Source organism: Suricata suricatta, chromosome 10 (genome assembly GCF_006229205.1).
Source record: "Suricata suricatta isolate VVHF042 chromosome 10, meerkat_22Aug2017_6uvM2_HiC, whole genome shotgun sequence".
Lineage (NCBI taxonomy): Eukaryota > Metazoa > Chordata > Mammalia > Carnivora > Herpestidae > Suricata > Suricata suricatta.
In genome coordinates, this window is record NC_043709.1 from 19094007 (window position 1) to 19216359 (window position 122353).

Consider the following 122353-nt stretch of genomic DNA (forward strand, 5'->3'; position numbering starts at 1 on the left):
GAGGGAGCGCGGCCGGTGCCCGGCGCCAGGGCGGGAAGAGGTGGAGGGAGGGGCTCACGGACCCGGGCCTGCGCCGACCGGGTGGGACTCTCCGGCCGGGCCCGCTCGACTGAGGTCGAGGTCAGGCCGGGCCGCCCCAGGTCCAGGGCCCCCGCCCCCAGAGCGGCCCCGGCCGCTAGTGCGACCGCGGGGGTGGAGTGAGGGCGGGGCCTCCGGGAGGGGAGCTGGGGGAGGGGTTGGGGAGAGTCCGGCGAGGTGTCAGGGAGGGTTGGATCGGCCCTCGCTGGCCGCCAGGTCACCACTAGGGTCCCGCCGACAGTAACTTTCTGGTTGGTGTGCAAGGGCGCTGACTTCCCCAAGGGGCTGATGCACCTGCCTCTAAGGTTCCATTCTTCTCCAGGGATATCTGGTAAGGCTCCGGTGAGGAAAGGCTCACCGCTGGCTGGGCAGTTCAGAAGCTGGTTCCTGTAACGTGTGGTCTTGTGCACAACTCTTTTCTCCTGGCGTGGGTGTGCCCTGGCCTTTGGCTAACCACTGACGCTGCGTGTGGAGTCTGGCGGGAGAGGGAGGCGGTTGGTTGTGTGAGAACATGATTTTGCACGTCTTGGGTCACCGGCCTGATGGCCCCATCTGTCTGTCCAAAAAGAAGTCCTTTTTGATAAACGCACTACAGAAACAGTTTTTCCAATTTTTCCTCTCTGTTCCGGAGGACAGGGGCCGTCCCATTAATTAGCTTTAGAGAACTCTCTCTGAGGGTTCAAAGTTCAGGGTTCAAAGACCAAGATGTTGAAACGAAATATCAGGACTTGAAAAGGCTTGCTAACAAGGGGACTGAATGGTTAAAACCCAAATACCCTTTATTCAGAGCATCCAGTACCAGTAATTGGATGTTTTTACACACAGTCTTCTCTGGGGATGGAGGACAGAGATCTAGGCAGTGTCCTCCTCCTATACAGTGGACTGAGCACACTTGCCACACCATGGTAGTTCACCAGCCCCTTAGCTCACAATGCACCTCTTTAGGCAGGGGACATCCTGTCATAAACATTGCACCATCTGAGATAAGCCTGCTACTTGCCTTTTTTTCATTTCCTGGTTCTGATCTTTATGCAATTTTCTAAGGCCTGGAATAAGCTAAGAAACTGCTTTCAAGATCGTGTGTTAAGCAACATGTATCAGCAGATGCAGTCTGTCCCACAGGATTCACATTACACCTTGGAGAGGAGTCAGCAAACTAACAACCCACCACCTGTTTTAGCCCACAAGCTAAGTATGGTATTTATATTTTTAAATGGCTGAAAAAAATCAAAACAATTTTTTGATGTGAAATTATATGAAATTCAAACTTAAGTGTCACGAATAAGGCCATGTTTATGCCTCACATATTGTTTACACTACTTTCTCACTCAAAAGCAGAGTTCCGTGGTTGTGACAGACACCACACGGGCCTACAAGCCCTGGAATATTTACCATCTGGCCCTTAGGTGTCTACAGACCAAACCATTCATTGACTATACACCTCCTAATCTTTCATGAAAATGAAAGATTTTTTTCATGAAAAAAAAAGTGCTGAAAAATGCAGGAAAGGAATCAGAATGACAGAGATCCATTTTTAACTATGCTAGTTTATGTACAGTTAACTTGGAGACATCTGTTTTTTTAATTTATCAATGCCATGAAAAATCCAGGGAGAAATCCTTTTCCACATTAATAAATTTAACTCTATTGCAGATAATTTCTAGTTCACATCAAAACATCAAAGGAGAATGAAAAGACACAAGTCACAAACCAGGAAAAGGTATTTTTCTCAAATAAAATCCACATTGACTACTACCCAGATTATATAAAGAATTCCTAAAATCAATAAGAAGCAGAAAAATAATCAACTGGGCTTATATTCAGATACCTGTAACAAAAATCCCCCAAATCTGGTGATGCAAACAAAAAAGAGTTTATTTCTTTCTCACCTAAAAGTCTACAATTATGGTGGCTTCAATGAGCATCAGGAACTCAAGCTCTTCTGTTTCTGCTCTAACATCTTCTCTCTGACTTGTACCTTAAGGTCATCACTTGGTTCTGAATGGTCCCTGGAGCTCCAGCCATCCTATCTGCATTTCAAGTAGCAGGAAAGAGAAAGGGAGTAGGAAAAAACCAGTACATTGGATACCACTCAGGTGAGCCACCAAAATAAGGTGCTTTTCTAGAATTCTGAAACAACACTTCTACATACATCCCACTGGCCAGAATTTAATCACATGGCCTGAGTGCAGGTGTTGTTAGCAAGGAGGAGCAGGTGGGGACAACCATTTTGAAAAAGAATCTGGTGTTATCTGGCAAAGTTGAGTATGCACACGCTCTAACACACTTCTGATCCAGGAGTGTATCCTAGAGAAATTCTTCCACACGTGTCTTAAGAGACAGGTATAAGAATATTCATCTTTGTACAATAATCAACAACTGTAAATACCCTAAATGTCCACCAACACTGAATGGATAAACTGAAGTATTTTCACGTAATTTAATATTATACAGCAAGTTTAATATAGCAGTAGAAAATTAATAAACCATAGCTACACTTATTAACATGGATGAATGCACAACTATAATGCTGAGAAAGGAAAAAAATGGTTACAGAAAAAATGCACATAGTCTGACTTATTTCATTCACACAAAGTTCAAAAACATACATGACTTTCCCATTTAGGAATATGTGCATATGTGACAAAGCTATGAAGAAAAGAAAAAAAATTACATATAGAATTCCAAAAATGGGATTGTAGAGGGGCACACAGATGGATTCCAAAGTATTGGCAATTATATTAATTAGGATACAAAACCCCTTGGTCTAAGTATTTTTCTCTCACCTAATGTCAGGCAATTCTGGGCTGGTATGGCAACTCCAAAATGTCAGAGACACAGATTTCTTCCATTTTGTTAGTCTACCACCCTGAGGATGTTGCTTGTCCTTGTAGTCAAAAATGGCTAACTACAAGTTCTAACCAATTCAAATAGGAATAAAGAAAAGGGGAGGCTGTGCTCTTTCCCTTTCTAGGGCGTGGCCTAAAATTGTACATGTCACTTCTGCTCTCTTCCTACTTACTGGCCAGAACCTGGTCACGTGGCTATGTGTAGCTCAAGAAAGGCTGGAAATGTAGTTTTTAGCTGGCTAACCATCTGCCCAGCTAAAAAATTTCTGTTATTACTGAAAGGTTGGAAAATGGATATTTAAAGGCCCTTTTGCTTCAGCTACAATTTTTAAATTAGGTAGTAGGAACATGGTATTCATTTTATTTATGTTATATATGTATAACCATTTTCTTTTGCAAATATGGAATATTATATCATTACAAAGTAGTAAAAGTAATAAAAAATTAAACTGATAAGAACAGATACTACACTTGATCTTAGCCAAAAGGCCGAGAAGCGATAAAAGTAATAAAAAATTAAAAGCACATATTCTCTAACACTGATTCTCTTGAACTTGCCCTTGTTTTTTGGGCAACTCTTTGGAAATTTCAAATGAATTCAAGACCTGTTGGGGCACCTGAGTGGCTCATTTGGTTGAGCATCCGACTTTGGCTCAGGTCATGATTTCACGGTTTATGGGTTCAAGCCCTGCGTCAGGCTCTGTGCTGAATGCTTGCTCAGAGCCTGGAGCCTGTTTCGGATTCTGTGACTCCTCTCTCTACACCTCCCCAACTCACACTCCGTCTCACTCTGTCTCTCAAAAATAAATAAATGTAAAAAAAAAAAAAATTTAAGACCTATTAAGGCCTACCTGTCTAATGCCAAAGAAAAGTAGATTAGAGATTTCTTATTTTATTTCTTGCATCATAGCTTCCTTTGATTATCATGATTTATCACATAGTGATTGATGTTCACAAATTTTCCTTTACTTGAACTAACATGGTAACTTACATTTATGAGCTCCAGTGAGGCAATGTTTTAAGCATCAGGAGTTATTTCATGTAATATTTAAAAAATCCTATGAGGTGGGTATAATTCTTGTCCCCATTTTGCAGACTTTTTCACTGGATCCCACAGAGGTTCAATAACTTGCTATGACGTCACAACTAGAAAAATGGTAAAGCCAAGATTCAAGACCACATAGTTTAATTCCAGAGCCTATACTGGTAAATGCCACCTAGTAAATGATATATATAAATATTGGACTTCGATGGATATTTTTGTCAATATTCAACCATCCAGTTTCTATATATCATGTAGATTTTATGCCATTCTAGGTATTATGCAAAAAATGGTTTTATTTAAATACTGAAACTGATGATGAATTCCCATGCTCAGATGCCTTTGGTAAAGTCCAGCCTCCCTAGCTTGGCATATGAAGGCTGAATCTACTTTTCCAGTCTTACCTCCTAAATATCTTCTCTTCCCTTATCCCCTTTCTACATCTCATGTTCCAATTTCCATTAGCTGTTCCCAAAACACACCCAGCATTTTCTCATGTCCTGATTTTCTCCCTGGCCTTGGGGAGTATTTTCCATCCCTCATTACCCCTAAAACATTGCCCATCAGTCAAGGCTCAGCTTAAATTCCATCTTCTATGACATGATCTCGCACATTCTTCCAGTTTGACATCTCCTGTTTCCACACAACCAGAGCTTTTGTGCTTATATTCCACTCTGTCTTTGGTCACTTACTTTTATGTACCAATCTACTTCTCACCAGCTTATAGAGTACTAGGATCACATTCCTGCGCTGAGTGTGTTCCTTAATGCCTGGCACTCAGTAGACATCCATATTTTAAAAAAAAACTTTTCATTTTGAAATAATTATAGACTCAGAAAGTTGCAAAAATAATACAGAGAGGTCTCTTGTACTCGTCACTTAGCCTCCCCGAGTGGTAACATCTTAACATATTCACAGTACAATAGGCCCACAAATTTTTAGATTGTTTAGCTAAACTGAAATTCTTTCCCAAAAGAGAAAGGCTATCTTGATTTTACTGTTGGTTCTCTTTTTGTATGTAACTTTCACTTACATTTCAAAACGCCTTCCTCAGCATCCTTAGCATCTCAGCCAACTTCCTACAAAATGTAACTAACATAGTCTCATATAGCCAGATCAGGTGCATCTGTTGTGATATAATGACTTCAAAAAGCCACTGACTTTCATTGGTTTGGAAAAGGTATGGGTTGGGATCAAGAAACCACTGGCTAGGGGAGCCTGGGTGGCTCAGTCCATTAAGCCTTGGACACTTGATTTCGGCTCAGGTGATCATCTTACCATTAGTGGGTTCACACCTCTCAGCAGGGAGCCTGCTTGGGATTCTCTCTCCCTCTTTCCCTGCCTTTCCCTGTCTCTCAAAAATAAATAAACTTTTAAAAAAAGAAATCACTGGCTAGATTTTTGGTGTAGCAGAATGTTATCATTTAGGGAGTCAAGCTGTGTGTATGTAGGTTTAGACTCATAGGATGGAATATTTGTAAAGATTAGTATGGTTCTGCAGTGTGAATACTCATCTTTTTCAATTTACTGGCTTTGATCTAATTTATGTTTTTATAGTCTTGTACTTTGAGACTTTAAAGTCCATATGTTATAGAACTATGATACCTTACAAAATCCACGAGCAGACATCCAGTGTTTAATAATAGATTGCCAAAACCCTTTGCTCTCTTCTTTTACAAATGCTTGATTTCCTGAACGAATTCAGAAAACAGTATTTCACAATATAGCCCCTGAGATGTTGTAAGTGTGCTTTTTATCTGAAATTGCGAAAGCAGTTTAAGATTAAGGAAACTAATTTCCCTCGGAGACAGTTCTTAGCATACTTTTTTTTATATCCTTTAACCTTAACTTATTATCCTTTTCTGAGTTTACACCCTACTGCTTTAAGATTTTTTTCCACAATATGATTTGAGGAGTGCTGTTGGGACCATTTTTCCTCAAAAATTCCTTCTTCGGCAGTGTAGGGTGCCTGAAATCCCAAGAGTTATGCCTGTCTTTGGGTTAGGGCTTTTAGGAATGGCAGGCTAGGCCATATGTCAGTGTTAGGTTAGGTTGTTATCAAGAATACCTTAGGAGGGATACTTTGATCACACTGACATTCCTTTGGGCAGATGAGAAGAATGGCCCCAAGTAAATATCCATCTAAGGAGCTAGAGAGACAAAGGGGGCTGGAGCCACACCTCTCCTGAAGGAAAAGGTATAGGACTCAGAAAGTTTTCTTTCCTCATAAGCTCCCCGGTGATGCCCATGCTGCTGGTCACAAGACCACATTTCAAGTGCAACATCCACTTTTAGAAGGTTTGGGTGGAGGCATTGCTCTGAAGAAGCCCTTTAAACCCCAGGCGGAAGGGGGCTAAGGCACAACAAAGAGAGAAAGCACTCAGGGCAGTTAAGGGACAAGACCAGTTTGACTCCCTTAATTTTGTTTAAAGCTGTTCTTTTCAGGACAAAGAAGAGTTAGATAGATGATCAATAGATAGATATTTAAGATTTCGTATTTTATTTTGTATATATTATATATATACATATATGTTTATTTAAAACTCATTACATAATATTATCACCATTGGAATGGAGATCCAATTGTTGGGCCCTGGTGAAGGTTTTGGTTTCTGTTTGTTGATGGGGCTTTTCTAAGATAATGTCATGCTTCCCAGACTGGGACACCTTTAGCTTCCTGACCATGTGCCTGGAACAGCACCGATTGGCACATCTGGGGATAAAAAATTGTTTTTTATTAAAATAAACTCCTGTGTCATGGAGGAGAATATAACATGTGCATAAACTTCAATGGGTAAGCATAGGAGGGGTTGTGGTGGTAGCCTCAGGCTATGCTCTCAGGTTCTGCCCAAGGTTTTCTTTTCTTCTGCAAAAAGGAATAGGGAGGGCAGTGGTGGACAGGGTTAAGAAACCATCACTGATGGGGCGCCTGGGTGGCTCAGTCGGTTGAGCAGCCAGCTTCGGCTCCTGTCATGATCTCACGGTTCGTGAGTTTGAGCCCTGAGTCGGGCTCTGTGCTGACAGCTAGCTCAGAGCCTGAAGTCTGTCTACAGATTCTGTGTCTCCCTCTCTCTCTGACCCTTCCCTGCTCATTCTCTCTCTCTCCCTCTCAAAAATAAATAAAACATTGAAAAGAAACCACCACTGAGATGATGCCTGTAAAGCACAGGGGTGGGTGCTCTTTTTTTTTTTTTTATTGTTGATTTTCTCTCTGCCATTTCCTCTTTCTTTAGTTCCTTGCCTTGTGAGGTTATTTCTGGCTTCATTTTTATCTCACTGCTGTTGACTTTCCTTCCCTTGGTACAAATCATAATGTGTTAGTCCGTTCTCCTTCCTCCCCCTACCTCCTGGTTTGATGTTAATTCTTGGTCTTGGCTTCCACCAAGCCCCCTCTTGCCATCTCCTGCTGATCTGTCCATCAGTCTTGCTTAACTTCGTCCAGGAGTGGAATTATTAATGGCACACTTCGGTTGAGAGTCCATGCTTGCTATTGTGAGGGCTCAACAATCATGGAGAAACTTATCTCACCAAGGAAGTCCTACTACTGCTAGCTAATGTTTATTGAGCCCAAACTAAGACCTATCAACAAGTTCTTAAAAGTAACCCTATGCAGAGATGCTCTACCTCTTCTTGGCAACCTCCACTACCACCCATCCTGACTCCAGCTCAGCAGTACCCATGCAGTGCAGGAATAAAAACTGAATGGACAATGACCCTCAGTGGACCCTCAGGAGTGTGGCTGGGATGACCAGTCCAGTGACACTTCAGGGTATACATTACTTGGCTCTCTAGTGTCTGGAATTTTCCAAATGACCACATGACTCCAAATCAGTTTTGGTTTATTTTGCAACATGGCTCCTTTCCAATTACCCCTTGTCCTAATCATCCAAGAGGGATGCCTTACAAAGTCCAAATAATGGTTCCTTTCCTTGCCACAGTGTTTCTGGTAACCCTAGTTCTTTTTTATTTCTTTTTTCACTAACCAAAAAGAACAAAAATTTAGCCAATATACATACCAATAAAATTGGTATATAATATCTTTAAAGTGTTTTCTTGGGCTCTGAGACTAGGATGAAGGTGAGAGTTCAGTAATAAAGGAGGGAGCCTCTTGCTGTGGATAGCTGCTTACATGCTTATCTACAAAGAGCAGAAAGATGTTTTCTAAAGCTATTGCTTGGGGGTGAAAGAACTTATGGTGGTTATGCGCTTGAGTGTGACCTGTTTTCCTTTCATGACTGGAATCTGCCAGTACCCCAAGCCACCCTGAGTGGCTTCTCTGGGAGTGTTTAACTGTATTGCTACCTCTCTGGTATTTTGTTCCTAGTAATCTACTCCAGATAGAAGAAAACTATTCAGCTAGGCCATAGATTGCTCAGACCAGTGCATTTGGGGACAGAGCGAGATCAAGTGACATTAAGAGGGTGATGACAGACCTTAGAATCAGGAGAACTGGTTGTTCATCAGGTTGTTTGTTTCTCTAGTCCATTCTATGTTATCAAAGTTTAATTACAAATGATTTTATAAATATAGACATGTAGCAAGCACCTGAATTTTTGGTACAAAGATGGTAATTAGTGGCTCAGATAAAATAAGAACTAAAACACTGGCACCTGGGGGGCTCAACTGGTTAAGCCTCTGACTCTTGATCTGGGCTCAGGCCATGATCCCAGGATCCTGAGATTGAGCCCCACATCGAGCCCCACATCGAGGTCTGCACTGAGTGTGGAGTCTGCTTAAGGTTCTCTCTCTCTCTCCCTCTCTCTTGCTCTCTCTCTCTCTCTCTCTCTCTCTCTCTCTGCCTGGGAGGCTCACTCCGTTAAGCATCCAGCTTTGGCTCAGGTCATGATCTCATGGTTAATGAGTTTGAGTCCCACATCAGCCTCTCTGCTGACAACTCAGGGCCTGGAGCCTGCTTTGGATTCTGTCTGACTGTCGGTCTGTCTCTCTGTCTCTGCCACTTTCCCACTTGTGCTCTGTCTCTCTTGCTCTTAAACATAAAGAAACATTAAAAAAATATTTTAAAAAGATTCTCTCTCTCTCTCCCTCTACTCCCTCCCCAACTTGTGCATGCTCTCTGTCTCTAAAATAAAAAAATAAAAGAAATAATACAATTGTGGAGTTCAGCCGAGAATTCACTTAATATCATAGGAGAGTTGATACTGGTATTATTATTTCTGATTCTATTCCTACTCCCAGGAAAAAAAGGCCAAACTTGTATTTCTAGAATTCTCTTCTAGAAACTTACGTGAGGAAAGAGATGGAGGGTCAGACCTGGAGTTTGGTGAGTAGGGAAGGCCTGGAGTGGGAGAGATGTTGGATAGAGATACAGGGAAGGAAACAGAGGTGGTTCAGGCCTGGATACTCCTTTTATTTTTTCAATTAGTTTACTTTTTTAAATTTACATCTAAGTTACTTAACATTTAGTGCAATAATGATTTCAGGAGTAGAATCCAGTGATTCATTATCTACATATATATAATACCCAGTGCTCAACCCACCAAGTGTCCTCCTTAATACCCCTTGCCTAATTAGGCCATCCCCCCACTAAAAACCCCTCGAGCAACTCTTAGTTTGTTTTCTGTATTTAAGAGTCTCTTATGGATTCTCTCCTTCCCCATTATTATTTTTGCTTCCCTTCCTTTAGGTTCATCTGTTTGTATCTTAAATTTCACATATGAGTGAAGTCATATAATATTTGTCTTTCTCTAATTTCACTTAGCATAATACCCTCTAGTTCTAGCCATGTTGTTGCAAATGGAAGATTTCGTTCCTTTTGGTCACCAAATAATATTCCATTGTGTGTGTGTGTGTGTGTGTGTGTGTGTGTGTGTGTATACACCACATCTTCTTTATCCATTCATCAGTCAATGGACATTTGGGTTCTTTTCATACTTTACTATTTTTGATAGCACTACTATAAACATTGGGGTACATGTGCCCCTTCAAAACAGCACTCCTGTATATTTTGGATAAATACCTAGTAGTGCAATTGCTGGATCATAGGGTACTTCTATTTTTAATATTTTTGAGGAACTTCCACACTTTTTTCCAGAGTGGCTGCTCCAGTTTGCGTTCCCACCAAAAGTGCAAGAGGGTTCCTCTTTCTCTGCATCCTTGCCAACATCTGTTGTTGCCTGGGTTGTTAATTTTAGCCACTCTGACAGGAGTGAGGTGGTATCTCATTGTGGTTTTGATTTGCATTTCCCTGATGATGAGTGATGTTGAACACTTATTCATGTGTCAGTTGGCCATCTGGATGTCTTCTTTGGAAAAATGTCCATTCATGTCTTTTGGCCATTTCTTCACTGGATTATTTGTTTTTGGGTGTTGAGTTTGAGAAGTTCTTTATAGATTTGGGATAATAACCCTTTATCCAATATGTCATTTACAAATATCTTCTCCCATTCCTTCAGTTGCCTTTTAGTTTTGCTGATTGTTTCCTTCACCCTGAAGAAGCTTTTCATCTTGATGAAGTCCCAATAGTTCATTTTTGCTTTTATTTCCCTTGCCTTGGGAGACATGTCAGGTAAATTGCTTGGCTGAGGTCAAGAAGTTCTTTGCCTGCTTTTTCCTTTAGGATTTTGATGGCTTCCTCTCTTACATTTAGATATTTCATCCATTTTGAGTTTGTGTATGGTGTAAGAAAATGGTCCAGGTTCATTCTTCTGCATGTTGCTGTCCAGTTTTCCCAACACCATTTGCTGAAGAGGCTGTCTTTTTTCCATCGAATATTCTTTTCTGCTTTGTCAAAGATTAGTTGGCCATACATTTGTGGGTCCATTTCTGGATTCTCTATTCTGTTCCATTGATCTAGGTGTCTGTTTTTGTGCCAATATCATACTGTCTTGATGATGACAGCTATGTAATACAGCTTTAAGTCTGGAATTGTGATGCCTCCAGCTTTGGCTTTCTTTTTCAGGATTGCTTTTGGCTATTAAGGATCTTTTGGGGTTCCATGCAAACTTTAGGATTGCTTATTCTAGCTCTGTGAAGAATGCTGGTGTTATTTTGATAGGCATTGCATTGAATATGCAGATTGCTTTGGGTTGTGTCAACATTTTAACAATATTTTTTCCTCTAAAACATGAGCATGGAATTTTTTTCCCATTTTTTGGTGTGTCTCTTCAATTTTATAAGCCTTTTATAGTTTTCAGTGTATAGATTTTTAACCTCTTTAGTAGGGTTTATTCCTAGGTATTTTATAGTGTTTGGTGCAATTGTAAATGGGATTGATTCTTTGGTTTATCTTTCTGCTGCTTCATTATTGGCGTATAGAAATGCAACCAATTTCTGTACACTGATGTTATCTCCTGCAACTTTGCTGAATTCATGGATTGGTTCTAGCAGTTTTTTTTGTGGAATCTTTTGGGTTTTCCACATAAAGTCTCATGTTGTCTGCTAAGAGTGAAAATTTGATTTCTTTCTTGCCAATTTTATTACTTTGTATTGTCTGCCTGCTGAGGCTAGGACTTGTTGTGTCTGTGACCTTAGGGGGAAAGCTTTCCGTTTTTCCCCATTAAGGATGGTATCAGTGATGGGTCTTTCATATATGGGTTTTATAATCTTGAGGTATGATTTTTCTATCCTTACTTTCCTGAGGGTTTTTAATCAAGAAAGGATGCTGTATTTTGTCAAATGCTTTCTCTGCATCTATTGAGAGGATCATATGGTTCTTATTCTTTCTTTTATTGTTATGTATCACATCGATTGATGCAGATATTGAACCAGCCCTGCACCTCAGGAATAAATCCCACTTGATTATGATGAACAATTTTTTGAATGTATTGTTGGATCCAGCTGGTATTTTGTTAAGAATTTTTGCATCCATGTTCATCAGGGAAATTTGTCTGTAGTTCTCCTTTTTACTGGGGTTTTTGTCTGTTTTTGGAACCAAGGTAATGCTGAAGGCTGGCTACTCCTAACTTTTATAGCTTATGTACATAAATATTTAGAAGTTATAAATGAAGCTAATGGATGGGTAATAAACTAGTTGTATTCTCCAGTCTTCATGAGCTGGATCCACAATGACATGGAAGGCCAGGTTTGAATTGTAGAATTGTCAGATTCTTCAGAGATACATGCCAGAATATGATGGCCCCCTGCCAGTCTCCAGTCTCCCTGCTCTTCATATCTTAGCTCCTTCCTGCACCACAACAGGATCATTCTTAGACACACATGAGCAGATGCCCCGGCCTTATGCACAAGCTCTAGTCACATTCCCACACCCCTACCTCCACACCCCTACAAACAGGTGTCTCCATCCCAACCCTTGGGCCTCAGTGTGCATAAACTGGCCATGTGTTTCTTTTGGGGGGGGGGTGAACTTAGGGGAAAAGGCCCTAAAAATTAGCTTGGGTACAGTCTATAAGAAGGAAGGTGTGGTAAGGGTTTTAAGTAAGCACATCCCTTTGGCTTCATGGCTCTCCTGTCCTGTGGAGGGAAATAATGGTGAAGGAAGGCCAGAATGAGGCTCCTGAAAGTGTAGAGTTCCCTCTTGCCCAGGTCCAAGGCTAGTACTAAGTGGTAGAACTGTCCAGTGTTCCCACAAAGAACATCTTTAAAAGTAGCAGGTAAATAGCCAAGCTATGGCCTTAAAGGTCTACACTTATGGTCCCTTGTCCAGGAAGTTCGGAGTTTCTGAGTGGACCATAGTGGATTGGACACAGACATTCCACCAATGTGGAATGAAATGGACAGACTTTCCTTCTCTCTGTTTTCTAGGCATAGGAAATATTCCAGTTGACTCAGGGCCTGAGCCAGGACCCCCAAACAGGACAGAGAAATTTCTCAATCTCATTAGCTAGTGGAGAGCTCATATTTTAATTTGATTTAGAAAAATAAAGTCAAGTGGCATATCCTATTATGATACATACTTAGATAATAACAAATACATAAGCCACATTATCCAACTTCTGAATCCTTATAGGGCTCTCTTACACCTGTTATCTTCCCTGCTTATTTTTGCTCCTTTGTTTACTAGTCTTCCATGTTACAAACTCCTTGAAGGCCTGAAGCAGATTATTCAACATTGGGTTCTCCCCGAATCCATCATGCCACCAAGTACACATGAGACATTCAACAACTCATTTGTTGAGCTGAATAGAAGGTTTCAGAATGATTAAAAATGAGTTGATAAGGATATATTACTTTGTCCCAATGTTTCTTGAAACTAGTGGGGTTTTTTCCCATTTCTATATAAATTTAGATGAAACATTCATTATGATTTCCTCTAAAGTAAGTAAATAAATGTGATCCTTTAAAGCATTTAATATATGTTTAGCTTCCAAAAAGAATTCTTGGTAAATTCCTGTGATATATAATTTTTCTTTAATAAAGTGAAATTCAAACAAAATTAGAACAAAGTTATAGGAAAGGTAATGGCAATGACAGCTTCTGACATATTTTGTTCTTTGTCATCTCAAAATAGACTTTTTCTTCCTTTTTGGAACTTTGTGGTGCATGAGTATACCCTTAATAAGAGGTCATATGTAGAAAAATAACATTATCTAGTACAAAATATATTTGAGAGCATAAGTCATGACTGGGGAACCAATATTTTGTAAGAATACAGTCACTTTGAGTCAATGTTTATATAAAGCCTAACAAACTTGACCCTGACTTGGGTCAACGAGTGAATTAGGCAACCATCTCAGTTGCTGTCCTGAAGTTCAGACCAAGCAGCTAGACTGCAGAGGCCACACCAGTTAGTTTTTTAGTCAGTTGTTTATTGGGTTTGCACATAGGAATATGATCTTCTTGATGTTATAGAGATGCCAGACTTCTTTTACATAAAATACCTTAGTCGATAATGTGTAAATATATTTTCTGATTAAAATGGGTACTAACATAGGGGTTGCACACATTACTGCTTGACAATGATTAAGAATATGGGGTAGTAGCAATATTCTTCACAACCAATAAGGCAGAATCACCAACCCATCAGAACAGAAGAGGCAGCCATTGTAGTTTGGACAAGAGCCTAATTTTCCCTTGCTGTTCCCAAACGTACTGCAGCTACTGGATCCCCCACTCCTTCCCTTGATGAGACCCAAGTCAGGAGTGTGATTTCCCCCAAACCTCCCAGCTCTAATCTGGAAAGGAAGCCCGGCACATATTTTAAAATGTTGTCCCAGGATGCTATGCGCCCACCTACAGATCACAATGTATTTAGCTCCTAAGACAAAAGACCCAAAAGAAGAAATGGGGAGAGGCAAGGGAGTAGACGGTAATGGTGATGTGACTTACTTACCCTTCACTCCCTTAACTGAAACTTTCTCTAGAACATCAGGAAGAGTGAAAGGAAGCACTGAAAAGATGATGTGCTCCTGCAAGTGTTTCTCAGCTTCTAGATTTTGATGGTCTCCATCAGTTTGAATGGATGCCATCAGCAAAATCTAAATCTGTAACTGCTCTGTCGTGCCCAGTAGCTCTCTGTCACTAGGACTAGCTGTTTTGGCAGGAGCTCTGGTGCATTTGGCCTGGAGGCCGTGCCAGAGACAAATGAAGGTCAGGCCTGAGTTTTGTGGCACCCGGCTCCCAGCCTTTTGTCCTCAGTTCTGTCGGCGGCGCAAACAACCCCAAACACATAAATGAATACTGTGTGATCTCAGCACAAGGGCTTCAAATTTATTGCACCATTTATTGAATACAACTTCCCTTCCGTTGAGAAAACTGTGTCTGAAAGACTTTATGAAGTCTTATGAGAATTCAAATGGGAAAAAGGGTACAGATACACTGGTGTTAAGTAGGATTTTATGAAATAAACAACCCTGCTTTGCTTAGAAAAATCTATTAGGTCAAGAGAAGAGTGACTTTTCAAGAGAAATATGGGTTTTCAAGATCCGACTGTGGTATATGGTACTATGTCTTTTTATTCTGGAAAAAAAAAGAAAGCATTTACAGCCTACTATTTTAAACTGAAACAATGGCTTTTGCTAATTCTCTAGCTTGCTTTTTTTTAATAAAGTACGGTGACCAAGCACAGACAATCATGAGCAAACTGCTGACTTGAAATGAAGTTTTGTATGCCATTTTTAATTAAGCAATCCGTGCAGACATTTTTTTTTCTTCAACATCAGGAGGAAAGAAAACAACCACACTTGGGTGCTGGTGGGAAAACAGAAAATGCTTTCTCATTGCAACGAGATTTCAAAGCAGTGGCATGTAGGGAGGCAGGGCCCAGGCCCTTAGTATTCCTCTGGATTGCTTGATTGCAAGTCTCGCAAATACGAATCAATTATGTTGGGAGGTACGCCTTGCAAGAGGAGCCTGCAGAAGGAAAGGCCACCTACAGAGGATGAAAAAGGAAAAGTCCAAGTCAAAACTGTCTACACGAAACATTACTGAAATACTACTTCCTGACTAGCTGCCTAGAAATGTAATGAATTATGTTCCAGTTAGTTACAAAGATTCATTCAGTCCTACTTGGAAATCTTCTGCATTTAGTACATTTAGAATTAAAGCAGTTGGCATCTAGAAGGAAAAGCAAGTTCCCAGCAGGTCCATAGCAGTTTCTTGTTCCCTGCTATTATTTGATCTTAGTTTAAATTCCCAACTGGTTTTGGAAAGGATGTATTGCTCTTTTGGGTTTCGGGATTCTTCTATAGATGATTTAAGCCTTCTGGCTGAATGGCAGAGTAGATGCAGACCATTTTATGAATCAGTGGGAAGAACTGTTTCCTGTTCATTAATGTTCCTTTTAATTTAGCACAAAGAATTCCAACTCAAGCACATTGGAGAAGAAAAAAGGGACCACTCCTTTAACTTTAGATATTTATACACTGTCAAAAGTGCAAAAATTGGAAAGATCTTGTTAAAATAGTAAAACCCGTCCAATGCCTTCTGAAGGTGAAACACCTACTACTACTTCAAACTTACCTTCCATGTGTCTGACTTATATTTATAAAAGTACCCCTCATGAGAGAACTCATGAAACTATAAAAATTCATGGTCCTTTAAGGAGGTGCTTCACTACTTGCTAATAAACTCACGTCCAGGCAAAAACAGCATGCCATATGAACATTCTTAAAACTTCTTTAATGCAAATTTGGGAAAGTCATTCTCCTTTTTTAAAAAAAATTCAAGTCACATATTGGTAGAAATGATGCCACTTATGTACATGTCCATTCCTTGATGCAAAGCGTTCAGAATGCTTGGGTATCATTTTCATCAACATTAAATGCATTAATTCATGCTCTACTGCATTCAACAACTTGCTTCATGTCAAAAGGAGATTGTTGTGATGAATAAGTACTAGCTGTTAATTTCAAGATACTTAAATACAAATGAAAACTACAACGTTAGAGATTTTAAATACTCTATTTTCATTGGATTACAGAATGAAAATCATGCCATACTCCACAGGCTTTGTATGGCTTATGACAGTCATAAGCTTCATATGCCAAAACCATATGAAAGCTTACCTTAGATGATAATATACATTCAAAAATCCTTACTGTGCTACAACTAAGGGAAAGAGAGAGAAAGAGAGAGAGAGAGAGAGAGAGAAGTTGTAAGCATTAATAAAGTGCTAAAACCAAAGTTGAGTACTTGTTGGATGAAATTATAGTCATGATTATGATGAGGTGATTTCATTAATCCTTAGTCATGTGAAAGACGTAGGAAAATAGAAGCATATGGAGTGAAGGGCAGGGATCCAGTCACTTCAAAGGATAATTAATATGTAAAACATTTATTAATATGCACAACAGCTTTGCCTGATCAGGTGGCAAAGCCAATTTGATGGAACAGTGAATATTTATGGTAAAAGCTTCCAAACCATTAGCTTAAAAAAAAACCCTACAACATATATATATTGTGTTTTTCAACAAAAGAAAAACAGAGACAATAGACAAAGCATTAGTGTACATATATATATGTTGAAATTCTAAAAGGCAAAATTATCAAGTAGATATAAATTAGGAACTAGCATATTTTACAATATTGTATTCTGAACTGATTATATATGACTGATCTAAACAAACACAAGGCCTAAACAAACTTAGGGTAGAAAACTACTCTATGCATCTACAAAACTTTAAAGAGAGAGCCCTAATTCTGTCATCTTTTGCAAGCTGACATTATCTCTGGGAATTGTAAACTCAGGTATAGACTTATATCATTAGAGTTTACATAAGGTGGCTTACATAATAATGAACTTCTTAATTCATTATTCCAAATGGGGGTGAATTATACTTGGAGAATAGGACTCATTTCTTATTTAATACATTTAATAATGGGACCTGAAATTTTCTTCCAAGTTCATAACTATATGAAATAATTGTAGTCCCATGAAAATATCCAAAATATCCAACAGATAGATGGGTCACAGATATTCTTCTGATAAATTTTTTACTGGAAATCTTAAATATAAAAGTTTCCAAATATTGGATCCAAATATTATAATATTTTATTTGTGTCCTCTCTCCATCAAAAATGCCCAGAATATTTTTTCTACAACTTAGCAACTTAAAAATGCTCAGTCTTCTGGATTTTAACATGAATCTAAGGAAATTACAGCAGAAATTATCTTAAAGGAAGATCATATTTCTATACATTTGAAAAATGAAATATTAAAGATATGTCATTGATTCCTAAGTTTGGATAATCTGATGTCTCCAATGAAGTCATCTTCAAATGTAGCTCTCTGGCTTTATTTAGGGATGTGTGGTATGATACTTAGTTTTCTGACAAAACATAGTGCCTTCATTAATTAATATCCTTGAATAATTTGGCCTTCCTGTTCATGGCATAAACACTGTATGCCATGAGCTGCTAAGAGATACAATGAAAAGCAAATGAGAAAGTCAAGCTTTACATGCAAAGTGCGATATCATGTAAGAGGAATGGAACAGAAAGTAGAAATATCCAGTGGGATATGAACTTTTAAAACCTGTTGCTGCCCCTCCAGGAAGATTGGTTGTCCAGGGGTATTTACTCCTTGATATATCACTGTAGAATTAGAATATTTGTACCAGTATTTATTTATTCTCAGTTGACATTCTTACCTTTTCGGTTTTTTTTCACAGCTTAACTTGATTCAAATCACCTATTATCAGATAACAATCTGATGATAAACAATCTTGGCTTTACACTTAGGACTAAAAATTTCACCAATATATCACAGTTGATACCTTATTATGAACTCATGTATTAGAATACATTCTTTATATCATTAAATTTAATTACTATATAATTTACTATATAACTACTATACATGAAGTATTATCTATATGTGTAGAATTATTTATTTCTATGGAGGATCCCAAACGTTGAATCATTTATGAAATAATCATTTTACACCATTAGCAACATTCTTTTATTTTCAAAGCATGCAGAAGTAGTACTGTTTTTTTGTTTTTTGTTAGCTATTGAGACATAAGTACCAACAATACTTTTAAAAAGCGAGGAGTGGAAAAACCAGATATATTTGCAACTCTTAACTTAGCCTACATTTATAACTAATAAACAGATAAAATAATGCTTAAATTTGTAAACACTTTCTCAATAGTCACATTTGACACTTTGTAAGAATATTATTGTTTTATATTTAAAGGAAATAAATTTAAAAAATTTATACTGATTCAGTTATCAATCTACTATACTGTATTACTTGAGAATGGACAGAAATCATAGAAGGAATACTGTTTTTTTAAGTTATGAAAGAAAATTTTTTCTAGAAGTGTCTTTACTATATTTATACTAGATTTAGGACTAAAACCTCTCTTTTCTATTAATACTTTAACTATTTACTGTGGGTTTTTTTTCTAAAAGAGATATTTACAAAGTTATCTTTTTGACTTTTGGATCATAATTTCTTCATTACAGAGAGGTAGAAAAAGTAAAGATTTTGGTTATCACAGAAAAGCAACATGACATAATACAAAAAAGAGAAAAGACATGAGGATCATTTCACTCATTATCTTGTAACAGTGACTCTGACAGCTGTAGTTTTCATGATATCCCAAAGTACCATTTGGTTGTCAAGAAATAACTCCAATATAAAAATTATACTCAATTAATATAAAAATTGATTAAGATGACAGGTTATTCTGAAACTTTTTTTACCACATAAATTCTTATATGTTTTCTTGGTTTACATTAATTGCAACATTTCTAAAAACTAGTATAAATGAAATGCATACCTATAAATGGCAATTCTCTAATGAGATTTTAAAAGCAACTGATTATATGATAATATGGATATACTATATTCTCTATGTTCAATATTAAACACTAAATTAACAAATGTACCCAAATATGTATTAGAAATTTCTCAATATAGTAAGCTAATTTTAAATAGTGTAAATTCCTTAATTGCAGTTTCATTAGATGAGCTTTTGTACTAGGCTTTTTAAGTTATAACATGAAAGTCATATTCCCTTGACTTTACTCATTCTCACCATGCTGTACACATATTAGCATTCCACTGAAATTAATATTCATGTAGTTAACGAGAATTACAAGAGGTGAGAATAAGTAAGTCTATTTAAATAAATCAGAGTGAATGCAGAATGTAATAATGTCTTCTCTCCCAGAAGTCTCTCTCCCCTTCCTCCACCACCCCCGAACACTTTAGGAAACAATTTGGATTTTGCAGTAAGGACAATAATTAAATGATTTTCTTTCATTTTAGTTAATACACGAGATCTTTGATGTCATACCTTTCACCTCCAGTTTGCATTCGATCTCCACTGTCCCGAGGTCATTGACAGCTTTGCAGCAGTAAGTGCCTCCGTCATACGGACTGGGCTTGCGAATCTCCAGAGTACAGACCCCTTGGTTGCTGAACATCCTGTATCTTGGGTCATCCACAATAGCAACTTTGTTTTTCATCCAGGTTATTTTGGGCTGAAGTTAAGATTGAAGAAAATAGGTCAAAATATATCGGTATTTAGCATAATAAATAGTAGACCATTAAAGCCCGTGACCAAATTTTAAAGCATGGCTTAGAAAGAAAGTACATCTACTTGAGCACTGTTTCTCTCAAATTAAATTCTTCGTGGTGCTTGGCAAGAAAACAAATGGGCAGGTCTGAAGCAAGCCAGACTTGTTCAGAGGGCAGATCTGGGGCTCTCTTCCCAAACAGATTCAGACGCATTCCAATTTGATCTACACGTTCCTGAGGTCAACTCATCCTGGAGAGTGTATACTGCTGGGCAGTTTTTAGAGAATCCTCATAAGATGTCACAACCATCTGCTTTTCCCCACTTCCTTTTCCTGACATTCTTTTCTAATTCTGCCTATGCCTTCTCACCATTTCATCTCTTCTCAAACAGCTCTATGCATCATCCAGTGGAATGGGCCCACTTCAGATCATGCAAGATCAGTAATGACCAGTCACCCAGGAAGCTGACTCTATTCTCCTTGGCCTCTGAATTACATTTGATTACCCTTGACCCTCCCCTCCCTTTCTATATTGTCTTCTCCCTTTGGGAGATGTATACTCCCCATATTCTCTCTTCTTCATTCTCTCTTCTTCCTCTTATTTGTTTTTGCCTTGCTCAGACCCTAGAGACTTCCTTTTCTGTCTCCTTCATACCATCATCTTCCTCCTTCCCTCTTCCTCCTTTCGAATGGGAGCATTCACTGAAGCTTATGCCTTGGACTTTGGCTTTTTCTTCACTAGTCTCTTTCCTCGATGATATTCCTTTCTAGAGTTTCGGCTCCAAGAGGTGGAATATAGCACCCCCATGCCCAGGACTTCCATACCATGAGTCACAGCTCTGGGCCTTTCTCCTAAGCTCAGGTGACACTTTCTTCTCCCTCCTGGTCATTCCTGCTTGTACCAATATCACTTCCAACTAAACCTGAATTCAGGATCATTCTCTCATCCTCAGTGTACGTTCTCCCTTGACTCTTCTATTCTAGCTCATGGTATATGCAGGAAAAATACCACTTTGCAATACTTCCAAATTCTAGGACACTTTTGCCACGGTGCCACCAGGGAAAAAATATCTCTATGAGCAACATTCATTAATCCCTTGCTCTTTTCAAATGCCAACAAAAAATCTTAAAACCTTTCTAAATCTCTTCAATTGGATATGATTTCTTCCTTCCTAGGACTCTGTATCCTCAGCACAGTACATTTTGTATTCTGCCTTGCATTACAGTATCATCATTATTTGCTTTAATCTATTTTAGAAAATTTGATGAATCAATATTACTACTGCATTATTCAGGTGAAACAATATTACTTCCATCTCCTATGTCTAGCATTTTTAAAAAAAAATGGGTGTTTTGGTTTTTCCTTAATAGTCATCCTTTGAATAGTAAAGAAATATAAGCATTTTTCTACTATATTTAAATAGTGGATCTGATTATCCATTAATACCACAATGCTGCACTCTCCTTCCTATCTCAGACAAAGATACGATAGCACAGTTTATATTATTACTTGCAATTTTAATGTACCTAACATAAATAAAGGGAATTTGGGACTAATTCTTAAATTTAACCAATGTGATTTAAAAAAAATAGTACCTTAGGATTTCCTCTCACACTGCAGTTCAGGGTGGCATTGTAACCAGCCACAGCATAGGTGTTAACCAAAGGCTGAGTAAACATGGGTGCCTCTGTGAAATCGAAATCTTCATACACTGGATTTTTGTAGATTTTCCCTTAAAAACAAGCATTAGAAAAATACAAATTGGTCTGAGAATATATTATTCTTGGCATACTTTATTCATGATTAAAACTCCCCTGAGCTTAGAAAAACATGTAAAAACATGGGTGAACTCCACACAACATTCATTCTGAAAGATACAAATGGACAATCCCACCTGGGACCGAAAGCCAGCATGGTCATCTGAGACTGAAAGAAATGCTGAAAATAATTTGGTATCCGAATATTTTGATCAACAGTGTATTTTAATGTAAAAGCGATGAGCAATGAGGACATTAAGGAAAGTGGTTTATGAGGACAGGAAATCCCTAGGTCTATGACTTTAGCTATTCAGACACATAGCCCAGAAATTGGAATGAATTAAAGTTTATATTTTTACAAAACACAATATTAAAAATAAAACTAGGGGACACCTGGGTGGCTCAATCAGTTAAGCGTCTGACTCTTGATTTGGGCTCAGGTCATACTCTCAGTTTGTGAGATGTAGTCCTGCATTGGGCACTGTGCTGACAGCAGGGAGCCAGCCAAAGATGCTCTCTCTCCCTCTCTCTGCCCACACCTTCTCAAAATAAATAAGTACAGTTAAAAAATAAACAAAAACAAAAATCCTTTTGGTAAAATGAACATCTTACTCGAACATTTTTACCACAATTTAAAAATGTATGTTTAACATGAAACAATGCTCAGCATCACTCATCAGGAAAATACAAATCAAAACCACACTGAGATACCACCTCACACGGATCAGAGTGGCTAAAATTAACAAACCAGGGGACTATAGATGTTGACGAAGATGTGGAGAAATGGGCACCCTCCTACACTGTTGGTGGGAATGTAAACTGGTACAGCCACTCTGGAAAATTAACAGTAGAACTCCCCTATGACCCAGCAATAGCACTGCTAGGAATTTACCCAAGGGATACAGGAGTGCTGATGCATAGGGGCACATGTACCCCAATGTTCATAGCGGCACTTTCAACAATAGCCAAATCATGGAAAGAGCCCAAATGTCCATCAACTGAAGACTGGATCAAGAAGTTGTGGTTTATATACATAGTGGAATACTACATGGCAATGAGAAAGAATGAAATCTGGCCATTTGTAGCAACATGGATGGAACTCGAGGGTGTTATGCTAAGTGAAATATGTCAGGCAGAGAAGGACAAATACCATATGTTTTCACTGATAAGTGGAACAAGAGAAACTTAATGGAGGACCATGGGGGAGGGGAAGGGGAAAAAAACAGTAGGGGAGAGGGAGGGAGGCAAATCATGAGAGACTCTTAAATACTGAGAACAAACTAAGGGCTTATGGGGGAGGGGGAGAGGGAAATGGGGGTGATAAACATGGAGCAGGGCACTTGTGGGGGGATTAGCACTGAGTGTTATATGGAAACCAACTTGACAATAAACTATAGAAGTAAAATAAAAATAATAAAATAAAAATGTGTTTTTTATTGGTTTCAGAATTCCCTCTTACTACATCTCTATATCCAGTCTTCTTGAGAACATCTAGTCATTGAAAACCGAGGTTTCCATGTGTCCAGTTGTGATATTGTCATTTATAATAAGAATCACATTAAAACCTTGGTTTGCAAGCAAACCTTGGTTTGTTCCAGAAACATGCTTGTAATACAAAGCATTTGTATATCAAAGCAAATTTCAAGAACCATTGGCTCGGTTGCTACCATGTGACATTCGACCTTGTGTACTACTTGTATTGCAAAACATCACTCGTTTATCACGTTAAAATTTATCAGAAATGTTCGTGTCTTGCAGAATACTCTCAAACAAGTTACTTGCAATCCAAAGTTTTACTGTAAATATTTGGTCTTCTGGCTCCATTTCTGTCACAGAGCTCCTAAAACCCTTGAAATTTCCTAAGTGAGGAAAGTTATGAAGGGGTCTTTTGTTACATTAATGAGGTAACCTTTAGACCTGAGGATGGGGACTTGTTGCCAGGGAAACCAACCCTGTGATTAGTGGGTTCAAACTTTCAGTCCCATCCCCAGACCTTCAGAGAGGGGAAATCAGTTCCATCATGGTAGTGAAGCCTCTATTAAAAAAACAAAAAACAAAAAACTCGGAAACTGCTCAAACCCCAAATACTAGAATTGAGTCCAGACCCCTTTATATGAGTCCACTGCTAACTCACCATCCTTGGCAATCACAGCACTCTCCTTAGTCATTGTTGCATCCTCACTGAGGCCACACATGTTCTCAGCAAAGACCCGGAAATAATATTCATTTCCTATGACCAGTTCAGTAATGGTGGCATTGGTTCGGTGATAATGCTCAATGACTGTGAACCATTCCTAAAGGAAAAAAAGTTTTTTTGAGAAAAATCATCTAAAAATACACAACTATTCCAACTGTTGATTAGAATAAATAGTGGGGATGTCTTATTAACTACAAGAAAAATAGCACTGATTTTTATATTGAGGGTAATAATTTAATTTGTTTAACATTTTATAATAGACTTATATTTGACTATGTATAATTTAATTTTTAAAAATGTTTATTTCTTTGAGAGAGAGTGTGAGTCAGGGAGGAGCAGAGAGAGGGAGAGACAGAGAATCCCAAGCAGGTTCCACACTGTCAATGCAGAGCCTGTTGAGGGGTCTTGAACTCACGAACAATGAGATCATGATCTGAGCTGAAATCAAGAGTCAGATGTTTAACCAACTGAGCCACCTAGGCAGCCCTGTAGTTTAATCTTCATTTACACATTAGATTCATATACCCTAGATGTCAATTCCTACCTTTGTATTTTCTTCATAAGTGTACAGTGTCTGTCACCTATCTTTTGTATAACAATATCTAATTATAGAATTTTAGTGCAAACAGGAGTGCCTGGGCAGCTTAGTTAGTTAAACGTCCAACTTCAGCTCAGGTCATAATTTCACAATTTGTGAGTTGGAGCCCCAAATTCAAATCAGTGAAGAGCCCCCTTTGGATTCTCTGTCCTTCTCTCTCTCTCTGCCCCTCCCCTGCTCTTTCTCTCTCTCAAGAATAAATTAAAAAAACATTAAAACAAAGAATTTTAGTGCAAACATGTGTTCTGAGGAAGAGATGATGCTAAATCACTAGAGAAATATTAATATCACCCAATAAGTCTGCTGAATATTATTAAAGTAGGTTCTTTCAGGTCTTTGCTCATATATTATCTCCTCCCTACGTGTTCATCCTCCCACCATTCTGTATGGGTCATAGGCTATCACCTTAACCTGGCTAAGTTTTTTTTTACAGCACTTGCTACCTTAAATTACATTATATATTTACTGTTTTCCTTGTTTACTGTGTACCTCCTCCACTGAAATGGATATACCATGCTGAGAAGAAAACAGACTTTTCTTCTCACTCCTGTATCTCCAGTGCCTATTATAATACCTGGCACTTAGTAGGTACTATGCACAAAATAAATGTTTATTGACTACCTGAATGAATGAATGAATGAATGAATGGAGAGGCTAAAACAAGTAATTTTATTTTCAATTTTTCCTCACCATACCAAGAAGTATAGTGGTCTCAAAGTTTATCTTGTAACCTGTAGAGAACTACATTGTACCACATATATTTAGTACCACTAATTGAGAAAATACATCTTTTTAGATGTTTTTAAATTTTATTTTTATTTAATCTGAGAGAGAGAGTGCGAACGAGAGCGAGCATGGGAGACGGACAGAGAGAAAAGGAGAGAAAGAGAATCTCAAGCAGGCTTTGCCCTGTCAGAGCCAGACTTGGGGTTGAACCCATGAACCATGAGATCATGACTGAGCTGAAATCAAGAGTTGAACACTTAATGAGCTACCCAGGTGCCCTGAGAAAATACATTTTCTGATAAAAAGTTCATAAAGGAAAAGAATTTTTCTTAGAATTTTAAGGGGCCATCATTATCTCTGTATTTTAGATATATTTTTTTAAAGTAGGTTCCACGCCCAAAGCAGAGCCCAACACAGGGTGTCTTGAACTCACATCCTTGAGATCAAGACCTGAGCTGAGATCAAGTGTTGGACACTTAACTGACTGAGCCACCCAGGTGCCTCATATTTTGAATATTTTTAGGACACCAGACAAATATATTTATGCCCTTCTTTATTCCCAGAGCACTTTACTACAAAATTTATTCCAACATTTATTGTATTGTTTTGTCATTTGGTTTTATGATGTCTTTCTTCTTGCCTAGATTGTGGGTGCTTTTTTTTTTCTTTTTCTGATTCAGCAACGAGAACAGTGCTCAACACACAGAGAATGAAGAATAAATTAATGTGTTGGCACACATAATGAAAAAAATGTCTATGAAGTTATGGATGACAATAGGAATTTAAGAGAAGAGTCACACCTGTAGCCACAATGAGACAATGGTGTAGTGATCTGGAAATTACACTGGGCAGAGGGAGCATCTTTTGGTCTATAGGTCTGTCTCTGCTGAAATGCAAGAGAAACACAGGGGTGCAGGGGTTGGAGATCAGCATCTGTCACCAGGTAGAACTCAGTCAGCAGTGGGAAAGTCCAGTTTCACCTGGGCTTGACTGGCTATCTAAGAAGACAAATTCGGGCTATCTAAAAAGACAAGTTCTTACTGACATTTACTAGTGTAAATGCCTAAAGACTTCCTGTCAATATTAAGTAGGATATTTCACTCTTCCTATGAGAATGAAGAGTGGCTTGATGCCTTCGTGTGCCCAAATATTCATTTATTCATTCATTCACATACAGGTAGGGCAGTAGTATAGTGTAGTGGATGAATTCTGATGCGGGAGTACCTAGACTTTAACATTTAAAGTCTGGTAATCTTGAGCAAGTCATTTATCGTTCCTGGGCTTCAGTTTCCTCATCTATTAAATATAGGTAATAATAATTTGTACTCCAACTGGGTTGCCTCTTGAACAAACTAAGCTCCTTTCCTCTTCAGGACCTTTGCACATGCTGATCTCTTTAGAATCTTTTTTTCCTAACTGGTCTCTTTCTATACATGTTATCCAACTTTTATTTTACAAGGAGTAAGAGTTGCATGAAAGTAAATCTGAGTCAGAATCCAGAGTGACTAAATATTTATTGAACAAATGAATTTATTGAATTTCATCGAGCATTATGCCAGCTGCTTTACATCTTTTTAGCCTCATGATAACTTAGCAAAGTAAATATTCATGTCCTTAAGAGGACCTCATACCCTTCACCCCTTTACTTCTGATGAAATGTGATTTTGCTGCTGCTGAACCAGAGAAAGTCAGACCTTACCATGCTCTTCTTATCAGCCTTCTGGATCGTGTACCCAGTGATGGCTGCATTTCCATCATCCTTTGGTGGTGTCCATGATAGAGCAACGTTCTCTCCCCAGACATCCTCAATCTTCACCAGTTGAGGTGGACCTGGACGATCTAGAAGATGAATTCATGGCATCACTGTGAGGTCATTTTCCCTCCCAACATACGCAGTGGTCCCACCTTAATGGCGGTTTTGCTTTCTGAGGTTCCATTACCCCAGGCAGCCGAGATCCAGAAGCAGATGCTCCTCCTTCTGATACACTGTCAGAAAGTCAATGGTAACCTAACACTACGTCATAATGCCTCTATCATTCACCTCACTTCATGTCATCATGTAGGCATTTTATCATCTCACATCATCATCAGAAGAAAGGTGAGGACACTACAGTGAGATATTTAGTGAGAGAGACATTAACTTTTATTATACTACCTGGTTATTTTTGGTCTGTTTTATTGTTATTGTTGTTAATCTCTTACTGTGCCTAATTTATAAATTGAACTTTATCATAGGTATGTATGTATAGGACAAAACAGCATATATAGGGTTTGGTACTATCCACAGTTTCAGACATCTGGGAACATGTCTCCATTGATAAATAAGACTGCAGGTCATTTTAAAATGCCCTTCCTCTGCTGCATTTCTACCCACATTTCTTTCACCATTCTTAAACTTCAGGAGATGCCCTCCAACTAAGCATGTCTGGAAACTCTTGACTTCTTTCTTTGCGGGAAGACAAAGATTTTGAAAGGAAAATGTAAATGAAACTTCAAGCCTCATCAACCTTCCCTCCAAGGGTAGGCCACTGGCAATGAATCGCAAGGCTACGCTGCCTAATGGGCTCCAGATGCAAGCTGACCCTGGGTTCCAAATCTTAGAGTCCATCTGGGTGCAGCAGCTCCGGCTTTTGGTGTGAGGAATGGTGTGAGTGGGTTCCTCAGTTGTACCCAAAAGGCATAAAGAAAACTTGTTTTATCTCTCTGCCAACATTAAATTTGGAACTAATAAAATAACTACAATAATAATCATTAATATGTATTGAACACTTTGAGTGTGCAAGCAATGTCCTGGGCACTTAGAACTACCTGTTAAAGTTACTACACGGCAAAGTAGAAAAGAAAAGTCCTTCTGTGTGTTTCAGATGGCAGGTGCTTTCCCAGACCTGGGGACTCCCATTAGAATGGGAGCTTCCATGGGGGCTCCCATTAGAACAGAGCCCAGCCAGGTCCAAGGGTACAAGGTAGCCTCAACATTCCCCTCAACTTAAGAAAAATCAAGAAGGGTTAGCCAGTAGGAAGAGAGTACTTAGCTTAAAGGGCATGAACTTTCAGCTAACAGCAAGTTATTCCTTTAGTGAGAAAGCTCCTAGTTTCAGCAAATTTGCTGAAATATAATAATAAAAATGACTGGACTGGGAACAAGACTTCTCTAGCTATGCTTTTAAATGTATTTCTTTGCATTGCAAAAATTATAGAACAGTACAAGTGAGAGGGATCCATCTGTGAGAGATCGTCCCTCTATTTCCCTAACTCTGGGAACTATACTTATTTATTTATTTATTTGGACAGGAGAGTGAGTATCTAGACTTGTAGGGTCAACCAATTTAGTGTTTAACTATTTAGGTACATCTTCCTTACATTTAATAAAAACTCTTCACTCTCCATTCAAACTGTATTAGTTGAAAATTTTAGGTGTGGTGGGAAACTTGTTAAACTATGTTTAGAATCTGCTATGTTTTTTATGAGAGAATTCAAAACAGGAAATAGTTTCATCATCAAGGAGTTGAGAAGCAGAATAAGAGAGAACTGGATTATAAAGTAGTACAGATGGTTTGCACTATAAAGTACGTATATACCCTAAGTCTCCAATGATTAGGCTTTCTGGTAAGAAAAAAGGTATTTTGAAATACTCACAAATCTTACTAATGTATCTTTTATTTTTAATTCTAAGAAAAGAATTTTATGGAAATCCAGACTAACAAAAATTCTTACTCTTGCCTTAATGACAAGGGCATTTAGTACAAATATTGCTTTCATAGGACGTTCTTCCAAACCTACCAACGATCTGGATATCGATTGAAGCCGTTTCCACGAATTTTTCCACTTTGACTTGCAGATCGTATTTTCCAGAGTGGCTCCTCTCTGCTTTTCTGATAAATATGATTGTATCAGTCTCAGAGTTGCGAATGTTTATCTGATTCTTATCGATTTCTGCACCATCTTTCTTCCAAGTTAATTCTGGCCTTGGTTTTCCCTAAAAAGAAAGACAGGAAAAAGTAGAGGGGGAGGGAAGACAGATGGTCTCAAGGATTTTTGTCAGCATTATAAGAAATGACAGTCACTGACCCCATTCTAGGCAAGGCTGGAGACAGTCTGATAGTCGGCGTCTATGGCAGAGACAGTAATACTAGCATTGCCTATTGACTGCATTCTGTGTGCAAGGTACCACATTAGGTACTTGAGGTTTACTGTTTCCTTCAATCTTCACATCAAGATAATAAATGTCATTATCGTCATTTTTTGGATAAAGGAATGAAGTGACTTGCTCAAGGTCTTGCAGCGTAAGTAAGGGCTGGAACCAAGTCTTAGAGCCGGGTCTCTCTAGCTCCAAAGCCTGTGTAACACAGCACAATGATTAAGAACATGGGTTCTGGGGCCCAGGAATCTATTTGGATGCTGAATCTACCCCTTAATAGCTGTGTGACCTTGGGCAAGTTACTTAAACTCTCTTTCCCTCAATTTCCCAATCTGTAAAATGAGAACAATGACAGTACCTATCTCACATGATGGTTAGAAATTCTGAAGTTCTTTTTATTATTTTTTAAAATTTATTTTTTAATGTTTATTTATTTTTGAGAGAGAGAGAGAGAGAGAGACAGAGCATGAGCAGGGGAGGGGCAGAGAAAGGGAGAAACAGAATCTGAAGCAGCTCCAGGCTCCGAGCTGTCAGCCTAGAGCCCAAGGCGGGGCTTGAACTCATGAACTGTGAGATCATGACCTAAGCCAAAGTCGGGACACTTAACTAACTGAGCCACCCATGTGTCCCAATACTGAAGTTCTTAAAGCTTCTGCACACTACATATGTGCTTTATTATTATCTAAATGTACATAATATTATTGGACATGATATCATACCACTCATTTCAGACTTGTCTGATTCTGTCTCTGCTCTTTATGGCTGCCTAAACTATTCTTTAACAGCAGGCTTTGAGGGGTTATAATCTAATTAAAGGACACATAGTTCAGTTTATATTACAAAGGAACTTCCTAGGATTTCCAAAGACCCAGCCTCGCCCTGTAGATAGGAACTAAAGATTAATTCAGTCAGGTAAGGCATAGCCTTCCTTTTGGCACCTAACAGAGCTTGTTGATAGATTATGATAAGGAATGTGAGAGACCCACATCAAGCCCCTGCCTATAGAGCTTGAAGAATAATCGGGGTACTTAGACTTGCACATGGGAAGTAGAGAACAGTAGTGGTTTGTTTTGTTTTATTTTTTTTTAATGTTTTATTTATTTTTGAGAGAGAGAGACAGTGTGAGCAGGGGAGGGTCAAAGAGTGAAGGAAACACGGAATCATAAGACAGGCTCTAGGCTCTGAGCAGTCAGTACAGAGCCTGACCTGGGGTCTGAACCCACAAACCATGAGATCATGACCTGAGCTAAAGTCGGACACTCAACTGACTGAGCCACCCAGGCACCCTGAGAACAGTAGTGTTAAAGATGAGGGGCGCCTGGGTGGCTCAGTCGTTAAGCATCCAGATTCAGCTCAGGTCGTGATCTCATGGTTCCTGCGTTCGAGCCCCACATCGGGCTCTGTGCTGACAGCTTCAGAGCCTGAGGCCTGCTTCAGATTCTGTGTCTCCCTCTCTCTCTGACCCTCCTCTGCTCGCACTGTCTCTGTCTCTCAGAAATAAATTTTAAAAGAAAAAAAAAGATAAGGAAAAACAGTTCCAGGTCTCATTTCTGTAAATTTACAATTTGCTTTAGCTACTGGGGTGAGGGGGGAGGGGGAAACAGAGTTTTCTGATAATATATGCAGTGAAAAAAGCACTGAAGTAAGCATCCACAGACACAGACTCTGCTCTTGGTAGTGCCATTTACTTGTGTGACCTTGAGCGAGTCACTTAACTTCTCTGAACATCAGTTTCTTCTCTTGTCAAGTGGTGATAAGGAAATCTGACTTCCTGCCTCACAGGGTGTTTCTTAGGGTCAAGTGAGATGTTCATGAGAACTCTCAGCTTTCTGCAAATAGATAAACTTGACATGATGGTCTCATCGCCCCCTTCCTGGCAGCCAAGCAGCCCCTGGGATGCCACACCTGTGAGGTCCCTGTTCTCATGGTCTTTCCTCCCCCAAGACCCAGTGTCATAGGCTGGACAAACAGACACCCAAAAGGTGGGACCTGGGGTTAGCACGAGCATTGGACATGGAGCAAACACTGGAGATTTTGCACCCTAGGTTTAGCAACCCCAGTCCAGCCTGTGTGCCTGCCTAGTGCAAACTCCTGGTTTTATTTGAGGCTGTGTGGGGAGAGAAGTGGGAAGAACCTTGCCTAGCCACCTCTTTCCTCTCCTGCCCTGTTTATACTCATGTCCTCCTTGGCTTTCATGCTGATTTCACACACTATGTAGAAGGTAATCACCTCTTCAAGCTGCATGCCCAGGTACAATGAGGGCTGGAATTGGCTGTCCTCTCTAGCTTGCTTGCCATGGGAGCCTGGGTCTGAATGAGCTGTGTGTGCATGTTCAAATGTGTGCAGAGATCTAACTTCTAATTCTAAAGCCGTGCTGTCTGAGGTAGTAGCCACAAGGCTATTTAAACTAAAGCAAATTAAAATTAGGGAAAATTAAAAATTAATCTTCCCAGTTGCACTAGTTCCAAGTTTCACATTTCAAGTGTTCAATGGCCATATTTGGCTTGTGGCTACCATATTGGACACTGAACCTATAAAACACTTCCACCATCATAGAAAGTTCTATTGAATAGTGCTGTCTAGGGGCCTAACAGGAATCAGACAAGTAATAGGGTGGGAGTACTGTGTGTGTGTGTGTGTGTGTGTGTGTGTGTGTGTGTGTGTGTATGAGACCAAAACTGATTATTAGAGGTGAGGCTTGGTCAATTTGTAAACCACAGATTCTTTTGCTGGAGCCATGATTTAACAGCATTTGCATATTTCAGTTAGTGGCATCAAGATTTCAACATATTCAGTTATCCCTCTTCCTTTGGTTTGGGGTAATCATGAGAAGTAAGCACATGTTGTTTTCCTGAATATTACACCGAGAGCTTCCCTGAAAATGAAGACCAGTTTTACAGATATACAGGGCCAGAAAGAACCTTCAAGCATTTCTTGTTTTAGTATCTCCTTGGTGCTTCCTCTCTGCCCCACTGTAGTCCCTGGCTTCAGACAAGTCCAAGCTGGGTGTTATTTGTCTCATGCAGAAAGAAAATCTTATCGGTTTGTTAGATTTATTCAATAAACACGAGGTTGTTTAATCAATCCCCAGATCTCTTGCATTATTTATCTATTTTCTCTCTGAGGAAATCCTGGATCATGGTGAATTTAAATGCTAGTGTACCTGTCTCTACTTCTTAAACACTGCAGCATTGGAAGGAGAAAATAAGCATCCCTGAATTATTACCTGGAAAGGTATAACCAGATTGACGGCTTCTCCAACTCTGCGGATATAGGTTTGCTTCAGGTGCCTTGGGATGCGAATCTTTGGTGCCTCTGAGTGAGGGCAGAAAAGCATAATTTTGTGATCAGTAGAGAATACTGGAAATAGCCTTACGTAAGCATGCCGGCCTGAGAGTCACTGGGATATCCAGTGATGTACAGTGCTGACGTCTCTACAGTAAAATCTTAGATGTGCCACTAACATATTATGTACGGTAACTTTGGTTCCAAATGCATTTTTCTTTTTCTTTTTTAAAAAATTCAGTTTACAGTTATTTATTTTTGAGGGAGACAGAGAGACAGAGCACAAGTGCGGGAGGGCCAAGAGGGAAGGAGACACAGAATCAGAAGCAGACTCCAGGCTCTGAGCTGTCAGCACAGAGCCTGACGTGGGGCTCAAACTCACAAACTGTGAGATCATGACCTGAGCCAAAGTTGGATGCTTAGCTGACTGAGCCACCAGGTGCCCCCCAAATACTTTTTTCAAGCAGAGATATTTTCACAGTTTGACTCAACAAAATTTATCCTTGACCTCTTTGATTTTATGACAACTTCCTATTTTTACAGTCATTATATGTCTAAAACAACTTTGTAGAAAAACACTAACTTTTCTCTTAGGACTTTGTATATATATTTTTTCAGTTTCTATAAGTGTATTCTCCAATGAACATTCCACAAAAGATCCATAGGCACCACATTAGCTGATAGGAGTGCCCATTTTTTTCTCACAAGAAAAAAACAAAACAAAAAGGTTTTAGTACCTAGCGCTTATTATTTAGGTAGTTCTGTTGGAATTGGGTAGTAACGTTCTCCCCATGTGGCTATTAGGTACCTAATAGGTGGTCCTAGCCCACTATGTATTAATATTCATTAATTAAACACCATGAAGATACTAGAGCCAAAGGCTCGTAGGCTCACAGGGTTGAAATGGGTGTCATCACTTGAGGGCTTAGTATGTGGCAGACAGTGGACTAAATACTTTTGATGAAGGGACTAATTTAAACCTCAAGGCCACCTTGTAGGGTAGGTACTGTTTTACTTTATGATAAAGAAACAGGAGCATAGGAGGTTGAGTAATGTGCCCTTGGTGACACAGTCAGCATTAGAACCTGGAGTCAGCCTTGGGATGCCTGGGTGGCTCAGTCAGTTAAGCATCTGACTCTTGATTTCAGCTCAGGGCATGATCTCATGGTTTGAGAGTTTGAGTCCTACATCAGGTGAGCTCAAGTCCTGCTTCAGATGAACATGAACCCTGCTTTGGGTGAGCCATGCTTCTCTCTCTTTCTCTCTCTCTCTCTCTCTCTCTCTGCTCTTCCTGGGATTCTTTCTCTCTTTCTTTCTGCCTCTTGCTCACTTGTGCCTTCTCTCTCTCAGAAAGAAAGAAAGAAAGAAAGAAAGAAAGAAAGAAAGAAAGAAAGAAAGAAAGAAAGAAAGAAAGAAAAAGAAAGGAAGGAAGGAAGGGAGAGAGAGAGAGAGAGAGGGAGGGAGGGAGGGAGGGAGGGAAAGAAAGAAAGAAAGAAAGAAAGAAAGAAAGAAAGAAAGAAAGAAAGAAAGAAAGAAAGAGAAAGAAAGAAAGAAAGAAAGAAAGAAAGAAAGAAAGAAAGAAAGAAAGAAAGAAAGAAAGAAAGAAAGAAAACAAAAAACAAAACCCTGGAGTCAGTCTTGAGTGCCTACGCTCTACTTAGAAACATGGGCTTCAGAATCAGAGATCAAAGTTGGAGTCCTGGATCTGATGTACAGTAGTTCTGGTTTCGAACCCCTGTTCCACAAAATCAGAATGATGAAAGGATTAATGGTTGAGAATAGTAAGTGTTGAATAAACTTTAGGAGATGATGATGATGATGATGATGATGATGATGATGATGATTACTGATTGTTGGGATTGGAAGAGAACTTGTGAATTCCATAACTCCCTAACTTTACATATAAGGAAAAGGAAACTCAGCCAGATTCTGTAGTAAACTAAACCATCATCATAATAAAAGCTAACACATATTGAGAGCTTATTATGTGGCAAACACTGTGAAGCAGCAAAATGGATCAGTATATTTAATTCTGAAAGCCTCTTGATGTGTCAAGTAATATTATTAAAATTTTTTTTAATGTTTATTTATTTTTGAAAGAGAGAGACAGATTGTGAACAGGGGAGGGGTAGAGACAGAGGAAGACACAGAATCTGAAGCAGGCTCCAGGCTGACACAGGGCTCAAACTCACAAACTGTGACATCATGATCTGAGCCGAAGTCAGACACTTAACTGACAGAGCCTCCCAGGCACCCTTGTCAAGTACTATTATTCTCTCCATTTTGAGATGAAAAAAATTAAGGCTCAGGATGATCAAATCTCTTATCTGAGGTCACATAGCTAATAAATGATGGAAACAGGATTCAACTTAAAAAGATTGGCTTCAGAATCTATTAAGAAAATGTGCACTCTTCATGCTTTCTTGCATCCATCCATCCATCCAGGAACTTACTCCCAACTGTCTGTGGCAGACATGGTCTAGAACTTAGATATCCAAGCCCCCAGTCCAATGTTCTTTCCCCTGGAACAGCAACTCTCAAAAGTTTTGGTCTCAGTAGACTAACACACTCTTAAAAATTATCAAGGACTCTTTCCAAAAAAGCAATTTCTCAGCTTCTGCTTATGTGAGCTTATCAATATTTACCATATTAGAAATTAAAACGGAACTTTTGAAATATCTAATTAATTTAAAAATAATAACAAATTGCATTTTAATGGCATTATTTTATATTTTAGCAAATCTATTTAACATCTGACTTAACAGAGGATATCTGGAGTCTCCTATTTGTTTCTGCCTTCAGTCTGTCATGTGTTGTGATGTGTTGTACTGGCTCAAGTCATTTAAATGAAGAAAATATGGCTTCGCACAGATAGGAGAAATATTTTAATAAACTCTTCAGACAATTACGGACATTCCTTTTTGATCCTACACTAAAACATGATAAATTATAATTTCTTAAAGGTGAGCTGCAATGTGGAATCTGAAGCCCCTTCAATGAACTTTTTATACTTTACATTAAAATTCACTGCCCTTACATTTTTAATGACATTTTGCCCATGCATATTTTTAATGGAAAATATCACTTCACCAAATTATATAGATCTTCCAAATGTTGACATATTCCCTTATTCAATATTTAAAAATTACATTTATTAATATCTGCCTATTTCATGAGAAAAGTTTTTAAGTGTTGAAAGCTGCCAAGTCCATGGTAGTGGATATGTTTCCCAGAATTCCAATTTTCACTTGAAAGCTCACATTTTTTTCATTGAAAGGCTGACAACAAAAACTCTAAGTTGCTTTCTTCAAAGTGACAGGCTAATTACATTCGTTTTCTTAAAAATGCCTGCCAAGTAGTCATTTTTTCAAGTCAAGTGGAATTTTGTGAGAAAAGTCACTAGTTCAGCCTCTCGCTCAGTGGTACAAGTGCTATTTCTATAGACAATCACTGTGCTTTAGTATGCAGCGTGGGTCTTTATACATATTTTGCATTTCACTGCCACGTAGAGGTAGGAAGAATGTGTACTCAAGGACCAAGGTTTAATAAAATGAATAATTTTTATGCTTCAGTAAGAACATGCCAAGGCAAAGCCGGCCCTTTGATTTTAATAACGAATACATGGTAGTGAAGAAGATGGAAAGAACTAGTCTGGTTCAGTGGCCCTGACCTGACCTGTGCTGAGGCACCTGCAGTTTTACCTGGCATCACTTTTGCACCATCAGGACAGATGTCAAACACTGAAAAGGGCAAATAATGAATAATAATAATAATAATTATTATTATTATTAATAGTAATCTCATCATGAAGATGCTTCTAGCCTCGCAGACCCACCGGAACTATGTTTCTGCTGTTGGCACCATTGCATGCATGTTGCCTCTCTTCAGGAGAGCCAGCTCAGAGCCTGGGAAGGTTAGAGAGCTGGACCTTGAGCTGACCTCCACACTGGTGAAAAAGAGTCGTTTTGTTCATTTCTAACTCCCAGGAGGCATTAACAATACATCACAGGAGTCACAGCAAAATAGGTTTGAGAAAGAAAGGGGTTAAAAAGTGAAATCAAGTAATGTGAAAGCTTTGCCACTTACCTATGATTTCCTTCACCAGGATGGGCTGGGAGTAGTATTTGGGCTCGCTGGCGCCCGCGGCGTTCACAGCCTTGACACGGACAAAGATCTTTGCATCTGTAGGCAGACCTGTGATGGTGAACTTGGTCTTTTCGATCAGATCTGTGTTTGCAACTATCCAATCCTCAGCTAAAATCCATAAAAGAAAAGGACAAGAAGGAGAAATGGTGTTCATCCTAACTGGTACAGTCAACTCCAAATTGGTATTTTACTCATAATTAAATCAGCTGGAGGAAATATGACTTTGGTCCAGACTCATATTACATGGGTAGGCATTTTTCATATTTAACTGAAAAATGGTCTAGAGTGGCTAAAGTAAATAATGGGAAGAAGGATAATCAGATTCTGCTATTTCTGAAAAACCTCTTATTCAGGCTACTATGATACTAGAGTATACTGAATTCTTGGGGACAGTTATTATGAAACAGGATACTGAAATGATACTAGAGTATTCTGAATCACAGTAACTGTCCCCAAGAATTTTATAGCAGTTTTATTCCAATTCAGTTTCATAAGGATTGACATAATCATGACATTTAGCCATCTATATATGTTAAAATTCAGAAGAACAAGAAAATGCTATTCTTATGCAAGAGGGACACAAACTTTTATAGTCATATAATCTCTCTTTTATCTTGGCTGGTTTTTTCTTATGAGGAACTCATATGTGCATAGGGAGTCTGATCATGCTCCCATTTATGAATACAAGAAGCTAATATCCATGACAGAGAGGAAACATAGCTCTGGAGACAAGGCCTCATAAGGAATTGGAATAATTCTTTCACTTCAATAAAAAATGATGATATTTTTTAAAGGTTATCTATAAACCAAGAGAATGTAAACCCAGCATTCAGGGCTTGCAAATCTTTCAATTTCTAAAAGTTTGTATGCATTATGCCCGGAAAAGCTTGGATCCCACATTATTAGCTCACTGTTTGCCCACCCCCTTGATCTCTAAGGACTTTTTCATGTGTGGGTGATAGGTGTACTTCATGCTTGGTCATGGAACATTCCCAGAAACTGTATCATATAGTAAGAAAGTTTGAAAGCTTTCATAGAATACTTTACCTGGTAGGTCATATGCAGCCTCCCCATTTTCATCAGACTGTTTTGCTGATGTACCTTTGAGAATCCGTCATTAAAATTAATTAAAGACACCCACTTTCACACCAGAAGAATATCATATGAGTAGTCAGCATTCTCTGTTAGTAAAGTATGCAAAGTATGCAAAGATATTTGTCTTCAGAGCAGGGACAGAAGAGACCAAACACATTTGGGGGGGGGGGGAGTTCCTCAGGAGAGCCACAGCTGCTCAGTTCAGACTGTGGTTTTTGTCCTGAGGCATCTGCCACAGAGAAGAGGAGAAAGGAGGCTGGCCACCTCCAGCTGTGGGAACAAGAGGTAGAAAGGAATAAAGCAAGACGCTGAAGAGAAAGGAGGAGCGGGTCCCAGACTCCACAGGAGAGCAGCACACAGTGGAACAGTCTATCTTTTCATCTGTCCCTGCGGCCCCAGCCAAGGGTCCTTCCAGGTACCCAGGGAGCACAGTGCTCCTGCTATGGGGTTCAATCGTCCCAGTCTGGGAGTGAGGGTACTCAGGATAAAGCCAGCCCTGTCTTCCCAGCAGCTTAGGAGGCAGCCTCTGGTTGCCATGACAACAAGCTTTGCAGTCAAGAAAACAAATGGAGCCTGCCTGGGTCCCTGCATTCCACACGACTGGAAGGAATGTTGCTGGCTTATGGCGTGGTGGTGGGTATACCCCACTGGTTTGGGATGATGCCTTTCCAGTTATCAGGAGAGGAGCAGGGGGGTGGAACCCCTCGGAACCTTCTCCTCTCTCTTATCCCATCCCTTCTAGGAGTATCTGGGAGAAGGAGCAGGGAGCCAAAATATCCTGGTGGCTGCAAGGGCATGTGGATGATAAAAATTACTTAAGAACACTGAAAAAGAACACCTTTAAGCCAATGGTCAGATTGGGAGCCACTGTGTTGATATATTCATGGTGAAGAGACAGTTGATGAGAAAGCGAAAATAGGAGACAGAAAACGTGCTTGAAATAGTGAAGAACTAGTAAAGGAGAGATTTCAAGAGAAGACAGGACGAAACAAGATCAGAGGGGAACAAAAATAGCCCATTCCTTCACATCTGAACCACTTTAATTGAGGAAAACAGAGAAAGAATATGGTGTCCGGGAGATGGGGACAGAGTACGAAAGTTATTTGATACATGAGGAGAATTTTTAAGAAAGAAAAGAAAGGGCTAGAGTGAAGGAAGAAAACAAAGAAGAGTAATGTGCTGCAGGCATTAAAAAAAAACATATACAAGAGAAAGGCAGAGTCAAAACCAACACACGATCTTATAAAAGAAAGAATTCTCTTACAGAATAAAACCTGACATATCTAAAAGCGTTAAACACTACAGAAAATTAGTCTGGAGGACAACAGCCATTAAAAAGAATGAAGAATAGGGCAGCCACATAAAGAAAAGACTGCAAGAAGAAAGATATACACGTTATGAAAGAACTTCCATAGAAAGCTAATTCCAAAACGTTATGTGGCAAAATATATACATAATAATGACTGTGTACATATACATATGTATATACCTGTATACATATGTATCTACACAGATCACACACAAAATTATGTAAAATACACTTCGTTGTATTTTATCTAAGGTGGGTAACATCAAAATGACAGCCATCTATCATTTTGCTGTATCTTCTTACTTTTTAAACCTATCAGAAAGAAAAGAGTAAAGAATTTGCTCTGTTTCATACAAACATAACTCTTCGTGCTCAGCAGCCACACCACATGTAAGATGGGGAGATTTTGCTGGCAGGGTGATATAAATAATGGAGTAGAGTACTCATGAGTTTTTGAAATGGGGGGAGGAATGGAATGGGAATAAACCATATTCTGAGGCACTCAAGAATTTACCTTTTTGCATTAGTGACACTACTCCCCTCCCATGCTGGGATGCCTGGGAACTTTCTCATACTGTCCCCACTAGTTTTGGTTAGTGGCTTTCTAAGCCCTGGAGAAATGAAGCAGAGTGCTCTGTGAGCGGAGCACATGTCAATGGAACTGTTACCAGGATGCCTTGTTCCCTTTCCTCTTGTTCCCTCCCAACCAGCACCAACAGTGGCTTCCAGGAGCATCCCAATCCAGGGACCTGGGATGTCCTTTTCCGCAGTTTTCTCTTCATAGGAAGTTTCTTCTCCATAGAGGTGTTCCTCCAGGGAGGGTGCCTTCGTAGTCACATTCCTGATTTCCCAATTGTGCTCTGCGACCTCTCTTTCCTTCAGTTAAGATCCACATTAAAGGTTGGAGTCCAAAGAATTTTTTCAGAGGCTAAATCTTGGCCTATTATTATTTGTGGAGATATGTACAAGCTTTCTCGGTGGGTTGTTGACCTACCTCATCTCAAGTGGAGACTGAGTTCAATCTGGGGCTGTTTTATTTATCAATTTTCAAATCATGACAAGCAGGATACCAAAAATACAAGAGGCTTTCAGTGAATTTCACATCATTTCTGGTTTTAAGTACACTCTGGCCTATATTTTCTTGTGTCATTTTCTCTTTGTCTATTATTTCTATCAATAAGTTTTTTGCCTGTGTTTCTTCTCCTTCTAAATTTCAGTGATTAAATTCTTATATACTGAGACAAGTTCCTGTCACATGTCAAATCTATTGCTTGTACTCTCTGGGATTTAATGCTGCTTCCTTTAAACACTGAAAGTTGTCCTTAGTTCTTCTTCTTCTTTTTCTTTAGGAAGATAGGGAATGATCAGCAGCTAGCCAAACATATAGTCTCTATTACCCAGAAATAGGCAGCTTTTTTAATAGCTGACTTCTGCTCTACATAGAGTTTAGAATGTCCAGCTTGTTTCATCCTCACTAGACTTTTATTTTGCTTGGTGCAATTTAATTTCATCAATTCAAGAAGTGGAAATCCCTGAAGAACCCCTTCCTCCTATGTCTTAGACTTACCATGTTGCCTAATCTGGCAGCCTATCTAGGATATTTTTGAGATCTCCATTTGTTAGCATCAAGTATCAAAGAAGGGCTAAATTTTTATCCACCTTAGAAGGAAGACTTTTGCTTGTTGTCATTTTTGGTAGGAAGGAGAAGAGTTCCCAAGAATGATAACAAAAGAAAGGGGGGAGTATCTCACCTATTGATGATGGTATTCATTTTAACTATGAGTTGTACTTACTTCCTTCAAAGCAATACTCTAGCACATAGCCATCTAAACCTGCTGCACCGATCTGGTCTGGGGGCCGCCACTTCATTGTGACAGTGGTGTCAGTTACAGAGTCAACGGCCAGAAGAGTAGGAGGGCTGGTTACAGCTTCAAAGATAAAAGAAAGACAGAAACGAAAGAAACAGAAGAAATTATTAACTATGGCATTACAGCACAGTCTGTGATAAAATGAAGTAGGATACAAATAAAAATATACACAGAGGCCCATGTCTTAATAAAATTCAGCGAAGACTCTTTGAGCATAAGCTGTGTGGAAGGCAAAGATCTGCTAGATGTGGAAAATTTTAGAATTGCTGCCACACTTTCCCTCCAGTTTGGGAGGTTGATGTGAGAGGCTGGGAGGCCCAAGAAAGTTGAAAAAAGTCAGTATGAGATCTAATGATTGAGAATAAATTTCTCATAATCTAATTTTAAAGTGTAAACTCTTGTACTAAATCTTCTTTCTATTGAAAAAAAAAAAAAAGGTAGTACTTCACTACCATAAAAGAGTGGAGACATCTTATCTTCTGTTTCTTTGCCTTTACTGAACGGACTTTGTTGGTTCATTAGATAACATTTAAAGTGTGATTGTAAAGCAAAGAGACTAGTTTTCAAGAGTGCTTTGTAGCATTGTCTCTGTTTTAGTTATAGTGTTTACACCTAGGTCCCGGGTTATACCTTCAGAAGGACAAATGGGGAGTGGTCATGTGTCAGTGGGCTCAGGTATGTGTTTTCAGGGAGGAGCAGCAACCAGATACACCTACAGCTCTCACTGGAATTCTGGTATAAATTCCAGGTCTACACTATGAAGACATTCAATTTTATCAAAGTTGTTTTTCAATTTCTTAGACAGAAAGTTGTCCCTAACCACCTCCAACCTCCTGCTCACCCACCACTCAAAGAAGCCCCCAGGTCTGCTCCAGTTAGAGGTTAGAAGGGAGCAGTCACAAGTTAGGGCAATGATTTCCATGACAGAGATATATCTCTTCTTAACTTACCCAAAGGAACAAAAGGCTTGGAGGGCATACTGGGTTTGGAGATGCCAATCGCATTGACCGCAAAAATGCGGACCTCATAGGCCACACCTTCAATCATCTTCTTGGGCTCAAAAGTTGTTTCTTTGCAGAGATCAAAATTTAGTCTCATCCATCTGGAGCTTTGTTTCTTTTTCCTCTCAATAAAGTATCCTGTAGGGGACACAAAATGGAAACTAAGGTTTTTCCATGGCTTCCAAAATTAAACTTTGTCAGATATTAGAATTCATACAATCTCTAAGTAAAATAGTCAAGTGTGTATATATTTTTAAGCCAACTTATTCCATCAGTTGTTTGAGAGAAATTATAGGAACACAAACATTAACATCATAGGATATAGATAAAAATAATAGGAGGATTGGAAAAAATTAAAATTGTACAGGAAGAGAAGAGAGAAAAACAAATCACAGCTATGTAGACCATAGAAATACCATTGTTATAGTTGAGTAATAGATTTGGCTATGAGTCTAAACAATGTAGGTAAGAAAATGGAAAAAACATTTTTGTGAGTTTCAAATAGAAAAAATTCTTGTTCCACAGGGAAGCAAATTCTTCTAAGCATTTATCTCTAAAAATATTTCTTCATTCTATGGAATGAGATATTTACTGACTAGAACAATTTAAAGTTAGACCTATAGATGTTACAAAACTAGGTATTAAATGTAGATGTCAAACAAAAAAAAGAACCGGCAGTCAGATGATAGTCATCAAAGTTATTTAAATTATAGAGAGAATCCCAAAATATATTTCAACTTGAATGGATATTTAAAGTCATAGAACAAACTATCCTAAAATTCATATGGGACGACAAAAATCCCTGAATAGCCAAAGTAATATTGAAGAAGGAAACCAAAACAGGAGGCATCACAATCCCAGACTTTAGCCTCTACTACAAAGTTGTGATCATCAAGACAGTATGGTATTGGCACAAAAACAGACACATACACCAAAGGAATAGAATAGAATAGAGAACTCAGAACTGGACCCACAAATGTATGGCCAATTAATCTTTGAAAAAGCAGGAAAGAGTATCCAATGGAAATAATACAGCCTCTTTAGCAAGTGGTGCTGGGAGAACTGGACAGCAACATGCAGAAGAATGAAACTAGACCACTTTTTTACACCATACACAAAAATAAACTCAAAATGGCTGAAGGACCTGAATGTGAGACAGGAAACCAACAAAACCCTTGAGGAGAAAGCAGGAAACAGCTTCCTTGACCTCACTGCAGCAATTTCGTACTTGAAACATCCCCAAAGGCAAGGGAATCAAAAGCCAAAATGGACTACTGGGACGTCATCAAAATACAAAGCTTCTGCACTGCAAAGAAACAATCAAGAAAACTAACAGGCAACCAATGGAATGGGAAAAGATAGTTGCAAATGACATATCGGATAAAGGGCTAATATCCAAAATCTACACCTGAGAAACAAATAATCCAGTGAAGAAATGGGCAGAAGACATGAATAGACACTTCTCCAAAGAGGACATCCAGATGGCCAACAGACACATGAAATGATGCTCAGCATCACTCATCATCACGGAAATACAAATCAAAACTGCAGTGATACCACCTCATGCCAGTCAGAGTGGCTACAATGAACAAATCAGGAGACTATAGATGCTGGCGAGGATGTGTAGAAACAGGCACCCTCCTACACTGTTGGTGGGAATGTAAACTGGTACAGCCACTCTGGAAAACAGTGTGGAGGTTCCTCAAAAAATATCAGTAGAACTCCCCTATGATCCAGCAATAGCATCACTGAGGATTTGCCCAAGGAATACAGAAGTGCTGATGCATAGGGGCACATGTACCCCAATGTTCATAGCAGCACTGTCAACAATAGCCAAATCATAGAAAGAGCCTAAATGTCCATCACTTGATGAATGGATCAAGAAGATGTAGTATATATATACAATGGAGTATTACATGGCAATGAGAAAGAATGAAATCTGGCCATTTGTAGGAAAGTGGATGGACCTTGAGGGTGTCATGCCAAGTGAAATAAGTCAAGTAGAGTAGGACAGATACCATATGTTTTTACTCATAGATTTAACAGTAGAAACCTAACAGAGGACCATGGGATGGGGAATGGGGAGAAAAGAGTTAGGGAGAGGGAGAGAGGCAAATCATGAGAAACTTTTGAATACTGAAAACAAACTGAGGGCTGAAGGAGGAGGAGGGAAGGGGGAGGGGGTGATGGTCATGGAAGAGAGCACTTGTGGGGAAGATCACTGTGTGTTATATGGAAACCAGCTTGACAGTAAACTATAAATAAATAAATAAAGTCATAGTAGAATAGGTTTTCTTCTACATGCCATATTTTAAAATGTGCTCTGTACTAATAAGTATAAAGAGGACTCCACCTCCAATGGTGGTTCCACAGACTGACCAATATCAGTTACCTAAGATTGGAGACCCTCCATCATAGGCAGGAGGCTCCCAGTTCATGATGCACCAATCATCTCCCACATCTGTCACATTTGGTGCCACTGGAGGATCGGGGATGTCTGTAGCAAACAAAAAATGGAATAGATTAGAATATAATTGAAAAAGTAAAACAGAATAAAATAAGAGTAAGTGAGAACATAAGGAAAATGTTAATTGGAAAATCGGTTTTTGGTGATAATCATAGAAGCAGTGTTTTTTTCTGAATACTTTTTCATGTTTATTGAAATGTATGTAGTAACTAATTTGGGCAGAAAGTCATGCCCCATATAGGATAAGAGAAGGTGAGCCCAATAAAGATAAATATAATTATATATTCAAGTCCTTTAAACTAATGTCACAACATTAGAAAGCAAGCCCTATATGGAACTCAAGATACTTGTCCTTTACCTTGAAAACAGTAACCAAGAAATTATTGCATAAATATCAGATGTGATTTTGTGTTGTGTTTTGAACGACAAATGAACTTCCCGGAGAATTGAATCAAGGACTAATTGTTGTAAATCAGTTGGAAGAATCAAGATGTTAATTGGTAGAAATCCAAGTCAAAAATGGCAAGTTACCATATCTTGTTAACATAGTCCACTGTCTGATAAAGTGACCTTAGTTTCTGGTCCATTTGAAATATATTTTTTAAGGGAAAAATAAAATGAGATGAAGAGATCACGAGAACTTGGACGACCAATAATCTGCTGGACTCATTTCACTGGCTTTCAGACTTAGGAAAAATGCACTTAAGTGGTCATCTAAAGACTAATGCAAATCTGTCTCTTCTACAATGATTGTGATGTTGGAAATTGTTTAGCAATTGTTTCAGTGACTTTAGAGGGGATTGACAGAGAATATGCCTGTGGAAAGCTAATGACCAGCAACCCCAAATGGCTAGCCTTAGTTACAGATTCCTGCAATTGGACCTCTAGGCAAGAAAAAAGAAGACTAAGAGAAGGGAAGGGAAGGAAAAGGAAGGGAAGGGGAGGGGAAGAGAGGGAGGGAGAGGAAAGGGAGGGGAAGGGAAGGGAGGGGAAAAGAAGGGAGGGGAAGGGAAGGGAGGGGAAGGGAAGGGAGGGGAAAGGGAGGGAGGGGAAGGGAAGGGAAGGGAAGAGGGAAGGAGGGAGGTTTGGGTAGGGAGGGGAAGGGAAGGGGAAAGGAGGGGAGGGGAGGAAGGGAAGAGGAAAGGGGAAAGGAGGGTAGGGAGTGGAGGGGAGGGGAGAGAGGGAAGGGGAAAGGAGGGGAGAGAGGGAAGGGGAGGGGAGGACAGAAAAGAAAAGGAATGGGAAAGATAGATAATGAATGATAGTGATTTATAAAATATAGCTATATGTGTTTTATCTGTTGGCTGCCCAGAAGAGTTGAGAGAACCAAGAGCTGGCAAAGTCTACTCTGGATATGGACATGTCAACTTGATTCTAGAAGTTTGTTGACCCAGAGGACTTACCCACAACTTTAATCTTGATGCTTGCATGTGCTTCCCCAGCTTCATTTTTCAGATTTATGTGGTAAACACCAGAGTCTTCTCTTTCAGCGACATCAATGACCAGAGTGCTGCTGTCAGGGTAAGATTCTGCTCTTATCCGGCCGCTGCCCTCCATAATAGCCTAGGGAGGAGAAGAACAAAATACGGCATGACCTATATGACAAGAACTATTCCAAAGTGCCTTAGAACTTAAGGTGGATATGGTGCTAACACCTAAAATACATGTTCTTAATGTAATCCTCCACCAACCCTAAATATCAAGGTGTTAACATCCCATATTACTGGAGAAAGCTGTGGCTCAGGGCCACACGGCTAATAATGAGAAGAACTGGGATTTGCTTCCAAAGCTCACTGACCACGAACCTACCAAAGAGAAAGTTGGAGGACTAAAATTAGAAGTGCACAAGTGTTATTTTAGTAGAGGAATCTCTTTGCAAATGAAATTGGTTATTGTTCAGCTTCTTTCATTCAGCATACTTATTCATTCAAGCTGTTGCATACATCAGTAATTCATTCCTTTTTACTGCTGGTAGTATTCCCTTAATCCTTTTACATTTGTTGAGACTTACTAATAGCCTATCTTGGACATTTTCCATATGCAATTAAAAAAATTTTTTTTAATGTTTATTAGTTTGAGAGTGAGAGGGAGAGAGGGAGAGAGGGAGGGGGAGGGAGAGGGAGAGGGAGAGCATGAGAATGAGAATGAGAATGAGAATGAGAATGAATGAGCTGGGAAGGGGCAGAGTGAGAGGGAGACACAGAATTGGAAGCAGGCTCCAGACTCTGAGCTGTCAGCACAGAGACCCATGTGGGGCTCAAACTCACAGACCACAAGATCATGACCTGAGCTGCAGTGGGACGCTTAACCAACTGAACCAACCATATGCAATTTTAACATAATGCCCATTCTGCATGTATCAGTAGTATTCTGTAAATGTCAGTTAGATCGAGATGGTTACCAGTATTGTTCAAATTTTAAATATCCTTACTGATGGTCTATCCTCTTGTTTTAGCAACTACTAAGAGGAAAGTATTGAAATCTTTAATTTATCTGCTTTTCTTTGCAATTCTATTACCTTGCTATTTGTTTTCTACTTGCTCCATCTGTTCTTTGGTGCCTCTTTTTCTGCCTTCATATTTTTTTGTTATTTCATATTATATCTTTTGTTGGCTTATTAGCTATAACTTTTTATTATTAAGTGGTTCCTTTACGGTTTATAATATACATCTTTAACTTTTCACATTCCACGTTCATGTGATATTATAACAATAGCACACCTCCCCTTTCACCCTCCTAATTCTTACTTTCCATCCTTTTTTGTATTATCCTTGACCTTATGTTTTGTCATAAATTTTACTTACACTTATGGTACAAACACCACAGTAAATTATTATTATTTTTGTTTAAATAGTCAATTATCTTCTAAAGAGATTTAAATAATAAGAAAAAAACCTCATGTTTATCCACATGGTTATCATTTCTGATGCTCTTTGTTCCTTTGTGAAAATGATTTGACCTGGCATAATTTTCCTTCTGACTGAAGGACTTTAAGCATTTCTTGTGGTGCAGGTCTGCCAGTGATTATTTCTTTCAGCTTTTATATCTCAGAAAATAATTTTATTTTGCCTTTGTTTCTGAAAATTTTACTTAGTATAGAATTCTAGGTCGATATTTTTTTTAGAATTTATAGAATTTTTTAGAATTCATAGTATTCTAGGTTGATAGTTTTTTCTTTAAAGATGTTGATTCACTGTCTTTTCACTTGCCTTGCTTCCAAAGAGATCTGCAGTCACTCTTTGTTTCTGTATATTTCATGTGACTTTCCCCCCCTCCATCTACTTAAAATTTTTTTCTTAATCATAGGATTTGAGCAATTTGATTTTAATGGCCTTGGTGTTTTTTTCTTTCCTTTTTCTTTTTCTTTTTATTATTTATTTATCTAATATAATTTATTATCAAGTTGGTGTGGTTTTATTAATGCTCTTTTTGTTTAAATTTTATTTAGCTTCTTTTATCTGCAATTTAAATTTTTATTAAATTTAGAAACTTTTTAGCTCGAATTTTTTTACATATTCTTCTGTCCTCTTTGGAGACTCTACACATATATTTCAGTGCTTGGAGTTGTCCCAAAGCTCAATGATGCTCTTTTGTTTTTTCCTCCAGAAAACAGAAGGGAGAAAACACCCAACTCAACTTTAATTAATAAATTATTTTTTGGAGCAGATTTAGACTCATTGCAAAATTGAATGGAAAGTAAAGAGTTCTCATATAACCCCTCCCCAACACATGCACAACCTCCTCCACATCCCACATCAGAGTGGTATTATTTCTTACAATTGGTGAGCCTACATTGACACACCATTATCATTCAGTCTATAATTTACATTAGGGTTCACTCTTATGTTGTACATCTATGAGTTTTGCAAAATCTATAATGACATATGTCCATAATTATAATATCATATGGAAGAGATTTACTGCCTATAACACATTTTATATTAGGAGCCACAAAATGATACATGAGCTTTACTACCCCAACCTTGTTTATTATTTTCCTCCTTACTCACTCGGACGCAGCCACACTGGCTTTTTTTCTGTTCCTTCAACACATCAAGCTCATTTTTTCCTCTTTTCTTGTCCTTTGCCCTTGCATTAACTTTATCTGGAAATCTCTTTCCTTTGATCATATAATGGTTTCTTTGTCATTCATAGAGACCATTGTCATTTACCTTGCAATCACTTGCTAATCATATTATACTGTTTTTAAAAAATCCTCATAGCACTTATTACTATCTAAAGTGATTTTGTTCATTTGTTTATTTAATAATTCATTGTCTATTTCTCTTCCACTTCACTCCCTGATACCCTTTAGAATGAAAAATGGGATATTTACTACACATAAATATATGCCTGGTCACATAGTAGGTAGTCAGAAATATGAAAAGCAGATGAATGGTGATTATATTTGCCTGAAAATCAATGATCTTTCTTAATCCAAGGAATTATATCTATACTGTATCCTTGTACATTTATTTGCTTTCTTCTTTCATCTGACTAATGGAAGGCAGGAAGTGTGGTGGGCTGTGTGTGTGTGTGTGTGTGTGTGTGTGTGTGTGTGTGTGTGTACTTAAAACAAACCTTATCCGCTCGGCTCCAAAGGGCTTTGGGAGGTGGTTCTCCAGTGACAGGAATCTCAAGACGAAGCTTGCTTCCTGCAATGACTGTCACTGTATTGTCAGCATCCAGACCATCCAGGATGATCTTAGGAGGATCTAGAATATTAAACATAGCCTTTGTTATCAGACAATCATTCCAGTGAATATCTGGGCTACGACTTTGCTAGTGCTAAATATTGGTAGAACAATATTTTATCTGGCCAAAAAGAATATAAGAGGAGTCAAAGTAGTTGGTGCCTGAGACCTTGCAAAGCTACTTCACTGTAAGACTTGAAAGTCAACTATTATGATTAGTTACATACCAATTCACGTATTTTTTTCTTTAAAAATCACAGTTTTGAATGTGTTATATTTCCAAGGTAAGCAAAAACAAAAAAACAAGAACATAACTGGAATGATTTATCTACTTACCAATGACATGAACTTTGGCAGGCAAAGTAACAGAGTAGGCATCTGGTGCAAATACATAATCACCTTCATCCTCAATGAGAGCATTGGCTATCACTAACTTGTGGATTCTAAGGAAACAAGAAAAACATTTTTAAGAATCTGCAAAGATTTAGGTTGTATATGGCCCAACTGAAGGCACATCTGGCCTTTATCTGATTAACTTGTTTAGTGCAGGCTGGAGAAAAAGACAGACCAAGGAACAGAGAGAGTTTATGAATGTGAAGGCTTAAATTATCCATATAAATACAGCCTGCTTATTATGCATGCAAGAGTCTAGTATTCCTTTTTCATTACATAGCTTTAAAAAAAAGGCTAAAATATAATATCTCAGTAGTGTCATACTTTAAGATTTAAAAAATTACCCAGAACAATCTTGACTTTAGCTTTATATGCCAAATCTAAAAGCAGTAGTTCTTAACTTTTTGGGGATCTGATGGATAACATTGATCCTCTCTCGAGAAAAATATGTACACACAGACTTTGCTTACAACTTCAGAGGATTTATGGGACCATCCCTGAAGTTCATTCATGATCTTAACCAGGATCATAATCAGGATCCATAGATCCAAGGTTAACAATTTTTGCCTGAGATCTTTGATAGATTCTAGGATATTATGTCCGCCCCCCAAAATTGTGGGAAGGTCAAGTGGCACTTATTAGTTAGGGCAAGTTCATCCATTTGATTGAATCCATAGATTCAGTATCATTCCTTTAACCTTGTATTTATATGGAAAAATCAGTTGATGGTTTTTGAATAGACAAAATACCATACCATGAAGTTTAGATAAAGGATCACTGGTAGGGCATTACGTAGAATGGAGAAGTCATACATTCTTGCTATATAGAAGCAAAGAACCAGAAATATATCCACTATTTATGACTACTCTCCAAACCTCCTCACCAACATGTAATTTAGGAAGTAGAGGAAGCGTGCATATTGGAACCAGTTACGAATCACCTAACTTGCTTACCTTCCTTTGTGAACAACCTTTAAACGGTCACTTTCCTGAACAGGTAAGCCATTTTTAGTCCATTTTCCTGATATGTTTTCAGAGATTTCACACTTCAAGCAGATTTCTTTTCCAAGGTGTACAGTTTGATCAGTCAGAGGTGTCAAAATCTTCAGAGGTTTCACTACAGAAATAACATTTATAAGTGCCAAACCCAAACTCTAGACAGGCCAAGATGGTATCTTGTTTCGAAAATGAGAATTTGTTCCAGTACAATTGATATGTATTAGGAGACAACCGGAACATAACACAAACTTTGTGTTGATTATGCATAATTTCATTCATGAAAAAGAGGATATGACACCCAGCTGAACTGAGCCAGATAGAACTGCATAAAATGGTCACATGCATGTGTGTGTGCACACATACACACACACACATCAAATATCCACCAGCTGCTTGAATTCACCCATGCAATACAAACCACACTCATGCACATCAGAGATTACCACTGTCCATCCAATTTCAAATAACCTCTTCCCACGATTTAACAGTGTCTCACTAGCTACAACACTTCCCACACTGCTTCCACAAGGAATTTTTAGGTCTCATTTAACATAAAGTGCCATATTTATTAACCGTCTGGCAGGATACATAGATCCAACATTAGGAACTCTCGCCACAGATCTTAGATCTGTGATACTGTTTTTTTTTATTATTGTTCTTATTGTTTGGTTCTAATGTGTGGCTCACAAAATTTTTAAGTATTGTGCTTATAACCTCATTTTCTCCATTAGTCTTATGGTTTTATTGCATGACGTTGTATAGCATAGTGATTTTAGAAATGCATATATTGTATTATAGAAGAAATGTCTGTAATTGCTATAATCAGATAAGGTTCTGTCCATGGCTGAAAAAAACTGTTTTGGTATGAAGCTAAAATGGACGCAACTCCATGATGCATAATGAGTATAATTGAGATAACTTCTGAATAATTCAGCGATCCTGTGAATCACAATTGGACTAAGAAAGAAGGAAGGAAGCAGGATTTCCGCTCTGCATGTATTACTACCAAACTTCCTGTGAGATTTGATATCTTAATTTTTATGGCTAACTGGAAGAGGCAGACTCTGCCGTTAAGGAATGGCTACTTTTGGGGGCACTTGGGGAAGTAAATAAATTCTCTCATGCCTCTGGATCTTAGTAGCAAATGAGTTCTTACAATTTCTCATTTGATCCCCTTTGGTTTAACTTCCGTCTCATTCCACATGTAATTGCAGAATGTCGAATGTTTATTTAATGAATTGACAGCAAATTCACCCATGGGTTATGCAAACATTACCAGGATTTTATATTGCATCTAAGTATTTATCATCTATTTATATGGTCTTGGAATTACAGTATTTCTTAGCCATTTGGATAATTTCTCTGGCAGGTGACTTTTATACTTACTTCCCAATACTGTGTTTTACTATTAAACTGAGTAGTCGATTTCTTTTCAGAGAACCTGACTGATATGACATAGACACTCAATATGAAATCCAATTTTACATATTTAAAATTGCTACCAGTAGATTGAAATGTTTCTAAAATTGAATTAACAAATGCAACACCATTATTTAGCCAACTTGGAAGATACCCAAGGAGATCTTACTTACAGTCAACACTAAGTTTAGCAGTTGATTGTCCTCCTGTTGTCATTACAGAATATTCTGCACTGTCAGCCTTCGTTGCTCCCTCTATGATCAATATATGTTTTTTCCCCTCAACTTTAATTCGATATCTTGATTTTGGACCAGGAATAATCTCTTCACCATTCTTAAACCTGAGTTTAAGTAGATTATAAAAAGTTTTATGAAAGACCCTTCAGGAGATGGACGTTATTGATCTTGTTTTTGTTTTTTTGCTATATCCTGGTATCTAAGAACTATTTGTTAAATTAAAGAATGTACAGATCATTATATCAAACGGATTAATAATATAACAAGGATTGTCTGAAAAATTACATTAAAAGAATATAAGCCCTTTCTCCTCATTCAAGATCAGTTGAATATGCTGAGTGAATATTATCTCTTCCACTCACTAGTAAGAATTGTATCACTTAGTATGTTTTAATTTTTTCTAATGTTTCATTTATTTTTGAGGGAGAGAGAGAAAGAGAAAGGCAGGCAGAGATAGGGAGACACAGAATCCTGAGCAGGCTTCAGGCTCTGAGTGGTTAGCACAGAGCCTGAAGTGGGACCAACCGTGAGATCATGATCTGAGCTGAAGTCAGATGGTTAACTGACTAAGCCACCTAGGGGCCCCTCACTTAACATGTTTTAAAGATAGCAAATATTATGGATTAGAGTGAACAATCTACTCTGTGCCAATTACCATAGATTTGTACTGTGTGATTTACTGTACTTTTCAACAAAGCATTTCATTTTATTATCTGAATCTCTTAGCTTTAATTTTGAGGCTACTCACATAGAACTTGAGAAAACACTCTTTAACTGGACAAAAAATGCTTTTATTTTTAAAAATAATTGGTGATCCTTAGCCTAAAACATTTTCCTGAGGTACTATAAAATAAGGTAAGTAGGGAAAATATATAATATTTTCCCATGTAAGTTGCCAGAATGGCATGGTGAGAGTAAGCAAGTTTTGGAACTTAGGAGCATCCATGGGATCTGGATTCAAACAGATCCGGACAACCATGAACCTTCCATTTCTTAGTAAGTGTCTACTTCCTTACATTTACCAATCTAGATTTCTGGATCACTTTCCAGTTTCACAGGTGAAAAAACTCCCACTGTATTTGTAGTTCTAGCTATCATTTCTACTAACACCAATGAGGTTGTGATTTTTTTTCAAATGTGTTAAAGCCATTTCTGGTTCTCCAATCTATAAAGGCATATTTTAAACCATCTATTAAAAATGGACAGACCTCAGGAAAGCTACTTACCATTTCACATTGGCATCATCTTCCGACACCTCACATTCTAATTCCACTCTTTCCCCGCAGTAAGCATTCATATCTTCCAGCTGTTTGGTTACCATAATTGGAGGCTCTGTTAAAAAAAGAAAAGGAGAATCAGAATCATTAAATGCCCAAAACCTGCTCATGACCACAGATTTGTTCACAGGTAAAAGACCAATAGTAAGAAAGTATCATCTACCATAGGGTTATGGTTAGATGGTAGTAGATAGTGGGTGATTTTTTGGGCAGCACCTAGGTAAATTTTCCCAATTTTCTCAGAACTCTTCAAATCAAATCAATTGTTGTTCTGGAAAGCAGACAAAATATGTGTCAAGTATCCTTCCTTTGGCAAATAAGAAACCACGTGGTTGATATTTGTGATGGAGAATCTGTAACAGTATGATTTTTTGGTTCTGGTTGGAGATGGATGATAGAGATTGCAGAGCTTTCTGGATTCAGAGGGCTTCATGACACCCTCCAGCTCTTTTCACGATGTTTTAGTACAAGATTGTCTTCAGCATCCTCGGTGCCAATCACTGATTCCCTTTTATTAATAAAACTGGTTTCAAGAGAAGCCTATTTGCAATCAGCTGAATGTGTGAAATGAGGATTATCCAGTAGAGTTTGTTGGATTTCAGAAGCTATAACTGGAATAATTATATTGTTTGCTTGAGTCAAAAGCATGAGGTATTTTGACTCACCAGTTTTTTTTCTCCTCTAAGCTTTTCTAGTTTTCAACAAACTAAAGGATTAATTAGGATACATAATAACTGCCAATGTAAAGGAGCTTCCACACAGAGCCAATCTACACCCAAGCAAACCCATTTCTAGGGGTACTATTACCTGCGCCCTAGAGTTCAAGAGCACACCTCACACTCATTTTGATAACTACCTTTGGGAGAAGGAGTACCAAAGGCTGTTGAAGACTACAGTAAGAGATTCCACTTTACCTCGTACAAAGAGCTCGGTGGAACATTTCTCATCACCAGCTGTCACATAATACTCTGAATCATCTGTCAGTGCACAGTTATTGATAAACATGATTCTTTCACATCCTTTATGTTCAAAGATGTATCTGTTTGGAATAGGAGGGAGATAACAGTCTGTGAACTTGATTTTATTCTTTTCTTTATTATCAGCAAATTTGGTTTATAATTCAGCAATGTTTAAAAGTCAGGGATATAATTTTGATCTGGCACGTATGTAGCATACCTTACATAGTTTAGTTAACACAAAACATGAAGCCAATTGTCATCTTTATAATGCACATTGTAATACATATGCATGTTTACACATAATATTTAATATCTGTATTTTTATAGAAGTTTTAATTTCACATACAAATTAGTATTCGCATATTTGCTTTTTAGTTTTTTTAACCTATTGTTGGAGAATAGGGTTGGCTAAGGTCATGAGAGAGATTTTGAACTCTGTAAATTTTTTTAAATGATTAATGCATCTAGTTTATTTTTTTAAGTTTATTGATTTTTGAGAGAGCGAGTGAGAGAATGTGGGGAAGGGGGAGAGAGAAAGAGAGAGAGAGAGAGAGAGCGAGCATGGGGAGGGGCAGAGAGATAAAGAGAGAATCCTAAGCAGGATCCGCACTGTCAATGTAGACCCTGACATGGGACTCAATCCCATGAACTGCTGCAAGATCATGATCTGAGCAGATATCAAGAGTCAGATGCTTAACCAACCGAGCCAACCAGGCACCTCCCAATTTATCTAGTTTACAGGTGGACAGGCACTCAATTTTACTCATTGGTTTATTGATTCCATTCATGGCTTAGTGCAGTGACATAAGAGATTTTGTTAGGTGAATAAGTGATCATACAATTTAAGCAATAATGTGAACATAATCACTGTTATAGGCAATAATTTTTTAGAATTTGATGTTCTTTTAAATGAGCTTAAAACTAGTATTATCATATCACAGTAACCATCTACTAAAAAAGAACTTGAACATTTGGAAACAAAAAACTAAAAGCCAGGAATATCACAAAATGTAATTGTCTGTGATCTGGATTATGGTTGATTATATTAGAGCACTATAATAGACTGAAGAAAAAGTTATTTGGAAAATTCTCAAATTGAAGACTTCAAGAATAAAGCATTATACAACATTTTCTAGACATAAAAATAACTGACTTAAATTATGTTTTTGATAAATTCAAACTGCTTTCAAGAGATTTTTATCAGACACAAACATTATTACAAAGTCACTCTGTAGGCATGAGAAATTGGAAACTACCTAATTGTACTCCAGAAGTGACAGATTTTCAGGATTAAAGTCTTTTTATAAATGTGCATGTGGCTCCTGTTAACTTAAAAAAATATATTGGAGTTGAAAATCTCTCAGGCTGAGAAGGATCTGTGCAAAGTAGTTTCATAATAGGCTAGCAATACCATCAGACATCAGGGATTAGTTTGTTTCCTTCATTTGAAAGAGAGCCAAGAAATAAAATACAGGCTTTAGATGCTCTTTTGGAAAAACAAATTTCTCTAATTATGAGGTGTGCTTCCCAGCTGGTATATCAAATATTCATTTCAAAATTTTTAAAATCTTATTTTTAAAATTGGGAGAAGTTTTGACAGTGCTCTGAAATAATCACATATAACCTATGTTGACACAAACCTGGAACTGGAATCACACAAACTAGTGTGTATAGAGTGAAAACATAAAACAATGTTTTATTTAGATAGCACTATAATTTTACTGGCTCCAAAATACACAAAAAGTTTTTACTCTCCCTCCAGGTGATTTTGAATTAAAAAGGTATAACAAAAGCATGTTTTTAGTCACAGAAAACTAAGTCAAACTACTGTTTGATTTATATAGCCATCACTGATTTGCAAAGCCCACTTACTTTGTACTGGGTCGAATTTCTTGACCATTTTTATACCATTTCACCTCCAACTTTGGGTCTGCCAGTTCCACAACAAACCTTACTCTGCCTCCTTTATCAACCTGATATGCAGGGTCAAGAATTTTTGCAAAAGCTAGTAGAGAGAAAAAGCAAACCTATGTCAATAGGTGCATACATATGCTGTGAATTTAAATAGTCGATGCATGTATAAGAACCTAAAACTAAATGAAAGATTGAGACTCTAGAAAAAAATTAGGAACCTTCCAAATTATCCTTTATATTTTAGAATTCTGTGTTGATTTATATATGATTACATGGTTTAACAATTTGAAGAGAACCCGCAGGTTTTTGAAAGAATCATAAGAGTTATTGAAGAGCCTTTAAAAATGATCATCCTAACTCTTCAGGAAATTGTAAAGAATCAAGATGAAAGTGAGCTTGAAGAATGTACCTATTCTCCTAGCATGATTACTATCAGGATCATTGGCATTATCTCTGTACTTCTTCTATGTCACAAATAGTTTTTTAACACAGAGTTTATGAGATAAATTCAATGACTCATAAGATTAAATTGAATGCCTTTGACTAACTGAAATAGTAGACTTATCAAAGTTTTTGTACTTTGGAAACTTGTCCAAATAGTGACACATATTAAATACTTCTTACATATATGGTTAGGAACTCTGGATTTCAAAACATTTTAAATAACACAGAACATAGTAGATTAAAAATAGATGATCTTTGAAAAGACCTAGGCAGAAATTAACTTCTTTTTAAATACTTTCCCCCTGATTTTAAAGATAATACTCATTTAGATAGTTTGGAAAATACGTACACCTGTGGAATGAATCATGGAATTTTTATGCTTCTATTTCCATCATTGTAACTTTGCCATAATATTGCTTAACCTCCTCTCCTCCTATTTTAACATGATAAAATAAATACTAGCTTTAAAAAAGTTATTTATATACCTCATGACATCAATTCAGAGCTAAGTGGCAAGAATTAGGCAGTGTGGGGGAAAAGAGATATGGTTGGCTCTATACTTTGACATTTACATGCTTATGACAACTATACCATTTCAGATACCTCTCAAGAATTAAACTTATGAAACTTTTGAAGTTTTGAAATAGCGGGGATGGTCGAATTAATTAAACAAAGCAAAAACAAAACACTTCTATATTTCTCTGGGTCCATTTCTCACCCAGTTTACAGGGACATTTAGAAATAAAGGGCAGATTTTTAAAAAGAAATGGTGAGAGACTTTAAATTCTACTTGGAAATCCAGGTTGGGTGCCTAAATAAATAAATAAATAAATAAATAAATAAATAACATTTCGATGTTAATACACAGTAAACAATAATAGGATTGATATGTTACCTTGATGTGTCACAAAACGGATAACTGCCCATGACCAAGTAGGAAACTTTGAAGAGCTTATGATCAACTTAAAATGTGTGTCTCTCTCTCTTTTTTAATTTTAAATTTCAACATCTCAAATTAATTTTTAAAAGATATTTAAAACCACAACAAGCTACATTCCCTTCAGATATCTAGGGAGCAGCCTAGCTGTTTTACAACCGCATTGGGTGTGAGAGGTGTATCCCCAGGCCCTATTAAATGGGTGGAAGAATATGATGATAAAACAAAGAGACGTCGAGTCTACTCTAAGAATCGAGAATTTCAGAGTGAGGGAGTTGTGGAGGCTGGAGGAAGAGGCTACTGGGAAATTCCCAGTGAGAGCAAAGATGTTTAATTTTCCGCTACACGCTGTATGCGGTACTTGTAAAGGCAATCTCCTTTCCCTTAACCGTTCACTGGCACTCTGTCACCCTCGTGGCTACTGAGTGCAGAGCCCTGAACAACTTCGCCCGAAGCCAATGGTGAGGAGAAGTGTCACCCCTGCAAATTGCACCCATCCATTCCCACCCCAAACCCAGCGGAAGACAGGAAGCATCCCTGTAGGGGTTACTTCTTTGGTGCGCTAAGGAGGCTGGCCCCGCTGCCACGCCCGCCCCCGCCCCTGGAGGGCTCACCTGCGCTCTTCTTCTCCACCCTGCGCATGCGCTTGAGCCGCTTGAGCATGCCACGCAGGTCGGTGATGCCGTACTGAAAGGCGATCTTCTCGTACTCATTGGGGTTCGCATTCTTCAGCAGCTCCCACACATCTACCTCGGGTTCTTCCTCCTGCGGCTTCACCTCCCTAACCGGGGAGAACCATTGCCTAGTTTAGTAGCCGCCCACCGGCCCTGAAGCACAAGGAAGGTTGGAGTATGGTACCGATTTCTCGGTTCAGTGTTAAAAGTCCCCCTTTTTAAAGGCTGAGTACGTAAAGGCTGCAGTCTCAAGGAAACTTTCATATAGTTAAAGATCAGGTGTGTGCGCTTATACTGACGCTCTCGTTTCCTAGTTAACAGTACAATATTAGGGAGAGAGAAAGGTATCAGGAAATACTCTGAAGATACTTCTACTTATTTTCAACTTGAAAGTTTAAAGAGAAGGTGAGGTTCTGAGGAACTTAAGATCAGGTGTCATCTAGGCTATGGGCAACTGAAATAATTTTGAAAAGTGGATTAAGAATGAGACGATTTAAATATTGGTCTGTGAAAGAAAAATGATCTTTTTCTACCTTCATTGTTGTATACATTCTAGCTATAGATGAAGACAGTACAAATAAGTATTTCAAATCTAAGGATTTTTCGTAAAGCATTTTCCTACCATATTAGTAAATGATTTTCTTTTAAAGACTTAGTTGACTGTTTTTATCAGGCTAATTTGAAAATGTTACAGCGACTACTTACTGTGAATAATGCTGGTTTGATATGATTTTCCAGGAAAACTGGTCAACACGTCTTGAACACCAGTGTGAAAACAGATTCATGCTAATATGTTAGCAAGTAATGGGTTACATGTGTTTGCATTGTCACATTAATTACACCTGTTTCTGCACTTTTTGAGAAAATACTGGATTGTAATCATATGGAAGGAGAGGAGACTATAAATATTAACACAGAATTTAGGGTGGCATTAGGCAAGGATGACTTCTAAATATCTGATTTACACTGTCATATAAGTCTTTTTGCCCAGTGGAGGAAGATGCTGAGGCAAATCTCCTGGAAAGTGGAAAGAAGTGGGAGGTTATTGGTCTATCAATAACCTTTATGGGAAGGACCTGACAACATCATTAGGAAAATGTGCCTCTTAAAAACGTGCCTCTTATGTCACTGAGATAATGACTGTACACTCTATTAACACAGATAAATGGAAACGCTTTAGAACATTGTCCTGAAGTTGGAATATTGGTAACAATTTGCCAAATCTACTAGGTTTACTGTCTGAAAGCAGTCTAAATTTCAAATACTTTAAAAAATATTTTATAGAAAGTCTTGGAAAATTGTAATTAAAATGTGTCTATATGTACCTATATATAATCTTTGTTCGTGTTTCTTCAACCACCTTATTAATGCTCTATTTTTTTGGTATTCCAGCCTAAAGATAGTCCCCACACTGTAAAAGAATGGCATATTACATTGTGTTAAATTTGTATTTCAGCCAACAAGAATTACATCCACATTTCAAGTATCCTCCCAACACTGGTAAAAGGATTTAAAAGTACCAAACTAGATTAAAATAGCAAGAAGCACAAGTCAAATACTACGACAAAACTAGATCCATGATGTGAATATTTATATAAGGGAAGCCAGTATAACGATCATGTTGTCAGTGTGATTTCTTTAAGTCAGTTTTGTTGGTAGATTCATAAAACCAAATATTCTCACCATTTTTTCCATTAAAACACCAAAATACACCTTGCTCTACTATGTTCTTAATCTTATCAAACTTGGTATACACATACCAGTGATCTCTTACTTATTCCTTCTTTTTCTCTTTATTATTTAATTCAGTTCCAAATTGCAAGGAGAAGCATTCGTTATTTTTTACTGGAGTGTGAGGTCAAGGCTTCCACCTGTAGCATTTCCTTAGCTCATCCGGAACATATCTTTACTTACCATGGTGGCTGTGCATGGCCCTATCTGCATGGTTACATTAAATTACAGTAGAGAGAGAAATTCATATTTCTGTAGGCACTACTGATTCCTTTTCAAGCATTGAGATAGACCTATATAATATTCATAGTACTTTCATCTACATCAAAATTTCTATAACTTGATGGTTCTAGTCAAGTACAAAGCAATTATAGAAATTTTATATAGAATAAAACTTTCAAGTATATATACATATATATAGGTCATATCCCATAACAAGATTCTGCCTAATAGATTTACTCTGATTTAGCTAATGTCTATTTGAAATACCCTGGCTTCATTCAGGTCAGGGAGATCTTTTGTTGTAGAGACATGTTGGTTGTAAAGATATTTATTTTGATAGGGATTTTGCCACACACTCTTGGAGTAGAAATGGTGTCATTGCCACAATGAAAACACATGCAATTCACAAATTAGTAGGAAAACACAATGATTTTTAAAATTATAATGGTGGATTAGTATAGTATATTAAACAAATATAGTCTTATGCTAACAACAATTTAATTATGAGTCAAAATCATAATTAAGGGATGTAAAGAAAGTGAGAACTGGAGACATGTTGGCTGCCCATTTTTTCTTCAGTAATTTTGATCATTAATTAAATTTCCTTGACTCTGCAAACTACTGGTAGTCTGTTCCTTCTTCTTTCTTTTTTTCTTTTTAACCAGAGCATGGTGTTTAATAATCTATTGTATCACATCTTGATTGGTTAGTTCTTGTGTGTATGTGTCTATGTGTATATATGTGTGTATTATGTCTTTTTATGAATAAGGCTCTTCAAAGGAAAATGTCGCATTTTTGGTGAGAGTGAATATTTGACACCTACTGTAAGCCAGCCTTTTACATTGATTTAAGTAGTTCTTGTTCTCCACATTTACAGATGTGGAAAACAAGTCTCAGAAAGGACATGTAATTTGACCAAAGTAATGCAGTTTGTAACTGGGAGAATTGAGAACCACATCCATATTTTTACCACTATCTTTTCCTTCCCACAAATGTGTATTATGGCCCTTTCTAAATTCCAGGCACTGGTAGGCACGGGCAGACAGAAGGCACAAAGGAAGTGTTTTCCTGGTTGAGTCAGTGATTGCGGGAGGAAAAACAAAATCTCTCATCTTCCTGAGGTGTCAATTTGTATTATAAATTGAAGCATCAACTTCCAAAGCGGATTCAGTGTGATATTTCTTATGTGGAATGAGCTGACTCAGTGGAATACGTGGATTTAGGTCCCTGCCCTATCTCCAATTAGCTGTATGACATGAGGTAGGTAAGTCACTTGACAGCTCTGGTCTTTGGTTTCTCACCTGTAGAATGAGGAAGGGTAAGATTCACTTAGGGTCACTTCATATATTATTGCTTTAAATAAATTTGGGAAATTAATAGTTATTATTGAGACTAATGTTGTTTGAAGTAGCCAATGAGGGACAGATGTATTTGATACTACCATGGTCTCTTGATTGGCTAATATCTACTGGTAATTAATAAATTACCAATATTTATTAAATTATTAAATATTAACAACACTGTTAATATTTCTGCTCTCATCCTAAACGTTTAGACCTGGGAGGGTTTTTCATTCATAGGGACTTGAATAAAACCATCCAACTAAACTGAGAACAGATACAAGTCCATTTTATTCTATTTGTAATTTGTTGTGAAATGTATTTATACATATGTTTCTTTAGTAACCACAGAAAGCACTACAAGTAATAAAGAGTGAACCTGGAAAGCTAAATAAAAACTGATTTCAATATTATATATTATTAATTTAGAATTGTAATTTTATGATTTATTCACATATTTGATAGGTAAATAAAATCCCAGCAAAAGTTGCACTATAGTAAATATCTGGGTATGTATAGGCTTATATATAACTCATATATAATATATTGTATGATTATATATGTGCATATATGGGTAGAAATCTTATAAAATGGTTATGTACTGAATATCCATAATGAAATCTATAAGTTTTATTATAAGAGAACAATGTTAAGGGAGTGTGTGATAATACTAAACATTTATTTCCATTTTACTACATTTTATCTCCTCTAAATGTCTATTATTTTACTTCTTATCTTTAAAATAAGGTTGTATCCTATAATCAATAGTGTGTCATAATAAACACTTTGGAGCAATTTTTTCATTGCTTATTGATTTATAAAATACAGGAGTGTATTAAAATGAATGATGTCTTAGATTTGATGAAATACAATCATAAGTACTATTTTATGTATTTGTATATACATAACATATATGTATATATACATACATACACCTGCAGAGACTTTTTACCAAAATTGTGAAATTGACTTTTTGGTAAAATATCAAAGGCAGGAGAATAGAGGCTCTACTTATTTGATCATGACCAAGAATCATGCTTGAAATGATAGAAATCTTTAGAGAAATCAGAGGCTTCTAGGTATTTAAGTCTTCTGCCTCAGTTTTCAGATCTCCTCATCCCCAACTAAGAAAAGATGTGAAACTCATGAAAGATTTAAAAGAAAGGTTAAAAAACATCAGCTAAATTTTTAGCAGATTAGTATGCAGTGGTTTCTCTGTCTCTTTCTTAGTTGACTCTGTGTTATATTCTATAAGCGAAACACATTTTAAGAAATGAGAAATTCTTTGAAAAACATCCACTTTAAACTGGACTTCTCTCAGTGGGTGTCTAAAAGATTTCCAGGCCACAGCGCCTCACTCCATCGCTTGGTTCTCACCTACGTTTCAGGAGACCACTAAAGTCAAGTTCCCCTGCATCCTCTTGACCTTCTCCGCTGTCATTAACAAAAGAAAAGCAAATCTGGGTTTAATGCTGAGACATATACACAACAGTTTCCCCCAAACACTCTACATATAATGTATATGCAATTTTGTACTGGCACACAAGTCATGGGACTAAATGAACACAAACTATTTTTTTTCACACAAGTGACATTTTAACTTTTGGAGTATGTACTTGTGGAAAAGTAAACAGGAAGAACTTGTGTTACTCCACGATTTCAGAAGACACATTTTTGTAGATTGCATATATAAAACTGCTTGGATTTGTGTTAAAACAGAGTAACACAAATGCACTTAAGCCAAGCAACACAAAGTACTTTGTTTTTCCAAGTTGGGGGCTGTAGAAACATATCTGCTTCAAAAGCAAAGGACTTTTGCTGATCTCTGTTATTCATGTCAGAGATTGGCTTGGAGGACAAAGTATACCAATGTCAAGTATATAAGTACAAAGCTTATATTCAAAGGTAACTTCTTTGTGTCCATCAATAGTTGAATCAGATAACGTGATACCAACATAACAAAAATGGAGCTAATGCAGAGCTTTTTAAAAGATGCATTCCTTCTGTTTTAAAGGGAAATCATTACAAAATTTTCATTTTCTTATTGATATTTATACCTTTTATAATGTATTTTTCAAAAATTTGACTTTGAGTTATTAATGAGCCTTTTACTAGGAGTGCTTTCCTATAGAGAAATGCATCTTAAATTAGGCATGCAGCCATCTTCATGATTTCATAGAAACTCTAAATAGAAGCTTTGGAGCTGACATTTAAATGGCACTACGCATTTACTTACATGTTTAATTTTTTAATGAAGATTTTGTTTCCTGCTCTTTACAAATGTTAGTTATGGTTTCTAAGAAAAGAGTCTGCGGGTTTAAAAACAGTGTGTATAACACGTAAGTTATAAGAATTAAACTCAAATAATGTGTTTTAAAAATTTCTTTAACAGCAGGTATTTAGAGAAGACCTGAAGTAAACACATTTCTATTCTTTTAAAGCACAAAACTTAGTAGCTTACATCTCCCTCTTTTAGGATACGCTTGTACATAGGATGAGCATAGTTTTAGACCTATGCATTTGCCAATCATGGGGGAAGGGAAGATGGGAGGAAAGTAATAGGATTCAAACTTATGACTTAAAAAAAAACTTATTGATCAGGTAATATTAAATACATTTTAAGTAATTAAAATGTTCAATACTTATAACAGGAGAGAAATATGCTTTTTTAAAAATAGACTAAATCATTGCTTTATGATAGTTTGGCATGGCTTTCCTTATTCAACAAAACTAAGTGGATTCAGTCTTAAAAAGAACAAAACATTTGTTCTCATTAATGAACTTATATTATGGAAAAATTAAGTACAGAGAGTAAGATAATGTCTGAAAGGGGCTAGTTACATTTCCTGTAGATTAGGACTTTAAAAAATTTTTTCTTCCTTGTCCCCCAACCCCCAATTTTTCAGCCTTGGTAATTGCAAAATAAATCAAATGGGTATCTGTATTTTGCCTTTCTATAGTATTCTTTATTCTAGTGGACTCAGTGGTCTTTCACTTAATAATCCAATATTTAAATAGCACTAACTTCAGTAAGTCACTACCTAATTGTGGTTTTCTGGGTCCATGATTAAATAGCCCCATAAGCAATTTCTAGATGAAAAGCAATATAAATAAAAGTTTTCTGACATTACTTAACTGATGCTTTATTATTACATGTTTTTCTTGGCCATTTGGTGGGAAATAACGTAATTAAGGATGAAGTCACACATGAAGAGATTAAAAGTGTGTTTTCAAAAGGCAACAGTGAAACCTGAAAAAAAAATGGGAGCTTCACTCTGACCAGAATAATCTAAAAAATGATCAGTATATACCTGATTTGACATTAAACCTATAGCTTTCCTAGAACACTAACCTTTGGATACGTAGTATGTTTGACTAAAGAGGTGCTCTCATTTGGAAGACAGAGTGTGAAGAAAGGGCATATGTGTTTTGAAAACCCTCCACTTGCACATTACACCATAGCTACCTAGATTCCCCTTTTGAAGTTACCTTCTCTTGAAAGCAGATCTGATGTCAATGTTTGGAGTAGTCCCAGTAGATTCTTTGAAAGGAAAGAAAACAGCAAAATAAATACCCATTAAGAAGGCAATTTTGTGCTCAGTTCCTTTCCAGGCTGTGGGGATTCTTCAGATAAGGGATGGGCACCCAGAAATCAATATTATTCAACAGCCCTTCAGGTGATTCTCAGAGATGCCCAGCCAGTTGAAGAAGCACTGCTCAGGACCAGATTCTCCCTTGGGACAGAAATCTCTGTAGGCTTTACTTGGCATCTCTCAAAACGGGAATTTCGTACTCTTCCCAGGTTGTGTACATAGTTTTAGTGAAAAAACTCATGCTAAAGTTAAGACAAAAAAATTCACCTCATAATTCCTATCTTTAGATTCAAATTTGTCTGAAATGCTTTTGTGTGACAGCACTTCCCCTATTTATGAATTATGTATGCCTGGCCTCTTTCACCACATTCAGCTGACTAGGGTATGGTTTCTGGGTTCTTCATCTTCCTGGGTACCTTACTCCAGAAGAGATCCAGGTTGATGTATGGTGCCCATGGCCAAAGATATTACTCTAAATGTGGAACAAGTAGCATGCTGCAAGAGTAGTGTTATTTCCTAAGCCTAGATCCTATTCCACTTGTTATAGCCCAGCATTAAATTACATCAGCTTTGTTTCTTGTAGCTTTATCACACTTTGGATTTATCTTAAGTTTATGATCTTTGCTGCTAGGTCAACTTCCTCTTTGTATACTTTTAGAAGTGCTTTTTCCCCCCAATCCACATGTACATATTTACATTTACCCTACTGAATTTACTCTGGACAGCACACAGAACATATGGATGAAGACCTTTCTTAGAAGAGAAATCCTCCCTTCCACCTGGGTATCCTGACATCCTGGGTACCATATGAAATTATCCCCAAACTTGAGTGGGAATAGTGGACCCAATGAAACAGGCACATTTAGTAGAAGAAGAAAATGGCATCAGCTCTTATCCAGAAGATTGCAGGAATATAGATAGCATGGACAAGAGGTACTTAGCAATAAAATTCCCAAAACTCCACTTCTAAATTGCTTCATAACAACTTAACTCAGCAGGCTTGCTGAGACTACCACAATCAGAAACACACACAGTTTGAAAGAAAACTTTATTTTCAAAATCTCATAGTATAAATGACCTTCTTCTCCTCTATCCCCTCATATCCCATGGGGGGAAAAACATCTCTCCAGACAAGAAGACTCTCTTACCGTGTACTTCAAGATCGAACGTGCAGCTGTCAAACTTATCCTTATAGGTGACCTCGCATCTGTAGTTTCCTGCATAGTTCTCTTTGGCCTTGATGATCTGCATCTCAAATGTGTACATCTGCAACGAAAAGTATCCAGCACATTTCAGCCCAACCTTGCCAATAGAAAGAAGCTATCACATTTCAGTTATTTTTGAAATTCCTCAGGAATGGATCAACGTTTTTCTATCTGGGGGCTCCAGCACAGTACTCTCAACATAGGAGGGGGTCAGTGTGCTCCCCAACTTTGGGCACAGCAGGGCAACCAGGCTTGAGTATCAGCACTAGGAATGGTAACTCTAGAGAATTTTCTGGGACTGAATTCTCTCAAAGCTGAACCTGAAAATGACACAGAAGGAATGACCCAGTCGAACCCCTGTGCCAGGAGATGAGGGCCATACCCGAGTTTGCCTTTCGAAGGTTTCCTTCAGCTGGAGGTGTTTCCCAGCTTTGCTGGCCAGGTCCATCCATTTCCCTTTGAACCATTTGATGGTGGGTTTTCTAAGAAGGTCTTCAGCCTTGACTTTGGCTATAAAGGTAATATTCTCACCTAGAAAAAGCAGAAGCGATTCAGACTCTGGCTTAAAAAGTGCCATTAGTTTTGCTCTCAACTACAAGGAGTTACACAGGATTGCACTACAGACACTGTGATGTGCCTGGTGCTCTGATTTTTATGCACGCCCTAGGAGTTCTTAGGACACTCCAGCCTGCTCTGCTTTTGAAGTTTATGAGGCAGAAAAGCAGCAATGGTTTAATCACTGGAAATTTTGTTTGACTTTATCATGTATATATGAAATAAAAATGAAAAGCCTCACAAATGTATGGATTTTCCCCATCCTTTTTATTAGGCAAGATGACAGGAAGTCCAGATTTACATGACTAAATATGACTAAATAAAATTGATCTTTTTGAGATAAAACTGCTTATCCATTTATATTGATTGTTTGAGCCCTAAGGGCACAAAAAATCTAGCCTACCATCCAGCCAAGCACTTTGATGTTTTCTAGAAACACAGGGAAGCAAATATTTCCATACACATGCAACGTGCTTCTATATTCTAGACCTGAAAGAAGTAATTTTAGAATATAATCAGTGTGCTGATTTGTTCTGATCACAATATATTCCTCATAAAAACTTATTTTGTGGAAATTCCTGGACCCCCAGGTATTCTTTAACTTACCACCCAGTTTAATTCCTTCATGGCACTTGGCTTTTGTGATCATCTTTCTGTTTAGTTTCTAGCTATCTATTCCTCCCATTAAGACTGTAAGTTCTGGGGCACCTAGGTGGCTCAGTCAGTTAGGAATCTGACTCTTGATTTTGGCTTAGGTAATGACCTCACGGTTTGTGAGATGGAGCCCTATGTTGGGCTCTGTGCTGAGAGCGCTGAGCCTGCTTGGGACTCTCTCTCTCTCTCTCTCTGTCTCTCTCTGTCTCTCTCTCTCAGAATAAATAAACTTTAAGAAAGGATTATAAGTTCTGAATTCTCACATCTTATACTCAGTATTCAGCACAGTGTCTAAAACAGGAGGTGTGTAATCAATATTTTTGGAATGAATATCCCCAAAGTTGAACCCTCTGTCCACTAGTTTCTGCTGAGATACATACATTATCATATGGTGTGTGTGTAGATCTGTAAACATCCTATGGAATAAGTGTGTTGCAATTGACAGCAAAACATGGAATTTTAAGATATGCCAGGTGCTGTTCAAAGCACCTCACACGTAGTATCCCCATTTTACAGATGAGGAAAGTGATTTGAACCCAACTTGGCTCCAGAGTCCAGGAACTCAACAACTATGTGCTAAAGGTTACTAAAATTATAGCTGTCACTCTCCTTTTCAGGTTACAAAAAGCAGGATTTAGTACATAAATACAATAGAATAGTATTCAGCCATAAAAACAAATGAAGTACTGACTCATGCTACAGCTTGGATGGACCTTGAAAACATTATGCTACTGGAAAGAAGCCAGCCACAAAAGGTCACATATTGTGTGATTCCATCTACAACAAATATCCAGAATAGGGAAATCCATAGAGACAAAGCAGATTAGTGGTTTCCAGGGGCTAGAGGAGGAAGAAGGGGCGGTAACTGCTTAGTGGGGTATACAGTTTCTGTTTGGGGTGATGAAAATGTTTGAAGACTAGATAGAGATGGTGGTTGCACATCACTGAGTATACTAAATAGCTACTGGTTGTTCACTTTACAATGGTAAATTTTATGCAATGTGAATTTCACCTCCATTTCAAAAAAAAGTGATTTAATGCTTGGCACTCACCAACTTTCACTGATCCTGTTTGAGGCTTCTCCACGAAGAGGGTGGATAGCTGAGAATTGGCATTCTGCTTGTCTTGTTCCTCCCCAGCAGGTGATTCGCCAAGAGACCATTCTAATGAGAAGAAAGGAGGGAAAGCGTCATTTCAGGGCCAGGTCCTTCTCAGGCAGACTTACCTGGGGTTGTAGTTCTTGTCAACGCTGAAGCTTTTCTGTGTCCAATACACCTGGATAAATACAACATCATTCTTTCCATCCATCTCCCCTGAAGCCATCAGTAGAGAGTCACAGATCCCCATTCTTAGAAGGGATGCCTCTTCCATGACGGGATAAAGAACATTTTCTAATTCCTAGAAATAGTAAAGCTTTTCAGGTAGGTTGTTACTCTGTGTTTGTTGGCAGCCAGAGTTTCCCCATCCTGTCTGTCCTCTAACAGATAAATAATGGTGGGACGTATATTAAAACAGAACTGTGTCAAAATAGGTGAATGTAATGTGCCAGGTCTATACAACAGAGCTGGAAAGACTAAAGGGATAAATCAGTTTGCTGGTCAACTGGGAAGGGTCAGACAGCCACACCTAGCCTGATATGTCTAGATTCCTTGCTTTTATATGATTAGATGATTCCACTGGAGTTGCATAAATGAGGGGATAGTTTGACAATTAAGTAACGGGTCATGACATGCAGGCAGAAGTTTCAAGAATACTAGGTGCATCCTGCAAAAGGTGAAAACAGAAAAAGAAAAATCTCGTTGAGGCTTTCCCATGAAGCGAGAGAAGCTGAAAGTGAATTTTATTTTCGTCTTGTAGGTTGCACTTCTAGGGCTTAGCTGGTATTAATCAGCAGTCAGCTCCAACAAGGAGGGCAGGAGAGAGAACTGTCGACATTCCTTCCTTCTGTCTCCAAGAGCTAAACACAGAGAAGTTCAGTTTCAGCCACTTAGTAACTGGGAAAAAAAATGCATGGGTTGCCAACTCTCTGTTAATGTTTCTTGAAAAGAAGGAAATGTACATTTAGTTATTTTAGTTTTCAGGTACCAATCATGCGATCCTTCGAGATCATTTTCACAATGAAGTTATACAGTGTAGTTACATGATTATGTCTGTGTGTGTATGTGTGTGTGTGTGTGTGTGTGAATGGCTGTGATATTCATGGTAAGAATGAATTGGAACAAGAGAGCAGGGATTTGTATTGTTTTGTCCTATACCCACAAGTGCCTGCAAAAGTGCCTGACCCATACAAGGCCCACAGTAGGACTGTAATGAGCTCTTAACACGAATTTGTCAAATGAATGAATGACCTCAGAAAATTGTAGTGACTGCTGACAAGATGCCTTTGGAGGTTTTTACAATGCAATACGGTTCTAGAGAAATGTGAATTATTCTCGAACTTTAACATATCCCCAATATGGAGATTTTCCGTTTCTTAATCTCTTTGTATTTGCTAAATGTTAAAAAAATGAGAGCTATAATAAAACAAAGAAATCTGTGAAATATGTGGCTCAATTCCTGTATTTGTGTGTGTGTCATGCAAAATTAATCATTTCTCAATACATTAGTTTTCTTGTAAGAAGATTTGTAATAAGAGATTGCTTTTTTAAAAGGCTACAAACGGAATAAAAGATTAGAATCAAAACAGCTTCAAGAAAGATCATTAGTGACAATATTAGGATGGGGTCGAAACGCCTTGCTGCAGGCGATTGCTCACCTGAATCTTTTCTTTCCAGGGCCCGACTACCCACACCTGAAAGGAAAGTGTGATTCGGATGACACATGGGCACGGAGTGAAAATGGAGAGCTGAGTCCAACCTTCCTGGATTCCCCTAAACCCTGTGTCTCCTCAGGCTGGGGAGAAAGAACTAGAAGTCGGCTTGGGGGAAAAGAATGGAAGTTGGCTTGTTTGGAGAATTAGTAGAGCTTCAAGTATGAAAGAATCTATAAAAAGTCTATCATTTAAGAAACAGTAATAAAATAATTTAAATATCTAAAGAACGGGACAAGGGCATATAGCTGGAAATGGAAAAAAAAACATTTTTGTCCTTAAAATTCATACCTAAGAAATTCATGCCCAAAATTTATTAATCTTATTTATTTCACAAAAAAGTTTTCTTTTATTAAAAAAAATCACTATTAAAGCCCAAATTTTCCCGGCTGGTGTTAGGGGCAAAAGCTGGTGTCCCCTCTCTGAGCACTGTCTCATCAAAATTCTCTGCCTTTTCTTTTTCTTTACTGTCGATTAACAATAAACTACAAAGTGGGGTAAGGAGTCGGAATCATCCTAACCTGGAGGCACGGCACTAGGTGTGAAGGCTTCATCTTCATCTGAAACAACAAATAGGAAGAAAAAGTCAAGAAGAAAAGGACTTTGTCCTGAATTTCCTGCAAACAGAGAAAGCTGAAAAAAAAAATGAGAGAAAGCACAAAAAACACGGTGAATTGTTGAGTAAGCCTTAGAAGACTCAGTACCTGAAAGATTCAACTCAGTATTATAGACCAAAGAGAAAAATAAATAAATAAAAGGGTGAGAGAATAGAGAAATCCAATGAAAGAGTAGATTGAGAAATGAATGGACTCTGCAAACATTTCATGTGATTGTAGGTTAGGAAAAAAATTAATGCTAAAAAACAAACCTTGACAAAATCAACAACAGAGGTGTTTTCAAGTTCTTGTTTTGTAACTAAAGTTGATGTCAGACATAATTTGTATACGACAGTCATTTGAACATAGGAATAAAAAAGCATATATGAAAGATAATTTGTTCTCTCCTGATCCCCAAAACCTTGTGATTAACTCCCTTTTTATATTTAAGAGACAAAAGACAATACTAACTTACATTAACTAAGATAAATCAATTTGTAATACTTACTAAGTTTACCAATATTTATTTTAGGAACTTTATGAGCATTTTCCCATGATTGCATTGGTATTGGCCAATGCTATATAGTTTTTAAAAAAATCTATGCATGCACATTGGTAAAATTCAAAATATGCCTGATAATATTTATGTGCAGAGGCTCTGAATATTCTCCTTTTCTAAACAGTCTGAATGTCAAAGTGTCTTTATAACTAGATGTTTAAATAGGCATTTGGTGTTATCTGAAACTCTGCCCATCCTTTCTCAAAGCGTAAAAACTAACGTTATTGTAAACAACAATAACCTTTGCCCTTAAAACACTAGAATAATTGTGAATTTCAAAACACAAACTTATATGACTATATACAATAGGATACAGAATATACATGTACATGGCTGTTAATTTTAAAGTGCTTTAAAAACTCCTGACAGGGGCGCCTGGGTGGCTCAGTCGGTTACACCTCCGACTTCTGCTCAGGTCAGATCTCACGTTCGTGGGTTCGAGCCCAGCGTCAGGTTCTGTGCTGACAGCTAGCTCAGAGCCTGGAGCCTGCTTCCAGTTATGTGTTTCCTTCTCTCTCTGCCCCTCCCCAACTCATGCTGTCTCTCTCTGTATCAAAAATAAATAAAACAATAAAATTTTTTAAATGAATAAAATAAAAGCCAGATAGTATTTTTTAAAATAAATAAATAAATAATAAAAATTTCTGACAAAAGATAAAATACATTTTATATAACATATCATAATTATAATTGTAATATGTGAAATTATATAATTATACATAATACAGTCTATTAGAATATTTATCATAAAGATTATTCACTAGCCTGAAATTTCTCTTCTAAAAGTGCCAACCAGGAATATATTTATTACTTTTTAACAAAATAACTAATGTAATGTGTAGAGAAGCTTAAATGTCATATCATCAAAATCCAAGAAGGAATTCACTGAACACTCTGGAATTTGGGATTCTTCAGAGGAAACTTTCTGGGGTCAAAGAAGCTTGGAAAATACTAGGGTAAATAAAGTTAAATGTATTTTATTGGATTGTATGGGTGTACGCTTACTGAGGGGTACTGCAGACTTCTGTATGCTAATGGGCATTGGCACTGAGGGGTGGAGACAAAAATGATACAGCAGTTAGCCTTTCCCAAATTTAGTTCACTTTTAAATCCTTTTCTTCTGGAACATCTATTAACATTTCACAAAATCGTGCGTTTGGGGAAGTATAGATATTTTCTGAGCTATTTCAGAAGACTGTTAGATAATCACAGTGTTACATAACAAAAAAAAATACCTTGAGATTTTTCTGTATTATTTTTCATGCATTTAATTCATTCAGTGTTCAGTATTTTATTCTTGTAACCTATTCAAAGGCTTTTATTTCCTGAAATATGTAAAGAATCTTGATTTAAAGTCCTGTCAAAATTCTTGAAAATGAAGTTTTAAAACTCAACCAAATCCTAGAAAGGAGCTTCTTTAACTAGAAACTAGAGGCTGGAACCATTTTGAGTTGAATCAACAACTCATTTTATACAGGTTTTGTAGTTGCTAGTTTGCTTTGTGCACTGTGTGTAGTGAATTGTTTAGAATGCAAAATGATTGAGAAAACAGTATTTACATACTTTCATAAAATGAAAATGAAAAGAGAATCCATCTGTTAAGCAGAAATTTGATGGGTGAGTGGTGTCAAAGTCTACTAAATGTTAAAACTATTTGGAAGGACATTCACAATTATTTTAAACTAGTAAGGCATCACATGTTAAAGCAGTGCATCAAAATATCATGGAATGATATTCTGGATGATCCCACATTGCTTCCAAATAGCAATTGCTTCTCACTTGGTGCTTCATTGTACATAACTTTTCAACGATACTGAAATTCTAGAGAATATAATTGACAGGGGGCAAATTTTATGATTTCCTCCTTTCAAAAGTAGGTTTGGTCCTGGCATCCCATTAGATTGAGGAATGTAGTTAAGATGCTGGATCCTGATCTTAAATTCTTAAAAAGTTAACGGCTTGAATTTGGTTGAATTGGATGAGAATGAAAGGTCTAATTTTCTTATTAATTATGGAAAAACAGGTTCTACTGTTAGAAGGGAAACAGAATACCCGACTGTCCTGGGTTGGGCCTAGTCAGCAACACATACATGAAAGTCAAGGCACCGTACAAACAGCATTTTCAAACAAAACAAAAAATGCAATACATAAGTCATAGTTTCTTATTTTCTATTTAAAAGTCGCTACAATGATGACGAAAAACATCTGTTTTGTGGTCTTTAGAATACAGTATATCTGAAGACCACAGAACGGAACAGCAGACTCTCTCCCCTAGCTCACGGAAGGGAGATTCACCAAAGCAGAATTTTACTTGTTCTTAGGTCATGGGAAAATAGCATTTTTTGTAAGACCATAAAAATGGTTCTTTAAATAACTGAAGTTCCCAGAGAAGAGGGCCTGGTAGAGAAAAAAAAATGTGTCTCACATTACAAGCCTGGGATTTTAGGGGGGCACACATGAAATCTGGAATGCAGGGAGAGAACTCCGGAGATAATAGAATATATAGATTCTTATGACTATACACATTCTCTTTGGCATAAAATAACTTCTAGCTATGGTTGGTTTAAATTGTCTTTTTAAATTAATTTTTTAAGTCATACAAACTTAGGACAATTGATAAGAGTTTTAAAAAGACTGAAAAGCACATGAAATTAAAATATATGTTGACTCTCAACAAACTTAACTACTGGTATAATACCTTGTTTGATTGTGACCAAGTTCTGAATTCCTCAACCATAAGTAATCAGTTGTGGAAACATTGGCTCATGTGACCAAATTAACAACAGTAGCAACAAAAAACATGTATGAAAGGAAATAGCATCAACAGCTGACACAAATTCATCATATTTGGAGGCATTTGATTAATCATATTTTCTTTAAAAAAATTTTTTTTAACATTTATTTAGTTTTGAGAGAGAGACAGAGCATGAGCTGGGAAGAGGCAGAAAGAGAGGGAGACACAGAATTTGAAGCAAGTGCCAGACTCTGAGCTCTCACACAGAGCCCAACTTGCCATGAGATCATGACCTGAGCTGAAGTTAATGCTTGACCAACTGAGCCACCCAGGTGCCCGCCATCATATTTTCTTAATGAAAAGGCACATACCTTCATATCTTGATACTTCTTACTTTTTCAATGTTTATTTATTTATTTTTGAGAGAAAGAGAAAGAGTGAGTGGGAGAGGAGCAGAAAGAGAGGGAGAGAGAAAATCACAAGCAGGCTCCACACTCAGAGCAGAGCCTGACATGGGGCTCGAGATCAGGATCTGAGCAGAATGAAGAAGTGGACACTAAACCAACTGAGCCACCCAGGTGTCCCTTATACCTTGATACCTCTAAAGTCTGGATTCATCCTACAGTAAATACATATATTTATTGAGTTTTTTTCCTTCTCCAGTTTATTAAATCAAGGTTGCATCTTATAATGGCTGTGTCTTAGGATTGAAATATATGGTGATACTAGTTATTTTTCTTTTTATTAGTTCTTTTTTTGAAAGCTTACTTATTTATTTTGAGAAGGGGGTGGGGCAGAGAGAGAGAGAGAAAGGGAGAGAAAATCCCAAGCAGTCTCCATGCTGTCAGCACAGAGCCCAACTTGGGGCTCGAACTCATGAACTGGGAGATCATGACCTGAGCTGATATCAAGAGACCAACGCTTAACCAACAGAGTCCCCAGGTACCCCAGTGATATTAGTTTTTAAAAGATCGTTACAAAGAAGCAATGTAATTAGAAAGCATAGAGAAAGTACATTGGATGGTTGGTTGTCTGATAGCTGAAGGGAAAATGGCACACAAAAAATTCCAGCATGTGAATTAAAAACAATGGAACAATGTTATTGCAGAAAAAGAATCTAAATGCAGACAAAAAATTGTAATCATTCTTAGAATTAAAGAAAAGAATCACATCCTTTAAGAGAAAACTTGCTAGAACTTTCACTGATTCACTTCCTCATTTGCCAGCCACACTCATGCCAAATGAAAGTCTCTTCATCTCAAGTTATGTGAGAACTTTAATATGCACAAGGTTCATTTATGGTGGTTTATAGGGTAATACTAAATTTAATGCTTGGAAAAAAGAAATTAAGTCTTTATTCACTTGCAGTGATTACCAAGAGCAAATATTTTTCTGGAAGAAAAATAAAAAGAGGCAGTTAATGTCCCATTAGGCTTACCAAAATATATCAAGATGCAAAAATTAAAGAAAAATTGTTTTTAAATGCCAGAACTTTGGCATTGAAGTGAATACTGGTTTTCAGACTAGTCTCTGATTCTAATGCTCTGGCACATCTGGAATTATTCCCAAGACTAGCTTCGAACTTCCTGTAGGACCAGTAGTTAAGGTTGAGAAGAGACCCAAACTCATTACCCTGTATTCATGTGTACAAGGTTGACTCACCAAAAGAAATATGATCCCACTTGATCACCCACATTATTCTCTACACATGGCCCTCTGTGACCATTGTCTGCTTCCAAAACTGAAAGTCACTGTCCTCTGCTGATGGTCACTCTCTCCTCCAAAGCTCCCTAAAGTCCTCCAGGAGGACAGGACCCAGCAGCTAGACCCGTGCCTGGCACAGAGCCGACAGTGAAAACTTACTGAATAAACGGACATTGGAATAAAAGACAGATCTTTGGCCCCACTGAGCATGTAGAAAAGAACCTATCCCTAGTATTCCATTGATTTGTCATCTGTATTATTCTGAAAGAATTCTAAGCCAGAGCAGCATTATTTTTATAAGGACATTGCTTCCCAGTATGATCACTCTAAAATGGATTTGTACATCTAATTTCTGGTATTGCTCTTTGGTTATACACATCTCTATATCATCACCTTTATTGTTTCAATTCCAGGACAAAATTGTCAGTATTAGGGAACAGGGTAGCTGGGTGAACAATTCCAGAGGCTAGCAAGCAAATAAACAAACAAACATTAAAACCTCTTTCTGGGAATTTCCCAGACTGAGACCCTTAGTAAATGTGAAAGAGTTGGAAAATCTAACCACAAATAGTATTATAAGGTTGATACAGGAATGAAACAACATTCTGCAGCTATAAAAATTTTTTCAGAACATTTCCAGGTTGTAGCAGAAAGATCTAGGCATCCTGCGAAAAATATTAAGTTTATATTGCCGTGCAAACTTTCTTAGTAGTGACAGCCTTAGAGCCTCTAATTGAATATACTTCAACTAATTATATAGAAGACTAAGTGCTGAGAATGTACTCATATCCAGGAGTGGCCATTCTCAATGGTTTTAAGTGAGTTGACCTCACAGTAAAAATCATCCATCTCTTCTGAGGATACACAGCACCAATGTCTCATCCTGAATCTCACTGACTCAAGAGTGTGTGGGGGATGCTTATACTCCTGCCCAGCAAACATGGGAAGTGGAAATAAAAATTTATCCAGAGTACCACTGTCTATATGACCAACAGCTCAGCTTTCCTGGAAATTCAATTGTTCATTCATTCTACAAGTATTTATTAGAGAATTGTCGCATGCAGCTCTCTGCCAAACACTGGAAGAAATGAGCTAAGGGGACCAAAGAGGTGTTAGGACTTGGTGCCTGACTGTAAAAAAAAACTTACAACCTTTTAAGAGAAGGAGTGAACCATTAATAGGTGATTAAGTTGAGAAAAGAATGATTTAATGCCAGAAGCAATAGGTCCAAGAGAAATCAGGAGGAGGAAGGGCAGATGAAAGAGAGCTAAGACAGTCCAGGAAAGCTGCATAGAGGAGTGAAACCTGAACTGATGGGTTAAGAAACAATGAGATGGACCGAGGGCTAAGGAAGGGGGAAGGGCAGGTAGGGATATTCTAGTCAATGCTGGAGAAAAGGTCTGTTATATCTGTTTATGCTTATGCAAGTCTTTTTTCTCAATTAGGGAAATACATAAAGCAGCGATTACTGTGTCTACCTTTTGCATAAGCATTTTCTTCGAAATTTCCCTGTTCTTGATGAAAGTAAGTAATAGTTGAAGAGGACTATGTATTAGAAAATAACTTCCATCTACCTACCTTCTTTATTTAGGGATGTCATTTTCTATCCTAAACTGATTTGCTTCCTAATCATGGAGAGCAAATAGAAATGTGGCCATTTATGCGGCTGGGAGTGTGACTACATGTGGCCATGCCTTGCTTAATTCTGCAAATGTCAGAAAAAGTGCTGCTAATTTCAGGATTCCCTAGTCATCTGGTCTAGATCTTTCATCATACTGAGTTCTGCATATAGAAGAGTTTTTGTTGATTGGTTGACTGGCTGATTGGTTGATTTTGACTTACAGAAGGGCATTTTCTCCTTTAAGCATACAAATATAATATGATGACTTTTCACATTAAGGCTTTGTTTAAACATTGACAGCTTGCCCTCTGGGATAATATCATCTACTTTGTTGGTTGAGGCTTACAGCCTGGTCCAAGCACCTTTCTAAATTTGGAAACAGAGGAGTATGCCACTGGTCTTATAGAGAATAATGTTGCAATAGCTTCAGCCAGGATGTCTAAACATCCTTAAACCCATCTCATGGAAAGAGTTCTAGAAGTTTGCACTGTCTGCATTCCATAAGCAAATAACCTTCAGACTGTAGCCCACATGGCCAGGATTACTATTCATGTTACTATCCATGGAAGCCACTGAAGGTCAAGGACAAAGAGGGCGTACTAACATTATGTGTTCATTTATGAGATTGTAAGTTCAAGTTAATGGAAGAAAAGAGGTCCAATGTTCTGAAAGAAAAAAATATATTTTACTAATGTATGGGAGACATTAATACCATAGGAATTAGGTAATGAAATATGACATAGTAAGAACAAAGAAATACTTAGCCTGCTTTTGAGTAGAGTCCAAAAGAGAGACAGAGAGAAAGAAACGTCTGATTGCAATCAGGAAATAATTGGTTATTCCAAAATTTAAACTGTGTTATTCAGTCCACAAATAAAAGATGTACTTTTAAAAATGATGATACAAACAGATAAGCAGACTTCTCTGATCTATCTCTGTGAAAACTTTCTTTGGTAGAAGGGTAATGCTCTTTAGCTTAGGACAGTTAGTCAGTAATGACAATGACACCCTCCACGGAGAGACGAAGGAATGAATATTTCACAGACCCGCAGTAGTACATGATAAAGACTATTGATTTTCTGAGACTGGACTATCTCCATATAAGGTAAAAATAGATTAATATTACAATAACAAACGAGTTTCCAATTCAATACGAAGCAACATAATGTTTGCGTAGGTGGTACTGTTAATATATTTAAGTCATCATATAAACCTATGCAAAATATACAATGCAATAAAATAAGATGCTAGCCTTAATATTATGAATGAAACCTGGAACCGTTCATCAATAATGGCTGAAAAACATTCCATTTTAAACATTTTTTAATGTTTAAACATGTTTTTAAACATTTTTTAACATTCCATTTTAAAAAATGGATATCCAGATAACTTTCCAAACTGCATAATCCCAAGAAGACCAAACACCTCTTTTCTTTCACATGCACATGGTAACTTGGAAACTACCAATTGATTTGCTAGCATCTAAATAAATGCTTGTGATATTTTTATCATTGTTGTTTTTCTTTTAGAAATGTGTATCATGAAGACTGATCAAAGCTCTCTTCATCATGCTGACCATGCAGATAAGAGGCAAGAACTCTAAGCCACACTGATGGAAGGTAACGCAGTGACGTTCTGTGGGGCCACCATGGCAACCATTACTGATTTCTTTATGCTTCTAGTTTTGTTGAATCCAGCCTCACTTTCCCTCCTTCCAACTCACCTTTTGTTGGTGTAGTTCCCGCCTCCTTCTCTTTATTTGGTTCTGTGTAGAAAGTACAAGTACATTTTTAAAAGTGCCTTAAAGAAAGCATTTAATTGTGTGATGAGGAATGGGGTGGAGGGTGGGAAAGAAGAAGTTAATGACAACAGAACAGATTATAAATGACACTACATATCCATTTATTATGCAATAGATGAGTTATGAATTTCAGAATTTATAATGTAGAATCACAGTTAACTTAATAAATGCAATCTGATCACTTTATACATAGTGACATGCAGTACAAATTTTGTTAAAATATACTGAACTACACTGGGACTATGTTAAACATGCTGGTGGAGAAGTGAGTATAAAATGTATGTCACTTCATTTTAGACCCCAAAAGGGACTGACTTTTTAAGGAAGTTTGACCCATGTAATGATTATAATTGCTCGGACTTCGATTATAATAATAAACCAGGGTATAAAATCTGTAACTGTACAATAGTTTCAAAGAAAATACTTTGGTGCACATAGTAATTTTCTAGGTTGAGTAGAGTGCCAATAAAGACAACATGAGAGCAGTAACATCCAATTTCGTCAGCTGAGGCAGACATTCTAGCTTGCTTCCCTCTGTCCAGAATCATATTAACTTAGATATTTGCAAATAGTGTCTGACTTGTGATGTATGTGAGAAAAGAATTATTTTAAGCATGGATTTTTTTTGGATAGATAAAATAGAGGTCTGAATCCTAGTTAACTAATAACTATTTTAAAACAGTTTGAGAGGAGACTTGCTTTAGCAACAGGAGGTCAGTATTGTATGATGAGTATGAAATATGCCTATGCCATAAAAAGGAGAATTTTAAAGCAACCCAGTGATGGCAACACATCTGAAGAACAGAAGGGAGAAGTTATGTCTGCAATGGCCTGTAGGTTCTCAGTGTACTCAATAGTGGCAAAAATAAATTTGTATGTACAAGAAGAAAACATACCAAAGAAGAAGAAGATCCTGAGAAGAATGTCACACAGCTATACTGGCTAAAAGAACACTAAATTGAGATGTCCCTGTTTGAACTCACATGGCACTGAGCCTGGTTCATCCATTTTGACACATGGCAATATTCTTCTACACTGGTTAAGGGTTTTGGGTGTGTGAATCTTGTATTCTTAGCTGGACAAAGTGGCTCCTGTGGACAGCCAGATTTCTTAAAATGCCTTCCTGAAAATGCTCTCCAGATGGAAGAGCTTCATAATTCCCTTATAAATTTCCATGCAAAAAGATCAACTGATGCCTCTTCAGTTTCTGCTTTCACCTAAACTGGATGTGTCTACAGTGACCTTTCGCCCCTTGACTTCACACCATATTGTCAATTCAAGAAACCTGCATTAAATCACTTATTGCCTTGTGAGATTCTCCTAGTATTTCCTCGTGTTTTGATACAGTGGTTGTATTACATTCGGTGGTTCTTCAGACTGTATTTTATTTTCTACTTGGTTGTAAGCAAACTGAATTGAAGGAAATATTTTCTACTTAGGGATCCAGTATTGTTCTTTTCCTTAGGTCTATGTGAACATAAAAGCAGGCTTCACCTGTTGTGTGAAGTATTAATGCCCATTGTCACTGGGCATCACCTCTAACTAACTGCCAAGAGGTTCACTGGAACTTTCTTTTTTTAAATGTTTATTTACTTTTGAGAGAGAGAGAGAGAGAGACCGAGTGTGAGCGGGGGAGGAGTAGAGAGAGAGGGAGACACAGAATCTGAAGCAGGCTCCAGGCCCTGAGTTGTCAGCCCAGAGCCCAAGATGGGGCTTGAATTCATGAACCACAAGGTCATGACCTGAGCTGAAGTCGGACACTTAACCAGCTGAGCCACCCAGGTGCCCCTCACTGGAACTCTTTATTTCTGTTTTTGTTGTTGTTGTTGTTGTCGTCACCAGGGAGAACAACAGGGTACTAAGAAGTGGAGGAGTTGAGCCTCAGAGGCCACCAAACTGTCCTGGGAACTGTTTCTCGAGGAGCTTCATGATGATGTAGTTCACATGAAAGATGTGGGCTTTGTTTGGCTTTAGCTATATGTGAAAAAGTGCTGCAAATCCTTCATTCTCTTGGAGACCCAGGTTCCACAACGCTAAAGCCTGGGTGTGACAACAACTTTGGCATAACTTAAAGGGTCTCCACAGGTGTATGATGTGCCATCAAAATCAGATTAATGTGAGAGGACTATACAAACACAATGTATTATTATCATCATTATCATTATCATTATTATTATGAACCTGTTATAACTATGGCCATCCAACTTCCTCGTAGGAGTTAGGTAAAAACTCACAGTTTCAATGGAGGCCAGATCATGCTGGGATGGATGGACGTTCTGTATTTGCAGCCCAAACATGTGGAGCAGTGTTTTTACTCACCTGTGGGTGGGGGTGGGGCTGGGGCTGGGGCCGGTACTTCATTTTCTAGAAATGAAAAGAATAACAGAAGTGTTAGTCTCACTTCTCACAGAGAAGAGCTACTTTCCACAGCCCCAGGCTGTGCTCAACTCCAGGCAACCAATCACCTGCATCGACAAAAGGGATGGAGCAGGAAAACATCAACCTGTGACTAAGACACTCTGCCTTTTTATATATGGTGTGAGGTAAGGATCTAAATGGTATTCCATAGATTTCCAGGATGTGGCATGGTATACTGATGGATAGAGAACAAGTAAAATGGGGATCCAGAGTGTGCTTGCCTTATTAGTTACCCACTCTGGTAGCAGGCAGAGCATTTAATGACACTGAGCCTGTTTTTCTTTTCTGGAAAAGTGGAAATGACACCTGTCCTATATGCATAGGCTGCAAAGAGGATGAAATGAGACACAGTGAATGGCATGCATGTCCCTTAGGGTCTAAAGAAAGCCCATCCTGTAGAGCCTAAGGTGAGGATGGTGCTCAGAAATGAAAGCTTGCTTTTCCCAGAGAGCAAGGACACTGTAGCATCTCTGACATCAGCCTGCCCTCATGAGACATACTTTCTGAATGATGATGAGACCAAAGTCCTCTGACTTTGCAGTTTCCTTTTATCGCAAGGCAAACCACTATTCATTGTGAAACAGAATCAACCTCACTTCTTGTCATTCCTGGAAGTGCATATATCTGGGGTAGATTTCTACTGACACTTATCCAAAGTTTTGAGACCTTTGGTTTCGGGGTTTTTTACCTGGCTTTGGATATCCAGAATTATAGACCAGTCTGGCAGTGAATTCTGTTAAAGAAACTTCTGTTAAAGAATATACTATGTCCAAGGGGCTAAAGGCATAATCTATGACCAAAGGGTGTGGAATTTCCCCTGTTAAATCTCCAGGGATTCTGTGAACTGGGAATTTGTGACATGTGTGTGAATCAGCTTCTCCTCTTCAAGGGCAGGAAGAGGCAGTTAATGAGGGTGACCTCTTTTAAACTTTTCTGCTTGATGAATAAATATCAAAGAAAAGTTTCTATATTATAAGCACATGTGGGATCCCAGGAGTTTTGTCTTTGTCCAGATTTATAATTTTCAACTTATTTTCCCCACAAGTGCCTCTTTCCAGGCAAAGAGGACAATAGCTCACAACAAACAGTTTGGTCCAAGGTCACTTGACAGGCTCCATTGGTAGAGCACATGACTCTTGATTGTGGGGTTATGAGTTGGAGTCCCAGTTTGAGTGTAGACATTATTTAAATTAAAGTTTTTTTTAAAGCAACAGCAAAACAAAACAAAAAATCCAGTTTGGTCCAACGGTCATCCCTATGTGCAGTCTAGGCAGGCTGGAATGAGTGTAGAAATAATGGACTGCACCTCAACAGAAATCAGAAAGGAGAAACAAGGTAGGATGCAGTGTTGTCTTCTTCCATCACTAATTTTTTTGTGTTGGGTATAAACTCCAATTAAAAAAATAACTATTTTCATTCTGATGACCATAAGTAAGTATATTATTATTTACTAAAGAGGGAGAAAAATATAAAACCAAAAGAGAAAAAACATATGCCCTTATGGCAAAAGGTAACATGGCAGGATATAATGTAGTATGAAGATATTGTATGACATCAAAAGAAATGCTTTAACTTCTTCACCACATCATGGAAAGGCCCTCTGGTGCCAGAAGTCAAAACCCTCAGAAAAAGCATTTTATTTTCAGAGATGTGAATGCAGAAATGGAAGTCTAATGTTGATTTCTTGGCTTTGGATGAGTTGTTGCAGCACACGGATATCAGAATACTGAGAGCAAGAACCCAACTTCTTTGGCACACTATCTTTGGGACAGGGTCATTGTCACCCAATGCCCGAGAACCTCTTCCTGGCTCTCCCTGCAGACAAATTTCTCTGACCTCCAGTCTCTTTTCCCCACAGCTGCAGGGATTACTTAATGACACAACTGTGTTTCATTCTGTTGTTCTCTCTAGAGGGTCTCTGTTATCTCTTTGGTGAAGTCTACACTACACTCTTCAGGTTCACATTGAAAGCCATTGCTAGCAGGCACTTCCTCCCTCCCTCCTCTTGGTGCAGCCGGTGACCACTCTGTTCTGGAGCTGGCTTCTCTTTTTAACTTCTGGCCTTTCTTCCATGGAGAAGAGTGATAGTCTTCTCCCCGAGAGACCTTCTGTTTATTCTCTGCATGTGATTTTATCAGATGGACCTTAGTTCAGATCCTGAAATAGTTGTGTAATCTGGGGCAATTCCTTAATCTCTGTCAATCTTGGTGTCCTCGCCTGTGAAATAACAATAATAAGGTAGTAATCTATGCAAAGTGTAAGCACAGTTTCTGCATGTAGATAGAGTTCTATAATTTACAATTATAACTACCACCAATTATTTTGTCAATCTTTTTCTACCTTGACATTTCTCTCAAGATTCCCAGAGATAAGTATTCTCTTCTGCTCCCTTCCCTTATTCTCTTTGCATTTTGGACCACATGATAATATATAATCCTTATTCACTAATTATTTTTAAATTATTTTCCACTTACGTCAGTATATATGTGTCTCTTTTCCCTTGCAACTGAACAAGGACAGGGATTTTTCATTCCTTTTCCATCCCTGGGACCTCATTTTATTGTTGGAAATATATTAAGTGCATATGCATAGTGAATTGACAAAAAGGATTGGAAGGGCCTCTTTGGTTATCACACTGACCATGCTTTCTCAGCAGCTATGTAAACAAAGGCCCATTGTTGTAAGGGAAACTGTGGTTACTCAAAATCCTGATTTGGAAGTAAGGCCAAGGGTAAATTCTAATCAAATAAATAAAAGAGAATTATCTTGGACATTGAAACTGCAATGTTCTGCATGTGAATTGTCCATTTCCGTTGTGTCTTTGGCCCCAGTGTTCTTTGTAAAAACTCCAAGATCAAAACAAAACAAGAATTTAAAAGGTTTAATTCAACTTCCAACAAATCCACAGAATTTCAGTCATTAACAGCCAACTGTATAATACTACAGAACTATAGAAATATTATAGAATATTAATGCTGATATTTTTAGGATGTTTGCAGGAAATGGAAGTAGGAAAATGCATGCCTGTCTGGCATGGAGGCAGAGCCAGAACTTTTCCTTCTTAAAATCATAGAAACCCTGTTACTTTATAGCCATTGGAGGAATAAATAAATAACAACCACTTACAGGCACCAACTACACGAAGAACATAGTGTATATTAATTCTTATAATCTTTACAACTCTATTAAATCAGTACTTTTTAAAAATATTTTTAAGTTTATTTATTTATTTTGAGAGAGGAGAAGGGCAGAGAAAGAGGGAGAAAGAGAATCCCAAGCAGTCTCTGCACTGTCAGTGTGGAGTTCAACATGAAGTTCAAATGCATGAACTGTGAGACCATCAGTGAAACCAAGAGTCAGATGCTTAACCAACTAGCCACCCAGGCACCCCTGAAATCAGTACCTTAATTATCCCCATTTTGCAGGTGGCACCTGAGGAAAGTTCCCATAGCCCATGAAGGATGGAGGCAAGCTCTGCCCCAGGTCTGTCTGACTCAGAACCTGGGCTCCCCTACATGGGGTTGCACTTTCCTTCTCAGCTGCTCAGACATGTGGAGGCAGAAGTGGATTGATGGGCTTTTCAGAAACATTATTACATTTTTCCTAGTGAATTGGTTGGCCTTATCGTCATGGCCACATAACCTCATATGGATGTTGCCCTCTCTGCAGGAGTGGAATATGCCTCAATTTCTTCATCTATACAATGGAAATAGTAGCATAACCTATCTTAAGACTTTTGGCAGAAAAGGATGAATTCCTGCAAGAGTAAATATCACATATACAATCTATCTTTTTTGTGGTTATCATCATTATTGTCATAATTTTACTCTGACATAACTGTGAGAATGACACTCATGCCTTTCTGCACATGCCACTTGCTAGGGATTTGCCTTATTTCTATGTTTGTGGCTGCATCATGTCAGAACATGTTTGGAATTGGGGTGGAGGCTGAGGAAGCATCTGGAAACTGAGCAGAAGCAGTGGGGACCACATTCTCCTACTGTAAAATGGTAATAATAATTGATTTTGATGAAAATTACATACATTATAGAGTGTGTTCAATGTAGATAAATTGACTCATCAGTCAATCAGTCTCAGTAGTACAGAAAGGATGAAAAGATGAACCCTCCATAGTTTTCAAAGCCTTTGAAACAAAGAATTCCCACTGTCCTAAACCTGCAGAAATGGAGAACTGGGTGTGGTAAAGGCTAAGCAGCAAGGGAATTGGACTGAAACATGATTGCAGGTGAGTCTCAGGACCCTCTCTTACTCCAAGTCATATTTTGTCACTGCCAGTTTCTGCCATGCCCAGCTTTGCCCATGCCTCTAAAAGCCATTTGCATGTTCTCCAGATTCATTATCTGCCTTTATAACAATGATTCATTCACAACAATTTCCACAGTACTCACTGAATGAATTTGGACTGTAGGAAGAAGGGCCTACGCAACCAGAACTCACTGAGCATAAATCCATCATAAATCTCACAAGAGTGGATATTTCTAAGAGAGGCAAAGATGAGGTGCCAGTGTTTAAGAAGCTCACAGGTAAAGAAACTTCCCTTTTCTGTCAAGTTAGTCACCAAATTAGGTGGCTTTGCTCTCTCAGAACATTCAAGACTCACCATCTCTACAGTCCCTCTGGTGCTTCTGAAATTGCTGTGTGGATATGAATCACCTAGGGATTTGGTCAAGTGCAGATTCTGATTCTGGGGGTCGGCGGCAGGGTTCAAGTTTCTGCATTTCTTTTTTTATAAATTTTTTAAATATTTATTCATTATTGAGAGACCGAAAGAGACAGAGCATGAGCATGGGAGAGGCAGAGAGAGGGAGAGACATAGAATCTGAAGCAGCTTCCCCGATGCGGGTCTCGAACTCACGGACTGTAAGATCATAACCTAAGATGAAGTCTGATGCTTAACTGATGAGCCACCAAGGAGCCCCAAGTTTCTGCATTTCTAGCTCCCAGCTGATACTGATGCTGCCGGTCCACAACCCACACTTTGAGTAAGAAGGCTCAGACCATGTCTTAAATATCACCTAATCCTGTCCCATTTCACATGTGATTGTGACTGGTAAGGGGTTACCATACATGGGGACTTTTCCTTTCTCTTTGATCACAAGCTTCTTGAGGACAAGGCCTGTCTCCTCCTCCTTTTCAAATTCTGCACAGCAGGTGCTCTATAAATATAGTTGACTGGCAGGCTATTCAGTACCGCACAAAAGCCCCTTCTCCTAGCTGCCAAGAAATCAAGAACTGTCCGCTGGCACTCCAAGGGCAACTTTCTTCATCTGCGTTACCCACAGGGAACACTATGTCTCCCATTGGTGACCCTTCTGCTGGCTGAATGCTGTGAGGCATTCACCCGACCCCATCGTTTCTTAACAGGGGCAGGAGGCTAGAGTTTTGGCTCTCAGTGCCGGTACAACCTGGTCTAAGGAATTCCCCCTCTCAAAATCTGGGCTGCATTTTTTAGCACATAACCCTCAATCAGCCATGCCAGCTCCACAGTCAATTAGCTTAGCCTGCTCTGTCAGGAGGCACTTGGTCTTGGGAAGCTGTCCAAATCTTTAGATTTAGAGCAAAAGGTTATTTATTAAAGTGAGGCCCTGCTCTACTTCTGCTCATTCAAAAACCAAAATACAAATTTTGCAAGACTTTGCTGTCAGGTGAATAAAGTAGGAATTTTGTCCCTCTCTTTCATCCTCCCCCAATATTTTGATTGGGAAACATATAGACAGGATGGAGTAAAAGATATACAAAGGATGTAATTTTTTTTTAATAAAAGGAAGAAACTTGGAAACCCAGAAAGTAATATGTCCAAGTATATATTTCAATGTTTATTCACCTTTGAAGGAGCAAGAGAGAGAGCATAAGCCAGGGAAGGGCCGAGGGAGACAGAATCTGAAGCAGGCTCCAAGCTCTGAGCTATCAGCATAGAGCCTGATGTGGGGCTGGAACTCACAAGCCATGAGATCATGACCAAGGCTGAAGTTGGGGGCTTAACCAACTGAGCCACCCAAGAACCCCAAAATATTTTTGTGCACAACATAAAAATTAACTAGATTCTGAACCAGCAACTAATGTTACCTTGTTCTTCCTTAGGCAAGGACGGCTGCTCTTTGATCCTTTCTAGCTCACAGATATAGACTTACCCTCCCTCTGCAACACTGAAGCTCTTTCAAAGGGCTTGATCTATTTATGGTGGATTTTTCCTATGACCACCTACTGTAAGAAGCACAGGTATGCCACCAATGGCACGCCTGCACAGTGAGTGCCCGGGCATTCTAATTGACGGGCACTGGTGGCAGCTGCTAAACACAGCCCATATGCGGCCTCTGGGCTCCACTGAAAGACCAGGAACCCAGGAGCTCCATAAATGGTCTGCTTTCTCCAATGCAATCCACTCCTGTTTTCCACAATCATGGGTTCCACGGTTAGTAAATTAAAGGGGGGAAGACACAACTCAGGTCTTAGGAGGCATTAACTGACCTGCCTCTCTCTGTGTATGTGTCTCTACACCAAAATGATATAAACATCCCAGCTCTCTCTTTCCCATGGGCTCACTGGCTCAAATAATACATTGTTTGGCTAACTTGAAAATATTTTATGGACTCTCAGGTGCAATTTAATTTAGCCTTTTGATAGTATGGAGAACACAATTACATCATGTGAATATGTTGCAAAGGCATAGAAAGGATAGGAAGAACGTATAATAACAGTTGTTATGTTACCCTTTAAAAAATTTTTTTTAAACATTTACTTATTTTTTGAGAGACCGAGCATGATCAGGGTAGGGGCAGAGAGAGAGGGAGACACAGAATCAAAGCAGGCTCCAGGCTCTGAGCTGTCAGCACAGAGCCCAACACGGGGCTCGAACTCACGAGCTGTGAGATCATGACCTGAGCTGAAGTTGGCAGCTTAACCCACTGAGCCACCCAGGCACCTCTGTTATGTTATCCTTGAGTGGTAGAATTATAGGTCTTATTTTGTGGCTTTCTTTTTGTCACTTTTTTGGGTAAAATAATTGTGCTAAACCCATCCTTTGGTCATTTGCTGTGCAGGAGAAAATTGTTATGTTGTTCCTCATTAGTATTTATTCTCGAAGTCACATTCTCGGTTTGAAATAAAACATGTGAATGCTTAATATATTGTAAGCATCATGGTGAGTGAGGCTTTATCTGGCCAACTGCTGTTTTGTCATCTTTGGTAGTGTAGCAAACTATCCTTCTTCTTAGGTTAAATACATAAGTACTGTCAGGTGTATCCCCTGCTGATAGTGGGGTCCGGCCCCATGGGTGTATTGCAGCCTAGCCCTCATACGCCCAGCACAATGGAAACTGCTTTAATATAAAATATTATTTCGTGGAGGTGTTCATAATGTTTAGAGAAGTTTTGATTATATGAATTATAAGTGTCACCAAAAATATCAGCAAACACAATGACAATGCTTTTGTACTGGCATCAGAATCTAGATTTTAGATTTTAGACTTAATGTTTGTTTAATTTAATGTTTTTACAGTTAGATGCTTAACTTGTCCTCTATTCTGTTCATGATAGGCTGTGGGTGTGGGTCTCTTAAACTTTGGGAACTAGACATTTTTTAGAGGCAATTCTTTATTGATTTATAATAATGGCTCTTAAAGTACGATCTGGGATCCTCGAGAGCTCCTGAAGCCTTTTTGGGGAGTCCACAAGGTCACAAGTATTTTCATAGTAATGCTAAGACATTATTTACTTTTTTCACTCATATTTTATCACAAATATGCAAAGGACATATAATATATGATGACATCAACTCTCTGATAGCTAATAGAACATATGCTGTGTATTTTTATGTTTTAAAATTTTATCAGTTTTAATTTCTAACACAGTGTATATTGATAGACATGTGTGTAGAATTTTTAGTTTCTCAATAACTATTAAGTGCCAATGTATCTGAGACCAAAAAGTTTGAGAAATGTTTAGAATTTATGATAAATCTTTTTTAAAAAATATTTTGTGCATGTACACTTAAAAAAATAAACTCATGTCATATGCCTCGTTTAGAAAAAATCTGTGGCCTTGATGAATAAAATGAATGAAGCAGTCAAAATAAAAACTGTAAATTGATTTGGTGGGCTTAAATAGAACTTATTTTCCTATATGTACAATAATAGAGACAAAAAGGCAATATTGTCTAGTGCCACCTCCTTTATTCAGAATTCAGCTATCTAGCAACCTCACTTATCCAGATAACAACTGCTGATCAGTCCATTTAAAAGGGTCTCCAAAGAACAAAATGGATCTGTTTCAAGCTCCTCAAGCCCTGGCCACTTAGAGCCTTATTTACAAGACAGCCCACCCAAGTCCTCAGAAAGCCTAGGAACTGGGGCTAGGGTTAGGCAGGCTGGGGGCTGGACTTAAGGAGGTACTCACCCACAAGTGCCTACTCTACACTTGCATGACTTCTGAGAGTGAGTGCCTCCTTAAACAAGATGCCTTAGGTGCCTTGTGGACATTCTACAGTCTGACCCCACTCAGGGGGATTGAAGACCACATCTGGGGTCCACAGAAAAGAGAGGGGTACAGCTTCACATACTGACTCACAAGAGGAATAAAAGAAGACAGTGGACTTCTAGCAAGAGATGAAACAGGAGAGCTATGGAAAATTAGACACAAATTCATGATGCAATTATATGAGACCATTTAATACAAAAGCATCTCAGAATATCACTTGGCACAATAACTGACATCTATAACTTAAGACAAAGTTATTTCCACTATACTCTTTTTATTTTATATATATGTATATATTTATATATAAAATGCATATATATGTGTGTATGTACTTATATATATGTAAAGTTTATTTATTTTTGAGAGAGATAGAGAGAGTGAGGGCAGGGGAGGGGCAGAGAGAGAGGGAGAATTTCAAGAAGGCCCCAGTTGTCAGCAGAGAGCCTGACGTGGGGCTCGAACTCATGAACCATGAGATCATGACCTAGCTGAAATCAAGAGATGGACAGTTAATTGACTGAACCACTGAGGCGCCCTTGTACTTTGTTTTTAAAAGCAAGGAATAGGGGCACCTGGATGTTTCAGTCAGTTAAGCATTTGACTCTTGATTTTGGCTCAGGTCATGGTCTCACATTTCTGTGAGACTGAGCGCCTCTGTGCTGAGAGCACAGAGCCTGCTTGCGATTCTCTCTCTCCCTCTCCCTCTACCCTGTGCCCGCATGCATGTTCACACACTCTCTCTTTCAAAATAAATAAACATTTAAAAAAAAGCAAGGAGTAATATATTACATTTTAGGCATGTTTCTATCTAAATTGGTTGAAATAATAAAGTTTGAGAACAAAATAAACTCTGAGATTCCAAGGAGACCAGCAATTCAGAATGCGTCAGCCAACTAAATCCATAATCATTTACTGTGGCTAAATATTGCCAAAGACTGTATTCTAAGGTTCTGAATACATGAAGTCTACTTGGGCATCAAGTATGCAAATTTTCAATGACTCATTTTCATCTTGGAATTTCCCTGAACCCACAGGATTTTTTCCCTCTTCTTGTCAAATTTTTATTTTTTTGTAAGATTTTATTTTTAAGTAATCTCTACACCCAACATGGGGCTCAAACCCACAACCCTGAAATCAAGAGTTGCAGCCTTATGACTGAGCCAGCCAGGAATCCCCCCCTAGTCAAATTATTCTTATGTCTTTCTAATTATTCATGTTTCAACTTTGGAATGTCATTCCACACAGGAAGAGGATCAAAATATGGCTCGTATTGCACAACAACACATAGCTTCTCCCTGTTAACAGGGGGCTGGATGAAAATGAGGTCTTTTGCTAAGATCTGATAACGTGTCTCTTTAGCATGATTCTTACCGTGTTGGAAGTAAAAGTCAAATGGGGGTTGGAGTGGCATAGAAGGGGCAGAGGTGGTGTGGGAAAATCTTTACTCAAACTGAAAAAGTTTAAAAATGTAGCACAGGTCACAAGGAAATTTTTGCACAAGTGATTCAAATTGTTAACAACTTCCCCTTTTAGTCTCTTATTCTGCCTCTCCGGAGGGTCTGTTCCTGGGCAGACCATCACCACAATCCCTCCACTCTTAATGCGGTTGTATGGTCATCAGAAAAATCCCTTAAAGGCCTTGCCCCAACACATCGCTGGGCCTCCCATTGGGTGACTTTTTAAAAATAGAGGAAGGACAGGCCTGATGCCAGGTGGGGTCATAAAAATAAAATTCCACAGCAGTAAACACAGTGGCACGCAATCAATCACAGCCATAGTGGTCATGGAGAGTTCTTTATGTGGCTATCTCAGAAATACGCAGACCTGAGGAGGACCCCACCTGCTGAACGCACCCCTGTGGGGAGAGAAATCTTAATGTTCACAAACCCAAGCCTTCCGACCATTTGTGGCGGATATAGTTACATGTTCAACTGCACAGGGTGACTCTTTCATCTACCTGGGAAAGGCCAGGCTCCCACAACGGAACAGTGGATAAACACCGGGGTATCTTCTTCTGTTTAACAACTGGAGACCCCTAACTGGACATGACATATTTCAGTGGGAACACAACAGAGGTTCTGGAGTACAGACCTTGTATTTGATCTGGGTTTCTGGGGGTGAAAACTAAGATGATTCACCAGAAGTTAAAAAAAGAAATTCTTATGATGGTGGCAGTCATGGTTATGATAATAAGAGCAACTTCTTTGGAATAGATTATAAATATTAACAATAGTTATTAAATAAATATTAAGGAGAGGAGCAGTGCCTGTTACGTACCTTACACTGGTTGTTACATGTTGGTGGAAATGCTCTCAAAGATTAGGTTAAGGGTAAGGCATTTAAAACCTTATGCCAGATTCTGAGTTTGCTGTTTTAGAAGGAAAATAAGTTTTTATGCAGTAAGTCTTATTCTGAGCTTTTTACTTAATTTACCTTATTTCCTTCATGCAAAGACCTAATGGGTCAAGTACTACTATTATTCACATTTCACAGAGGAGGAAACTGAGGCATCTGAAGTATAATTAACTCAACTCATGGTGCAGCTGGAATTTGAACAGCCTAGAATGTTCTATGAATAGCATACTTTGTTTATGTCACTATGTTTAATAATGAATATGACTTAATATGTATAAGGAAAAAGCCAAAATACTATGCAGAACAATTCTAAAGACATCTAACTTTAAAAAATGAGAAATCAAAAGAAAGAATTATACAAATAGATGATTTTTTAGTTATAAGTAGAGCATTCTGTTGCAAGATATATAAAATTTTATAAAAGGCAGAAGGTAATATCTGATACAAGAAAGGAATTCCTGAAGCATTTGAAAAGAGATTCGATACTATATAGAGGAAGAATTGGATGATTTTGGAGGGAAAAAAAAAACATCTTCTAGCCTAGGTTCCTGTAAATACCTATAGTACAAGCCAAAAAAGTAAATAAAACAAAAGTACAAGATCTAACATCTGATATCTTAAACATAATTTTAGGTCTTATATTGATGTGCCAAATTGGCCCATAAAAAGACTCCCAAGGGAGTGTAAAAGGGCAAAAGACTTATCAAAGTGGATTTCAGACTTGAAAGGCATAATAAAAGAGATTACAGTTTAGCTTTTTATGAACTCGTTTTAGAGAGAAATAAGCATATGATGAAATGATCCTGGTGTGCCAAATCAACCACATTATGCTCCAATCTGATGGAATCTAAGACTTTACTCTGGAAATGCATAAATAACACACTGCCACTAATATGTAACGGAAAACCCATAAATAATCTGCCCCATGAATGAGAACATCCTGAAATTTGGCTTGTTGTCTATCTGCATGGCTGTCCAAAACAAATTACTTCTTGTAAATTAAAACTGGGCCTAGCCACGCAAAGTAGAGAACATAATATTGTCCCTTTGATGGTTTGGGGCTGTCTTTATAAAAAGTTGTGGGAACAGAAGTCCTGTTCTTACTGGTTATGAGAGGATTTGCATACCTACAGGAAATGAATTGATCTTTTTCACAGTTTCATATTCCTTAATCAGTATGCTTTCAAATTTTCGGAAATTGCTCTTGAATAAACAATGACTACTTCATGACTACCCTAACTTGGGATGCTGTAACTCAGTAACTGCCTTTCCACATATTTATTGGGTTTTCCTCGGGTTTAATGAGCTGGACCAACAAGGACTTCGGAAAAGACAGCTGTTTCTATCAAGAGCTGACATGGGATAAAAACCAAGAAAGGAGACATGGCCATACCCCTCAGGTACACACATAAAATAAGGTTTCTGCTTATTTTTTATTGCTAGGGCTTTAATTCTGTTCTTTATTATCTAACACACCCAAGTATGTCTAGAGATGAGATCTAGAATTACCAGAAATCACAGACTGCCAAGAGTATTTTGTGTCTCTTAATATAGGTTTCAAAGACAAATTAAGGAGGAGTGCAGATAAAAATAGTAATTATTAACAATAATAAAAATTGCTCTCTGTGTGTGCCTAAAGAGCCTACAAATACATTTTAGAGGAAATATAAGAAATTTCTGCAAAAATAACAAAAATGCTTTCTAGGGCTGTAAAAACCACAGTACTTATTTTCTTTCATGACAACTCTCTAAAATTTTTAAAAAGGGATGTATTTACTTACAAAAGTATTGCAAAAGCTTTGTTTTCATCTTTGCTCAAGTTTTTTAGAAAGGTCATTGTTTATTTATTATTGTGCCCATGCTTTTTTCTTAAAAGTGACTTCAGCTGGGGTTGTTTCTTCAGCATTCATGTCAGACTCGTGGATACTTTGAAATGGCTATAAGTAAAAAAAAGTCTGAATTGTGTGCCCATAAAGGGCCTAAAATAAAATGCTTCAAGGCCATGTCTCGTATCCAGAACGAAGGGAGTCATGGAGGGGACAGGGGCTTGTAAGTGCTTTCTTTTTGTCTTTCACTTTGGTCCCTCAGATCCACTGAGGAACCCAGCCTTTTCCTTTGCTCATTTTCAGGAACTCCCTCACAACTGACTTTTTTGTGCTTTGAAAGGTCCAGAGGAGACTTTTTCAGATTTACTGGATGAGAAGCAAGGATACAACTTGTTTTTTCCAAAGTTTTTTTAAAGCGATATATTTAGGGCGCTTGAGAGGAAAGAATTGGCCAGTCCTTTATTTATCTTCCTAACAGGTGCAGCCTGGACAGTCGTAAAAGCAGGCTACTGAAAAAGAATGATTTTGCCAAGTATTAAGCTTCTCTGGTGTGCATGCATTTGTCCTAGAGTATTCCTCCTTTCAACAGAGAGCTCAAACCCACACCACTCCTCTCCTGTACAGAATGGCAAAGTTTTGTCAGGGGGAAAAATACTGTGACATTCATTCATACAACTTCTTCATTCCTTATCCAAATCTTCAACTTGGCGTAAATAAACCATTTCAAAGTTGGAAGAAAATAATTGTCCTTGATAAAATAGCTCCTCCCTCTGCTCCCATTCTCTCTCTTACTTCTTACAAATTAACTTTTCCCCAATTTGAATGAAAGGTAATATTCTATATGTAAGGTGACTTCTCCCAAAACAAATTTATTTCGGTGTTTGAAATAGGCCATCCAGTCGCATGCAGGTGGAACTTGAAGGTCAAGGTGTAAAAATATGAGAGGTTTGCCATCACCAGGGCACTTTTTCTGATGGTGACTAAGCCTTGAGCAGTGTTGAGAAATAAGCAAGAGGTGAGGAATCCTGCTCTACATTCAGATAGTTTGCGGGCAGAATTTTAAAATGTGATGAAATCTCTAGGGACCAAGAAAAAAAAAAGATAAAGCAAAGGTAAAACTAAACTGAAAGGAAGTTATTCTCCATTATCACATTCCCATCTATTCCTACTGAGAAAGGCCAAGATAGTTTTAACAGATAGATCTTGTATGTTGGTATAACAAAAGAGTCTGTAGCAACAATCCCATACCTTTGATTCCTGGAGTTATTAGAACGGTCTCTTAAAGTTATGGTCATAAATGAACCTATGTTTTGTCATGTTTGAGTTTTTAAGAAGAGATCTGACATGGAAGGTGAGAAAGCTACAGTGTCTTTTCTAAAGCTTTTTGAGTCACACTCAAGCATCAAGGAGAACTTTCGACTTTTTCCTATGAGTTAAGTATATGAAATGCAGGGGCACCTGGGTGGCTCTGTCAGTTGAGTGCCTGACTTTGGCTCAGGTCATGATCTCCTAGTTCATGGGTTCGAGCCTTGTGTCAGGCTCTATTTTGACAGCTTGGAGCCTGGAGCCTGCTTCAGATTCTCTGTCTCCCTCTGTCTCTGCCCCTCCCCGCTCATACTCTGTCTCTCTCTCAAGAATAAATAAACATTAAAAAAAATTTTTTTAAGTACATGAAAAACAGTAGAGTCTCACATATCACATAACAAAAAGTGAAATTGACGTTAACTCTAAGGTGTTTTAAAAGATAAGTTTTCTAGGTCCTGTAGATTCTGACAGTTAACAGTTGTCTAATTATGTTAAAGAACCAGATTTTAATGATCACATACTATAGAGATAAAATTCTGAGGAAATCATTCTATGGGTTTGAAAGCCATTCATGGTATTTTAAAACTATTAGAGATTCTATCACAGAAGTATTTTCTAATTTCTATTTTAAAATTTTCAAATTTTATGTTGATAAAGTCACTTCTCAACAAGAAAAGAGAAATTTCCAGTGAAAAGTGATTCCTTTACACATTAAATGACCAGGGGCAATTAATCATGAGGGCTTTTAAAATAGATACCCTGTTGTATATATCTCCGAAACCCAGAGAATAGCTTAAAGTGAGTGCTCAATTATTAGTTGATGCATAAATACATGTATCAGAAACTCTGAAATCTGAAACTTCCATCCACATCCTGTTATTATTTGGTTAGAATAACTAGGCCTCAGGTTCTGCATGAATCCCAAACATAAGATAGGCCTTTAATCTGGAACTGAGAGTAGAAATACTATAGTTGTCTAATGAACAAATACACAATTGATGAAGGTGGAGAGGAGGGCAATGGGAAATGGATACTCCTTAAAAATTACTCTTTCCTGGTGTACCTGGGTGGTTCAGTTGGTTAAGTGTCTGACTCTTGATTTCAGTTCAGGTCATGATCTTGGTGTTCATGAGTTCAAGCGCCTTATAGGGATTTGTGCTGACAATGCAGAGCCTGCATGGGATTCTCTCTGTCTTTCTCTCTCTGCCCTTCCCCAACTCACACATTCTATCTCTCTCTCAAAATAAATAAAGTTAAAAAATAATAATTCTTTCTTTCTTTAAAAGGGGTTACTGAGCCATCCAGAATATTTTTGAGTCTAAATCAGAACTGTTGACAAAGTACTTCCATTAGACTTCCTCTTTGAGATCCAAAGTTACACCTGTCCTTCCTCCACTTTCTTAGAAGATTTTAGTTCTCCCCAGATCCAACATGAAGCTCCCAGAATTTGGTCAGTTAAGAGAGAGGCAGTTAAGAGAGATATCTTTTAAACATTCAGATGCTGAAAACTCAGCCTCTTTTGAGGAGTTACCGGCCCCTCCTGGATTAGGAGGCCCACGTGTCCTATCAAGATTACAGCCAAATGGTCATGTCCTTCCTGGGCATGGTTCTCCCAGGTGGAGAGGAGATGTCAGATCTATGGGGGCTGGAGGAACCTGTCCCCTGGAGCGTTTCTGCAGATAGTTTAAAATAACTCTGAAGAATTGGCTTGATGGCATATTTTATTCTTTTTTTTTTTAATGTTTTATTTATTTTTGAGAGAGAGAGACGGCATGAGCAGGGGAGGGTCAGAGAGAGAGACACACACACAGAATCTGAAGACAGGCTCCAGGCTCTGAGCTACCAGCGCAGAGCCCAATGCAGAGCTCGAACCCACAAACCGCGAGAGCATGACCTGAGCTGAAGCTGGACGCTCAACCGACTGAGCCACCCAGGTGCCCCAGGCATGTTTTATTCTTGAGGCTATCTTTCAGAGGGATGCTTGGATGGAACAAAACTAACCCCAGTGAAAATGAAATAAGTTAGGTGGAGGTTCAAGGACCAGAATAGTTCCTAAATTGCCATACACCCTACTCTTTAATGTAAATGATATGAAAGTGCAATGATTTCACCAGGAAAATTATGTAAGGTGCAGTTCCTTTAAGAATCAGTTCTGTTGGTAATGAAACAAACAAACAAACAAAAAAATCCCTGTACTTCCTCAAAGGATTTTAAATATACCAGTAACTCTTTTTATCTCCACTCCCCACCATCCAAATTTAAACTAACTGAAGAATCTATAAGTATAAAATTACTACCCTGGGTGGGGGACTCTTACACAGAATATCAACAGTGCTTTTATAGCAAAAGGAGATCATGGGGACCTTGGCATTGATTTATTTGAAAAGGAAAAGTAAATATTTTTTGGGAGTGGAGATGCTGAAGTTAAAGATAGATCTTCCTTTTTGTAGCTCTAAAACTTCATTGTCTCTAAAAGCAAAGTGGGTCAGATTGAGTTGTAAAACCAGACCAAGAGTAAAACTTTATCACATCTACCAACCAGCATAATTTAATTAGCTTTATAAGCTCTACAGTCTGTCATCTTATTTATTAGTTTTTCCAGCTTGTCATTAAAATAACACATGCAAATTTATCCACTAAATGCAAGATAATTAAAACAATATTCTGTCCTCAGTCAGGAAACATAGAATGTATTTCATCCAAATAAACCTTGAAGAGGCTAGTCAAGTGACAGATCAAATAAAAAGGACACTTAATACACATGTAAATCATTTGCATTACAAATAAGACACTTTAGCAGGGGTTGGACTCACTGCCTGATAGTTGGGATTAAGTTCCCATATTAATGCATGCATTTGGTGTGGTTATTTCGGGTGGAAGACTTCATCCATCAATGCCCTCCACAACTAAGTAAAGCCAACCTGTAAACTGATCACCACAGCCTGTCAACACTGGTTACTTAATTACATAAAGAAAATATATTTCAAAGACTTTTGATAATTTGGGTAGTATTTCAATTTTAGGCTCAACGTCTAGCATCTTTTTCAAGGTTCTTCAAGAGAATGGTTAAAAGCAGTTTTAAGAATTAAAAGTTAAAATAATACTATTTTTATACTTCTGCTCATCTTTTTTTTTGTTCTTTTTATTTGCAGAAGTCAAAAATAAACCCCTGAACCCAATACTGCACTTTTTTATGTCAACTAACTGAAATTTTAATTAAAAAAAGAAAGAAGTGCAATAGCCAGAAAAAATAAAATAAAATGAACAGTGTTAAAAAAATGTCAAAAATAAGATTTAGCAAGCACTAATGAAGACTAATATGAATGAAATAATATTTTAAAAAGACATTTCCATTAAAAATTAAGCTCACTGTATTTATGCTATTAATTTGTGTTTTTCATTAGTCATTTTAGTAATTTCTAATTCCAATCTATTTATGTTATGAATTAGTAGTTTTTAAATATTGATTTATTTATAGAAGAGAGAAACTTTATTGGAGGAGGCATTTCTTCTAATGAAGAATCTTATATTTTCAGTGTAATTATTCTTCAAAGTCTACATATTATGAATATGTCTACAAGAAAAACCATTGAAGAACGTAATGTAGCAGTGATATTATTCAGACATTCTCTTTTACCCAGTTGTCTCATTTTCTTTGCATGTAAGAGTTTAATAATATAACAAGTAATGAAACTCCAAAAGCACTCATAAAAACAAATAATAGCTGCATCTGTGTATCTATATATTTTAAATGTCTTCCCATGAAAAAAATATAGCAAATCTGAAGATACTGTCATAAATTTTTTGAAATCTTCATCAAATGTATTAACTAAGAAAACATTACAAGCTCCTCCCACCACCCACAGATTGCAAATACATGGTGAAAAATTTGTGGTTGAGCCTGAGAAAATATGCTTGAGAATGCAATCTGTTCACCATGAGCAATTAATACCCTTAAATAACACTTTAAGGATCCCTTTATCTGAATGATAAAATTATAATATGATCATTTTAGTCAATATACCTTAAAAAGCCATCTTCTTTAGATATTTTTCAGTTCATTATACTCTTCCTATATTTTTCCTCTGGTCTGTTCACTGTAAAGGATCTTTTCCTTAAATCACAGTGATTCTATATCTTATAGTCTGAAATTGGGTATTTGTTTGAAAATAAATACCCAAATGAGTATACTGTATTAAAAAGTACAACAAAGAGATTTATGGATGAGTCTTACCCTCTTTCTTAGTGGGTTCTGGCATGACCACAATAAAATGTTATTCTCCAAAAGTTTGTTTCCCTCCGATCCTAGTTGACAGAAACCCCACAGGCAGTGAGAGACGGTGCAGGTCAGCGTGACGAGCGGTTGGGGGCAAGTGTGGTGCTTTTATACTGTGTCTGCCTGCACAGCAGTCACGTTGGCACCGCCCTTTCTTCAACACAAGGATGCTGGAACTTGACAGCTAGGAGGACCTTTCTCACATCTGTTGTCTGCACTCTGCTCTCTCGCCTACTGGAAGGAATCTCCTGTCCATCTCGTGTGGCTGTGAGAACACCTCTGACTTTCTAAATTCAGCTGCAGCTTCGTGTTTCTTCTTACTCTTGTCTTTCTGTCTGATGAGCAGTATGTCGACTCAGAAGTGCAGAATGTTTGCTGGATAACAAAAAGTTAAATTAAAAATCATAATATGCTAATTCAACATAGACCTTACTTTTCACTAAGATTGTAAGAGGAAAAAAAATCTCTGTTACATGACAATTTTATGTTCCCATTGGCTTTTTATGTTTATCAGTTCTTAATTATTGGCTTTTATTTTCTGTCTCATTTTTTCATCAATATGTAAATATGAACTTGTCAAGCCAAAGATCCTGTTTCATTTTCTTTTGTGAGAATAGCAAGTGTTTCTGTTGAGGGATACTTAGCATTTTCTCTTTTTTAAGAGATGTCCTGAAAATAATTACAAGGCATATAAAAGAATGAAACAATGGTACAGGCTACAACATGGGGAAGCTTGAGAACATTATTTTAAGTTAGAGAAGCCAGGTGCATAAGACTACAATATACAAGTCCACTGATATAAAATGCCCACATTAGGCAAATCCACAGGGCCAGAAAGTCAATTAGTGGTTACCAGGGGCTGAAGGGAGCAGGAACTGGGAGTCACTGCTCACGGATATGGAATTTCTTTGGGGAGTGATGAAAATATGTTCTCAAATTAGATAGTGGTGATGGTTGTATAACTTTGTGAATATGTTAAAAACCATGGAATTGTTCCCTTAAAAATATATGGGCCTTGAGAAAAGACAGTCATATAGACCAATAGCCATTGTTTTGTTTCAAGGTGGCAAACAGACACACAAATGTAACCTTGGATATTGGCAGACTGTATCAGATTTGACCACTTTCTCCCAAAACTCTCATGGAGCTGACAAAGAAATATGAACTACCACATGGTCAAACTAAAAAAGACACCTTGCTTTCTTTGTCCATATGTGTGACACCTCAGAGACCAGGACTAAAATTAGTTCATATGGAAAGATGACTGTTTATGTATCTTTATTGGTGTGTGTTTTTGAGATTATTTTTGAGGGACTTTGATTTGTACTGGACCAGCCACACTGTCTCGTTTAGTTTCCCTTGTGGCGGAGAGCACAGCTGGTCAGACTTAGCTCTACCAAACTCTGTGCCAAGCTAACTTTTCATATAAGGATGGAAACTCAACTTAGAACTCAATAGCATCATGCTTTAGCTATGTGGTGGGGAGGGGGAGGGAAGCCAGTTAAGAAGGTCAATGAACATCTTCTATAAAGAAAACTTTTATTCAACCACATAGTGAGACTAGGCACATTGTTCGGCTTTTTAAAAATATTCCCTTGCTCTTAAATGCTAAACAGCTGAATGTTAGCCAGAAAACAGCCAATTCGTTAATATAAAGCTTGAAAGAAAAAGTAACTTTTTTTTGTCCTGAATTTGCCATGAGAGTATCAATTAACAGATTAAGCAAATTAAAGAGGCTAGAATCTGAAGTCAGTCTCTTTGGTTCTATTTTTTTGACCTATCATTAACCAGCTGAGTTACTCTAAAAAAGGCAAGTGGCCTTTCTAGGCCTCAGTTTCCTTTTGTGTAAAATGAGGGACTAGAAAAAAATGACCTCTGTGGCTCCTGGGTGGCTCAGTCGATTGAACATCTGGCTTTGGCTTAGGTCATGACCTCGCAGTTCGTGGGTTCAAGCCCCGTGTCAGACTCTGTGCTGACAGCTAACTCAGAACCTGGAGCCTGTCTTTGGATTCTGTGTCTTCCTCTCTCTCCAACACTCCCCTACCCGTGCACGCTCTCTTTCAAAAATAAATAAAACATTAAAATAATTTTATTAAAAATGACCTCTGAAGCCCCTTCTAGGTTCAATGTCATAATTCCATATGAGTAGTCCCTAAAAAAGAATCTTTTTTCCCCCCAGCATTCCCAGCACACTGGACACCACATATGAAATGGACATAAGGACAAAGTGTCATATTGCAGAAGAATGTCTATAGTGATGGGCAGATTTCACACATGCCACAAAAGAGGTGCCATGCCATCATTGGCTTCAGCAGAAACTCCAGTGGGTTTTTAATGCACTGATCATTTTACTGAAGGGAACAAATGCCAGGAAATATTGCAACCCATGGAGAAAATATTTTATGACCTGAAAAGCTTTTTGGTAATACAGGATTTGATTGTAAAAAGACAAAAAATTGTTGGAGGAATTGGAAGACAAGTTCTAGGATAAATGGCTATAAAGTGTATAAGATGGTTGAAGTAAGATTTACATTACAATAACAAGTAGATATGTGTTTTTTTTCCAGGGCTATTTGTTTTAGGGCCACATAACCCTTGTTTCAGATCTAGTATATCCATCTAGTGAGTTACAGACGTCATCTCCAACATCACTTTCAGGAAGTGGGGAAAGTAGTCCAAGGCTCTTTTTTTCTTTTGTTAAATGCTTTATTGGGTTTTTCCTTTTTTATTATTTAACATTATATTTGGGTGAATATAGCTCTGAAATAACAACAGTCAAATCAAGATAGAGCTATTTCTTGCTAATGCAAAGCGAGTCTAAAAGTAACTAATTTAGAGTCATTATAGGGGCTCTGCAGTGTCAGCAGGATTCCAGGCTGCTTCTTCCCGTTCCACCATCCTCTGGGTAACTTCGTGGCTTAATGTGGCTGTGAGTGCTCTAGCTCTTATGTCCACATTCCAGGCAGCATAAAAAACAAAAAAGGAAAAAAGGACTCAATTTTCCATTTTAATAAGACTTCCTTGAAGTTCTACACAAAACATCTAATGCATATCATTGGCCAAAACTTGATTATATGGCCATATTTGGCTACAAAAGAAGGTGAGAACTGTAGTCCTTTATTCTCGGTTGCAATGGACTTCTGTTACTGAAGAGAATGAAGATAAGGGGTGTTGGATAGGCAAATATCAATCTCTGCCATGTCTTCCAAAACAAAAGCAATAATATTCCCGGCCCCAATCAAAGAATACAGAGAAGTATAAATGTAAGCTTCATCCTCCAACCTTGATCTCACTCCATGGTGTGAATGAAGTTCTAAATTTCCTTGCATATATAAGGACAGACTTATTTATTCATATGCAGGGAGTTATTCATCTATTTCTTTACGCTGATTTATTTATTTTGAGAGAAAGAGAAAGAGCATGAGCAGCAGAGGGGCAAAGAGAGCAGGAGAGAGAGAATCCCAAAAGGCTCTACACTCTCAGTGCAGGCTAGTGTGGGGATGGAACTCACAAACTGTGAAATCATGACTTGAGCCAAAATTAAGAGTTGGACGTTTAACCGATTAAGTCACCCAGGCACCCTTACTGATCTATTTTTAATTACATTACTCTTCAACTTACTTTTTCCATTTAACCTGGCATAGACATCACTTCATGCTAATACGTGTGTGTGTGCGTGCGTATACCTATCTTTTTTAGCTTAATAATTATTCATGGCATGGATGTGCCGTAGTGTAGAATATTTCTTCAATTAACTTCCCTTTTGATAGACATTCAGGTTGTTTGCATTGTTTCCCCACCACAATACTACAATAAACATTGTAGACTATAACCTTATATTTCAATACTTTCAAATTAGTAGGATCGATTCTTAATAATGAACTTGCTGCTCCAGATGTATAGTTTGAATCTTAATAGATTTTTACTAGATTGCCCTCCTAAAAGGTTGCCTGTGCAGTAGGTCAGTCAGCAACATACGAGATTGCCCATTTTCTCATACCTTGGATTTTTTCATTAAAAATCCCCCAAACTTGTCAACTTAGTGGGTAAGAAATTATCATTTATTATTTGGGTTTCCATTTTTCCAAAAGGTTAAGCAATGTTTCATGTCTGTTAGTAATCTGTTTCTTTTTCTCAAATACTTTATTTTTTATTAATCTTAACTCTATAATATATGTTTCAAATAATTTTATATTTTTTGCCTTTTGATTTTATTATTTTTTTGCTATCACAAAATTTTGAAATTTGTTTTTATTCAAATCTGTCATCTTTTCCTTTATGGCATCTGGACTTTCTCTTACTTTAAAAAAAAGTCTCTCCACCCGAAATTACTCTTATAAATTTTCTTCAAATATTTTAAGATATTTTTATTGTGTGAATTAAGGAGTCCAAACTTACTTGTGTTCCCTCCCTGAAATTAACAGGGACTCATGCCTGCCTCCAGCATTTCACTGTCATTTTACCACTGACTTGAAATGTTACCTAAAGTTTATGGTAAGTTCCCATATAAACTTGAATCCATTCATAGATGCAGTGTACATTTTTCACTTGTCAGTGTGCTTTCTCTTTAAACCCATTAAGCAATTACCCCTTATCTACCCCCTGCCAAGTCCCCCACAACCAACGTGTTTCTGTCTCTATGGATTTATCTATTCTGTGAATACTGTATATAAATGGGCTCATATAGTAGATGACATTTATGGTTGGAATATTCTGTGTGATATTGATGCTGAAGTCTGTTCCTTTCTGATGATCAGTAATACCCAACCATGAATAAATAAATTAATTGAAGAAAAAGTATCTTGCATGTAAAGGATACATTTCCAATAAAATACTATTTGGTGCTTAATAATTATTTATTCTGTAATATCTTTTATGTTGCCTTAATCAATTGTGTATAAATAGTACTTCTAACAATAACTTAATTCCAAATACATTGCTAATACTATAAGCCTTGTGGTCACAGAAAAAAATGCTTAAAAAACTTTCCGTTTATATAACTTTTGAGGCAACGAAATATAAAATAAAACATTTTTTTAAACTTAAGGCAATAAATTATATTAAATGGGAAGAGAATCTTATGAGGTTAAGTAGAATGAAAATATTTACCTAGGGAGAAAGGGAACAATGTTAAATTTCCTGTGGTTAAAGAGCTTTTCTATATGCTCTGAATATATTAGGGTGGGCATTGTGTCATTCTGACATTTTTATTCCATGGAGATACTTAAAATAGTAAGGTTAGGGGCACCTGGGTGGCTTAGTTGTTTCAGCATCCAATTTTGGCTCAGGTCATGATCTCACAGTTCATGGGTTCGAGCCCTTTGTCAGGGTCGGAGCCTGGATCCTGCTTCAGATTCTGCCCTCTCTCTCTGCCCCTCCTCATGTTCTGTCTGTCTCTCGCTCTTTCAAAAATAAATAAACATTTAAAAATAAATAAAAATAAAGTAGTAAGATTATGGTTTTATTTTTATTTTTGATTCCAACTTTTACAGAAGGCTGGAAATGACATTCTTTGCAACTATTTAAGCTTATGACAGAAAATTTTAAATAGCAATTTGAAAATTGTAAAGATAGTCCAAAATTTGCTTTGAATATGCATTAGCTCAGGCCACCCTAACAAAATACCATAGACGGGGTATCTTAAACAACAGAACTTGATTTCTTATAAGTCAGGAGACTGGAAGTCTGAGACCAGAGTATCAACATGGTCAGATTCTGGTGAGGGCCCTCTTCCCAGCTTAAAGACAGCCGCTTTCTGACTGTGTCCTCACAGTGCAGAGAGAGACAGAAAGCAAGCTCTCTGGTGCCTCTTCTTCTAAGGGCACTAATCCCATCATGACGATCCCGCCCTCACGACCTCATCTAAACCGAAGCACTGCCCAAATGCCCAATCTCCAAATACCATCGATTTAGGGTCAGGAGGTAGCATATGAATTTTGGAGGCACACAATTCAGTTCATAGCAAAGGATATGTGAACAAAGTAGCTTCAGGGATTTGTTGAACTGACCCATTTTAGAAGAAGACGGTGGTCAGGAAGAAGGTGTTCAGATCTAAGTGGCAGTAAAGAGAGCCTGCCTCTCCCCCTGCTTCTCATCTCTTCCTTTGCCTGGGCCCTTGGGGTTTTGGGGTGGAGGCTTTCCCCAGGATTCTGCTCCTGGCCCTCTGCTCTCTGTGTACATTCTCTCCCTTGGTGAGCTAATCCCCTTCACATTGTCGGCTATGACTGTGTGAATGACTCGCAGAACCCATCTCTGACCTTGACTCTGAGTTCCACTTCTTTTTTTTTTTTAATTTTTTTTTAATGTTTATTTATTTTTGTGAGAGGGAGAGACAGAGCTCGAGAGGAAGAGGGACACAGAGAGAGGGAGACACAGAATCCAAAGCAGGCTCCAGGATCTGAGCTGTGAGCACAGAGCCCGACGCCGGGCTCAACCTCAGGAGCAGTGAGATTATGACCTGAGCTGAAGTCAGATGCTCAACTGAATAAGCCACCCAGGCGCCCCCTGAGTTCCACTTCTGAACTTACAATGTGTATTGAGTATTAAAAGTGTAATCCATTAGAGACGTAACAATTGCTAAAATTGTTATATTTCCTTCCCATTTTTTCCTATGCATATTTTGTGGAGAGTTTTGAGTTTTCACTTAGTCATGAAAAGCAGAGTTCCAGGATACAAAATGAAATTAGTCAAAATACAACAGAAGCAGGTTATCAAGTAATTTAAAATTGAAAACCTGACCCCACACAAAGATTACTGACATCCTAAGGCCTGTCCACTCTCCCAGTCATAACTGCCTCGTTGTAACAAGTGTGGCACTTGGTGAGTTTGTAAAATTTTAGCAGCTTTGCAAAGCAATGACTACAGTGAATTTTGTTTCTCTTTCTTTCTTTGAGGTGTGTATGGGGGTGTGTGTGGGGTGTGTGTATGTGTGTGGGGTACAGGGGGTGTGTGTGTGTGAGTCATGGGGGGTGCAGTGTGTGTGTGTGTGTGTGTGTGTGAAACTTGTTCTATGTGCCCTTGTAGGTGCCAGGACAGTGATGTTTCTATCCATGACATTATAAATTGATATGATGAATAACTGATCTTTAAATTTAGCTTGCTAGTGAACAGATGGTGAAAAAATTGAAGACGTTCCCCCCTCCCCAAATGCACTATAGGAATCTATTCCATTTTTTAAAACTTTCTTGCACAAAGTGTTCCTGGACTCATCATTCTTGAAATGAAAAAGAAAGAAACCTGCCTTCTTGACATTCCTTAGTTTGACTTTGAATTGTATCTCACACCAAGTACAAGTTCATGCTGGAAGCCTTGCAGGCTATCAATAGAACTCTGCTCACCCGCCTTATTTTAAAGCAGAAGCATGTTAAGCTCTCTAAGCCTTCTCTCATAAGACATACCCTTCATCTCCCAAATTAGTCCTGGTGCCTTTGCTGGACCTCTTCCAAGATTCAGATGTTCTTTTAAGCTTCATGTCCTACCACACACCATGCAGTGGACTGCCAGGGGTGCGAGTTCCTTTGCCTCAAAATCTCCTTTAATTTATGGACCTTAACAATTTCCAGCCTCTACATCTCCTACTCTGTGCTTGTAGTGTTTATTGAAAAGACACAAAATCGTCTCTAATTTTGATGACTATAGATTACATGTCCTATACATTTATTTTCAGTAAGAAACTAAAGTCAAAGCAAAACTAAAAAAAAAAAAAAATACAGTGTCACATACATCAGAGGTGTCTGACCTTGACCCATCGTTTCCCCTCCACAGATCTTCATTCCTACTGTTTCCTGCTGCAAAGCAGCATTTCTTCCCTTCACAACAGTGCCAAAGGGGACTCATTTTGGAAGGATAAATTTGAAGGTGATTTCCTCCATAGTCTTCTCCAATGCTTCAGTTGGAAATTATCTCTGACTTCTCTGAATACTTTATATACAATCCTTTATGGCGATTACAGTCTTGTTTACCTCGTATTACCCTTATTTATGTGTCTTCTTGCTGAAGCCAGAGACCTCAACCTGGTAGCCTATGAGCTAACTCCAGTTTGCAAATGAATTCTGGGTGGCCCACATACTTGTTTCATATAAAAAATATAAATATCATATAAAAGATAAATTTATGGTTTCTCTTGGGAATATCTGGTCCAGACAGGAACGATAAGCTAGAGCTCAAGAGGGGCCACTCTGGTTGGCTTCCTGGGCCACTTCAGTCATTTGTGTTACACGCCTAGTCCACGTGGACATTTGAACGTGCAATACTTAGTCTAGACCATTGTATTCTTGAGGCAAGATCCTGTCTTAATCATATTTAGAGGCTGCAGCAGACACTGATAATTTGCAGCTGAAAAAAAAAATAAGTGTATCTGGTTTGAGAGGCAAGTCTTTCATTTTTGTTTTTGTTTTTGAGAGTGACTTTGAGGTTTGTCACTGGGATCTGACCAGGTAGTTCACCCCATTCTCCTAGCCCATCAAAACACTGTTCAAAATTATCAGTAAGTATCTACTAACTTTCTACTATGTGTTAAAAACTTGGAGATACAAAGCAAACAAGTGTGGCACCCTGCTTCATCCCAAAGGGGACTATTTAAGGTAACAAGAAATACACACACGGAATAATTCATGAGCAAGATATCATTGCAATTTCAAAGTCGCACAGAGAAGTGTTTAACAGATGAGACGCTGGAGCTGACAGAACTGGGTTCAGATCTTTGCTCTGTACTTAAATCTAATATTGGGCAAATTATTCACCCTCTGAGCCTTAGTTTCCTTATCTTTGCTGGCCTCCTTTTGAGATCTAGACTCGGGCAATGATAACATCTGCCCTATAGAGATGTCGGAGGATTAAATGAGCTAACACATGTGAAGCCCTTAGTACCATGTGTGGACGTGCTAAGTGTTCTACAGGTGGAAGGGGTTATTACTGGCAGTGAAATGATTCAGAATCATCTATGGCAGATACAAGAACATCTAAATCACTTTACAAAATTTGCCAAGCACTCTTTCCCATATGATCTGTATTATCAGCCAGGCTACTATATTCTACTAAAAATGGCTGCTAAATATCCAGAGTTTATTCCTATGTGGGATTGCTGACGCTGTGTGGGTGTGATGGAAGAGATCGGTTTGTCGCCATTAGTCCTTTCACATTGTGGACATGTAAAGGCCAGCCCTGGGTCTGCAGCTGCAGCTGCTATTTGCAGTGCTGGGGCCTCTGAGATGGGATTCTGGGGCTCAGATTTATTTTCTGCCCCATGCCTTTGTTTGAAAAGACTCTGGTCCTGCTCAGCTGCCCTGACTGTTGCTGCTGTCCCGCAGTGCCCTCATGTTGCCTCCCTGGGTGAAGACGTGCTTCTTCCCTGGGCTGTCTCCCAGAAAACTCAGGGAACCACTGTCATTATTCATTAGTAAACATTTATAATGTCCTGGGCATCTTGCTAAGCATTTTACCTGTATTATCTCATTTAAGTATTACTGTTACCCTCATTTTATGATGAGGAAACTTAGGGGGACTGGGTAGCTCGGTTGGTAAAGCGGCCGACTTCAGCTCAGGTCATGATCTCTTCACTCTTGGGGTCAAGCCCCATGTCAGTCTCTGTGCTGACAGTTCAGAGCCTAGAGCCTGCTTCTGATTTTGTGTCTCCCTCTCTCTGCTCCTCCCCCACTCATGCCCTGTCTCTCTCTCTCTCTCTCCCTCAAAAATAAACATTAAAGAAAAATTTTAAGATGAGGAAACTGAGGTACAAGGAGATTAAAATTTTTTCAAAGCTCACAGTAACAAGTGGAACAAGTGTTTGAAAGCAGGTATGTTTCCCAGAAAACAAGATCTTAACCATTAAACTATACCTCCTCAAATAAATGGAGGTGAATATCTTTCCTTTGAAAACACATTTCTTCTAATCCTTAATTGTTTAATGCTCCCTTAGCATGACAACAAAGATGTCCTCTCTAGGCTCACTTCATAGGCCTCAGTGGAGTCCAGTACTTAAGGACTCTGAATAGCAGTTGGGGGAGGTGAGGAAAATGCAGTGATTTTTTTTAGATGTTTACCTATTTTTGAGAGAGAAAGAGAGACAGAGCACAAGGGGGAAAGGGCAGAGAGAGAGGAGACACACAATCTGAAGCAGGCTCCAGGCTCTGAGCTGTCAGCACAGAGCCCAATGCAGGGCTTGAACTCACCTACGGTGAGATCATGACCTGAACCAAAGTCAAACCCTCAACTGACTGAACCACCCATATGCTCTGGAAAAGCAATGATTGATTAGCAAAGTCTGCAATGAACTTTCAGAATGTGTATCTATCAATTACAAAGTGGAAAGTCCACAAGTAAGGGTCTTTATATCTTATTTTTATTTTAAATGTTTATTTATTTTTGAGAGAGAGAGAGAGAGAGAGAGAGAGACAGAGTATGAGTGGGAGAGAAGCAGAGAGAGAGGGAGACACAGAATCTGCAGCAGATCCCAGGCTCTGACCTGTCAGCACAGAGCCCGACACAGGGCTCAAACTCACAAACCATGAGATGATGACCTGAGCTGAAGTTGGACACTTAACCTACGGAGCCACCAAGGTGCCCCAAGGGTCTTTATATCTTAACTTTGAGGGAGTGTACTAATAGAATGATTTCACTGGTTAGAACTGAAAGTCAAAGTCACAGGATCATTTTAATGTTTCTGAAGGGTATATTGTTCTTAGTTTCCATCAAGCAAAATAGAGAAACATTTTCATATCGTGAGACTTTGTCAAGTTCAAAGTCTTTTAAGTTAAGAAAAAAATTATTATCTTCAAATTATGTCAAGTCCAAAAGTCTTTAGATATAAATGAGAAACCTATGCACATATCTTAAGAGCTGAAGAAACACAAAATGATCTGATCATCAGATCTCTGGAGCTCTAGGTCTCATGTCTGGATAAAATCTCTGGTCCCAAATGACCACAATTACCTGGTATAGTATCTGTATTTATTGTGAAAAGGGCAACCTCAGTTAAATAACATAGTAATTATTTTCATTAAATGAGAATGAATTTTTCTGTTGTTGTTGAGAGAGGGGGGGCACAAGTGATTGAGGGGCAGAGAGAGACAGAGAATCCCAGAGAGGCAGAAGGAGACAGAGAGAAAGAGAGAGGCAGAGAGTGAGAGAGAGAGGGAGAAGCAGGGCTCACCTGAACAAGAGCTCATGCTCACCTGAAGTGGGTCTCCAGCAGGGCTTGTGCTTACCCCATGAGGGGCTAAATCTCACCTGATATGGGACTTGAACTCATGAACTGTGAGATTATGACCCGAGCTGAATTCAGCTTCTTAACGACTGAACCACTCAGGTGCCCCCATGCATTTTTTTCTAACTATGGAAATATTTAAAACTAAGTCTAGGAAAGGTTTCTGAGAATTGAAACCATGGTATGAATATCGTTGTATTGATATTTGGCATTTGTACTGTACTATTTAGAAGACAGCCTCATAATTCCGTTTTAAAATGTGTAATTGAGTGGTTTAGACTTGTGGTTTTAAGTTGAAATCTCACTAAGTGTTTGGGCAATATCAACATATCTCAGAGAATTTTATTTTACACACACACACACATGAGTTAAGTATTTAAGGCTCTATTTAATAAAAGTAAAATCTTTTAAACAAAAACCAAATATATTAAGTTTATAAAATATAACCTATTAGATGTGCTATTTTGGAAAGATGATTTAGGTAACTAGATTTGTTTTTATTTATTTTTTTAAGTTTATTTATTTGTTTTCAGAGAAAGAAAGAATGCTCACATGTGGGGGAGGGGCAGAGAGTGTGAATCCCAAACACGCTCAGGGCTGTCAGCAGGAAGCCAGATGTGGGGCTCAAACTCATGAACTGTGAGATCATGACCTGAGCCGAAGTTGGACACTTAACCAACTGAGAACCCAGGTGCCCCTGGCTAACTAGATTTGTAAGTGGAACAATCATATGCTATCTCCTTAAAACTAATGGCTAAATTTTAACCCAGGTAAAAATATAATTATTATATTTGTAAGTTCAATTTAAGAGCTTAAAAAACCTAAATTTATAATGTGCAATTATGATCAACCATATCAATTGTTTATTCCAAAGTAAATTTCGAAATAATCTTTGCTACATACAAATGCTTCCAGTACAGCCTAAACCTTCCATGTGCAAAGAAGCATCTCTTACCTGTCACTTGATTCAATTACAGTCTCCTGAAATATACAAGACTCCTATGACTAATCATTATAGGGGACCTCAATCCAATTCAGTTCAATGTCTATTTGTTGAGCATCTCCTTTGGGTCTACCACAGTGTTAGCATTGGGTATTCAACAATGAAAAGGCCCAATGACTGCCCTCACAGAGCCTATAGTTTGCTGGGGAGACAGACATGAGCAATGACAGTTCATCACATTATCATACTCATGGGAGTGGGTTGGGTTGAGCACCTCTTCAATACCACCTGTAGACTAGATTCCCTGTTACTGATGTTACCATTGGTGTAGGATGATTTGTTGGTGACACCACGAAACTATTCATGAAGCCAGATATGATTTCTTTCATTGGTTGAAGAAGAGACTGCCCCACCTGCTTAAAGGATTTCTCATAGTCAAAGTTGCATTATCCACACAGAATGACTGTTTTTTTCTTCATATTCCTTTTCAGGGGTAATAGCTCTACTCTCAACCCAGTCTTCCAAGCCAGAAAATCTGATTTCACACTGTCCCCACAATCCTTCAAGCTCTAATAAGTCTATTTCCACCATAGCACCATGGTCATTTACCCTCTCATGGACAAAGGGGGATTATCACAATTGCACATATAGATCAGGTCTCCTATTAAATCCATGTGTCTCTATTTGTGTATGATTTGCATCCTGGGACATATTCCCAAGTAGAAGATCTACAGAGTTATATCCCAAACTTACATTACATAAATGACCTCAACCTCCAATAACATTTTTTAAATCCTACAGTTCGCATGTTTGCAATCCTGGGTCCTCCATACAGGGCCTTAGTTGGCTATCTCCCATGGAGTTGGTCTGTTCTATAATCCCAATTAAGGAATTAAATATTTTCTCCAAAAAAGGTATTTTTTAATAGTTTATTGTCAAATTGGTTTCCATATAACACCCAGTGCTTCTCCCTACAAGTGCCCCCCACCATGACCATCATCATGACCATCAAAAGTTATTAAAGAGGGAGAAAGTTCAGATATGGTATCTAAGAGCCTCTTAGACACTCCCACATAGGGCTTAAGAGCTTTCCCACATAGGCTCTTCTGCTCCTCAGGACTATGTGGATGGGTTCTGAGCCTCCCAGGCTAACACCGCAAAACTAATATTTAAACACTGAAATTAGAACAACAAACTTGAAAATGCTTGGCAATATTCACAAAAGCTGAATGTGACCCTGCAATTCCATTGCATACGATATATGCTCTTTTCCATATGCGTATTATACTTTATTGCAAACTGGTCCAGGTGCTCTGGAAGACAGTGTGGAGTTTCCTCAAAAAATTAAAAATAGAACTACTCTATGACCCAGCACTACGAGGAATTTATCCAAAAAATACAGGTGTGCTGATTCATAGGGCACTTGTATCTTAATGTTTATAGCTGCACTTTCAACCATAGCCAAATCATGGAACGAACCCAAAAGTCTATCAAATGGATGATGAATGGATCAAGAAAATGTGGTTTATATATACAATGGAATACTACTTGGCAGTGAAAAAGAATGAAATCTTGCCATTTGCAACAACGTGGATGGAACTGGAAGGTATGATTCTAGGTGAAATAAGTCAGTCAGAGAAAGACAGACATCATATGTTTTCACTCAAATCTGGATCTTGAGAAACTTAACAGAATACCATGGGTTAAGGGAAGGGGGAAAAATGTTTCAGATAGGAATGCAAACCCATAAGAGACTCTTAAATACAGAGAACAAACTGAAGGCTGACTAGGGGGATGTGGGGGAGACAGGAAAATGGGTAATGGGCATTGAGGAGGGCTCTTATTGGGATGAGCACTGGGTGTTGTATATAAGTGGTGAATCATGGGAATCTACCCCGAAACCAAGAGCACACTGTATACAATGTATGTTACCTAACTTGACAATAAATTATATTTAAAAAATAACATTTTCTTTGTTTCTTTATAAAGTATTTTAGCTATAAAAAAATCAACTTTGGGATATAGGATTTGCTCCAAAATAATACAGGAAGCAAGGGACTTGGTAGAATAAAAATCAAACAAGGTTGGCTATAAGTTGCTAGCTGTTGACGCTGGGTGATTGATTATTATATCAATAGAATGATCATATTTTTCTATTTGAAGTTTTTTATTTTAAAAATACAAAAACCAGAGGAAAAAAGCTAATTTCCTATCTTAGGCTAATTATAATGGAAAGGCTGCCTGGAGGAAATGAAATCACCTTTCCCCCGCTTTCTCCTAGTATGAAATCTTTGGAAAATAATAATTTAGTAAAAGCTGCTTTATTCAACATGATAAGATGATGGGTTAATAAAAAATGTCTGATAATTTTTAAACAATATGTACCAATATTTTAATGTAAACTTTGCAAGTGTACATTCGGTCATCAATCTTTTGATATAAAACGAAGTCTTTTTCTTTTTTAGATATGCCGACTAGAAATCTTTGTTATATTTATCACATAAACGGAATTCACAGGATTTCCAACATATGTTTCACAAAAGCAGAGCCAAAATTTAGTCCTAGAATTCTTCTAGATTATTACCATTTTCTAAGTCTTATAGTTCATCTTGTCACCACTTACTTGAACATTTATTTTTGCAATCTGAGTTAATTTATATATTCCACCTAGTTATCATAGAAATAACTCTCCACATTAATATTTAATCTGTTTACTTAACATTTAATTAAATTCTAATTACAAGTATAAAGGGCCTAACATGTTTGGGAACAAAAAATACTCCTGATAAGGCTGTAACTCCACTGGTATGAGAGGTAAGCCTGTATGGGGCGCCTGGCTGGCTCAGTCAGTAAAGCATGCAGCTCTAGCTCTCAGGGTCATGAGGTCAAGCCTCACATTGGGCATGAAGCCTACTTAAAATAAAAAATAAATGGAAAAGAAAAGAGTATCCCAGGGTCCCAGGGGCATCAGTCAGCACATGTTTCTAGAGAAAGGAAAGAGAGGTGGTTAATTTTTCCAGTTAAGTGGAGTTGGATAAAAATAGTTGATAGAAATATCTATTAATTTTTGTCTACTTTGTCTGACCCAAGCACTATGCTGAGCGTTTTGCATTTTTTTATTCAATTAAAAAAATTAATGTTTAATTATTTACTTTGAGAGAAGGGGGAGGGGCAGAGAGAGAGAAGAGAGAGACTCCCCAAGCAGGCTCCACTCTGCCAGTGCAGAGGCTGATGTGGGGCTCAATCGTACAAACTATGAGAACAAAACCTGAGACGAAATCAAGAGTCAGTTGCTTAACCAACTGAGCCACCCAGGTGCTCCTACATTTAATCCTTCATTAAAGATTCTGCATTCATTATTTCATTGAATTCTTCCAATATCCCTGAAATTATCATCACCATTTCACAGATTTAAAAAAAAAAAACAAGTTTCAGAGAAATTGAGTCAGTTATCCAAATATATAGATATTTAGAAAATAGAAAATCAGATTTTCAAACTTTTGTTGTCTGTCCAACACTCACCCTTAGCTGCTGTGGTCTCTGCTTCTCATTTTCAGTCAGCCGTGAAAAGCTGGGAAAAAATGGTTAAGACACTTCCCCATTACCTAAAGTAGGAGAACTGCATTTGACCAAAAATGCCCTCCACATGAAAGTGTCACAGGCTCACATTTTCAGGGCTTACTAAATAGGGGATAGTGCAAGATACCAGAGGAGGCCAACTGTCTGGCTTCATCCTTTCTTAGGAAGCTAGTTCTAAAAGGAAAGAAAAGACCTTGGTTAGCACGACATCATAAATAGTAGCTGTGAAGCACCCTCAGTAAGACAAGTTCACTTTCTTTAAATAATTTCTGTGGGTATCTTCTCCACAAGTCAGATTCTCTTCTTTCCCCAACTGTCTTGGTTATTTCATTAGCACAGTCCAGTTGCCCCCTTCTGAGGAAGGAAGGGAAAAAATGTCAAGTTCTAACCAGATGCCTGCAAGTTGCCCGGGGAATTGGAAATAGAAAATTTCTTTCAGATTTAAGTGGTTTGCAACCCAGCTACCCATCATCATCTCTCTGGGACTTCGAAAAAATACCGAGGCTTTTACTGCCTTTTTCAAATCTACATTCAGATTTAATTGGGGTGGACGGGATGGAGCTCTAGCACCAGGATTTTTTTTTTTAATTTATGTTCTTTCAAGTAATTAAAATGTGAAGCCAAGTTTATAAGCATAAATCTCAACAATGAGACTTTTAAAGACCTGGTGTAGTTGATTGGTCCAAAGGAAGGATTTCTACAAGTGTCTCTCACTTTATACAATGGGGATATTTCTGGAAGGTCATTGGAACTATAAATGCCACCTTGCTCACTAACTTTAATTTCAGAAGGCCTATTTTTTGTGTGTGTGGCTGCTCACTGAAACTCCAGTTTCTTTGTCAAGTAGCAATGATCTAATAATCATTACTAAATTCACCAAGAAAGCTCATATAAAAGGAATTCTGTAGTGAACAGTTTTATGATTATGTTTTAAAAGCCTAATCTGAGCTGTGTATAAAAGGTCATATTCTGTTCATAAGTCATCTAAGAAAAACAATTTCCTCCCCCATTTCCTTTAAAAGTTATTATGTATGTTTTCTTTAAAACCTCAAGTTAGATGAAAATAGAATTTGGGTGCTAGATCTGAGTTAGTATGGACAAAAAGGTTAAAAAACATAATGTTGTAAGGCAAATAATTCTATATTAATATAAAGCTTTAAAAGATTTTTTTAATGTTTATTTATTTTTGAGAGAGAGAGAGAGAAAGTGCACAGGAGAGGGGCAGAGAGAGAGGGAGAAAAAAAAAAATCCCAAGTGGGCTCTGCGCTGGCAGCAGCCAGCTCAGTGTGGGGCTTGAACTCATGACTTTGACCTGAGCCAAAGTCAATGCTTAACTGACTGAGCCACTCAGAAGCCCCTATATAACCTTTTAAAATGTAAAAAAAATCACCACTTATTTTCAAGATCATGATATTCCAGGAGAGGAAGTTGATGATATATTCAGCTAACTTAGAACAAAATGAAAGATACTTTTGTATTTTACTGGTCCATATCACCCAATTATTTATGAACAAGTCTGTTAGAAAAGACTCTAACTTTATGTTTTCTATTGATTTGAAAGGGAAATGGGAGAAGGACAGAAAGAAGATCTGGATATTTTTTAAGGACCACATATTTGCAGGTTATGCTGATGATAAGCAAACCCTGTGCATCAGAGTATAAAATCATCCCCGATGGACCAAAGTGAAATTTTCACTGTTACATGGCGCAATTGGCCAAATGTGTCAGAAAGTTTTAATTTCCCTTTCCTTCCAAGCCCAAAGGCCCGTCTTTCTTATCTGTTCTGAAAAAATCCATGTGCTTGAACTGTTCTTTAAGAGAGACAAGAACTTTGTTGAGACATTTCCATTTTTATAGAAAAGGGAAATCATTCATTTCCAGTTCTCTCTTATATTTCTCTTCAAGGTTTACTCAAGGTCACATTAATGTTTTTTGTAGGAAAAAATTTACATTTGCTTTGATCAAAATGGCTTTTTTAAAAGAAAGTAAAATATTAAACTCTTACACTGAGCTTTTTTATATTTATTTTAAAAGACAATGATGCCTACACAAAACAAAATTATGTGTCATCACATTTAAAAAAAATATAGTTTGCTGTTCCTTCCTCCTTGACCATTTTAAACGTGTATTTATAGGTTTGACGAAATCCATACTTTGTATATCTTTATCCCATCAACCCTAATACTTAAGGAGATTTATAGAGTCATTTTCCTAAGCACAACGGACTGAAGTCACTCTTCATGACCTCTCAATGGCCCTGCAACTTTGTGTTCCACTCAATAAACTGAGCAACCAACACATGAATCTGAAACTTTCTGAGAGAAAGGGGCAATTCTGCAGATTTATAAAAGGTTCTCCCCCCTCCAATGTCCCCCGAATTTCCCAGTTTCTAAAGACTGAGAACTAGAGACACTGGTTGAGAGGCCCTCCTCTGGGGGAAGATTCTTCATCCCAAAATAAACTCTTCCTGCTCAAGTTAGAGCCTCAGGCTTAAAGTCTCAGCGTCCTGGACCCAGAACAATACAAACATGGGCTAAGTGGAATGAGACAGGAGCATTTGTACGGGATGTGATCATCGCTTTGTTAGTGCAGGCTCAGTGACACATTGGGAATGCGTCGACGTTAGGGGGGTTTGAGTCAATATAAAGGAAGACGAGGTGCCATCTACTGGTGAAGAAACTGAACACTATCCATTTTTCCAACAAAACTTAAGTGTCTTTTTAGAGAAGGCAGTGTGCAGGAGCTGCTTATAGCATAGGCAAACCATCATCCCGTGGTCATGATAAGTTAGAAAGGCTGTCTAACACATTCTCCAGCCTGATTGGGAAACTTACAGTTCCATTTCTAAAAGTATACTCTACAAAACTCTGCACAAGATGGCAAAGATTATGTAAAAGGGTGTTTACTGTGGCTCTGTTCGCAATTACTAAGAAAATGAGCCAAGCGTCCAGTAACGGGGGTTGGGTTAAATAGATTATATATATCTGCGACAGAATAAGATGGCACATACAAAGGAGCTTCTAGCCATCAAAAAGAAATAGAGTTATACATTTTATCATGGAGTGTTACATTTGAGATTTATCAGGGGAAATAAGCAAGTTGCAGAACAGTAATATATATGTACATATAATATGACCCTGCTTTGTAAATAACAACAATACTACTACTAATATGAATGATTGCTTAATAGTGGTGACAGTTTTTATACCATGTACCATTTGTAACTAGAATTAAAACAACACAAATGATTTTTAAAGGAAAATAAGAAATTTGCAAAGTTTAGCTAGGTAACATTTTATTGTTTAAATGTTCTATATTAAAATTTTTTTTAATGTTTATTTATTTTTGAGACAGAGAGAGAGAGTGGAGGAGGGGCAAAGAGAGAGGAAGACACAGAATCCGAAGCAGGCTCCAGGCTTTGAGCTGTCAACAGAGCCTGACACAAGGCTTGAACTCAAGAACCATGAAATCATGACCTAAGCTGAAGTCAAATGCTTAACTGACTAGCCACCTACGCACCCCTAAATTTTGTGCATTTTAAAAATAAAAATAATTTATATCCTTTTTAAAAACTTTGATTTACATATGCACTTCCTTTTCTAGGAACTTATTCTATAAAAAACACTCGCACAAAATAGCAAAGATTGTGTAAAATCATGCAGATAGAGAAAGCTATAGAACTAGAGAGAAAGAAAAATCCTATGTGATATATACAAAGAAAAATAAATAAATCACCTGTGATTCCACTACCCAAGTGTCCAATGTTGTTGGTATATTTCCTTCCTTTTGGTATCAGCTTCACAAGGTTCTTTACACACACATTTTATGTGCCGCTTTTCTGTGCCACATTATAATAAATCTAGAAATTCCCAATATTAAAGATACTCCTTTTCATTTCCTATGTTGCCTCTTGAGGTAATTTAAAACAAAGTGTTCACAGTTTTACCCTCCCATCTCAACCTCTTCTTTTTGTAAACCTCTAAGTTTTAATATTGTTTTTATGCTGTTACTAGGGATAAAACTCCAGCATCTTCCAAAATAAAGACCAAGGAAATGATCGTATTTCTTTAACGCTCAACTCAGCATAATAAGTTGGCTCATGGAATAAATACATGTTGAAGAGTGGCACACAAGGGCTTGTTGCAAATATCACAATTCTTGCAAAATCTGACCAATTAAGAAAATAAGATCCTTTGGAGAAATGAAACCAATCAGGAAGACAGACTTAATCTGATTCAAGTCTGAGGGAAGGCACCAGGAAGACTCATTTGGAGAAGTGCTTGATAAATCCGGCTTATGTACTTTCTCTTTAACCAACAAGGAGGCTCCTCATGGACTTGGAAAAGCAAAAAGCAGGGGTTTATGCAACCCTGAGTGTTGACGGAATATTTTATTCAAGTGCCTGGCTTGCCTATGAAAGGAGGATAAAACAATTGAGATGACAGTGATAGTGAGCCAGAGGCTTGAGGGTTTTGCTACGTGAGGTCCCACTGTATTACACTCAGAGCTATTTTGGGGATGGTCACAAGAGTACTTGAACCCTGAACAAAGAACCTCTCCTTGCCTTATCCCATTGCAGATGGGAGTGAAGTGTTTCAAGTGCCCCAAATCTGAAGCAACTGTGTAACTCCAACCAAAAGGCTAGTGGATGGGGGTCTTTTCCATTCTTTTGGTCTGCCTTCCTCCTAAAAAGCTATAATGTTCCAAAACTCACTTTAGCCCCATTTTCTTATGGCATTTATAATCGTCTGCTTAAGGCCACACTTGATAGGACTGATGAAACAGAGTGAGCCTCTGATACAGCTGGTGACAGGTACAGTAAGGAAATGTCACTAACTCTGGTTACACTTGGTTTTAGCCAACTTCATCCTCAGGGACTGCCCTTGGGTACATGTGGCCATTGAATTCAGAAAAGGAAGAATAACAATACCAAGAACATAGGCCCAAAGTCATTTTCCCTTACAGGTAAGCAATTCAGGAATATTCAAGCATTCAAGCTTTTCCTATGACAGATACAGGAGAATAAGTTTTAGATAATAATACAGAGAAGAATACTTTAAGATAAAAAAAAAAAACCAAGCCACACTACAGTTAGTTGGATAATATTAACGTCTCTCCAAGTTCAGCAGTATCCATTCTTGAAAATATCTCTGTAACAAGTTAAGGCATTGATCCCAAGCCCTATCCTAGATTAGTACCAGCTACCTAGAGTCTTCTCCCTGTTCTTTCATTGGTCTGAACTTGACTAAGATCCCAAGTGAACAAGGATCTTTCATCTATGCAACAGACTTCCAGGGCAGTTATAAATATAGGCTCAAACTGCCTTACTCATGGAGTTAGGTTTAACTTCTGATCTACGAAGTGCTAATAGTTTCAGTGAAGACCTGGCAAAATGTCTTCAGTGCTCTCTTTCTTTGTAATATATTATGATTTTACTACCCAAGCTAATTACAGCTCATTCAGATGATAACTTCTCCTAGCCCCTTTGCTTTCTACCCTCATCCAATTCAGATTTAATTACAATATTCAAGTTCTGTTTCATCAAAACATTTAATATAAGAAAACCGTTCTCAGCTCTCCATCTCAAGAGGGTTAATGTAACATTATTCTTTACTATTTATGAGTACAACAATCCTATGTGGAAGGTATCATCCTCATTTTACAGATGAAGAAGCTCCTTTTGCCCAAATTACACAGCTAGTAAGTGCTGGAGATGATATCTGACTCTCCAAGCCCATATTCTGAAACTTGGAGTAAATATAAGCTAACTAACATTTTATCTCCCCCACTAAATATCAGCTTGTTCCATATATTTTGAGCATAATTCAGTGATGTGTTTGTTGCTGATATGTTTCTTCAATAATTCACTTCCATACACGATACTTACAGATTTAAGCAATAACATCTTCTCCAAAGATATTAGATTATTTTATACCCATGTATAGCATACATTCATTAGCTGTACAAATTCTACCATACTAGTGACATTCAACAGTCATATCAATAGAGTAGAAAAGATATTTTGAGTTACAGTCACACTCAGGTGGTTAGGTCACCCCCTTCTCCTTTCCATCCTGGCAACCCACCTGCTGTTGTAACTCCTTTCACATGCCTTTCCACTCCTAACTTGGTCCTCTTCTTCTATTTGTCTCTAGCACATTCCTTCCTGCAGGTTGCCAAACATCCTTGTGATGGGACACCCCGCCCCCCCCCAAATGTCCTATAAGAGTATCTACAACTTTCCTTTCCTCTGTGCTTTGTCAAAGAGAAATCTCCCTCTTCCCAAAGCCTTAAAAAAGATTCTTGGGGCACCTGGGTGGCTCAGTCGGTTGAGCGTCTGACTGTTGATTTCAGCTCAGGTCATTATCTCACAGTTTGTGAGATCAAGTCCCATATTAGGTTCTGTGTTAATGGCACGGAGTCTGCTTGGGATTCTCTCTT

The 122353-nt window shown here is 38.0% G+C and overlaps 1 protein-coding gene, 1 long non-coding RNA gene and 1 pseudogene across 3 annotated transcripts; 1 reads left to right on the top strand and 2 right to left on the bottom strand.

Annotated features, from left to right (window-relative positions):
- The first annotated feature begins 70 nt into the window (after positions 1-70).
- On the top strand, positions 71-4165 carry LOC115304043. 2 transcript variants are annotated; one of them, XR_003914304.1, is made up of 5 exons: positions 71-114; positions 1123-1270; positions 1732-1798; positions 2063-2174; positions 4023-4165. It is a non-coding gene; the product is annotated as an uncharacterized LOC115304043 (long non-coding RNA). The 2 variants fall into 2 exon arrangements; XR_003914303.1 differs by lacking the exon at positions 71-114 and adding an exon at positions 255-409.
- LOC115305742 lies at positions 3329-3428 on the bottom strand (annotated as a pseudogene).
- A 10410-nt stretch (positions 4166-14575) lies between the features above and the next one.
- Positions 14576-87287, bottom strand: MYBPC1 (myosin binding protein C, slow type). The gene is made up of 33 exons (XM_029955433.1): positions 87142-87287; positions 82618-82811; positions 79434-79475; positions 78224-78282; positions 71018-71129; positions 70443-70478; positions 68740-68850; positions 66861-67009; positions 66422-66539; positions 65170-65221; positions 63058-63114; positions 58328-58494; positions 56291-56423; positions 54374-54498; positions 53409-53514; positions 52120-52286; positions 50483-50645; positions 49473-49579; positions 49024-49157; positions 45846-46005; positions 44368-44472; positions 41925-42113; positions 40900-41034; positions 37750-37803; positions 36643-36810; positions 32498-32586; positions 28914-29109; positions 26833-26972; positions 23747-23906; positions 21451-21587; positions 19632-19818; positions 17861-17919; positions 14576-15256 (listed from the first exon to the last, which is right to left on the bottom strand). Exons 1-33 carry the CDS (start codon positions 87285-87287, stop codon positions 15206-15208), a joined length of 4008 nt encoding a protein of 1335 aa, XP_029811293.1. The 3' UTR covers positions 14576-15205.
- Between the last annotated feature and the right edge of the window lie 35066 nt (positions 87288-122353).

Excerpts from the sequence above, each read along its gene's own strand:
- MYBPC1 (XM_029955433.1), bottom strand. The coding sequence starts at position 87,287 with ATGCCTCACAGCATTCAGCCAGCAGAAGGGTCACCAATGGGAGACATA. Across the intron at positions 79,476-82,617 it reads TTCTGGATATCCAAAGCCAG|AACCAAATAAAGAGAAGGAG; the intron begins GTAAAAAACCCC and ends CTTTCTACACAG. Across the intron at positions 49,580-50,482 it reads AAGGTTGTTCACAAAGGAAG|AATCCACAAGTTAGTGATAG; the intron begins GTAAGCAAGTTA and ends TTGTTTCCTTAG.